Source organism: Mustela nigripes, chromosome 1 (genome assembly GCF_022355385.1).
Source record: "Mustela nigripes isolate SB6536 chromosome 1, MUSNIG.SB6536, whole genome shotgun sequence".
Taxonomy (NCBI): domain Eukaryota; kingdom Metazoa; phylum Chordata; class Mammalia; order Carnivora; family Mustelidae; genus Mustela; species Mustela nigripes.
This window is the reverse complement of record NC_081557.1, coordinates 152,554,575-152,698,753: the sequence shown is the minus strand read 5'-3', so window position 1 is coordinate 152,698,753 and position 144,179 is coordinate 152,554,575. Positions and strand designations below refer to the sequence as shown.

At 40.6% G+C, this 144,179-nt stretch overlaps 4 protein-coding genes and 1 long non-coding RNA gene across 8 annotated transcripts; 3 read left to right on the top strand and 2 right to left on the bottom strand.

The window, feature by feature from the left end:
• Positions 1-12,239: 12,239 nt before the first annotated feature.
• Positions 12,240-14,339, top strand: PYURF (PIGY upstream open reading frame). The gene is made up of 2 exons (XM_059394518.1): positions 12,240-12,560; positions 14,100-14,339. Exons 1-2 carry the CDS (start codon positions 12,358-12,360, stop codon positions 14,239-14,241), a joined length of 345 nt encoding a protein of 114 aa, XP_059250501.1. The 5' UTR covers positions 12,240-12,357; the 3' UTR covers positions 14,242-14,339.
• Positions 14,252-15,112, top strand: PIGY (phosphatidylinositol glycan anchor biosynthesis class Y). The gene has a single exon (XM_059394532.1). It carries the CDS (start codon positions 14,336-14,338, stop codon positions 14,549-14,551), a length of 216 nt encoding a protein of 71 aa, XP_059250515.1. The 5' UTR covers positions 14,252-14,335; the 3' UTR covers positions 14,552-15,112.
• Positions 15,113-15,831: 719 nt separating this feature from the next.
• LOC132001338 (uncharacterized) lies at positions 15,832-24,499 on the top strand. The gene is made up of 4 exons (XR_009399589.1): positions 15,832-15,940; positions 18,557-18,676; positions 18,802-18,898; positions 24,395-24,499. It is a non-coding gene; the product is annotated as an uncharacterized LOC132001338 (long non-coding RNA).
• Positions 23,081-65,062, bottom strand: HERC5 (HECT and RLD domain containing E3 ubiquitin protein ligase 5). Its single transcript, XM_059375813.1, has 23 exons — positions 64,200-65,062; positions 60,952-61,072; positions 60,204-60,280; positions 57,291-57,512; positions 56,003-56,094; positions 55,389-55,519; positions 53,204-53,349; positions 51,798-51,874; positions 50,992-51,095; positions 49,362-49,421; positions 46,892-46,985; positions 43,800-43,989; positions 42,135-42,289; positions 38,686-38,799; positions 37,488-37,598; positions 35,874-36,044; positions 32,908-33,051; positions 31,928-32,094; positions 27,324-27,390; positions 26,377-26,447; positions 24,726-24,909; positions 24,535-24,637; positions 23,081-23,490 (listed from the first exon to the last, which is right to left on the bottom strand). Exons 1-23 carry the CDS (start codon positions 64,480-64,482, stop codon positions 23,285-23,287), a joined length of 3,090 nt encoding a protein of 1,029 aa, XP_059231796.1. The 5' UTR covers positions 64,483-65,062; the 3' UTR covers positions 23,081-23,284.
• A 3,381-nt stretch (positions 65,063-68,443) lies between these two features.
• HERC6 (HECT and RLD domain containing E3 ubiquitin protein ligase family member 6) lies at positions 68,444-130,066 on the bottom strand. 4 transcript variants are annotated; one of them, XM_059375782.1, is made up of 23 exons: positions 129,599-130,065; positions 127,436-127,595; positions 125,423-125,499; positions 121,383-121,610; positions 119,986-120,083; positions 118,582-118,709; positions 117,441-117,571; positions 116,062-116,129; positions 105,929-106,050; positions 105,317-105,376; positions 102,674-102,767; positions 98,894-99,077; positions 93,932-94,086; positions 86,907-87,020; positions 86,065-86,172; positions 82,288-82,446; positions 78,671-78,814; positions 76,616-76,782; positions 74,884-74,944; positions 73,561-73,631; positions 71,817-72,003; positions 71,626-71,728; positions 68,444-69,639 (listed from the first exon to the last, which is right to left on the bottom strand). In XM_059375782.1, the coding sequence occupies exons 1-23, from the start codon at positions 129,795-129,797 to the stop codon at positions 69,410-69,412; spliced, it is 3,048 nt and encodes a 1,015-aa protein (XP_059231765.1). In that variant the 5' UTR covers positions 129,798-130,065; the 3' UTR covers positions 68,444-69,409. The 4 variants fall into 4 exon arrangements, 3 of the variants coding, with proteins under 3 accessions (XP_059231765.1, XP_059231781.1, XP_059231774.1); XR_009399585.1 differs by lacking the exon at positions 68,444-69,639 and having other exon boundaries at positions 71,641-71,728; positions 71,817-71,879; positions 129,599-130,066; XM_059375798.1 differs by lacking the exons at positions 74,884-74,944; positions 76,616-76,782.
• Between the last annotated feature and the right edge of the window lie 14,113 nt (positions 130,067-144,179).

Below are 144,179 nucleotides of genomic sequence, written 5' to 3'. Positions count from 1 at the left end.
GAAAGATATCCCATGTTCATAGATTAGAAGAATTAATATTGTTAAAATGTCCACTAATATCCAAAGAGATCTACAGACACAATGTAATTCCTATTCAAATTCCACGGCTATTTTTCACAAATTTAAAAAAAAATCCTAAAATTCATAGGTGACAAAAGTCCTCAAGTAGCCTGAGTATTTTTGAGCAACAGGAACAAACCTGAGGTTCTCACATCTTGATTTCAAACTATATTACAGAGCTGTAGTAATCAACACAGTATGGTACCAGTATAAAGACAGACATAAAGGATAATGAAACAGAATAGGGGGCCCAGAATAATCTACACATTTATGGTCAATTGATATTCCATAAAGATCTCAAGAAAGCTCAAAGGGGAAAGGTAGTCTCTTCCAAAAATAGTATTGAGAAAACTGGGTATTCACATGCAGAAGAATGAAATTGGAGCCTCTCTCACAACATAATACAAAAATTGGCTCAAGATGGATTAAAGACTTCAATGTTTACCTGAAACTGTAAGACAACTAGAAGAAAAGAGGGAAAATATTTCTTGACTTGGTCTGGGAAATGATTTTTTTAATATGACCCCAAAGGCATTGGCAACAAAAACAAAAGTACATAGAGAGATTGCATCAAACTAAAAAGTTTCTCACAGCAAAGAAAACAATCAGCAAGTTAAAAAACCCTATGAAATGAGAGAAAACACTTGCAAACTATACATCTGATAAAGGTTTAATATCCAAAATATAGAAGGAACTCAAAGAACTCAAAGCAAGAAAGCAAATAATCCAATTTTTAAATGGGCAAAGTACTTGAATAGACAGTACTCTAAAGAAGGCATACAGGCACCTGGGTGGCTCAGTGGGTTAAAGCCTCTGCCTTCGGCTCAGGTCATGATCCCAGAGTCCTGGGATACAGCCCCACATCAGGCTCTCTGCTAGGCAGGGAACCTGCTTCCTCCCCTCTCTCTCTGCCTGCCTCTTTGCCTATTTGTGATCTCTGTCTGTCAAATAAATAAATTCTTTAAAAAAATAAAAATAAATAAAAATAAAAATAAAAAAAGAAGACATACAAATGGCCAAAAGGTTTATGAAAAAATCCTCAACATCACTAATTACCAAGGAAATGCAAATCAAAACCAAGAGATAGCACCTAACATATGTTGAAATGGGTATTAAGGCTAAAAGATAATAAGCATAGGTGAGGATAAGCAAAAAAGGGAACCCTCATATACCTTTTGTGGGAATGTGAACTGGTACATCCATTTTGGAAAACAGTATGGAAGTCCCTCAAAAAAATAGAACTAGAACTACCATAGGATCCAGGAATCCCACTTCTAGGTATGTATCCAAAGGAAATGAAAGCAGGATCTCAAAAAAATATCGGCACTCCCATGTTCACTGTAGCATAATTCAGAATAGCCAAGATATGGAATCAATCTAAGTGTCCATCAAGAGGTGAATAAATAAAGAGAATGTGAGCTATATACATACATACGATACATATGTGTATATGTATCGTGTGTTTATATATGTATATAAAATGAAATATTATTTGGTCTTTAAAAAATTAAGGAAATCCCATCATTTGTGACATGAATGAACGTGGAAGACATTACGCTAAGTGAAATAAGCTGGACACAGAAAACCAAATACTGCATGATCTCATGTGGAATCTAAAACCATATAATTCATGGAAACAGAGAGTAAAGCGGTGGTTGTCAGGGCTAGGATGGGGAGTGGGGTAGGAGAAATGGAGAGATGTTGATCAAAGTGTACAAAGTTTCAGTTATGCAAGATGAGTAAGTTTTGTAGATCTAGTATAAGCATGGTGACTATAGTTAACAATACTGTATTGTATACTTGAAATTTGGTAAGAGAGTACATCTTAAGTATTCTCGCTATACACACACAAAAAATGTGATGGATACTTTAATTAGCTTGATAGTAGTAATTGTTTCACAATGTATATGTATATCAAAACATCACATTATATACCTTAAATATATTCAATTTTTATTTGCAAAAATCATACCTCATTAAAGCAAAAAAAAAAAATAGGGATCTAAAAGAATTCCACGATTCCTCTATTATTGTGCTAGATATATAACTCCAGAAAACAAGTAAACATGCATCAAATCACAATTTCAACATAGTTCTCTCTCTCTCTCTCTCTTTTTTTAAGATTTTATTTATTTATTTGACAGACAGAGATCACAAGTAGGCAGAGAAGCAGGCAGAGAGAGAGGAAGAAGCAGGCTCCCTGCTAAGCAGAGAGCCCGATGCGGGGTTTGATCCCAGGACCCTGGGATCACGACCTGAGCCGAAAGCAGAGGCTTTAACCCACTGAGCTACCCAGGCACCCCCATCGTTCTCTTTTTAAGAATATGTGGGTTAACAAACCAGAATTCAGGATTCATCAACACCAACATAAGCCTGGTGTTTTTATTATAAAGTATGACTAATAACATAGGACATTATCTTCTTGTCAGAGGGTTTTGGAGGAGCCAAATGCATAGACATCATAGAAACAAGAGCTCTACTGCTATTCCTTTTCAAGTGTAATTCCCCAGGAGCTGCTGAATGCAAAACTTCCATTTACTTAAGGTTTTAAAATTCAGTTCAACAGAATACAGAGACACACCCTGTTTTAGGAAATAATTTTGAGGCTAAACCCTCTAAAATATCAGAAGATTTCCATTTTAAACAGTCTTCTAATATTTTTAAAAGATTTTACTTATTTTTGCTTTTAAGAGGAAGAGAGAGTGCAAGAGCAGGGGAAGGGGCAGAGGGAGAGGGAGAGAGAGAGCAGGGGAAGGGGGCAGAGGGAGAGAGAGCCTTCAGCAGACTCTGCACTGAAGGCAGAGCCCGAGGCAGGGCTCAATTCCAAGATCACCAGAGCTAAAATCCAGAGTCTATCACTCAACAAACTGATCCACCCAGGTGCTGCCAGTCTTCTAATTTTTATAAATAATCTCTAGGAAGGTCAAATACAGAGCTAAACACTTTCTCATTAGATCGCTTAGGAAACTTGCTCTGTTTTGCTTAGCTGTAAATATAACCTCATCTCCATAAGATATTTATGTAATTCCCATATAATATTTAATTACGTAGAGAAAAACAGTAATTTACAGCAGAAACAATTTGCAGGAGCCACCTTGATAAAATGTGCAGAATTAGCATCAGGAGTAATGCTTCTTAGTATGAAGAAATGAAAAGGACACAGCACCAATCTTTGGTATTCCTGGAAAAAATGCATAATCTGAATCTAATTGTGAAGAAATATCACACAATCCAAGTCAAGGCATGGACTTGCTGAGAAGTAACTGGCCTATATGCTTCAAGATGTCAAGATCACGAAAGACCAAAAACAAACAAACAAACAAACAAACAAAAACACCAGCAACAAACTTTCTTTTCCTTTTTTTAGCTATTTCATGTTATAAGAGAAAAATAAGACACAGAAACTAAATACAATGTTTGATAGTGGATTGTATCCTGGACCAGAAATATTTTTTTTCTTGTGCTATAAAAGTACACTAATGGCAGGGTCATAGGGAAGTTCTATTTTTAATTTCTTGAGGAATCTCCACACTGTTCTCCAAAGAGACTGCACCAACTTGCATTCCCACCAACAGTGTAAGAGGGTTTCTCTTTTTCCACATCCTCTCCAACACATGTTGTTTCCTGTCTTGGCCATTCTAACTTGTGTAAGGTGCTATCTCAATGTGGTTTTAATTTTAATCTCCCTGATGGCTAGTGATGATGAACATTTTTTCATGTGTCTGATAGCCATTTGTATGTCTTCATTGGAGAAGTGTCTGTTCATATCTACTGCCCATTTTTTGATATGATTGTCTATTTTGTGTGTGTTGAGTTTGAGGAGTTCTTTACAGATCCTGGATATCAACCTTTTGTCTGTACTGTCATTTGCAAATATCTTCTCCCATTCCGTGGGTTGCCTCTTTGTTTTCTTGACTGTTTCCTTTGCTGTGCAGAAGCTTTTGATTTTGATGAAGTCCCAAAAGTTTATTTTGGCTTTTGTTACCTTTGCCTTTGGAGACATATCTTGAAAGTTGCTGTGGCTGATATCAAAGAGATTACTGCCTATGTTCTCCTCTAGGATTCTGATGGATTCCTGTCTCACATTGAGGTCTTTTATCCATTTTGAGTTTATCTTTGTGTACGGTCTAAGAGAATGGTCGAGTTTCATTCTTCTACATATAGCTGTCCAGTTTTCCCAGCACCATTTTTTTTTTAAAGTTTTTCTTTTCTTTCTTTTTTTTTTTTTTTTTTTAAAGATTTTATTTATTTACTTGAGAGAGAGACAGTGAGAGAGAGCATGAATGAGGAGAAGGTCAGAGAGAGAAGCAGACTCCCCATGGAGCCGGGAGTCCGATGCGGGACTCGATCCTGGGACTCCAGGATCATGACCTGAGCCGAAGGCAGTCGTCCAACCAACTGAGCCACCCAGGGGTCCCCCAGCACCATTTATTGAAGAGAGTCTTTTTTCCACTGTATATTTTTTCCCGTTTTGTCGAAGATTATTTGCCCATAGAGTTGAGGGTCCATATCTGGGCTCTCTACTCTGTTCTACTGGTCTATGTGTCTGTTTTTATGCCAGTACCATGCTGTCTTGGTGATCACAGCTTACCCTAAAGATACAGATGTAGTGAAAAGAAGGGCCATCTGTACCCCAATGTTTATAGCAGCAATGGCCATGGTCGCCAAACTGTGGAAAGAACCAAGATGCCCTTCAACAGATGAATGGATAAGGAAGATGTGGTCCATATACACTATGAAGTATTATGCCTCCATCAGAAAGGACGAATACCCAACTTTTGTAGCAACATAGACAGGACTGGAAGAGATTATGCTGAGTGAAATAAGTCAAACAGAGAGAGTCAATTATCATATGGTTTCACTTATTTGTGGAGCATAACAAATAGCATGGAGGACATGGGGAGTTAGAGCGGAGAAGGGAGTTGGGGGAAATTGGAAGGTGAGGTCAACCATGAGAGACTATGGACTCTGAAAAACAATCTGAGAGTTTTGAAGGGGCGGGGGGTGGGAGGTTGGGGTGCCAGGTGATGGGTATTATAGAGGGCACGGATTGCATGGAGCACTGGGTGTGGTGCAAAAATAATGAATACTGTTATGCTGAAAATAAATAAAAAATAAATTTTAAAAAAGTACACTAATGGGGCAACTATGAAATTTTAATCTGTAGATTTTATAAGAACATTGTATCAACATTAACTTCCTGATTTTGATCACTGTACCATGGTAGTATAAGAAAATGCTTTATGTTTTGTTTTGAAGTGGTTAAGCCTCATGTCTGCAAGTTACTCTCAAACACCCTTTTATTTTATTTTTATTTTTTATTTTTAAAGATTTTATTTATTTATTTGACAGAGAGAAATCACAAGTAGATGGAGAGGCGAGCAGAGAGAGAGAGAGAGGGAAGCAGGCTCCCCGCCGAGCAGAGAGCCAGATGTGGGACTCGATCCCAGGACCCTGAGATCATGACCTGAGCCGAAGGCAGCGGCTTAACCCACTGAGCCACCCAGGCGCCCCTCAAACACCTTTTTAAAAGCAAGCTGGAGAGTTGTTAATTTAGGAAATCGCAATGAGAATATATAAGAATTCTTTGTAACTTTTATGTAAATTATAAAAATAGATAACCTCAAACAAAAAAATTAGAAGACAGATCTAATATAGTACTTCTTCTAGTACCTCTACTCTATTTTTTTTCAAGATTTTATTTATTTATTTGAGAGAGAGTGAGAGAGAAAATGAATGAGCATTCGAGAGGCGGAGGGAGAGGCACACTCCCCACTGAGCAGGGAGCCCAAAGCTGGCTCCATCCTGGGATTGAGGATCATGACCTGAACCAAAATGCTAACACAACTGAGCCATCCAGGCACTCCTCCACAGTAACTTATGTTGTTCAAAATTATAACCAGGATGGGGGCGCCTGGGTGGCTCAGTGGGTTAAGCTGCTGCCTTCGGCTCGGGTCATGATCTCAGGGTCCTGGGATCAAGTCCCGCATCGGGCTCTCTGCTCAGCAGGGAGCCTGCTTCCTTCTCTCTCTCTCTCTGCCTGCCTCTCAGTGTACTTGTAATTTCTCTCTGTCAAATAAATAAATAAAATCTTAAAAAAAAATTATAACCAGGATGGAAGAGAGTTTATGTTAAAATTTCTCTAAATTGAAAAAGAAAAGTATGCTGAGCTAATCTTTTCACTGGTATGTTCCTGGCATGTTGTATAACTGCATAATAATTTTTTTTCTGTTGACAAGAGGAACAACTAAACATTTGAAAACTACGCTGACCTATTATATTTATTTTATAGGCTTTTTTTAAAAAAACCTACTCTGGGGGGGTGCCTGCGTGGTCCAGTGGGTAAAGCCTCTGCCTTTCACTCAGGTCATAATCTCGGGGTACTGGGATTGAGCCCTGCATCGGGCTCTCTGCTCCACGGGGAGCCTGCTTCCCCTTTCTCTCTGCCTGCCTCTGTCTGCTTGTGATCTCTCTATCAAATAAATAAATAAAATCTTTAAAAAACCCACCCTACTCTGGGGGTGCCTGGGTGGCTCAGTTGGTTAAGCATCTGCCTTCAGCTCAGGTCATGATCCTGGGGTTCTGGGATCGAGCCCTGCATTGAGGTCTTGGCTCAGCCGGGAATCTGCTCCTCCCTTTCCCTCTGCTTGTGCTCTCTCCTTCTCTCTTTCTCTCTCTCAAGTAAATAAATAAAATCTTTAAAAAAAAAAAACAACCCTCCTATGTGCCAGTCACTGTGCTAGATGCTGGGATAAAGAAATAAAACAAACATGGTATGTGACCTAAAGGATCTTACAGATTAGTATAGGGGTGTGTGTGTGTGTGTGTTATACCATTGTACATGATGGATGAATTGGCTAATACGGGTACAGGGAAAAGGAGGGAGTTACAAGAATCTTCATAAGAGGAATTGTTGAAACTTGGTCTTAACAGTGAGTAAGTGCTTTAGATGCACAAACGGAGAAAAGGATATTTGGGGCGGGTGTCACGGCATGAGCAAAGGACATGGAGCTATAAAACAGCCTAGAGTATTAGTGGGACAGCAAATAATTCCGAACGGCTAAATACAAGATGGGAAGTGGCATAGTGAGAAGATGCTGGAGAGGCAGAGGTTAGTTTTTTGAGGGCCTTGTAAGCTGTTGTGCCAAGAACCTTTGCATAATCCAGTGGAAGTGGGGTTGGGAGTTCTTGGCCGTTTGTCTGTGTCTATGAATATCTAACTTGTTAAGCGATCATACACAAAGCAAGGTACATCGAAGTAGGTCACTCCATTCCCACAAGATGGTTTGTGTTAATTATAACAACGGGACAAAACAGAGAATGGAACGTTCTACCATTTTTATATCTTACAGTATGACACGAGAAATACTGACATCTTTCTACTTTGTTATATTGCCGTACGAGATTGGAGGAGACTTGACTTTCAATGCATCAAATGAGAAAGGTCAAGCTGTCAATGAATGTTCTCACTGTCAATTGTCTTTGCAGTCACTGCAGGGAGAGAAATAGTGGCTCAATTAGGACCACAGTGCTTGGCTGTGAATGCACCTCTTTTTTGTTTGCCTCTTGTATATTAGGGTTACATGGGGTCAAAAATCTGTCTCCCATTTTTAAAAGAGTTCAACAGCAAAGGAGAGAAACCTTGCAATCAGAAGCTTAAAGAATGTGGAGGAAATAGATGGTGGTTACTTGAGATTATCTTGGGTAAAAATAAAGGAGCCTCAGGGAAAAAATATTTCTGATTTATTCTGTCTCAGCATCCTGAACTTCGATTTACTCTGGTATAATAAAGACATATAAAGAGAATGAAAAGATAAGCCACGAACTGGGAAAACTTTCAAAAGACATATCTGATAAAGGACAGTTATTCAAAATGTTCAGAGTCTTAAAGCTCAACAGTAAGAAAATGAATAATCCAACTTTAAAAATGTGCAAAAGATCTGAACTGACACCTCACCAAAGATAATATACAGATAGCAAATAAACATACGAAAAAATGCTCAACTTCATACACCATTAGGAACTTGCAAGTTAAAATAAGGAGATAACGACAGCGCCTACTAGAATGGTGAAAATCCAAGAGGCAGACAATACCAAATGTTGGCAAGGATGTAGAGCAACAGGAATTATTCATCACTGTTGGAAACACAAAATGGTACAGTCACTTTGGAAGACAGTTCGACAGTTTCTTATAAAACTAAATACACTCTTACCATATGATCTGCAATCAATCACATTCCTTGGTATTTACCCAAATGAATTAAAAATGTATGTCCACATAAAAACCTGCGTATGAATGTTTGTAGCAGCTTTTTTCATAGTTGCCAAAACTTGGAAGCAACCAAGATGTCACTCAATAGGTAAATGGATAAATAAATTACGGTATATCCAGAAAATAAAATATTCAACAGTAAAAAGAAATGAGCTATCAAATCATGAAAAGATACAGAGAAACCTTAAATGCATATGGCTAAGTTAAAGAAGCCAATCCGAGAAGGTTACATACTGTATGATTCCAACTATATGACATTCAGGAAAAGGCAAAACTAGGGCAAAGTAAAAATTTCTGTGGTTTCCAAGGGTTAGATGAGAGGAAGGGATGAGCAAGTAAAGCACAGGAGATTACTCGGGCAGTGAAACTATTCTGTATGATACCATAATGGTGGATACATGTCATTACACATTTGTCCCATCCCACAGAACACCAGTGGGATGGTAAATAGTGGGACTTCTCAGCCTCCATACCCATATGTGCTGATCCTCATTATATTCATATATATGTATATATAAATATATATATATATATATATATATATGAATGGGTTGAGACTCAACCCAAATATTCACATATATATATGTATATACGTGTATGTGTGTGTGTGTGTATTTGTGTGTGTGTGTGTATATATATATATATATACAAACACAGATATATAGATATATATATATATATCTATATATCTGTCTCTGGAGAACCAGAGAATCCCAGCTAATTCAGACAGTACCTGCCACATAGTGGACCTTTGATAAATTATTTTGGGGCACCTGAGTGGTTGAGTTGGTCAAGTGTCTGCCTTCTGTTTGGGTCATATCTTAGAGTCCTGGGATCCAGCAAGAAGTCTGCTTCTCCCCACCCCCAACACTGCCTCTACCCCCTGCTTGTGCTTTTTCTCTCAAATAAATAAATAAAATCTTATTTTAATTAAATTTTTAAAATATTTTTTTTATTTTTATAAGTGAAAAATGGAAATTTCTTTGATGTTTGAAACTTCCATTACTTTACTATTGTTATTTTGTGTGTTTGTTAACCAACTGCATTTTCTTCTTTATGAATTTCATATTTTTTTCATTTACTTATTAGACCCTTTATTTCAATGAACTCATTATAATTGTAATGTGTTAATAAAATTATTGTGATTTTTGTTCCTAAAATAGATGTCATCAAATAAAGGCAACCACTGGCAAAATAAATATTTGTAATTGCGGAAAGAAAAGTACAAGCAGGAGTATTAGTTCAAATACTGAATAATGCCATCTAGTGGAAAATTAATTTTAACTTCTTTTTCTGAATCAGAGATACCCAAATTTCAAGGCCCCTAATTTGGTATTTATGGGACTTCATTAAAATATATATTCTAGCCTCTAATCTGCCCCAGGATCTCTAACTCTAATGTGTATGATAGCTAAAGAGCATTGTGTTAGTATTATGCACATTGTGTTAGTATTATGCACACCATAAAAATTCCATGTTGGTTAAAATTAAGGCTCAGTGGTACACTGTGAGTTCACTTTCTTTTTTTTTTAAATTTTTTTAGTAGATCTTATTTATTTATTTGACAGACAGAGATCACAAGTAGGCAGAGAGGCAGGGAGGGGTGGGGGGGAAGCAGGCTCCCCACTGAGCAGAGAGCCCGATACAGGGCTCGATCCCAGAACCCTGGGATCATGACCTGAGCTGAAGACAGAGGCTTTAACCCACTGAGCCACCCAAGTGCCCCTATTTTCTAACTAGAATTTTCACCAACTTCACCACAATAAGTCATTTTGCAGCTGCTAGCATTTTTCAACATGTAATCTATGCCAGCCCCCTGTGCTAACTGCTTCCCTTGTATTATTTTATTTAATCCTTTCAACAACTTTTGTAAGGTAGGTACTATTATTGTGATATCTTACAGATGACAAGATTGGGGCAGAGAGTTTAAGTACCTTCTCCAACATCACACAGCTGTACCTGAGCCCATCACATGATTATAATGTGCACAGGGCTCTGCGATGGAGCTCATGGTCATGCCAATAGCAAAAAAGGACTAATGATGTTACAGTTCATTTCTGTCATCTACATTCAGCTTAGCATACCGTAGAAATGAGTTATATTCCTTCATTACTAAGGACTACTTAACGACATTTTGTAACTTAATATTTACATGATTTGGACTAATATATCACACACTCAGATGTTCCTAACTATTGGTTATTGATCTTCGGTTTTATAAATTTGAAGATGTTTTCAATGCTTTGCTGTTACTCTCCGTTTCCCCCCAATACTAACATAAGTGAAAGTAAACTGACCTGCTTTGAACCTTCTAGGTAGAGGCAACCTGGAACTAATTTATTTATAACTGTTTAGAAAACCCAGGTGATAGGGATCTGTCAGCCAGGCTAGCCAAATTAAGGCTAATGAAACTGGTCTCAAGCATAGGTGTCTGCCTCTACCCCCCAAAGGCTAAGACACTAGGCCTGCACAACCTGGCCTGGGTCCACTCAGTGCTGGCAGAAGTCAAACTCTTCTCCCCTATTGCTCGCTGAAACATAGTTAGAATTTATCTCTTATAATCAACTCCTTCTGTAGGGCCCAAAGTATCAACTAACTACAACTGAAAAATTAATTCCTCCTACTGCCTTCATAGGAAATAATGTGAAAGTAAACATAGGAACTTTACAATAGTTCATCTTGAGGCTACATCCCTGAAAACTGCCTGATGCTGAAGTCTTCTGAACATTAGTGAACAAAGAGCATCAAATAATGTAGTGGACTTTTAAACATAGATTAAACTATAAAAATTTCTCAATTTATTTTCAGATTACTGACTGGATGAAATATCTGCAAATATCATCTTGTATCTGTATCTCTGTGTCCCTCACTCCCACAGCCCTATCTCCCAAGAGTCCAAACTGTAAAAACCATAAAGTCCAAGGAAACCAAAAAGGTTCAAGTCCATATTCAGCAAAACAAAGGGGGAAAAAATTGATGACTAACAAAGAATCTGCTACCAGACTGTAAAGAACAGAGGAAATAAAAATAACAATAGAGAACATTAACTGAGCACTAATTTGTCCCAAGCATTTTTCTAAATGTTCTTTGCATGCATGATCCCGTTTTAATCCCCACAAGGAGGAGATTTCACGAGGTAAATGCCATTATCTTATTACACGGGTAAAGGAACAGTAGTTAAGTCATTCGCTGGAGTCGCATAGCTAGTAAAACATGCGCCAGAGCCCACATCTACCACACTGTAACAAAGATCAAACCCGCGATCACTTCCTTAGAGCGCCAGAGGCAAACCTGGGGCGAAAAATCCTTTAAATGGATTTCCCATTCAACTAATGGACACCTGCTCGATTACACAGTTACTTAGAGAACTTGCTGTCTGCAAGGTCATTTATGAACTGGTTGAGCTTTATTATGCGGTTCAAGTCACAGTAAGTCCCACAGGGTAAGAATCTGGACATCGTGGAGCTTAAGAGGCCTGTGGTATTCTTTCCAGGTTCTAAAGTTTTGATTTAATAAGAAAAGGGGCGGGGAGACAAACGAGGTTACAGGAGCTTTGGTAAAGATTTACGTAGGACAAATCAATGCTTTTAACATACCCAGTGTGACAATGTGGTTGAAACCTCCTTTTGGAGATAACCACGTAGGTGCAGGGTTATCATTGTGACTTTGAGGTCCGGCCCCTGGCTTCCTGGCACCCCTGCGAGAAGCCCTGGCGTAAGCTCAAAATACCCCAATTTAAGCATCGGTTTTGTTTGCAATTCGTAAATGCGGTGGCACAGTCGCTAGAGTCCTCGGGCTGCAGGCCACGCCCATAACTATCGAGTGGTGCCGCAGGAAAAGCAGTCGGTCAGGAGCACCCCCGGAACCAAAGCGCTAGCTCCTGCCGGCCCGGGGACTACGTTTGCGCAGCACCGGGGGCGGGGGCTGGCCGGCGGTGGGGCTGACGGCGCGGGCTCGGGCTGAAGGGGCCCGGGCTGGCGGAGGGCGCCGTGTGGTGCAGTGTGGCGACGGCGGCCTACCGGACCATGCTGAGCGGAGCGTGCGGCTGGCTCGCCTCAGCGCTGCGGGGTCCACGCGTGCCGCCGTTCGCGGTCGCCCGTAGGTGCCTTCACGCGTCGGGGGCACGGCGGTCCGCGGACAAGAGCGAGAGGTCCGGGGACCCGCCCCGCGCCTTCGACCCGGCGCTGCTCGAGTTCCTGGTGTGCCCGCTCTCCAAGAAGCCGCTCAGGTGAGATTGGCCGGCTGCGGGTTTGCGTACGCGCCCTCCGGGGGCCGGGCCGGGCGGGGGCGGGTGGGCCGCGCGGCAGCCCTTCGGTCGGGCCGGGTGTTTGCCGCTGCCATTTTCCGGCTCCGGGCGGACCAGCCACCGCGCAGCTCCTACTGCGGCGGGAAGGGCGGGAGGAGACCGGAGGGGAGCCGAGCCCCGGGCCTCCCGCATCAAGCCGCCCACCCGCAGGGATGGGTCGGGGCGTTTACAGGTTCACCACTGGCCGCGCCGTGGATTCCCCAGGGAACTTTTTATTAAATGCCGATTCCGGGGCACCACTCCAGGGCGACCCAGTCCGCCGGTCTGGGGGCGGGACTAGAGCTAGGAGTTTTTTTTAGAAGGCCCCGCAGCGGTTCGGTTGTACCGCGGGGTTTATGAACTGTTGGTCCGAGGTGAACATGGACAGCTGATGCCTGACGACCTTAAACGTTTACGTTCTGGGTGCTGCCCCCTTTGGCCCTTAGTTTTGGACTAGCTGCGTTTTGTAAAGGCTTCTGAACCAAGAGCCGGGGAAAACAGCTCTGGGAGGGGAAAATGAAACAAGAGAAAATCAGAGAGGGAGACAAACATAAGAGACTCTTAATCATAGGAAACAGTTGCTCGGGGACCTGAGCGGGGGATGGGGTAACTGGGTGATGGGCGTTAAGAAGGGCACATGATGTAATGAGCCCTGGGTGTTACATGCAAGTGATGAATCACTGAACTCTACCTCTGAAACTGATAATACGTAATAACGTTAATTAATTGAATTTAAATTTTTAAAAAATGCTCTACAGTTCCAGGCTACTAAAACTGAAGGCTGACAACATGGTATCTATCCGTGGTTATTTTTGGGTGGTGGATTGCTAGTCATTTTTTATTTTCAGTATTTTTGCATTTCTCTTAGATTATTTTCTGTAATGAATACACTCACTCAGTTTTCTTACACCTTGAAATGATCATTTGATCTGCCTCTCAGTTAATTGTGTAATTAGCTCACTGCAGGTCTGTTGTTTTCTAAAGTTTCCTCATTTCTGTCTCATCTTCCTCAAATTTTATTTTTTGTATCTCAGTTTTTCAGTGGTTTCCTTCTAATGGCTCAGTGTTGCTCTGTTAAACACGTATTCTAAAGCGAAGAAGTTGAGTTTTTCTCCATTGGCTGTTTCTGTAGTAAATTAACTGGGATGGTTTTGAGGTTGCCCAGATTAAGAAAGGAATATTTGGATGAAAAGGGGAGATTTTTTTCTGACTGGATTTTAAAAATACATACTAAAGTATAGCTTGAGAATAAAGTAGAAAAGAAAATAAGAGAGAAACTGAGTAAAATGGGAACAATTATAGATTCATTTTCTAAGAGAAATGTTTCAATTGGGTGATACTGCTTTTAGAATTAGAAGCAGTTTAATTCTGCTTTTTGTAATTAACAGTCTGTCAAGAATAAGATAAATGGTGGTGCTTATTGAACACTAAGCTCTTCCAAGCATTTTCACAGTTCATTTTGTTTTCCTTTTCTCCCCTCAGATACGAAGCATCAACGAACGAACTGATTAATGAAGAGTTGGGAATAGCCTATCCAATTATTGATGGGATCCCTAATATGATACCACAGGCAGCTAGGATGACACATCAAAGTAAGAAGCAAGAAGAAATGGAGCAGCACTAGATCATAATTTTTTAAAAAGGAACACAGCTAAACTTTCTTAATACCACTTACCTTTTTAAAAGTCAGAGTGGCAGGTAGTAAGTGGGAGAGGAGAATGTTTCTGTCTCTTCCTACGTTGACTGTCCTTATACCATTGATCTCTCTAGCGGGACTATTATACTCAGCCTCCGTGGAAGAAAACTTCCCACAGGGCTGCACTAGCACAACCAGCCTGTGCTTTTACAGTCTGCTCCTGCCCATTACCATACCTGTTTATGTGTTCTTCCACCTTTGGACTTGGATGGGTATTAAACTCTTCAGGCATAATTAATACAGCCAGAGCCAAGATGATACATATATTAATGATACGTCGTGAGTGTCTATCTCTGAAAGCTCAGCTACATAGAAATACTGGAAACCCACTTAAATTGCAGGAAAGGTGCTTTGCCTTGCTTCTCTCAGAGGTTTAGGACTATGGGAGGCTTAGGCTGCAGGAGTTTCTTTTATATTTTTGTTCTGCCCTTGTTTTTTGAAAATTCTAATGTATAACTACTGTACCAGAAGAAACACTTCAACACAGTTTTTTGGAAATTAACAGTCCTAACCATCACCTGATGACTTTCTTACCCCATTCATCTAAAAATAATTAAAATTTTATATATTTATTTTAGATTCAAAGTATTTGGCAGAGTCACATGTTAAGGATGACTGAAATAATTCCAGAGGAATTGTGTTGGAGCAGTTGTAAAGAAATGTATTTGAGCTAGTATGCTAGAAGACTATAATAAAATGGAAATTTTGTGTACTTGTGAACATTCTGAGTTTGTAAAATTACCTTCATTTCTTTGGCATTAAATCCTTACATTAGTAATAATAAAATGAGATGACACTATTCCATTAAAAAAAAAAAGTGTGTTGTTTTTGTTTGGTCACAATGTGTGGTTTCAAAAGAGGGGAAATGTAAAAAATATTCTAAAGTTTAAAATGTAGGCAATGTTTAAACAGGCACTTAATACCTCACATAGAATACTTTCCCAGGAAAATATATATATTTGAGGATAGAGGTAGGGTTGGAAGACTTGTAAAGAGTTTTTTGTGTCCTATTGAGCTAAGAGCTGTGTTTTAAATCACATTTCAGTTGAACTTTTCCTGCCTTAGGAGACCTGTTTGGCAGTGCATTGTTTCAGTGTATTCTGTAGTACAAATCATGTTTTAAAAATCACTGATACTCAACACCAAAAAAACAGGACCTGAACAGACATTTTTCCAAAGAAGACCTACAGGTAGCCAACAAGACACATGAAAAGATGCTTAGCATCACTAATCATCAAGGAAATGAAAATCAAAACCATAACGAGATACCATGTAATACCTGTCAGAATGGCTAAAATAAATGAGAAATAGTGTTGGCAAGGATGTATAGAAAAAGGAACCCTTGTGCACTGTTGATGGGGATGTAGATTGGTGCAGCCACTGTGGGACAGTATAGAGGTTCCTCAAAAAATCAGAAATACTAAATTATCCAGTAATTCAAGTACCGACTATTTACCCAAAGGAAACAAATACTAATCTTAAAAAATACATGCACCCCTATGTTTATTGCAGCATTATTTACAATACCAAGATACAGAAGCAATCTAAGTTCAATGGATCAATGGATGGAGAAGATGTGGCATATAAGGCTGGAGGGAAGAGGGCTTGGGAGACAAGTTGATCAAAGGTAAAGCCATTTTGGTTTTAGGTTGACCCATACCCTAAAATTCAGTAGGGAAAGTGACAGGCTGGACATTCTTAAAATTGTTCCCTGTGGGTAATCCCACAATCCTAAAACAATGGAAAAACTAATTGCCTAATGTGAATGGGAAACCCAAAGTTAAAGTGTAAGCCCCTCCCCATATGATTACCTAATTTAAGGAAAATATAAAGGGGGGCCTAGGTGGCTCAGTCAGTTGAGCAGCCTGCTCTTGATTTCAGCTCAGGTCATGATCTCAGGAGCTGGCCACTGAGTCCTGCCTTGGGCTTCTTGCTCAGTGGGGAGTCTGCTTGAGGATGCTTTGTCTCCCTCTCCCTTTCCCTCTGCCCCTCCCCCTGCTCTCTCCCTCTCACAAATAAAATCCTAAAATAATTTGTAAAAACCGCTAGAGGCAAGGGAGAATCCTCTTCCTCTCCTGGGGAAGACAGCTACTTTGTCTATGAAGTAGCTCCTTTCTTGTATACTTAATCTTTTCCCCTTTCTGTAAATGGCTTGCTCTTGGATTCTTCCCTGTACAAAGCCAAAAACCCTCTTGGAGAGGGACCCGAGGCCTTGGGGCCTCAGCCTGTCCAGCATCATATATACAGTGGTATATTACTCCTATCTAAAAAAAAAAAAAAAAGAATGAGATCTTGACATTTGTGACAACATGGGTTGACCTTGAGGGTATTAATGCTGAGTGAAATACATCAGACAAATACCATATAATTTCACTTACATGTGGAATCTAAAAACCAAAAAGAAATAGATGCAAATATAGAAAACAAACTGATAGTTGCCCAGAAGGGAAGGGTAGGGGGAATGGGCAAAAAGTTGAAGGGAAATGGGAAGTACAGGCTTCCAGTTACAGAATAAAGTCATTGAAATAAAAGGTACATAGGGAATGTAGCCAATGGTACCATAATCGCATTTAAAGTGACAGATGATAGCTTAGATTTGTGGTGAGCTTAGCACAGTGTAGAGTTGTCCAATCACTGTGTACATCTGAAATCAATGTAACATTGTATGCCAACTATACTTAAAAAAAAACTACTGCATGGCAAAATACAAATAATCTGGACAATTATAGAAGTTACTATCATTTCCTGAAAGGGAGTTATTGCTTTTTTGTTTTAAGATTTATTTATTTTATATAGAGAAGGGGTGATCAGGGGGAGGGACAGAGAGAATCTCAAGCAGATTACCTGCTAAGTACGGAGTCTGATGATGAGATTAGGCTCCATCTCACCCTGAGATTGTGACCTGAGCCAAAACCAAAAGTTGGACACTCAACAAACTGACCCACCCAGGTGGCCCCTAAAGCTTTTAGTTTTTTAAGTTATCTATACACCCAGTGTGGGAATCGAACTCACAACCCTGAGATCAGGAGTCACACGCTCCACCAACTGAGCCAGCGAGATGCCACTTGTTCTTTTTAATTTACCCTAAATCTCACTGTGGTCAGTGTAAATTAAATGATTTTGCTGATAAAACAAGCACTGTAAAAAGTCAATTTCAACTTTTGCAAGCTAAGCATTTTATCATTTTTGAGGAAACTGATAAGGATACTCTGGGGGAGTTCAGCATTAATGCCATCCTTTCACTAATAGAATTTATTTGACAATCACTTGTAGAGTGCAAATGGTACACCAACGCCAGTGCTAAATATATTTCATATAATCTTCTATAACCTAAGAGGTCAGGTGGGCAATACTGGCAGCATTTTATAGATGGTAGAAGCTGAAGTACAGAGAGATTGAAATGATTTACCCAGGGCAACAGCAAGAACCATACCAAGGCTTAAACTGTCAGCAGCCGTGGCTTCAGTCTGCCTTCCTAACCACACTGCAGAGTACCTCCTTATTTTAAGAAGACTCATCCTTTCTATTTATAAGAAAAGCAAAATTAGGAATCAAAATAGTTGGATTCAAATTCCTGCTCAAGTCTGATGCCTTTCTTCTTGTTTCCTAAAGCACCATATATTTTATCTCTATTTTAGCACTTGAACTTGTACTGTAATTGCCTGCTTTCTGTCTCCTGTCTAGACAGTAAACTGTTCAACATTTTTAATTTAATGCTTAGCATGGAGCAGGCACATACTTCCTGAGAGCCTGAAAGCATGGTTCTAACAAGGTTTAGAACTTTAGGCAAGTTACTTGTCTTTGAGCTTCATCTGTAGGTTTAGAAATCCTTCCTGTTGGGGCGCCTGGGTGGCTCAGTGGGTTAAGCTGCTGCCTTAGGCGCAGGTCATGATCTCAGAGTCCCACATCGGGCTCTCTGCTCAGCAGGGAGCACCCCCCCCTCTCTCCAGCCTCTCTACCTACCTGTGATCTCTCTCTGTCAAATAAATAAATAAAATCTTAAAAAAAAAAAAATCCTTCCTGCTTATTTCCTAAAATTGTGAGGACAAGCTAAATTTGACACTGAAAGCCCTTAGTCAAACAACCCTAATGGTGAACAAAACAACCATTCAGAGTCTCTGGAAATTGTCCCAAGGGCGTACAGCCAAATGAGGAAACATACAAGAAAATCTAAAACTCAGTAAATGCTGCACATTGAAGTTTGTGCCATCTGAACCATCACCCACATCCTTTGTCTTCTCAGCTCAAAGCGTTGCACTCCAGGAGGGTGCCGCCAAGACCCAGAGCTCTCCTCTCTCAACTCCTAGTCTAGGAGAGCTTTATGGCATCTTCCCAGGAGGGGCAGGCCACCAGCAGAGTAAAGGTAATTATGTAATTATAAAAGACAGTACAAATGTATATTTTCTCTACTTAACTGATCTGTAGAGCAATTTGTAGAAAACAATATATATAAATTGTATTTTGGGGTCTCTACTATATTGCCATTAGCAGCACAAAGGAAGTAGATGGGAGCGAAGCTGAACTGGAGTGAAGAAATGATATCAGATGGTAACCTGAATTCACAGGAACTAATGAGCCAGAAAAGGTAAACAAAGTTAATAGAAATAATACTACAAATACATCCCTGTTCTCCTTCTCTGTTCCTTGAAGAGGCATTAAATTATATAAAGTAAAGGGGCGCCTGGGTGGCTCAGTGGGTTAAGCCGCTGCCTTCGGCTCAGGTCATGATCTCAGGGTCCTGGGATCGAGCCCCACATCGGGCTCTCTGCTCGGCGGAGAGAGAGCCTGCTTCTTCCTCTCTCTCTCTGCCTGCCTCTCTGCCTACTTGTAATCTCTGCCTGTCCAAAAAAAAAAAATTATATAAAGTATTAATTATAACCAAGTATTGTTGAGATTGTAACATGTAGACATAATACACAAGGCAATAATAGCACAAAAAGGAAAAGAGCTACCTAAATGTAATGTTTCTGTATTTCACTAGCACTCTTTTTTTTTTTTTTTAAGACTTATTTGAGAGAGAGGGATGCCTGGGTGGCTCAGTTGGTTAAGCATCTGCCTTTGGCTCAGGTCATGATCCCAGGGTCCTGGGATCAAGTCCCACATCAGGCTCCTTGCTTGGAGAGGAGGCTACTTCTCCTGCCTGCCATTCGCCCTGTGTGTGCCCGTTCTCTCTCTGACAAGTAAATAAATAAAATCTTAAAAAAAAAAAAAAAAAAAAGATTTGAGAGTGAGAGATGTACATGTGCAAGCACGGGGAAGGGGAGAGGGAGAGAAATCCTCAAGCAGACTCCCCACTGAGCTCGGGAGCCTGACGTGGGGCTCAATCCCATTATCCTGAGATCATGACCTGAGCGGAAATCAAGAACCAGACGCTTAACTGTCTGAGCCACCCACTAGCGGCCCTCACTAGTACTCTTTAAGAACAGATCTGTTAAGTCAATTATATTTCAATTAAAAAACACAGTAGCAAAAAAAAAAAAAAAAAAAAAAAAGGAAATCTGCAGATTTTAAATATTTCTCAAGCTCTCATATGCTGCTGCTGAGAATATAAAAATGATTCAGCTTCTTTGGAAAACAGTTGGCAGTCCCTCAAAATGTTAAACACAGATTTTACCAATACAGCATCATTTCATACAAATGTTTCACACAAATATTTGTAGCATTGTCATTCATAAAGCCAAAACATGGAAAATAACACAACTATCCCTCAGCTGATGAATAGATAAGTAAAATGTGGTATAAACATAATGAAATATTATTCAGCAATAAATATGGAATAAAGTACTGATAAATTCTACAACGTGGATGAACTTTGAAAACATGCTAAATGAAAGAAACCAGTTTTTAAAAATAGGATATTGTTTGATCTCATTTACATGAAATGTCCATAATAGACAAATCTGTCGAAACAGAAAGTTGATTAGAGAATACATATATGGCTGGGACATCATGGAGTTAAACAGCTAATGGGTACAACGTTTGGGGGGTTCTAAAATTGTGGCAATGGTTGCACACTTCTGCAAATATACTAAATCCATTCAATTGCACACCTCACTTAGCTGAATTCTATCCTATGTGAATAATATACCAATAAAGCTGTTACCAAATTTTTTAAAAAGTAGTATCTAAATGTCTAATGATGGGCATTCTACTTCACTAGCTTCCCATAACATAGTTCATGCCACGTACCGACGCCATGGCACTGACCCCACCACCTCCAGCTGTAAGCCCACCACAAGAAATACTATCTTATACTTTCAATGACGGGAAATCTTGCTTCCTTAAAGCCTCTTTTTTTTTTTTTTTTTTAAGATTTTATTTATTTATTTGACAGAGAGAAATCACAAGTAGATGGAAAGGCAGGCAGAGAGAGAGAGAGGGAAGCAGGCTCCCTGCTGAGCAGAGAGCCCGATGCGGAACTCGATCCCAGGACCCTGAGATCATAACCTGAGCTGAAGGCAGCGGCTTAACCCACTGAGCCACCCAGGCGCCCCTACTTAAAGCCTCTTAATGAGATTATTTTCCTTAGTGTCCTTAGCATCGCTGACAAGGATCACCTTTACTACCCATCTTGTGAATAAGATCCTTCCCTCAGCTTTCAAAGCAAGAATTTCCCATTCTGAGAGAACAAAAAAAAAAAGACTTGCCATGACCTCTCTCTTTTCTTCCAGTCCTGTAGAGTGGGCTAAGAAGTTCTCTAAAATTGACTCTAGATCTGTAAGATGAAAATGATACCTACTTCCAGACTTGGTGGTTGTTTTAAGGGAAGTAGAAAATAGGAAATTACTTAGCACCCTCAAAAGCCAGTAAGAGTCTCACTACTGAGTATAGCTGTGGGGAGACTGTGGGGAGAAAGGCTTGTCTCCTCCAAGCTTTGTCCCTTAGTGAAAGGCTCCATTTGGATGTGATTGCTATCTTCCACATCTGCCACTAGGTGGCACTTTTGGCTAACTCATATGAAGAACCACTGGTAACTAAGCCCTTGGAAGGAACCATAATGAGGATTGTACTCAGAAAAGTTAGCATTTGTAAAATGCTGAGCTAGGAAGCCATATTCCACTAGTATTTATTGGTGTGGCCACCTACTAGGTGGCCATAAATTAAGTGAATTCTGAGAAACAAGAGGAAGAACCCAGAGTTGGGATCAGAATTGAAAGAGAGGAGGTAAGAAGAGTCGGGGCATTGGGGTGGGATGAGAAGTTTCCAGGAATAAGAAAATGCATGAGTAAAAACACAGGAGAGTGGGTGCCTGGTTGGCTCAGTAGATTAAGCCTCTGCCTTCTACTCAGGTCATGATCCCAGGGTCCTGGGATGGAGACTCACATCGGACTCTGCTCAGCAGGGAGCCTGCTTCCCCCTCTCTCTCTGCCTGCCTCTCTGCCTACTTTGTGATCTGTCAAATAAATAAATGAATAAAAATCTTAAAAAACAACAATACAGGAGAGACTGTGGCCTGTTCAGGAACTTGAGATAGTTATAGATGCCTAGAGTGAAGTACGCTGTGTATACAGAGCACTGGTGGGAAAGCAGGCTGGAGCTGCACAGGGGGCATGCCTGAAAGGATCTGGGGTGTTTAATAACAATGAACTATGACTTTACTGCCTGATTTTCAAATCATCTTGATTTGTGCAGCTTTATCACACTGTGGCTCTTCCAAGAAAAAAAGCACATGCAAAACTACAGGGGTTCGTAGGTTTGGGACCTGTCAGTGGTAAGTGTGTGTATTTGCATTTACACATTAGCCACCCATCACATGGAGACACTGAGCCCTTGAAATCTGGGTAGTGTGACTGAGAACTGAATTTTAAATTTTATTTAATTCTATTTAAGATTTGAGAGACAGAGCACACCAAGTGGGGAAGGCCAGAGGGAGAAGCCAACTCCCAGCTGAGTGGGGTGCCCAACTCAGGGCTCAATCCCAGGATCCTGAAATCATGACCTGAGATGAAGTCAGATGCTTAACCCACTGAGCCACCCAGGCTCCCTTATATAACTGAATAGCCACATATTGGGCAGCACAACTCCAGACTCTTTCTCCCACCACTGATGTTTTCTCTCTTCAAAATTCTTCGGACACTAAACCTTACTATAGCATAAGGCTACCTTACTGAACTGCAGATATTGGGGGGGGGGCAGTTTCCAGCCTCAGAGAGTTCTGTGGGGTGGTGTGGATCTAGATACAAGAACAAGAATTGTTAGGACCTGATTTATTGAATGTGTGGATAAAGAGGAGGGATGAGGATTGCAGGCTTCTGCCTAGAAATCCTGGTGATACCATTGAGCCATGGACTACAGGAAACACAGTAATTTTCTTAGACATGCTGAGATTAATGAGCCAAGGATCACACAGGGAGATACAGACTAACAGACAAAAAAATGGCTGGGGCTGGAATCAACCAGGTCCTGTAGGTCATGGAGAGATCTGGGCACCATCACATGAAGACAGAACAGAAACCATGGAGTTGATGGGAGTGTGTGCAGAGTGAGAACAGAGGAGTACACTAGCACTGGAGGTCAGGGGAGTGTTAAGAAATACAAGCAAAGGAAATGGGAAAAAAGCCAAGAAAAAGAAAGCCACAGTCTACCAGTTTACAACAGTTCTGAAGAGAAAGAAGTCAACAGTTTAAAATGCCATATAGAAGATTTAATTCAGAAATGGGCAGTTTCCATGGACATTTTCAATGAGAAAGTCACTTGACTTTTATTTGAGCAGTGGGAGGAGGAGAAGCACCACCTCAGCCAAGATGCTTATGAGAGAGAAACAAAATTCAGTCTTTTATGCACTATGTTTTGGGGTCACCTTGTTCTAACAGCCTAGTCTAGAACATTATCAAAATATCTCATAAGCAAAAACACAGAACTGAAAGAGCAGGTGAACACAATGAATAGTGGGACCTTCACATTAATTCTTGAGTTCTTAATTTTATTTTTGAAAATATTTCCACAAAGGGGTAAAGAACGTGAGGCCGGGTCAGCCAAATCCTCTGCTGTTGTTGATGGCTACTTGAAGTGCTTCTTCCACCCTTTCCATTGTAGAATATTTGGGAAGGTAGAGGACACTAATACACGTCTGAGCTCTTATGGGATCTTTTTCATTCACATTTTCAGGACAGCAAAATGTTATTTTCATGTTCTTTAAACCTTTTACTTGAATTCTGTCAGTTCCTGTAAGAAACACTGAGAAGAAGAATAAAACTGAGTGATCTGTTTCCCAGAGACCAAGACTTTTATAGAGGGAAAAAAACATGTGCTTATTCAAAACATTTACGAAGGGACCACGTGCAGAGTCCCACTTCAGCCTGCATCGGGCACTGACACACTGTCCCTCAAGCAGCTTACAGTCTAGTTGGAAATATTATATTCTTGTGCAGAAAAAGAGAAATACCAAGGAAAAAACAAAAGGGTGAGGCATCATGGAATTAAGTGCTTCCTGAGTGAAAATGCTGAGTGTGGTTCAGAGCAGGGAGAAAGACTCAGGCTGGGATGACCAGGGAGACTTTGGAGAGCTCAGAATTAAGCTGGATCTTTAAGAAGGGGAAGGTTTAGAGCAGCAACAAGGAGGTGGGTGAGGGTTCGAGGCAGGACAAGGAGCTTCAGAGAAAGCCTGGAGGTGGGAGGGCACAAGGTGAGCTCAAGAATGTAGAGATGATGGAGCTGTTTGGCTGAAATAATGATTTCCTATAAAGCAAAGATTGGAAAGTCAGGCTGGGCTTCTGGAGAAGCCTGATTATCTTCCAACATCTGTTATCCACAAAAAGAAGAACAAGAAAAGTGTTTCTCAAAAATAAGTATGGAAATTTTGGAAGAATATGAGAAAGTCATTGGGCAAAGTTGCAGGTAAACAACCAAGTAAGCATGAAACAGAGATCAAAATGTGGTAGGGGAGATACAAAAGGCTGGAGGCAATGACGTTGTAAAATATGGCTAATCCCATAAGGCCTGAATAATGGGAGTCACAAATACAGAAAGCAGACTAAATATCTAACTTGGATGGAGAACTGAGGGGACATCTGAAAGCAACAGGCAGGGCTGAAATCACAAGAAAGATGACCTATATTAACATTTTTTTATGTTCACGCAGCCTGGCAGAGAGAACATCCAACTGGACGTGGAGTGGCTCTTACACAAGGATTTGTGGTGAATGGTGTCTACAATAAACAAGGTTTAGGTATCCCATAAAAGAGACCTAAGATTCTAGATCACTCCTGATAGAATACCTACCAAGGAACTTTTTCTTTTCCTCCAAAGTCAATTTGTGTAAAGCCTTCCAAAACATCACTATGGTGGGATGTGAATTATCATATCCCTCTTCATAATGTGCATTCTAGAAAAAAAATACACACAAAAAAAACATATTCAGGAAATAATAAACAGGAAATTCAAATTCAAACTTCTAGGCCTTTACGATATACCTTCTCAAAGGTTTCCCAGTCATAATCTGTATTTCCAATAATCACATCCTTTAGTTCTTCCGGATGGAAAAACTCAATAATATCCTTGTCACACACTCTGTAAAATCCTCTTTGAAATTCTTCATAAAGTGCCTTCACAGAGATGTTGAAGATGTAATTGACATATTTAGAAACATAGTCTCTCCTTTAATGAAACAAAAAATTATTTCAGTTTACTGCAGTACCCTGAAGGAAACTAGCAGGGGCAGGGAAGATGGGCAGAAAGCCAAAAATAAAATGAGAACTAAAACACCTAACAATTAAGTGCCAAAAAATAGCCATATGCACCTGGCTATTTTTCATATCTCTAACTTAATTGTCATACAACTCTCAGGGCAGATTCTTAGGACATTTTATTAAAGAAAAGAAGTTTCTTGGTGAAGTTATATAATAACTCAAGGTCACACAGTTAAAAGAAAGGACACAGATTAGAACAGAGAAAGTGTGGAAGTGTAAAACCTGACCTGCTGATAGTGCTCTGGAAAACAGGCTTGGGAGATGGGAAAATTCTCCCATTTTATTTTATGGTCTTCCATACTCTCTGAATGTATGAAAGTAGTTAATGTTAGTATTTGTGGTTAAGCACAAATAGAGAAGGGATTTCTACATCTAGCTATGATGGGATAGCACACCCAAATACTCCCAATGAGAAGAACTAGAAAAAGCTAGAGAATATACAAAAACACATCTAGCTCTAGGCTTTCAAACCTAAGATGCAAGAAGCCTCTGACCTACTAAGAGAGAGGGGAAGCCCTGCAAAGTGAGCCCGGCATTTTACTTGCAGTTTTTCCCTCTGGGCCATTTGCTGATTCAGGGAAAGCGACTAGGCTAAAAGTAGTTGTGAAGAGGCAGAGAACCTCAGTATGTCTATCAGTGATAATATAGGTGAATTAGAATATTCATAAAATATACTACAGAACTGGAAATGTTCTATTTCTTGATCTGTATACTTACATGTATACTTTTCTGTATGTCAGACTTCGAAGTTCTTTTTTAAAAATAAAGATGAAAAGATGGAGGGAAAATAGCTGGCTGGCTTATACCAGAATGAGCATCTGGTGGCATCTCTCTGCCACTCTAACCAACTACTGGTGGAATATTCTCTCATCCCACACTGTGGCTTTAAAACAGAATCCTGTTAAGGGGCTGAGAACTCAAAACACCACAGTACCATGTAGTAACATTATAAATACTAAGTGCCTGCCACAGACCAGTGGCTCTTCTAGGTACTAGATGAACCATGATGAACATGACTAGTCCTTGCCATCATGCAGCTCACTGCAGTAGCTTATTTATTATTGGGGAAATACAGGCAAGCAGTAATCCTAAAGGTATTAATGGGTGATGAAAAGAAAAAGTGAAACAGGTAAGGAGATAGAGACAGAAGTTAGTGGTATAAACCTAGACAGGACGATAACGGAAGGCCTCTCTGCGAAAGCTATTTCCTTTCCTACCAGAATATAAACTCCAGGAGACACACACGTACACACAATATACACCACCTCACTGTCTTATTAAAAAATGATTAACTGGTAAGAACTCTAATACATTTTTAGAGCCCAGTGAAATAAACAGTGTATAAACAAAACATATTTCACTTCTCTGTACGTACTTGTTAGTCTGGTCAACAATGACACAACTTCCATTAGGAATTAGGTCTGTATCATTTTTGTCCCAATGCACCTGTAACCACAAATAAACTCAGATAGTGTCTCCAAAATAATCCGAAGCAATTATCAAAAAAAAACCTTAAAGCATACCTTTTTTCTCAAGATCTTATAAAAGTACGCATTTCTGTCATGCAAACAAAATGTGCACGTAAAAAGTTACTATCTTATCATGCAGAATGAAAAATTAATTTTTAAAAAACTTGATTTATCATACTGAAAAAATTGGCAAATGCCACATTTCAATAGTCACTTTATATAGTTAGACATAGAATGGTAGATTTGCAAAAACGGTCACAACTTCTTCCCAGCCTGGTATTCAAGCCCCTGTGCAGTGTGACTTTGCAATAGCTGTGCAACCCCCCAGCACCCCCAACCCCATCAAGAGGAGGACTTCAGTTCTTCAGCCTTGCATATGGCTGTGGCCATGTAAGCTACTCTTGTCAATAGGATATGCTGTAAGTAAAAGCTTAAAAAGAAGCTTGTATGGTGAGGCTTGCCATCTCTTCCCACTCTTTGTAATCCTATGACAGTTCTATAAAGATAGGACTACTGGAACACAAGAGACCCCCTAGAACAGAAAAGCTGTTTCAGCCCACATTCCATAACCCAGCCAACAACTGGGTATACGAGCAAGGCAGGTGGAAACCATTCAGCCCAGGCAAGTCGATTCAGGCCAGAAACTCAATGAATTGTGTTTAAGCCACTATGTTTAGGTGTTGTTTCGTAGAAAAATCTGATAGGCCCAGCTCATAAAAAGTGAAGAAAAAAAAAACTTTTGCATTAATTCAGAAGTTTGTCCTTTTATTAAAGTGGTATGTCTAGAATCTGAACATGTAAAGGATTAATATGATTAAAACTGATCTGTAATCTGGTTATTATCATTACTCACATTAAAATAGATATAAAATACTTCTCCAAAGTCATCACCTTCATCATCCAGAAGCGTCTGCAAACTCCTAAAGAATAAATAATTTTATTTTTTAAAAGTCAGTAACTATGATCCCTGGACACATCATCTAAATAAATGTCAAATGCAGGACTATTCTGAAGGTGGGAGGTCCGGTCACTAGTTAACAATGCCCATTTCTCTGTGTACTGATAGCCAAACCTCATTGACAGGCGTGAAGTTTCTGAGTATTTGCAATTCTGCAAGCTCTCTTCCCTTTATCCTACCTTCCTTTACTCAGTGATTATACGTTTCTACAGAAAAGGACTGATAACCTATCTGATACTGAAACTCATTCAAATCAGCATTACCTTTATTTAAGCTTTTGAAGCTTAATAATAATAAGCTTTATTTTTGTTCTGTAGGTACAGAACAATAATCTTTTAAATGTCAGGTATCACTTAGGAAATTCAAGGAATGAGAAGGTCAGAGCACCTTCTCTGTATCTACTGTCCCAATATCATCAAGCTTAAGACAGATGTGACAATCAACTACCTTAACTGTTTCAAGACATTTGTGAGAATGCAGGTCACACCAGCATGGAAAGCAGCCAGTGTTTTTATATCTCCACCCTCTGTTGTCCTATGGTACTTCATTTATAAAGTCCTGGGGCGCCTAGGTGGCTCAGTGGGTTAAAGCCTCTGCCTTCAGCTCAGGTCGTGATCCCAGGGTCCTAGGATGGAGCCCTGCATCGGGCTCTCCACTCAGTGGGGAGCCTGCTTCCTCCTCTCTCTCTGCCTGCCTCTCTGCCTACTTGTGATCTGTCAAATAAATAAAATCTTAAAAAGAAATTATAAAGTCCTATGTCTCATTGTGTTTGCTCATTCTCTCATGTAGTCATTCCACAAACATCTATCAAGCACCCAATGAGGCAGCAATAAGGGATGAAAGCTGAGACATTACTGTCAATACACTGAGACTCGTAGGTAAGCTATGCAGATGGAAGCCTCCCTATAGTACAGTGAGCTGTGTGCAGAAACTCTGTTAAGTGTCCACATACAGCCTTGGTTAACTCTTGTTAAAGGGATGTGTCACCGGGGAAGGCCTCTGGAAGGTGGAGTCCAAGCTGACTATCCTTTCCCCCTGGATTTTTTATTACATAATTGTGAAAAACAGACCATGTGTTATTCATTATAGGTTTTGGCAGGGGGGCGGTGAGGAGAGGGAGTGATGGGAACTTGTTCATGATACTCTTGTCATTATCTGTCCATGTATATGGCTTATGTGCTAATTTAGGGGTGTTTTTTACAAAGAATACTTAGGAGCCTGCCTCTTCAAACATTGCTAGTATCTTACACCTACCTGTATACCTCCCCTATCCCATTTTTCTACCACCCCCAAAATATGTCACAAGTAACAGTTGTCATATGTTTAACTGTTAAATGTTTAATTAAAAAAGAGAGTGTTGTCCCCTTTTGTTAAGGTAGCTCATGAAGAACAGATAAATTCTTTAATCTTATTGCAGTTAAACTTATCGTCTTTCCTTCAATATTGGTAATTTTGCTGTCTTTCTTAATACTGCTCAGTGGGTTAAAGCCTCTGCCTTTGGCTCAGGTCATGTTCTCAGGGTCCTGGGATCGAGCCCCGCATGGGGACTTCTGCTCAGCGGGGAACCTGCTTCCCCTTCTCTGCCTGCCTCTCTGCCTACTTGTGATCTCTGTCAAATAAATAAGTAAAATCTTTAAAAAAAAAAAAAAAAAAGGGACTGCAAAAGCAAGGAATATATTTGTCCATACTTTCAACATTTTTGCTTTACTATTTAAGTCCTTTACCCACATGAACCTGATTTCTGCATACACCATAAGGCATCAATGATCCTTTTTTCCCATATGCATGAACTGACAGTCCTGTTCCCATTAATTCAGTATACTACCTCCAGCAAGTTCCACAAGCGCCTGGATCAGTGTCTGAACTCTCACTTTTCTTCCATTGAAAACCTGGACCCACACTGTACTGTCCTCAATTAATACAGCTTTCTAAAGATTCTGAAGACCTAAAAGCATGAGGAACACTGATACAGATTTAATGATCTTTACATTTATTAAGTTGATGTGTATTAAGTCTTCTTAGGCATAAGCATTATTTAGGTCATTTTCACTGTTTCAGTAAAAAACAATAAATTTATCTCCTCCTTGCCCAATCTGGTGCTTCGTTATCTTATTAGTATAATTAGTAATAATGATTAATAGTTGGACACTGGAGCCAGACTGTGTTCAATTCATGGTTCTGTCACTATGGGCTCTCAGACAAGCTACCCAAACTGTCTGTATTTGTTTCCTCACCTGTGAAGTGGGGATAATAATAATAGGATCAGGGCACCTAGATGGCTCAGTCTGTTAAGTATCTGACTCTTGATTTTAGCTTAGGTCATGATCTCAGGGTCATGAGACTGAGCCCTGCAGGGGCTTGCTTTGAGATTCTCCCTCTCTCCCACTGGCCTGCACAGTTTAGGAAAAAAAAAAAAAAAAAAGACCATACTACCATTCTCATTCTTTTAAAAATCTACATAGGATTTCACTGCATAAATATACCAAAAATAAGTAATTCCCTTATTAAAGAACATGTAGGTATTCCACAGATTATGAACTATGTAATGCAATATACATTAGTATGGAAACAGCCTTGCATGATTGTATAATTTCTGAAATTAAATGTCTAGAGACAAAACTGCTAGGCTAAAGTGGCAAATACATTTTTGATTCAGGTAAGTACGATTACACTGTTCTCTGAAAAGGAATCACCAACTCATATGTCCACTACCAACCCCTGAAATTAGAGCAAACCTTTTCCCAAACCCTGGCAAACACCATATATCATCAGTATTTCCAACCACTGTAAATGGGCAGCACATTGGCCTCTGATTTTCATCTGCATTCCATGAGCACTGGGGAGTTGAAGTCATTCTGTTACTCCTTTGTGGGTTAACTTCCTTTTTATTTGTCCATTTTCTTATGGATGTTGAGGAACACTTACACAGCAGGAATATCACCCCTTTCTATTACCAGTATTTTTTGTGAGGTGGTGGCTTGGCTTTTTAACTTAGAAGTAAGTTTTCACTTTAAAGGCGAGGATAAGAAACAAGATTTAAAACAAATGTCACTTGCAAATTCATAGGGTATAACTTGTGCTCTGCCCATGACTATTTCTACACAAGGTTCAAAGATTATTATAAGCATTAAGGACCAATCATAGGGGAAATCAACTTCTCTTAATTTGAAAAGTTAAATTATTATCTAACAGTTCTTCCCAAAATAATACTTGACCTAAGGTACCTAGAATGTTGCTGCTGAACAAAAATGTTTTTTGGGTGGGGAGGTGTGTTTATTTACAGGCATACCTTGGAGTTACTGCAGATCTGATTCCAGACACTGCAATAAAGCAATTATCCAAGCAGACACAAGTCAAAAAGAATTACTTGGTTTCCCAGTGCATTTAAAAGATATGTTCACGGGGCCCCTGGGTGGCTCAGTGGGTTAAGCTGCTGCCTTCGGCTCAGGTCATGATCTCAGGGTCCTGGGATCGAGTCCCGCATCGGGCTCTCTGCTCAGCAGGGAGCCTGCTTCCCTTCCTCACTCTCTGCCTGCCTCTCCGTCTACTTGTGATTTCTCTCTGTCAAATAAATAAATAAAATCTTAAAAAAAAAAAAGATATGTTCACACCACACTATAGTAAGTGTGTAACAGCATTATGTCTTAAAAATGTGCATGCATTAATTTAAAAATACTTTAATGTTCAATCATCAAATAGTTTCACTCACTTGTGGAACATAAGGAATAGCACAGAGGACATAAGGAGAAGGAAAGGAAAAATGCAGGAGGGGGAAGTCAAAGGAGGATACGAACCACGAGAGACTGTGGACTCCGAGAAACAGACTGAGGGTTTTGGGGGAAGTGTGAGCCTGGTGGTAGATATTAAGGAGGGCACATACTGCATGGAGCACTGGGTGTTATACATAAACAATGAATCTTGGAATACTACCTCAAAAACTAATGATGTACTGTATGGTGACTACCATAATTAAAAAAAAATAATAAAAATAAAAATACTTCAATGCTCACCATCCTCTGAGCTCTCAGCAAGTTGTAATCACTGATCACAGATCAACAAAACAAATAGAATAGTAATGGAAACATTTGAAATACCGTGACAATTACCATAAATGTGACAGAGAGACCCTAAGTGAGCAAATGCTATTGGAAAAATGGCTTACTTAACACAGGGTTGCCACAAACCTTCGATCTATTAAAAAAAAACTATTTTTTTTTATTTGACAGGGAGAGAAAGATCACAAGTAGGCAGAGAGGCAAGGGGAAGTAGGTCCCCCACTGAGCAGAGAGCCCGATGCGGGACTCGATCCCAGGACCCTGAGATCATGACCTGAACTGAAGGCAGAGGCCTAACCCACTAAGCCACCCAGGCACCTCTGTAAAAAACACTACTACCTAAGAAGCACATACTATTTATGAAGCACAAGGTAATGAAATGAGGTATACCTATATCTAAATATGTATTATGTAGAGTTCTAGAAAAAGAACTATGTTACTTACTTTCCCAAAACAGGACTCAGCTCTTTTAAGTCTTCCAATGATGGTGTTTGGTTCAAAAGTTTCTTAAACAGGGCTAGTGGGAAAGGGATGTTGGCAACATTGAAATTGAATAGGGAAAGTCCACAAAGAACCCCAAAGAAAAAATATCTCTTCTTCTCAAATTTAGGCTGAAAAGAGAAAAAAAATTTGATGTCTTTTAATTTTTACAAGTAAAATGGAATATTCATATTACTTAAACCTTTTCTCCTTTTCACAAAGTCAAATCGCAAATTAAAATCAAAAAGTTTGCGGGGCCCCAGGGTGGCTCAGTCAGTTAAGCCTCTGACTCTTGATTTTGCTCAGGTCACGATCTCAGGGTTGTGAGATGGAGCCTCTCATCAGGTTCCACTCTCAGTGGGAAGTCTACTTGAGATTCTCTGTCTCCCTCTCCCTCTGCCCCTCCCCCCACTGGCTCACACATTCTCTCTCAATAAACAAAATCTTAAAAAAAAGTAAAGCTTGCGATAAGAATATTTAGGGTTTATGTGCAGTCATTAAGTCAAGTTAAATCTCTGCCACAGGGACACTAATAGACCCACATTAGGTGCAGCAAACCCTCATAAACTAAAGTTTTCACTTTCTTTTAATGCTTTCAAAAGAAAATTTGAAAAGAAATTTTCAATTCACAAGGAAAAATAGAACTGAACAAAAAAAAATGGGCACCTGGGAAAGGAAGGGTTCCTTTTTATCCAAACATTCTATAAATGGTCAAAAACATACACTGTTTAAGTTTTCCTGTGTGGGCAGAATTGGGAACACAGGGAAAGGGGACTCCATTTTAAAGAAAAGAATCACCTTATTAAAACTGAAGGCTATTTCCATAATTATATGTATCAATAACTCCTCTCCTAAAATGAAAATGTCTAGACAACCTAATTTCCAATGGTGTATGACATGCCTTTTCTATGTTGATAACCGTAAGCAAAAAGGAGAGGACTCACCCTGACAGGAAACCACATGTAGGAAGCCTCCTCAGGATACATGAACATCCCATATTCTGGCCGGGTCATCTCCTCAAACAGACAGTGGAAAAACTCTACCTTGACTCCTCCAGAGTCATGTCCAATTTCTCCACTAAATGAAACCTGAAGAAACACAGCAAATAACATATCACTTCCAGGGCTCAGTATTGCTCTGTATTAAGACTCACTTATTAATCATAAGAGTAAACATTATTTATGGACCCAAGTATTTGGTAAGCACTAAGCATCTTACTCGTTTAATCTTCACAATAATTCTATGAGGCAATGACCTTCAAGAATTTAAAACACTGGGGCACCTGGGTGGTTCAGAAGGTTAAAGCCTCTGCCTTCGGCTCAGGTCATGATCCCAGGGTCCTGGGATGGAGCCCCATGTCGGGCTCTCTGCTCAGCAGGAAGCTTGCTTCCCTTCCTCTCTCTCTGTCTGCCTCTCTGCCTACTTGTGATCTTTGCCTGTCAAAGAATAAAATCTTTAAAAAAAAAAAAATAACTTAAATATTAACTTCCCAAGGTCACACACAGCTAAGGGGTACAGCCTAGATTTAATCCTGTATCTGTCAAGTCTCAGAGCCTGATAACATCAGCTACTAAGCTGACCTCAATTGGTATTATGTAATAAGGAACGTTAAGTTAAATGAAAATAAACATAAAGAAATAAATAATAGTTGGATTTTCAAAGGCTGAAAAACCAGAGCACACATAAGTTACCTACTGGCTTCGTTGTTTACTTCTTGAGAAGGCACCCAGGGACACCAATCTCTACCTAGGATGATTCTACCATAACCCATCTTTGCTCCTTCAAATACTCACTCATTCCTGCCCTTCCTTCTTAGAATCCCTCACTTCAGTGTACAAATGTGTTGAGGTCTCCCTTACTCTTAAAAGAAGAAAATCTCAATACCATTGTCTCATACAGGTAATACTGGCTTCTACTCTAAGTCACCAAATTCTGGAGAATCAGGTACCCCAACTTCCGAAACTATTTCCCTTCTTAAAAGTGCTCTCTTCAAGAGGACCAAGAACATGTGAACCCCTGAATTCCGAGGACCATTCGCACGCCTCCTCTCCCTGATTTCACGAGCTCATTTTATACTTCCAATCCCCTCTTCTTTCTTCACGCTGTTTTCTCCCTTACTTTCTTTTATGAAGCATTAACTAGGTTTTTTATTTCTCTCTTCTTTTTCCTGCTGCTTTAATACCAGAAATTCTTGCAGTTCTGCGCTAGTTCTGCCTTTCCGCTTTCCCTGGATGCTCGATTTCTCTTTAAACTTCACTTACCACCTGTAGCCATTTAACCTTCTTCTCCACTCTACCTTCTCTCTGACTGATGCACACTCCTGTTCAAAGGCCTGCTCAACGTTGCCTTTGGGATGTTCCATGGCACTTCCCCCAAATCTCCTTTTACTGCTTTAAATGGATGGATGCCTTTTCTATTTTCTAGAGATCCAAGTTTCAAACCTCAATAAATTATTCAAAATCTTTAGAAGACGAGGTATTGGGGCACCTGCGTAGCTCAGTCAGTTAAGTGTCCAACTCTTGGTTTCAGCTCAGGTCATGATCTCAGGGTCCTGGGATCAAGCCCTGTGTTGGGTTCCCTCCTCAGTGTGGAGTCTGTTTGGGAGTCTCTCCCTTTCCCTTCCCCTTTGTCCTGTCTCTCTAAAAAAAATAAATAAGTAAAATCTAAGTTGTCAAATCCTTACTCTGTCCCTTCCTATGGGCAAGGTTCTTCATCTCACAGAGCCTCAGTTTTCTCACGAGATTATCAGGAAAATTAAACAGAAAAACATATACAAAACAGTCTGGAAAATGGTGGCTGCTCATCAAATGTTACCTAAATGTTTAAGAGGGATGAATGAACTATAAAAATGGAACTAAAATAACTCAGTGGGCTGGCTTGACATCACAGGTTAAGATTCACATAATGAGTTTGTTAGATTTTTAAAAACTACCTATATGCAAAAATATGTGGTAATGCTACCTCTAACCACAAATCCTAGTGCAACATACTTTTCAAATGGTGTCTTGAACTTGAGTCAAGTCATTCTTTAATCTGAGTAGGATAAGTGATAAACTAAGGTCTATCAAAACATTCTAATAAATATCATCAGGCAAATCTTTGTCGTGATTAAATGGAAAGTCTGGAGCCTAACAGTTGGGCCCAAATCCTAGCTCTGATACTTCTCAGCTGGATTGCCCTTGGGTAAGTCACCTAATTGTTCTGTACCTCAGTTTCCACATCAGCAAAACACAGGAAAAACAGAACCTTCCATGCAGTGTCACTGAAAGGGTTACATAAATATTTGTAAAGCATTCACAGTGTTCTTGGCAAAAGGAAAATGTTCACCAGATTCACTATATATTATTATTATTATCCTGTGTCCAATATCTACTAGTAAGACAAGTTATAGAATAACTAAACCAGATCGCTTCTTGGCCTTTTGGCTAAGATCAAGTGTAGAATAACTAAACCAGAGATCATCTATGTTCATAACATGGGGCTTTCTACAATAATACCCTCAAAAAACTACAGTTAATAAAGAGGAAGTTCTCTTTTCCACAGCAATTTGGGTACATGTATGAGAGCAGAAACTAATCTTCAAATCTCTGTGTCAACCTCATCTCACTGGAACCCTCCCCATGGGGTGACTAGCTAGGCTGGGTCAGGTCTCAGGAGGGACTGGACCTCTTAAGGGTAGTTCTGGACTTTTTAGCTGCCCAGGCTGGGGGAGGACAACCCTTTCAACCGCTGCTCCTCAGCCTGAGGGCAACTAAGTGCCCACAGCTATTCCCAGCAAATCACAGCTACATGGGGTATCAGGGCAACACTGCACGGCAAAGGGAGATTCTTTCTTCTCTGCAAGACCCACTGTCCATCCTTTTATGTTTTCCTTCTCTCAGCAGCAAAAATATAGAGAATTATACTTTACCATTAACTCTCTCCTCAGATCTTCATTCTCAAACTGATTTAGGTGACTCAAAACATCTTCAATCAAGTGACTCCTTCTGACTGTTAGATTCAAAGTGGGCAGCAAAGCTAATTCGGACCCTCCTTGTTCCACAATTCCAGCCAACCGCATACATGCTCTAAATTTCTTCTCCTAGGAAAACAGAAATGTTTCATTCATTTCACCATTTGCTCTAAGTGGGAATTTGGTCAATTTATTAGGAGTGCTTGTTACAAACATTCATGAATAGAGCTTTATTTACATAAGCCACTGGAGAGAAGCCATACATTCAGCATTCACCCTCTACGAGCCGAAGAAACACCTGGTGGATGAAAAATTTTGTGGAGCCAACCAGTGTAAGCAGGAAAGTGACCAGGTGTGGCCTCCACTGGTCCACTTTATCTGGCAACAATTATTAATACTTCAGCTACCAGAGCTACCTGCCATCATTAGGTTAAGAGAATGATTAGCAAGCACTGAAGCAGTATGCTGAACATAACCTCCTCATTTGGAAAAGAAGTTCAGAAAGAAAGCATGCTGCAGGAAACTTCAGGAATGAGACCCCTCTAAAGATATCCTATGCTAGGAAAAAAACCCAATGAGAGATTTTAGGGCACAGATAATCTAAAAAGTTCTATATGAGGCAGAAAGATAGATGCGCATGCGCGCAGCACAGACAGTCTATCTGATCAAACGGCAATTCAAGTCTAAGGCTCTCAGCACAATGAACAATCAAATACTAGGTCCATGAAATTATCACTGGAGGCCTGCTAAAAATTAGGAGAGGAGTTGTAAGAGTTGAAGGAAAATAAAATTCTTGTATCTTTTTTCCTTTCATTTTTCCTTTGTTAAATATTTCATCAATAGTCATATTTACAAATCAATTTCCCATTTTGTTTTATAGTGGTTAACTGCATTATATAAAAGTATCCAATGTTATAACCTATATTTGAATATGATTCACACATATACATATCCAGATGCATATATAAAAGCAATAACAAGAGCAGACACTCTTTGGTGCTTTCATTTCCGGGGGCATTTTCAATAGTTTAGTTTTAAGTTCAAAATCACTTTTTGGATATGTTGACAAATAGAACCAACTCACCCAATAACAGTTCACTGAAAAGAGGACACTTTTTACAAACCTTGATCATGGCACCATTAGACTACCAGCCATCTATGTGTGTCTGCATTTCAAGAGTCCTCTGTCCCCACTATTCCCACTGCTCTGTTTTTTAATTAGACTGGGCTCCTTAAATATGGGTTTGCTAATCCCAACCAAGCCCAAGTCTACTATGCCTCTTTTGATGCTGTACAGAAGACCTGTATACATGGCCCAACCTCAAGGCAAAAGCCCCACAAGCTAGGGGAGCTGTCCATGCTGCTCTCTCTTCTACTGCTGAGGCCCTAATGTGCCTCAAAGCCAGTCCAATCCAAATTACAACAGTCTTTCTTGACACCTTTGGTAGTCTAAGCTCCATGAATGTTAAACAACCATTGTTTTCAATGTTATCAACCCCCAAAATATTGTATACTTAAGAAGGCATTTGTCATCTGATTTGTTAATGAAGACAAAGAAATAGGCATACATACCTGTATTTTTAAAAGTGAATCTGCATACAGTAGTTTGATTTTCGACAGAATATTAAAGATAAATGGAAAATGACTGAATATGACAGGATACTGAGTGTCTACTGAAGTGTCCTAAAAATGGAAATGGCAAGAATTCTGACAAATGAAAGAACAGAGAAATCTTAACACCTTAACTCACAGCCTAAAATCCCTGATACTTAGTTTAAGGTCTCAGTTCTTCTAGCAGAAGCAATCCAAATTGCTGGTCAGTAGTACTTAGATACCTAAAATTCTAAAAAAATGTTTTGTGTGTATCAGTGAGAGATATGTAAACCTAGTACTTAAAAATAAATAAATAAAAATTGAGCTAGTATTTTCCAGTGCTCATTTAACTTAGCAATCAATTGTAAACTCTAGACACTTTCCCAAAGAGTTTGTTCTGCGACAATGTGCACTTTCAAAATGCAAATTAGTTCAGATGCACTGAGAAAAATAGGTGAATGATATAATGTGGATATAGGTGCTGAGCTTATACTTGACTTCTGCCAGTTAAGGGTCAACGTGCTAGGGGCAGAATTCCAACATTCAGAGAGAAGGAAAAAAAGCTCAGGTCAGCTGCTGAACTGGCAGCAACGGCCCTTCAGCTTCAATTTCATAAAATTAAAAAAGGACACACCCAGAGCCACCACCAAAGCTGCAGCCCCATTCTGCTTGCTGGCTTCTGGTGAGTCATGCTGCCTTGTACGCCCACCTAAGAAAGCCCCACTCCCATGTGCGCCATCTCAGTACCACCAATTCTCTCATTAGAGTGTGAGTACATTTCTACCATTTTGTTTGGTGCATTTTCATATTCTTGTGGCACTCTCTAAGAGCTGCTTACCTGGTTAGATCCAAATGATCTAAGGTAGTAAGCGCTTTTCTATGAGGGCTCTGGCTACAAAACTGCATTGGTTTTGAGGGGACTATCTCGCCTTTCCTGTAAGCCCTGTTATTTCTCCTGAGCAATTTTGCAGGGTACAAGGATTGGAAACCCATGCATAAGAGTTATAGCACAAACACCTACATTAACTCACTTCCCCCTCTGATCATACCCTAATGGGGTGACTGGCTGGTTTAGTTGGTAGAGCACGCAACTCATCTGACCCCTCACACTGGGGGTACAGATTAGTTTTAAAAAATAGAATCTTTACTAAATAAATAATAAACACGCTATACTTACAGAGTTAATTTTCCAAGCAGACCTTCTGTATGCATCCCCATAAAAATCAAGCCAGTGCGTAAGCTCGTTTACTTTGAAAATATTTTCAGGTAGTTGACACACAGCCTGGTTTACCTTTAACAAAATATGGCCCATGAGAAAGTTTTATATATATAAAGACAATTCTGCTTTATGGCTATTGATTAGATTATCAGCATAGACAGCAAATTAAACACTCTTTTTCAATGACCAGAATAAAGTTCTATCCAATTCCTCCACTGGCCAAGGCCCAAATTTTCAGGAACATAAAGAATACCTACAATTTAATAGCAGAAATTGATATGATGATAAACTTACTCATACTTACTTTTAATTCATAGAAAAGCTTTAAAGAATTTTAGGTCCAAGGAAAAACACAGCCAAATCACAGCCTAAATCCAAAGTACTCTGGGGCCCAATATATTATGTCCTGTTCTTCAGAGCTTAACAATATACCATTTACAGACGTCTCCCACTGATAGGGCACGTGTGGAACATCCCCCACCTAAACTGGGGGGGTGTCTTCCAGCCTTCATCACCCGATGACCAGGCATATCCATGGACACCCTACAAGAGCACTAATCATCAGTCAGTGAAGACACTGATAATGACACTGCATGCTTTGGACCTGAGTGACAGTAGGTACTTGACATAAATGGGCACAGTCCCCACCTAAAAGACTCACTCTCGAGACGTCCTCTAAAAGCTCCTCTTGGCTTCCATTCACCTGGAATATTGTATTAACCCTGACCTAGACCTTAGATGATCCAAACCTCCAGCACCACCACCCAGAGCATCATGAAGCTGTTTCAACTCCATGATATGGTCCGCTGGAACCTGCTGATCTCAGCCTTCCACATCCCCAGTTGTGGAAAAAGTGGTTGTTTTATCCCTGTGGCTTCCTGTGGTCTCCCTCCTGAGGTTGGGGAGGGAGCCTGACAAATAATCTAATGTCACCATTAAAAGCCAAAGGATAAAGCAGGATTTCTTGAGGATTCTTGTTACTGCTTCAGTATTTCTCAGGATTCCTTTTTTGCAAGTGGAAAAAGCTCATTAGAATATACTTTCCTGTACTTTTTGGTAAATTTCTCAATTTTTCAAAACTCAAATTATTTTTTTTTAATTAATCTTTCTCTTTTGTACAAAACCTTTAAAAGTAGCCAGAGATGGCCACTGATTTCAGCAGTATGGCGGAATTCTCTTTTTTTAAAGCAGTTTGGCAGGTTAGGTATCTTGATTTGCTGAAAACAATAAAAAATACAGGATGAAGTGTAAACAGATATTTTTAATGCAACACCAATACTGTAAGTAGATACGAAATAACCAGGTCAAAAATGAGGTGAAAGCGGCATTTGCCTTCAGAGTATTTGCCAAACCTGGGGAACTTAACTTCAGTTTGCAATGCTTGGGGCTTTGGGGAACGGAGACAAAACCCAGATTCTGTTCAAATTATGGGGCCAATGATAGAAAACCATCTCATAAATCAGGCATCCAAAAGGGCTAAGCCATCAGAGTGAGGGTAAGCTAGAAATGAACAGTCCACCACCGTACCTCGACACCAATTCCAGGAAGCAGACTGCAGTTAGTTAAAATGGTGCCAAGTTGCAGGAAAAAAAGTCACCTACAGAATTTGCAATCACAGAAGCACTTTCCTGAAAATTCACACACCACATTCAGACCACACCTGCAGATCTGAAGAGCTTCAAGCCAAGAATTTAATTTAACATAGTACCTAATGGATGTGGTGTCTCTAGGAACCTGGTACAAGAAAATCTTCCTGGAGAAACATAGCCCTCAAAGAATTCCAAAAGATAATGTTCCAAGGAAAGTGTGTGAGTGTGTGTGTGTGTGTCACTAAACAAAACGAAAGCACACACGAGGAAGATTCAGCAGAAGGAAGAGGACAAAGCTGACCTGTAATGACTTTAGGTACCAGAGGTATAATGCATATGGATTTAAATAAGCAGAAGGAAAGCTTGAAAATAAAAGACCAAGATACCATAATACTGACCAACAAAAAAATTTTTCAAAGAAATGAAACTTCTGGAAGTGGAAAACATAATACTTGGAATGAAAACCCAAAGGGCAGTTTTATTAGCAGATAAAAATCACTAAAAAGAGATTTCATGGACAGAAAAATATAGCTAAAAAAGTCAGTCAGAATGGGATGCACTCACACGGAGAGATGGGTAAGAGACATGAAAGATAAGAATGAGAAAGTCAAACATATAAATAACTCGAATTTCAGCAGGAAAAAAAAGAGTCAGTATTTGTATGGATTTAAAATGTCTAACATTTAGGAACAACCTTTACCTATAAGGATTATTTTCAAAAACTCTACGGTAAATATCCTATTTAATAGTGACATTCAAATTCTTCCTTTAAAATCACGAACGGGGCACCTGGGTGGCTCAGTGGGTTAAAGCCTCTGCTTTCAGCTCAGGTCATGATCACAGAGTCCTGGAATCAAGCCCCGCACTGGGCTCTCTGCTCAGCAGGGAGCCTGTTTCCTCCTCTCTCTCTGCCTGCCTCTCTGCCTACTTGTGATCTCTGTCAAATAAAAAAATAAAATCTTAAAAAATAAAATAAAATCACAAACAACTGAGGGCTGTTGGAGGGGAGAGGGGTGGGGAATGGGGTAACTGGGTGATGGACACTAAGGAGGGCATATGATAGAATGAACACTTAAGTGTTATGTAAGACTGATGAATCACTAACATCAACCTCTGAAACTAATAATATGCTATATGTTAACTGAATTTAAATAAAAATAAAGATTTAAAAAAAAAATAAAATCATAAACAAGGGGCACCTGGCTGGCTAGGTCTTGGCACCACGTGATTCTTGATCTTGGGGTTGTGAGTTCAAGCCCCACATTAGGTGTAGAGATCACTTCATGATAAAATCAAATCAAAATAAATAAATAGGGGCACGTGAGTGGCAGTCAGTTAAGAGTCTGCCTTTGGCTCAGGTCATGATCCCAGAGTCCTGGAATCAAGCCCCACATTCAGACTCCCTGCTCAGTAAGGAACTTGCCTCTCTCCCTCTCCATCTGCCGCTCCCCCTGCTCGTGTTCTCTTACTCTGTCAAATAAATAAATAAACATTTTAAATAAATAAATAAATAAAATCACAAACAAGTAAAGAACCTACCATCACCAACCCTTCTATTCAACATTATAGAGGAAGGCTTAGCCAGTGCAACATGGAAAAGTAAAAGTAAAGTGTGTATGCATTACTTCTCTTCAAACTGCACACAGATAAGTACATACACTCTGATACACATGACTTAACTCACAGAAAACAAAAATTTAAAAATACCAATATAAACATGTTTCCTGACTTTGCTTAATATTTGGGCCAGTTGAAACCAAGGGACCTTTTTTACTGCAAAATAAAAATCGTATCTGTAAGTGTCTGAAAGACCCTTACCCTATGCAGCTTTTTCAGTATTTCTAGGAGAGCCTTAACGTGGTAGTTGTTCTCCGAGCTTTCAGTCCAGTAGTGCAACTGAGCAGTGACGGCTCTTTTAAACATCTGGACTAGTCTGATGAATGCAGGTTCCTGCAGGGACGCCCAGTACTCCTCTGAGGAATACAAACATAAACAATTGTTGGCATGTCATTTCTCTTGGCCTTTTAAAGGTAAACAGAATGAACACTGTCAATTCTATCAGTTACAAAAACATATTTGTGATAAAGTTTTTAGTTAACTACAAGGGCAATCAACAAAGTTCATGAATTTAATGTCCTTGAGAAAAATCCCTTGATATAACAAACACATGAACCTGATCTCATTAATTTGTGGGGAAAAAAAACCTGACAAGTCACTTTTTTTTTTTTTTGCCCAGATCCAATAGCATGTTGTTTTAAAAAACCAGAGTTAAGAATTAATTGCAATTGCACAGCTTTCTTTTTCTCACTCTCAGTATGAGTTTTGAACTCTTAAACACTTCTCAGGGCACCTGGCTGACTCAGTCAGTAGATCATGGGACTCTTAATCTCAGGGTTGTGAGTTCAAGCCCCACACTCAGCTCCCTCCTCTCTGCCTGCCTCTCTGCCTACCTCTCTGCCTACTTGTAACCTCTGTCTGTCAAATAAATAAAATCTTAAAGAAAACAAAACAAAACAAACAAACAAACAAAAAAACCTCCCGGGTTATCTGGCTAGCTCAACAGAGCATGTGACTCTTAATCTCAGGGTCATGAGTTCAAGCCCCCATGTTGGTCCTAGAGCTTACTAAAAAGAAAGCACACACATCCATGCACCTCTCAGCATTGTGAAAAACCAAAAAATGCTTTACAATAGTTTTTCAACACTTACTTACCTAGATTTCATAAAAAACACAAGAAAGAATGGACTTCTTTGGGCTGAATATGCTATTTGTCAGAATAAAAACCTCATTAAAATCTAATCAAGCCCCTAGACCTAACTTCCAATGCACTTGAAGTAGAGAAGGCTGGAAATAATCAGACAAATTTACATGTATGGTGTTCTACAGGACAACTGACCTAGACTCTTAAAAAAAAAAAAAGGCTGTAAAATACTTTTATGTCAAGTACAGAAATGTGAGTATGGCCTAGATATTATGGAATTATGACTAATCTTATTAGGTGTGATAGTGATTTAACACAGGCTCTTAAGAGATGCATGCTGAAATAATTATGGGTGAAATGTCATGATGTGTCCAACTTACTTTCAAGTATTTCAGCAAACATAAAATGTAAGCTGCTCATAAAGAACAAAGCACACATGGCAAGAGGTTAACTGTCGTTGACTCTAAGGCAGAGGATATATGAATATTCATGCACTATTCCTCCAATTTCTATGGAATTTTTCATAATAAAAATCTGGGGACAAAGGACTTCATGACCAAACCACATATGTACCATTACAACAACTCTAAAAGGGTAGTGAAACAACCTACTTTGGATGACTACAATATTTACTACAGCATCTTTACAATATACTAAGAATATGAACTAAAAAACAGCAACATAGTTAACAATTATCTAAGTTTTTCTATAACTTTACCAGGTGTGCATTTCCACTGAGGGGATGGTTAAAGTATTTTCAAAATGTAAATCATCAGTCTTACCTAGAACCCGTAAAGATTGGTCATTCATGGCACAAATAGCCTCTGCAAATGGAACCACCAGGCTCTCCCAGTTGTTATAATCATGCATCATAGGACACTCAGGGAGAAGGAAGAAAATCTCTAAAGCTTCTTGGTGTGGAGAATGAAATGGAAGATTTTTGAGCAGATTATCCCTGAGACATGTGGTTATCTGTGGTCAAAAAGATCAGGGAAAAGACACTCAAAACACAGCAAGAACTAGCTGCAATTTGTAATAAAATAAAATCTAGAACCCGGAGTTTCATTCCACCAAGGAATTGGAATAATCAGTCCTAAAACCCATGTTTACATTCAATCTCACATAGCTTCCCAACTACTCGAGGTATAGATACGTGACAAGTGTCATCCCATTTAATTCCTGAGAAGCATTGAAGGAGATGGAGAAGAAATCATCTTAAAGTTATACTGGATGAACAAGGAAATCAAAATAGGCAGCCCTCCCAATAACAAATACTACATTCTACCCCCTCATTCCACTATCCTACCTCATTATCTTTAAAGAAAAAGAATGCATAAGAACCCCCAAAAGCAACATGAAATAACCCCATAGGAACAAAAAGCAATAACCCCAGCAACAAAAATAGCATGGTTTCCTCACAGGACCACCTGCCTCATCACCAACTCTCCACTACAAACTCAATCTTTTAGTCCTTCTAATCTCCATTTACCATTCCCCATATCAGAACACAAGCATTCCAAGAAAAATTCAAATGCAATTCTGAAAGTTTATGTTAGATGTGCCCAGATAAAAGAAATAATTTGTTTCAAAATCCACTGAGAAGCTATACTTACTTAGGAGTACTCATTTGTCAAGTATTATGCTAAGTGCTTTACATATGTTAATCAGGTTATAGTTCTTCGGGAACATAGATGGTATTTTAACCCCATTTTATAGACAGGAATTCTGTATCTGCACAAAGTCACAGAGCTAAGTGGGAATCTCTTCTGGATCTTTCTGACACCAAAACCCAATCTCTTAATTATTAAATTATGATATGAACTAAATGGTGTCTCTAAATGGACTAATTCTTGTAATTATCTATTTCTGTATCAAAACACTATGGCAGGCTCTACTACATGGTTCAGTCTTTGGAGTGAACATATCTCATTACTCTAACACCTCCCGGTAACACACACCCCTCCTACCTCAGTGCTCATCAGCTGCCATACCACCCAATCTCCCAGCCTTCCCCTTAAACCTGCAGAACTACTGTGATCCTCTCACTTCAGCCATCTTGTTCCACACACTTGTGTCTCAGTGTACTTTCCTGCCTGCCAGGGATGCCCCTCCTGAGATAGGCACATGGTAAACTCGTACTTCCTCTGGGGACCTTGATTTGATTGCTCTAAGTAGAGATGACCATTCATTGCCCTAGAGATGACTCAATTCATCCAGAAATATTAATTATACACTAACTAGATTCTAAGTGTGGCATCAGGGAAAGCAGCGGAGCGTAAAACACACCCAGTCTTCCCACTAATGCCTGCGTGTTCGTGTTTGTCCCTAAGTGTTTTAAAGACTGGGAGCATGTCTCTCATTTTCACCAGGAGTCCGCACCACAGTGCCCTACACAGAGCAAGCATCCAAGAGTCTACTGAATGAAGGAATGAACTGCAAAAGTCTGTGAATCTGTGTCCCAGAAATCTCAAAATAGAAAGAAACATTACAGGTTTTCTTAGCCAACTATCTGGTCTAAATAACGGGAAGACTGCTCTGTGATTATGCTGACTGCATATCATACAATATTGTTCTGGCACAACCAAGGTACAATTAGCTTTAGTGAGGAACTGGCCCAAATTCTTCCTTCCACAGATGCAGAAGTGGTATCTTCCTACTAAATGCTGCAGAGTTCTGACAAAGGTACACAATTAGGGATCCATTTTACCTTAACCCCTAACAGGGTCATGGTCCTGCCAAGGTTAACAGAATTAAACTTTCATCTTCCCTCAAGAGAAAGGAGTGTGTGTAAAGAGACCCTGAAGCTCAGATAGAGAATGCTGGTTTTAGAGGATAGAGCAGAACAGGTGAGGCAGGAAAGGAAGGAGGAAGAGATGATAGGGAGACTGAGAGATAATGAGAGGTACAAAAACAGAGACCAGGAGCAAATGAGAAGGAGAGGGGGAGAGGGAGGAGAAAGGAATGGAAAGAGGGGAAATGGGGGACAGGGAGGAAGAAAGAAGGGGAGGAGAGAGGTGAGGAGAGGAAAAGAAAGCACAGTGGAATGGAGGGGAAGGGAGCAGAGGGGAGGAGCAAAGAAAAGGGAGGGGGGAGGGAAGGGAGACAGAAGAGGGGCCCAGGGAGAGAGAAAAGGAACCAGAGTGACACCAGGAAAGTAACAGATTGAGAGAACGTAGAAAGTACTACCCCTGGATCAACCAATATTAAGAGAACACAGAAATAAATAGAGACTACATCAAGAAAGGCTAAACTAATGAAGGAAACATGTTTGGAGCATTTGGCAAAGTGGGAAACCTAAGGACAATAATAACAATACTGAAACAAAGAGCAAAAATCCCCCAAAGAACATTCTAGAACCTATAGAAAGGTGCAATAGAACAAAACACAGAGAAAAAGAATCCAGACAGTCCCGGGTAAGGGGGATGTTCATAACAAAAAGTGTTCTCATGTCTATATCTATGTTTAAAATAATTATAGATAACACGTCTTTCTGTTCTAGTTTACAACCTCAACAAATCCTTCAATCATCTTCCTTATAGCCTGAGTTGACAAAATTCCCTCCAGAGAGTGTGTGCATCTATGTACAGATATTGTGTGTGTGTGTGTGTGTGTGTGTGTGTGTGTATCTGTTTGTGGGTACAGACGAACCCCTGAGACTACTTTTCATCCATGGGATTACCAGAGCAACCAATTTGCCCCAAAGGGACCAACTCCTGAATGCAGTCTGACTTTCACCAGATCTGGATAGCTACAGGGTCTGAGACGCTCCCGAAACTAAGTATTTCTTCTCAAATTTTGAATTGTCAAAAAAAAAAAAAAAAAAAAAAGTTTTAATGTATTTTCTTTTTCTAAATAAGACTCTAAAGAATACCACCGTGTTAGCAATCCAGTCCTTCTGGGTTAACTCTTTAAAGGCACTTCTTGCTTTATTTAAGTCCAAGTGAATAAGCATCGTTTCTGCAGATTTTCTATAGAAGGAAGATAAAATTTAAAAGTACATGGATAGTAAATGGAATAGGACACTTCAAAACTATAGATTTCATTAGACTATTTATCCAGATGAGGCATTTCTTCTAAATCTTATTTCATTTCAACAAAATTATTTTTTCCCTCAATTTACAATAAAGAAAATAATTAGGCTAAACACAAATTCAATTGAGAATGTCACTGACCACTTATGATTATTTCTAAAAGATTAAAAAAATAAAGCCCACATTAACAATATACATACTATCCAAGTTTAATTCTGATACTATCTTATATTAAATATTTATTTATTTATTTTAAAGATTTTCTTTATTTGACAGACAGCGATCACAAGTAGGCAGAAAGGCAGGCAGAGAGAGAGGGGGAAGCAGGATCCCTGCTGAGCAGAGAGCCTGATGCGGGGCTCTAACCCAGGACCCTGAGATCATGACAAGAGCAGAAAGCAGAGGCTTAACCCACTGAGTCACCACATTAAATACTTATCTTTTTTAAAAAGCCACACTACACACACAAAAAGTAGAGATTTTTCTGCGCATTTCTGAAAAAAAATAACCATGTCTCCCACTTACCTGAACTGAAAGTCTGTATCAAAAAAAGAGGCTTCAGGGATGCCTGGGTGACATAGTTCGTTAAGCATCTGACTCAGTTTTGTCTCAAGTTATATATGATTGAGCCTCACCTTGGGCTCCACACTCAGCATGGAGCTATGTAAGATTCTCTGGCTCCCTTGCCCCCCCCCCACTAGTACTCTCTTTCTCTCTCTCCCCCTCTCAAATAAATAAATAAATACATCTTTTTAAAAAGATGAGGGGGGTTCAGAAGCAGTAAATTCTTAGTGTTGCAAAAGAAAATTACTAATAAGGGACGCCTGGGTGGCTCAGTCAGTTAAGCGTCTGCCTTTGGCTCAGGTCATGACCCTAAGATCCTGGGATCAGGCACATACAGGGAGCCTGCTTCTCCCCTCTCCCCCTGTTCATGCCTTCTCTCTCTCTCTCAAATAAATAAAATCTTAAAAAAAAAACTTGTGAATTATATTTTTTCTTTATATGTTTATGTTCAATGTCTTAGAAACAGACACATTCTTTGTAAAATAATACAAGTATTTGTGTCTCAAAATAGAAAATATTCTTAAGATAAACGTCATATAAATATTTAGGAAAAGAAGTGCTAAGTCATTCTTTCATTTAAAATTTCAAAGAAATCTTAACACCTTCTAATGGGAAATAGTTAAATAAATTAATGGTTAAATAAATAAATAAATAAAGTATGTCCTTCCCATACAATACCATGCAGCCATTACAATGACATCAAAGAAAACTACTGAATAATATGAACTGAATAAAATTAAAAAATGGACAAATACATTAAGTATAAAGTAATATATAAAAGAACATAATCACATTTTTAGTAAAAAAATAAATTTGCATAAAAAAAGATATATGCACAAAAGCTAGTCCTCTTAAGTAGTGGATTACGGGTATTTTCATTTTTTTCGGTCACAGGTCTTTATTTTTTACATTTTCTACAGTGTGCATTTATCTGCTTTCATTAAAAACAGTTAATTTTTAGGGGTGCCTGGGTGGCTCAGTCAGTTAGGCATCCAACTCTTGATTTCTGCTCAGGTCATGATTTCAGGGTTGTGAGATCAAGCCCCATGTCTCACTCCATGGTCAGTGGGGAGCCTGCTTGAGATTCTCCTTCCCTCTCCCTCTTGCCTCCTCTCCCACCCCCCCCCATACACGTGTGTGTGCATGCTGTCTCTCTCTCTCATAAATAGAAATAAAGATTTTTTTAGAATCTTTAAAGAGATAAACACAGAGTGAATTATTTTAACCTCATGCCATCTTATAATCTTTCATTTTTTCATTGAAAGACAATTGACTCACATTATATTAGTTTCAGGTGTGCACAACATTATGAATTGATGTATGTATATATTGCAAAATAATGACCACTTAAGTCTAGTTAACATCCATCATCACATATAGTTACAATTTTCCCCTTTTTAATAAAGATCTTGTTTATTTATTTGAGGGGGGGAGAGAGAGAGAGAAAGACCATAAGAGCCATGGGGACAGAGAAGCAGATTTCCCACTAAGCAGAGGGCCTGATGAGAGGCTTGATCCCAGGACCCCAAGATCATGACCTGAGCCAAAAGCAGATTCTTAACCAACTGAGCCACCCAGATGCCCCCCAACTTTTTTTTTATAACGAGTATGTTCAAGATCTACTATCTTAGCAACTTTCAAATATACAATCTTTCAAACTTTCAAATATACATTATTCACTAAGTCACCATGCTATACGCAGTATTTTTAACAGGATCTTAAGCTTTATATATATATTAAATATATTACCTTTCCCTTAAAAAACTTCCAATCAGACAAGCAGGAGATGAAAATATCTCTCTGATTTCCCTATATGAGGAATAAGATGGTGGTTAAAACACATCATACTGTATGTCTCCTTATAGCATAAGACATGATAAATAACACATCTCCTAACCATCCTTCAGACTTCTCCGTCTCTGGTTTGTTTGCATGTTGCCTTGGGCATCTAAAAGTCTATTCATTTTCCCAATCTCAAAACTTCGTGACAAATGTAATAAAAAGGTATGTAGTCATAGAAGCCACAGGGAAATAGGAAAAGGACTGACCTAGGGTTAATTCCTTGAATAAGTAAGACATCCCCATGCCACTCAGCTCTCCAAACCCTACTTATTTCTGCTGCACTTAAGTGGAACAGAAAAAAATTACCAGGAATTAAATGGGAGGATGGGGGTGAGGAGGGTAGGCTCAGTTCCATCTTGGAAGTAATAGCACAAGTAGGTTTTTAAAAAAATTATTTAAGTACAGCTGACATAGAATGTCACCTCAGTTTCAGGAGTACAACAGTGTTTCAACAATTCCATCACTCAGCGCTCAGCAAGGTGAGTGCAGTCACCAGCACAGTTCTTGATCATCTATGCAGACTACAGTGCAGCTATTTCATACAACTACTTTACAAAATTAGGAAACCATACCTAAAAATACCTCTAAAAGGAAACGCTTATAGAAGTAAATATAATCTTGAGAAATGATAGGAGTCGTACGGCTTTGAGCAAGACTGCCCACGCTGTCCAGCAGTGAAGAGGTCCACAGACAAGTGGTTCTAAGGTCAAAGTGGGCTGGGAAATGGCTTAGGGGTATCTCCTTCTAAGAACAGTCACAATAGGGCACCTCGGTGGCTCAGTGGGTTAAAGCCTGCCTTCAGCTCAGGTCATGATCCCAGGGTCCTAGGATCAAGCCCCGAGTTGGGCTCTCTGCTCAGTGGGGAGCCTGCTTCCTCCTCTCTCTCTGCCTACTTGTGATCTGTCTGTCAAATAAATAAATAAAAATCTTAAAAGGAAAAAAAAAAAAAAAAATAACAGTCATAATATAGGCAAACATACCAGAGTCTTCCAGTCAAAAAAGCTGCTCTCACAGAGCTTACACATTAGCTGTGGTTTTTAATCTTAATGCGTCAACTTGGTTAGGCTATAGTACCCAAATACCTGGCTAAACACCAATCCAGATGTTGCCGTGAAGATACTTTTTAGAGATTCACATTCAAATCAACAGACTGAGTAAAGCAGATAACCCTCCATAAAGTGGGTGTGCCTCATCCTACATCAAAGGCCTTAAGAGAAAACGGTTCCCAGGCATGGAGAATTCTGCCTCCAGACCCAAGCTGCAGTACTAACTCCTCCCTGGGTCTCCAGCTGGCTGGCCTGCACTGCCTATTTTGCACTAAGTTCCAGCAACTGCGTACAAGCCGACTCCTTAAAAATAAATCCGTCTCTATACACAAACACTCAACGCGCGCACAAAATCTATTCCTTCTTCCTCTGGCTGATGGACATGGTGGACCACAAAACCTCTTATCTCTGAGCTGTCCAGAACCAGTTATGGGGGGGGGGGGAAGGCTACTTTACAGAACTCTATGAGCAGAGAAACACAGGGGCGGTACCTTTTTGTATTTTGCCACTGTTTAGTCCCCACATCAGCAATCCACCTCTTTATGGTTCCTTCGTTCAATGTAGGAATTTTCCTCCTCAGATTAACATAGGGATTCTGTAAACAAACAAGTAAAACACAGCAATTTAGACACCACAAAAATAGGTATCCAACTTTTAGGCACATTCAAGGATACAGGGTAATACTGATTTTTAAATACGGAGGATACAGCTGTGAGAAATCCTTAAGTAAGATTTTACCAAGAAGTAATTGATCATTTGTTTGCCTGACCGTCAACTTCTTGCCCAAGGGGCTTAAATCCAAGGTAAATTTCTCTGAGTGCTCCAACACTCAGCACTTCCAACAGGTATAATCAGATTAAAATGAACACCACACAGCCTTGAGGGGAAGATCTTTTGTGTAGGAGTGGGAGGAACTTGGTTGGCCTTAGCAAAGCAGTGTGAGGCAGTTATCAACTCAGGATTCACAGGCCAGGAACCTCAGGTCTTTTTTACTCCAGGCCAGCAAAATGTTAGAACGTCAATGTGATGGCTTTGCTAGGATACTGACCAAGCCGCTGGCAGGGCCAAGGAAAGATCTAAGGAAATCTGATTTGACTTTTACCAGAGACAAATCTCCTGATTCCTGTGAGTCAATACTTACATAGTTTTGACAATAAAGGATCCATAATGTTTAGCTATTCCCTAAAGGTCAGCTTAGAAACTAGATGATTTTGGAATTCACCATACCTGGATACTGAAACCCTTCAATTTGCTTAATATACCAAGTTATATAAAACATCTAGAGATCTATTTTTACCTTTTTTCCCATCCAGAGCAAAATGCTTTGATTCCCTCCAGCAATCATTATTAATTCCTTTTCTGAAGTTCGGCTTTCTGAAAGGGAGACACATTAAGTAAGAGTGCAGAAAGTGACTGGCATGAACATGCACGCTCAATTTAAATTATTTCAGATTCCTCTTAAATTTGGTCCTTTTCTCTTTGTGACATAAGGCCTTAGCACATTTCTCTCCCATGAAGCAGAAATATACATTTCCTTCAGAGTAAGGCTAGTTGGCAAAAACAAAGGATCTGCAAGGCTGACACATGACATCAGTTTGACATATATAATTAATGTAAATGCTTATATATAAAATAGTTGAAGCAGTATTTGATTAGTTAGCTGATCCTTGGTTAAATTTGGCCCTCCTTACCAAAAGCTATTTTCTACAAATCAAGACTTAACCAGTAACTACTGGCTTAAAGAATATAAATTAAGTACTTCAAAAGTCTTAAGCAGTTATAAGGAATCAAATATATGAGGGGCGGTGGCTCAGTGGGTTAAAGCCTCTGCCTTCAGCTCAGGTCATGATCGCAGGGTCCTGGAATCGAGCCCTGCATCGGGCTCTCTGCTCAGCAGGGAGCCTGCTTTCCCCTCCCTCTCTGCCTATTTGTGATCTCTGTCTGTCAAATTAATAAATAAAATCTAAAAAAAAAAAAGAAGAAGAAGATGATGAAGAAGAAGAGGAAATCAAGTATATGAACTACTCAAAGAAAACATCCTACTGTTTATTTTCCCAAAAGAACTTAAGAGAATTCTGGTACCTTGGATCACCACTAAGGTATCAGAATTAAGTAACCAAAGTAGTCTGATGCAGTTTCTATAGCAGAGTGTTTTGAGCTCTGTGTGGCTCAGGCCACGGTTCAAATCCAGCCAAAGCACTGACTGGCTGTAAGAACTGGCTGACCCTTTAACCTCCAAGGCTCTGTATCCTCCAGTAAGAGGAGCCTGAGAGCACACATCTCCCAGAACTGTTAGAGGACAGGTGAGGTAACACACATAAGGGGTAAGCACAGTTACAGTGCCTGGCATATGACAGCTGCTCATTCATGATTCTTGGGGCTTTACATGATTGAGTCAGTCACCAGGTAAGAAAACCAACCACCACAGAATTAATAGGTCTCCTACAACATATGCCTCTGAATCCATATAATCTATTTTATGTTCTATCACTTTAGGTCCACATTAATTTTATTAATCTGAAGGAATAAGAGGCATTAATTACACTGAATATTTTAAGCTCTTTACAAGTAAAAAAATGAAACCAATGTTTAGGGAAACTTCCTTCATAGTCATATATTTTTTTCCTTGTCACATTACACACAGAAAAGTCAGTTTCTTGAGAGCGGTATTTAAGCCAAATCCTATGTTCCTACAAAATTTACCAAATTTGAGATCTTCATTTGATGGCAATTTCATGGGAAGTGGTATCAGCTGATTATGTGTTCCACCGTTTCCCAGTTGTCCTTCTTTTCCAGAACCAAAAGAAAAGACCTTCCCCAAATCAGAAACATAGGCAAGTGTGTGCCGCCTATTAAATAAAAGCATAGATGGTCAATTCTCAATTATCTACAATGAAGAGAGTACACAGTACATGTAAACTGCTGAAATTAGGTCACCCAGTGAGTGAAACTAGTGAACCAACTTCCAATGGATGAAATTAGCAATATGGAAAGTAAAATAGCATTGATGTGTGGCTCAGATTTTGGAATCCCTATGGCCACACAAGGCCACAATGCTGGGCCTTGGGAAAAGGCACTCCCTGGACAGGAACAAGCAACTGCCCTTGCTTGCTACTCCTTTTTCAAACCTTGACTTGAGAGTCACCATCTCTTGGAAGCCATCTTTGAGTGCCCCCTTTCCCCATCCTAGAAGATGGAATTAGGTGAACCTTTCTGAGCTCCATTTCCCAAAGACCTTTACCTTAATAATGACTCCCTCACTGATATGCTCCTAGGCCTCTCCCACTTTAGAATGTGTTAAGCAAAGAATTTGGCCTTTGTCTCAGTTCCTGGGAGGTAACCTCTAAACCCTTAGAATTTCCCAAGTGATAGGAGCGTCTTTATTATTCATGGGAAGATCCTGAGATCACACTTAACAGCCTACCCAGGTGGCTCCAGAAGGGCCCCTCTGGCTTCTCTGAAGCCCAACCTACAGGGAGGGAGAGGCCGAAATTTGAGCTCACTGCAGCCTCATTTGAGCCTGCAATGATTCAATCAACCCGGACTAAGCAATGAAGCCACAGTAACAACTCTGGACTTGGGTTGAGCTTCCCTGGATGAAAATACTATACACATCATCATGTATTGGGCTGGGAGAAGGTAATATCATTCTGTCCATGATTCTATGATGACTGGAGAGTAGAAGACTCCTCCTGGACTCTATTCTAGACATCCCTTCCTTTGACTGGTTCTAATTTGTATCCATTTCTTATAATAAATGTGAATATGGCTTTAATAACTTTCAGTAAGTTCTGAGCATCTTTCCAGTGAATTCTCTTGTGTTAGCAGGGGAACTGCCCCCCCCCCCGTGTGTACTAAGATATCTCTAACATGAGACTCCTCTTCTAACACATGCTACTTAAAGAAATGAGAGTTTTGAAAAATCCAAAGTGGTGAAAATGTCCCCTTGAATGCACAGAATCATACCATCCCAATAATCTGGCCTACTTTAATAATATCCATTTATGTAATTTTACTCTAGGATCATAAAAGAATAGGTCTATGCACTGAAAGGTACATAAACAAGTTTTTTGGTAAACAAACACATGAACCCAATATTCAGATACAGCCTGAATTTGCTTGTGTTTAGTAAGGAAAGACTTGCCCAAAAGAAGAGTATCTGACTAAAAAGACTTCTTAACCTTACCACAAACCCCAAATCCCACTGGTTAGAAGTGAATGATCTTCAAGAAATAACTAAATAAGCCAAGGAGTTTGAGCAAATTTTTCTACTTTTATTAACAACAACAACAAAAAAAGCTGGAAAAATCAAACTTATCAGAATATTCTACTCAAACTACCACTGACTTTGTCTTATCCTCTACTGTGATCACTCTGAAAGAATAACAGTAACTTATTAGGCTGGCCTCTAAAGGGTTGTGAGAAAGACATCAATGAATAATCCTTTGTGATTCATGTTGTTTATTTACTCCCAAATAAATGACATATTATTCTTAACGGTGAAAGTCTGTCTGAGCAGTTACAAAGATATTTTACTAAAGGGGCAACAGAAAGTGAATAATTTTCTCATTAATAAAAATTAATGTAGGGCATGCCTGGCTGACTCAGTCTGAGAAGTATGCAACTCTTGATCTCAGAGTCGTCAGTTCTAGCCCCACGTTGGGTTTAGAGATTATTTAAATATTAAAAAAAAAAAAAAAAGACAATGAAACCAAATATATATGCTAAATAAAGATTATTATCTAATAACATAAATTAAGCATCTTCACCCATGTGAAAATATTTGATATGTTTATCTCAATAAAAAAACTGACGAAGTTTTATTAAACTACCTATCTAAATTTATCACAATGATCTCACCAATCTTCACAGATACTTAACAACTTACCTTCCACATGCTACCTGGGTCACTCTAATTCCAGTGAGCTCAGTCACCAAACGGGGTCTTAACTCATTCTGTGTGGAATTGTGACCGAGTTGCCCGTGTTTTCCAGCACCAAAAGTAAATACCTGCCCATCCTAAAGAAAAAAAAGTATCAGATTCTAGAAAAATACAACAGTAATATTACTTAATAATAAAATATTACTGAATTCAGATATCACTGCATAATACAAAAGGGCTATTCACTGATACCTCATTGATGCCTCACTCAGGGGAGCCTGGGTAGCTCAGTCGGTTAAGCATCTGACTCTTGATTTCAGCTCAGGGTCATGATATCAAGCCCTACATTGAGCCCTACACTCAGGAGTCTGCTTTTCTCCCTCTCTCTCTGCCCCTCCCCACCCTGCTCATGTGCACACTCTCTAAAATAATTAAGGAAATCTTTAAAAAAAAAAAAGACCATCAAAGCAAAGCCCCAAATTATCAGGAGGACAATCCTACATGTGAGAAGTGACCCTTCTTCCTAGGGAAATACTAAGTGCCCAAATCCAGGGGTTTTGTGCTTTCCCCACTACAAAGTTCTTCCAGAATTACCATCGGAGAGACAAGGATACACGCACCTCTGTGAGCAGGGCAGTGTGAGAGCCACCACAAGCAAGAAATTCAACTTTCTGACTGTCCAGTGCTTCAACAAGGGAAGGAAATTCTTCACCTATGCAAGAAAAAGAAGCTGAAGTGATCAAAAGAGAACGCTGATTTGCACCCTGGAGTTCCGTGCTACTAGGAACATACCTGCACTGTCTCTCAGCTGGTGGTCACAGTTCCTAATACCTTCTGACAAGAAGGCCCACAGTGTTGGTACACTTATTCTGGCCTAAAACTGGGGGTGAGGCAGTGGTCAAAGGGCCACACACAGGAGAACACATATGTGAAAGTGTCAAGCCACTTCCCAGAGCCCACTCTTCCTGTCAGCCTAACTTCATTAACTTCAATTGCAGCATATCTCGCATTTCCAATTCCCATCTAAAATTTAATGAACATAAAGATTCTCTTTTTTTCTTTTAAATCCTCTACTACAGTGTTCCTGTCCTATACGACCTCTCTTTTCTTTTCACAAGTTCCCTGTGAAAGCACTTAAAGGTTCAGCAAAAACAGTTTTAACTGCTCTTTATTCCTTTCTCTCCTTTGAATATTTTTCCATCACTGACTATGGTTTCTCCTGAGGGCCGTATCAGGGAAAGATGCAATGTATGACCACGAACCCAGGGGAAAACAGGGACAGGACAACAACTGATAAAGCAGCAGTCTGCCACACCTGAAAACTCCAAGACTGTATTCAGGATCATAAGAAAGTTTGCCATCTGCTTTGTGGATGTAGTTCAATAACAGGAATAACAGGTTTTTTCTCCTTATCCGCGTATACAGATATAACTAATACCTTACAGACTAAGATTAGAATCTGTGAGTTGCTAAAGAGATCATTGGTATTCTTTTGTCCTAAAATGGAGTAGTAACAGACATTTATGTGCAAAGGCACTTCGGAGGTTATTTCATCCAAATGCATCACTTTATAGAAAAAGAAAATAAGGCCTAGAAAAAAGTTAAGTGACTCAGCCAGGCTCTGCCATTAGTTAACTGCAAAGTGGGAAGCAGAGACCAGGTATTCTGATCAGTGCAGTGCTCTTTCGCTTAGCCTACACAACCCTGACAGACATCTCTATCACAGCAACAACTTCCGCTATGCATGTCTCCTAGATTGCTTCTGCCCTGAAGACAGAAATAACCAGGAAGAAAAGCACCAATGACAGTGAAGATGTGAACCATTTTTGACAGGGAGGCTTGTGTTAAATTCATCTCTCATCTAAGAAATATATTTGATAATATGAACTTGAAAATACAGTTCCATACCGTCAGTGTGGCCCAGGCCTAGTTGCCCCAAATCATTTCTTCCCCATGAGTAAATGTTTCCAGACATGGATAAGGCCATGCTGTGGGCTTTTCCCGCAGAAATCTGAACCAAGGGGACTCCTGAAAGGTGCTCCACAAGCTGTGGTGTGGGGATTGAGGCAAATAGTCTTCCAATTCCAAGCTGGCCATGTAAATTCTGTCCCCATGCAAAGAGCTCACCACCTTGACATAAACAAACAAAATGCTGCCTTATTAAGTTTGAAGTACAGGAGACATTAACTTCGGGCATTATGTATGTTATCCATATTATACTATCAGTATCTTACATTCCACTTCCCAGGTCTGAGAGAAAAACCTGAAGCAATCCCCTCTTTAGCAGTAACAGTTATACTTCTTTACCTTCTGCTTCAAAGGGTAGAGTTTGTGTCCTTGCTTCTCCAAAAATTATCTTCCGAGAATGTGTCCAGTAAGAGCCCCTGAACATCCCCCTCTGCCCCACATCACTACATGATGGTCTTCTTTAATGTTCACGTCCCCTTTCAAAAAATATACATGCGGAAAAACTAACCCTCAATGTGAGGGTATTAGGAGGTGGACCTTTGGAAGTTGACTAGGATTAGCTGAGATCATTAGGATGGAGCCCTCTAGAATGAGATTAGTGCCCTTATGAGAGATTCCAAAGAGTTCTCTTGCCCTCCCCACCATGTAAGAAGATGGGCCCTCCACACAGACACTGGACCTGCTGACACCCTGAATTGGACTTCTAGCCTCCAGAATTGGGAGAAAGAAATTTCCGCTGTTTAATTCAGCCAATCTATGGTATTTTTGTTATAGCAGCCCAAACCAACAAAGACCAGAAGAATGAAGCCACCTGAATATACTACAACCAAATTCAAAGAATGGGCCCATGAAAACCAAAACATTCTACATCTAAGAAAACAGAACCTAAAATTAAAGTTTGACTTCTGTCCACCCACTCTGTTCACGTCCCTGAAGATTCTAAATAATGTATAATTTGAAATTACAGCACAGTATCTTCAAAGAGTCTGCATCTCCCTCTGTTAACTGAATACTGGAGTGTGCAGAAAAGTTCTGAAGTGTTTATCTAATGGAATTGACAATATATGAATCTCAAAAAATATATCAGAGAATTAATGCTTACTGAGCACCTCTTTGCAAGATACCATGCAGAATCTGGTGGGGGGGGGGGGCAGAACTCTCCTTCAAAATAACACCACGAGCCTATCCCAGCCAGTAAGAATATAATGATGAGGGGCGCCTGGGTGGCTGGCTCAGTGGGTTAAGCCTCTGCCTTCAGCTCAGGTCATGGTCCCGGGGTCCTGGTATAGAGCCCCGCATCAGGCTCTGCTCAGCAGGGAGCCTGCTTCCCCCCCTCTCTCTGCCTGACTCTCTGCCTACTTGTGATCTCTCACTGTCAAATAAATAAATGTTAAAAAAAAAAAAGAATATAATGATGAAATGATCAATTCTTTCTTGCCTCCCCAATTTTCATTCTTCCTAGATTATGATTTACCAGTATTAAACTCTGAATATCTCTTTTGCCCCAGTATCATTAGACCGTAGGCTTCTATTTTATTTTTATAACCTGAACAGGGTAGATACTCAAAACAAAATGTGTTCATGAACGGATAGTCAAACAATCAGGCCAATTTTTTCCAATGCAAGTTCATACTCTCAAACTTCAACAGGGCCCTCAACCCAAGTCAAAAGCTGAATTATTTACTTCCCTTTTATCTCAACTTCCTTTTAGTTTGTTTTGATCTGTCCTATGTATTTAAATTTTTTTTTTCCTTGACCCTGAATTCCTATCTATCACCATCCTGTTATAATTATTCCTCCATGGTCAAGTTTCTTTAGGAAGTAATCTATATTCACTGTTTCAACTTCCCACCATTATGGTGTCTGATAAGAAGTAAGAAATATTAAAGGCTGGGAGAATCCCTGAATTCAAATGGTAATGTGGGAGCACATCAGAGGCCTGCAAACTGGCCACAAGAGCAGACCCAAGAGATTCTAAGTTCTCCTGTCATGGGAGATGAAGAAGTTCTTGGAAAAGGTAGGAAGGTTCTAGAAAAGGGTAGCCCAAACCTGGTGCTGTTTCCAGAATGATTTTGATTATTCAAAATATTTTCATTGTTTCCTATTTGAAAAATAAAAACACGGAACTGTTGAAATAAATCTCCAGGGTCAAGATGGAGCCATTCCTATCCAGGGTGCCATGTCAGCAAACTGACTTATATGTCCCTCTAAATGTTCTGCTTGGCCAGAAACAACATATATCCAACCAGTAAGCCAATCCTCAAACACCAGGTCAACTCTGGGCTGTATACTTATTTCCTCATTCCCTGTTCTTTCCAAATAAGGTTACATACACAACCCCAACCAATCATGCCCTAATATTGCACTGTGACTTCTAAGGCTCTATAAAAATTCTCATTCTTGCTGGAAATCCTCCCAGGAGAGTGCTCCATTGTTTGTGATACACTGTACTCCCAATCCATCAACTGTTGTCCTTGAATAACAAAGGGTATTCAAATTCCTTACTAAATTGTTTTAGTTTTGTCATTTGAAGAGTACAATGTAGGAACAGTAAATATGGAAACCTGAAGATTTTACACATCCAAAAATTCTCTTACTTTCTAACAAGTGCTTGGCTGGCTCAGTTGGTAGAGCATGTGACTCTTCATCGACTCTATCTCAGGGTTGTAAGTTCAAGTCCCATGTTGGGCCTAGAGCTTACTTTAAAAAAAACCAAAAAACAAAGAAGTGCCCTGAACTATATCAAATTCAAAACCATTATTCTTGTCTGTTACAAAGTGAAGCATATACATTCTACTCATTCTACATATACACACATTTATTCCCTCTAAAAAACAACAGTCCAGAAAGTACCTTTTGAAAGTGCAAGAGAATGATAATCTCCACATGTGATCTGAATTATACTTTTTTCTTGTAAAATGCACTGAAACCTGATGAGAGAAAATATATTTTATGTCAATCACTGTAATGGAAGTCACAACATCAATGTTATAATTAATTGTATTTCATTGGGACTGAAGCTCAAGGAAAAATTTAAATTTATTACTTTATATTGAGTACATCTAAAATTATAAAAAATACTACATGTGTTTTAGTTGGTGGTTTAAAAGGTAAATAATGTGCACTATATAATTATAATTAGAACGATCCTAAGTATCTCTTGCAAACAATAATTGTATGATACAGGAATAATACAAAATGAAAATAAGTTCTAAGTCACAAGATCTACTAGGGAAAAGTCTCACAAATCATTCCATGATAATGTATTTTTCTCCTGCACTGAAAACTTTTATTTCTGATAATCTAACTCATAGGATTATTATGATGGATAAATGAATCAACGAATGTGCAAGTCCAATTTGGGGTGAGTCAGACCAACAATCATTTCTTTTAAATGTCAAAGCAACACATGATGTCTATGGACATAACGTGGTTGTATCTCACTGATGGAATTCACTGATCATTTCAGAATTGTTTACTTAAGAGCCACTATGTAAAAGCAGGAGACAAGGTTCATATAAAGTAATGTTTTCCTATAAAAATTGATTGCCATTTGAATAAATTTTAAGTAATTTTTAATAAAAGAAAAAAGTTCCCTTACCTTGCATGCTCTATGCTATAGTTGTATTCAAATGGTTTTCCATCTGAGGATAGAATCAGCATATGCTCTGCTCCTTGGTCCACAGAATGTATCTTCATTTTTTTCCCTAACTTAATGCATTCTGCAGAGCAAACCCAATCAGGAACCATCATCACTTAGGTTATTACCCACTATTATTATTTATTTCATTAAAATATACTTAAAACACTTGAAAAAAATTTCAACTAGACAACCTTTGGCTTAACATGAACCTCTCCTTAAAGAAAAATTCAAGAACAAAACCAGACAAATTAGGAATGACTGTTGTTTTAACCATAGATTTTTTTTATTTTTCAAATTGGGAAGGAACTGATTTATTCTTTGTTTTAAATTGAACATAGTTTTGGGGCACCAGGGTGGCTCAGTCAGCTAAACATCTCTCTTGAGTTCAGCTCAGGTCATACATGATCTCATGGTTGTGAGATGGAGGAGCGTGGAGCCTGCTTACATTTCCTTCTTTCCCTTTACTCCTGTCTCTCCTTCATATAAAAATTTTTTTAAAAATTCAATATAGTTTTTAAATAACCAGTTAAAATATTTGCTTTTAGATTCCTGTTTAATAGTTTGAGATAGAGAAATTAAATTTGAAGAGATGGAAATGAAAAAGCCTATCAGAAAATATAACAGTATCTGGATGGCACTAACTTGTTTTAGAAGAAAATATATTGTGTATTTTGAAATATACTCTTTCCAAATACAAAACAAATAATAATAATAAAATTCTCCTAATTGCTCCATATAGGAGCCAAGTTCTATATTTTGTTTTGTTTTTTAATATATTTTTTAATTTATTCATTTGAGAGAGAGAAACCACTGGGGAGGCAGAGGGAGAGGGAGAAGCAGGCTACGTACTGAGCCAGCCAGGAGCCTGATGTGGGGCTGGATGGATCCCAGGACCTGCAGATGATGACCTGAGCCAAAGGCAGACGCTCAACCATCAGAGCCACCCAAGCACCGCCAAGTTCTATAATTTTAAAAGGAAGAATTGTGGTTGAGGACCAATTTTTTTTTAAGATTTTATTTATTTGACAGAGAAAGACACAGCAAGAGACGGATCACCAGCAGGGGGAGTGAGAGAGGAAGATGGAGGCTTCGCGCTGAACAGGGAACTTGATGCGGGCCTCCATCCCAGGACCCTGGGATCAAGACCTGAGCTGAAGGCAGACGCTTAACCACTGAGTTACCCACGTGCCCCTGAGGACCAATTTTTAAGGAGACATGCTGTTAAAAGAATTTTTATTGGCATTACTGCACATTTAGCCCTTCCTAAAAGTTAAGAGATTTTAAAAGTGTCCGCAGTTACCATTTACTCTTAACTCATTTAATTTGTTCACAAAAATTGGATATGGGGATTTGTTTTACTTCTCAGTTCTAACCAAACTGGGTTTATTCATGTAAAAATCTCAAAGCACAAACCTTCTTATTAGAAATGCTTTAAGAACCAAAACAGTATGGTAATAAAGAAGAAATGGTTGAACAGACTAATATTTTTCAGATATCAGCATTTCCAATCAGTTGAAAAAAAAGTTACTCAAGGGCCAGGGAGGAAAAGGTTACTCATTAAAGGTAAAGGGACATCAGACTAACCATTTGGAGAAACAAATAAATCTAGATTCCCCTACATCCTAAAATCAAACTGATTTTCAAGTGCATCCCAAATTTTAACTTTAATAATTAAAGCGTTAGGGGTGCCTGGGTTGCTCAGTGGGTTAAAGCCCCTGCCTTGGGCTCAGGTCATGATCCCAGGGTCCCGGGATCCAGCCCCGCATAGGGCTCTCTGCTCAGCAGGGAGCCTGCTTCCTCCTCTCTCTGCCTGCTTCTCTGCCTACTTGTGTTCTCTGTCAAATAAATAAATAAAATCTTAAAAAAAAAGAAAAATAAATAAAATAAATAAAAGCGTTAAGGAGAGCCTGGGTGGCTCAGTTGGTTAAACCCCACACAGACCCTGGATTTCAACTCAGGTCTTGATCTCAGGGTTATGAGTTCAAGCCCCGCGTTGGGCTCCACCGAGCCTACTTCAAAAAATAAGTAAAAGCTGGGGTGCCTGGGTGTCTCAGTGGGTTAAGCTTCTAAAATTGGCTCAGGTCATGATCTCAGGGTCCTCTAATAGAGCCCCGAATCAGGTTCTCTGCTCAGCAGGGAGGCTGCTCCACCCCCACACCCACCCCCCCCCCCCCCCCCTCCCCCTCTGCCTACTTGTGATCTCTCTCGGTCAAATAAATAAACAAAATCTTAAAAAAAAAAAAAAAAGGTAAAAGCTTAAAATTGCTAATAAAATGGGTACATTAAAAAACAAGAACAACAACAAACCTGAGTATGGATAGCTGTAACACAAAATCCTTAAGTCTTAACAGGAAAGATCGATGAAGGAAGACTATAAAGTAACAGCAACTAAAACATCACAACGTCTATGCTATTCTTACTCAATATTCAAATAACGCTTCAAACAAATAAGAAAAAGATTAACAACTCAATTTTTTAAAAGCGTTTAAGATATGAACAAGCAGTTCACCAAAAAAAAGTTATGCAAATGATCAATACAAAAAGGAAGAGATGCTCGACTTTCTTCACTCAACGGGGGCGAAATTTCCAAGATTAAGAATGTGGCCCTTCGCTTTCCTCCACCATTAAAATCGGAACCACAGCTCCTGACCTCATCGACGGAGATTACTACCACCTCGGCCAAGGGCAACTGCAGGCGTTCTTTAAATCGTTTGCATATATATGATATTGTCGTTGAGAACAATAAAACTATTATTCTCCTAAGGTTCACAAAATCGGAGCCGCTGTGTTCCCCACAGCAGCGAGCGAAAAGCAAACTTCGACAGAAACCAACGCCAGAGGAGGGCTGGCCGCGAAGATGCAGCGTGCACGCGCTCTCCGTCCGCGCGGGAGACTTGCAGAGCGCGCGACCCAGCCCTCGCCACTGTCCTGCAAAATCCGCGCCAAACGGGAAAGCGGATAAGAGAGCGCTCAGACACTCGCACGCGCGAAATTCAAAAGCCACCCGGCCCGGCGCCTTTCTGAGGGCACCGGTGACCGCGGCAGCGTCGGGTCCCCTTCGGGGCTTCCCTTCGCGTTTAGAGAAGGCCCGCCACACCCACCCTCGGGCAGCTCCGCCAGCGCTGCTCTGGGGGCCCCCGGCCTCCCACCCTCACACCCCCAGCCCGAGATGGAAGGGCCCTGGGGGCACCGGCCCGCCCACTCACTCGGCTTCTTGGCGCCGTCGCTCCCCGCCGGCAGCTGGTGAACCTCGACGCCGGCCCCTCCGCGCTCCAACACCACGAGGCGCCCGCGCGTGCAGCACATCTGTCGCGTCGCCTCGGTCCTTTGGGGCAGCGCTCTGCGGAGGCCGGCGGCGCTGGGGAAGAGCCAGAGCTGAGTGCCCGGCGGCTCGGCGGAGCGCCGCGGCGCTGCGGGTCGCGACGGCGGGTCCGGCCCGGGAACCGGGCGCACGCCGCCGCGAGCCCTCCTTCGCGGCCTCTGCTCCATCGCGGCTTTCCCGGGCTCCACCGCCGCGCGTCTGCTCTCCGGGTCTCGGAGGAGACGGAGCCCCCGAGAAAACCGCCCGCGGCGTCGCGGTGCTCAGCCGGAGCTAGCGGACCGCGCAGTGGCGTCGAGGAACCGCAGCCTCGCCTGCTCCGCCCCCGCTCAGACGCCGGGCTCGCAACGTGCTGTTTGGGGGCGGAGCCCGCAGCGCCGGGAAGAAACGAAACCGTCGCTCTGGTTCGGGGGCGGGATAGAGAAGGAAAGGGAAAGGGAAACTCACGGAGGGCTTGGAAGGCTGCCAGAGGACGCAGGGTGCTGGCGGACGACGGGATGGGTGGGCAGGGCTGAGCGGACGTCCCCGGGCTCGCAGGGGCCCCTAGAACGCCTGGACCCGGTCGCCTGGGAAGAAACACTGCAGCTCCGCTAGGAGGAGCACTGACACAGCCGACCTGCCGAATTTCCAGGAACCACTGTGGCGAGGAAAGCGGCTCCGCTCAGCCTTCGGTCTGGGGCTCCGCCAGTCGGCCGCGAGGAGACTGAAGTCGAGAGCCGCGCGGCGGGTCCCTCCGCGCGCGCCGCGGTGCCTGGCAACCGCGGAGGCGCTTTCTGTCAGCACCGTTTGCCTTTTCGAGAATCTCTTACACAGGGAGTCAGCCCTGCGCGGTCTTTGGTTTTTTTCCTCCGCTGAGCTTCATGCTGTGGAGGTTAATCCCGCGTTTCGTCAGTATTTGGTCAGTCAGTAGTGATTGTTGGTTGGTAGTTCGGCCGAGGGGTAGCAGTTTGTCCATTCACTGATCCACGGACATTTCCGTTCTTTCCAGTGAATAGAGGGGCTAGGACTTGGGAGCATGGCTTGGGGCGGATATCTGTTTTCTTGTCTTCGGAGTAAATACCTAAAAATGGAACTGCTGTATCGTATGGGAAATGCATGCATGCATATGATACAAGAAACTACCAAACCTTTCCAAACTGCCGTTTTGCATTCCCTCCGGCAATTTATGGGAGTGCCAGTCCCTCCCTCTCTATCCTCGACATTTGGTATTTTCAGTCTTTTTAATTATAGCAGTTGCAGTCGTCTATACGCGTATCTTTTGGGTTTTTTTTTTTTTAAAGGATTTTATATTTATTTGAAAGATTCAGCGAGAGAAGGAACACAAGCAGAGGGAGTGGGAGAAAGAGAAGCAGGCACCCCCCCTGAGCAGGGAACCCGATATGGGGCTCATCGGACCCTGGGATCATGACCTGAGCCAAAGGCGGACGCGGAATGTCTGAGCCACCCAGATGACCCTCTATCTGTGTATCTTACTATGGTTTTCATTTCCATTTCCCTAATGCTTAATGATGTTGAAGCATCTTTTCATATGCTTATTAAGGCTAACCTCTGTCTTTTCCTTGGTGAAGCGTCTATTCACATATGCCATTAATTTGCTTATTATCTCAAAGTTCTTTTCATTTATTACAATACCTTGTGTTATATCTCGTCCTTCATTAGATATGTTTTTCAAATATTTTCTACCAATCTGTGGCTTGTTTTAAAATGTTATGAAGTGTCTTTTGAAGAGCTGAAAGTTTTAATTTTAATGTAATTTATCCATTTTTTTCTTTTACATAGTTAATGCCTTTCTTTTCTTTTTTTCTTTTGTCTTAGGAAATCTTTGCTTAACCCGAGGTTACAGAGATTTTCTTATATGTTATCGTCTACAAGTTTTACAGTTTTAGGTCTTTGTTACATTTCAGATGAATTATTCTTTCTGGCATGAGGAAAGGCTAGAGGTTCATTTTTGTCCTGATTTCCCATTGTTCTACCTAGCCATTCCCCCATTGAATTGCCTTAGCATCTTTGTCAAAACTCTGTTGGCTATGCGCAATTGAGTTTATCTCTGGACTAAATTTACTGTGTCCCCTTGATCTATATTTTTATTTATACTCTAAGACCACACTGCCTTGATTACTGTAGATTATAATTAAGTCTCAAAATCACTTCATTCAAATGCCCACCATTGTCCTTTCTTCAGTGTTGTTTTGGGTGTTATATTTATTTGTTTGTTTTGGCTATTTTAGGTCCTTCCCATTTTTATATATATTTCAGGATAAGTTCATCGATATCTACAAAATGGACTGCAGGGACCTTGAGATTGCACTAAATTAAATCAGTTTGGGAACTGATTTAATTATCAGTGTGTCAAACTGAATAAGTCCGTTTGACACACTGATAATATTGACTCTTGGGTCCATGAGCATATCTCTCCTCATCAATTTCTTTTTTAAGATTGGTTTATTTATTTGAGAGAGAGAGAACTGTGTGCCCACACATGTGGCGCTGGCTGGCATTGAGAGTCTCAGGCCGGCTCTGGAGGTCACAACCAGAGCCAAAACAAGAGTCTGAGGCTTAACCCACTGCAGCACTAGGTGCCCTTCCCCGTTAATTTAAAGCTGTTTTTAATGTCTTTCAGCAATATTTTCTGGGTTTTACTGTATAGTGTAACATGTTTTGTTAAATTTATCCTTAAGTATTTATCTTTTTATAAGTAGTTCTTAAAATTTCAATTTATGATTGTTGTTAATATATGTAAGTACTTAATTTTTATATATTGACCTTGAATCCTGAGACTTTTCTATATTTACTTAACAGTTTTAATAGGTTTTGGTTTGGTTCGGTTGGTATTAGATCTGTTAGGATCTTCTGCAGATAACGATGTAGTCTATAAATAAGATAGTATTACTTTTTCCTTTCCAATCATTATGACTTTTCTTTTTTCTTTGCCCTCTTACATGGAATATACCTCTAGTACAATGTTGTATAAGAAGTGATGAGAAGCACCCTTTCCTTGTTAATAGTTTTGGAAGGCATTTAGTCTCTTACCATTGAATGTAAGGTTAGCTCTTTGCAGGTTCTATCAAGTTGAAAAAGTTTCCTTCTGGTTCTAATTTGCTAAGAATATCATACATAAGTGGCTATTGCAATTGGTCAAAAATTTTTTCTGCCTTTATTGAGGTAATTATATGGTTTTTATCCTTTTTATATTTTGTTGGATATGTTTGATATGTGAAAATCTTAGAAAGTTTTTTTGTGTGTTTCTGTTCATGAGAGATATTTGTAGTTTTCTTTTCCTGTAATGTCTTTGTCTGACATTACATGAGAGGTTTTGACATGAGAGTAATACCAACATTGTACTTAATTGGGCGGTGTTTCCTCTTACTCTGTTTTCTTTTTTCTTTCTAAAAAGGTCTTATTTTTAAGTCATCTCTATTCCCAACTTGGGGCTCAAACTCTTAACTCCCAGATCAAGAGTTGCATGCTCTTCTGACACTCCTCCTCCTCTGTTTTCTGAAAGAGTATGTGAAGAACTACTATAGTAGGGGCACCTGGGTGGTTCAATCTGCTAGCGTCTGTCTTCTGCTCAGGTCATGATCCCAGCATCCTGGAATCTAGCCTGCATAGGCTCCCTGCTCAGCGAGGACTCTGCTTCTCCCTCTTTCTCAGCCACTCTCCCCACTCATTCTCTCGCTCTCTCATTGTCTCTCTCAAGTAAATATATAAAATCTTTAAAAGAAGAAAAGAATTGCTGCGCTGTCTTCCCTAAATATTTAGTATAGCTCATCCATTTGCATTAGAAAAATTTATGTTGGAGTTGAAAGTCCTGAAAAATACAACCTAAAAGTCAAGTGCCTAGGGATCCCTGAGATTTAGAGGTTACCTTTTCCCTTAAAATTCAAAGAGAATACATCGGGGCCCCCATTCCATTTATTAGAGAAACCAGACATGTCCAAAATAAATCTGAAGATTCACTGGGGCTTGTGTTTCTAAGGACCACCCCACATACTAGTGTCCGTAGTAAATTCTCTCTGTTCTATCTATCCTCTGGCAATCCTCCCCTCTTTCCACATCACCACCCTGACATGGACTACACCCCATGGTGTTTCCTTTCCAAAAGTGCCATTGATATATGACATCATCTCTGTATGGTTTGCCATTACAACAGGCATTTATAGAACAGATTACAGTTTAAAATGTAATATAAGATAGAACTAGTGTACAAAATTCATTGGCCATTTACAGTCATATTTCTCTTTCTCCTTTAATTCATTCCATAGCCATCTTGCTAAGACATATTTCATGTCCTTCATTCTCTCCAACTACCAATAGATAGGAGTTCCTGGTTGGGGTTAGAGTTTAGCCAAAATAATGATACATGCATTTCAAATATTCTTGGAACACAGTATTGAGCATAAGTAATTCTTCAATGAATTAATGAATCCTTTAACATTTAGATTTTTCAAATAAATTACTCAGCAGTTGGCTAAAATAAAAATTCTGGAGACATGCTAGAATATAAAATATACATTTACATGCCTTTTACTTTTTCAAACTTAAGCATATCTTTCATATTTACAGACAATGTGTTTATTAGATTTACAATATTTTAAAAAATATGTTAGCAGGGCACCTGGGTGACTCAATGGTTTAAGTTTCTGCCTTCGGCTCAGGTCATGATCTCAGGGTCCTGGGATCAAGCCCCGCATCCAACTCTTTGCTGAGCAGGGAGCCTGCTTCCCTCCACCCCACCTCTCTGCCTGACTCTGCCTACTTGTGATCCCTGTCTGTCAGATAAATAAATAAAATCTTTTTTAAAAAATCTATTAGCTTTTAATATTGTTTATTTTTAAATGATAATTATTGTTCAGGAATAATTTGGTAAAAAAACAAACATTCTGATAACAAATTTAGGGATCAAGAAATGTTGATTCATTTTTAAAAATCACTTTTTTTTAATCCTTCTTGATTCATCATTTTATTGTTTATCCCAACATTTGTCAACTAATTCTACCTAAAACTTGTCAACACTTTGTGCTACTTAGACCTAAGGAAGAACAAAAGAGTTGAAGGATGAGGGCTTAAGGCTCTGAGGCCTCACTGAAACTCGAAGGATCACTGTTGCTCTGTGACTTGGACAGAGACAAATCCTCTGCTGCTGTTGATGGCTACTTGAAGGGCTTCCTCCACTTTTTCCATTGTAGAATATTTAGGAAAGTCCAGAATACTGTGACAGGTCAGCGCTCTTGGGTAATCTGTTTCACGGAAAGTTTCAGGACAGCGAAATATGATTCCCATTTGCTGTTTGCCTCTTACAGGCAGTCTGTCATTTCCCCTAAGAAAAACTAGAAAGGAATAAATTTTGGTTAAGATATTTCATAGAAAGAGCAAAACGTAAAATGAAAGGAAAGAAATTAATCACTTCATTCAATAGATACCACTGAGTACCCTTGTGTAGAGAGAGCCACATAGGGCCATGTAGAACATAGAAAAATTATGACATCTGGTCTTTGTCCTCAGTGAGTTTCCCTCAGTGAGGGAAAATCGCATACATGAGAAGAGCAAGATACATGGAAGTTTAATTTAGCTCAGCTAGGAAGGCTGAGGTGAAGAGGCACTGAGACTGACGGGCAGTACCCAGCTGGGTGAGCAGGGAGACTACAGGGGTCACATCTGGCTAGTTAGTTCTCCAGGAAAGGCAGAAGGAGAAAGCCCAAGAAAAAGTCAGAAGTATGAGGATGTAAGTAAATGCACTGAATGCACAGACAGTGGAATCAATGGGCTGAAGCAAGTTTCCCTCATTAAGAGAGATTAGACAGGGATTGTGGAGAAGTAGTTTAGGTTTGTGAAGTTAGAATTGTCCTCCGATGTCCTCAAGAGCAACAAAAATAGCAAAAAGATATGTATCTACAGAATGACTGAGAAATTGGAAGGGAAACCTTAGGGTTCCCACCAAGAGAAGTTCTCGTATCACAAGCCACAGTTTATTGATTCAGAGCCTTGGCTTTGGATCAGCCTAGTGGGTTCAGAGTCTGTTTCTCACACTTGCCGGCTATCTGAATATAGGCAAACTACTAAACGCATCAAGCCTCTTTTCCTCAGATCTGAAATGAGGAAAAAAAATAAGTACCATACCTCAAAAAATGGCTATGAGGATAAAGGGAGGTGACAGATAGGAAGTGGTCAGTACAATGCTTGACACAGAGTTAAGCACAAAATAAAGGCACTGGTATTATCATCAGTGGAATTGCTACTAGTATTATTTCTAAAATAGTATTAGAAAAATATACATAGTCCTAATTCCATAGGACTTTGATAAATAAAGATAAGAATGTGAGAGTGAAGGCTTGATTAGAAGGCAACTAGTAATATTTATTATTATATTTTTCAATGGGAAACCAGGCGTATATAAGAGAAAGAACATTGATCTAGGAAGCCTGGCTTTGCTATAAACACATATGACCCACAATTAAGAATGACTTCATGGGGGCACCTGGGTGGCTCAGTGGGTTAAAGCCTCTGCCTTCGGCTCAGGTCATGATCCCAGAGTCCTGGGATGGAGCCCCGCATCGGGCTCTCTGCTCAGCGGGGAGCCTGCTTCCTCCTCTCTCTCTGCCTGCCTCTCTGCCTACTTGGATCTTTGTCTGTCAAATCAATAAAATCTTTAAAAAAATAAAAAATAAAAAGAATGACTTCATGGGGCCACCTGAGTGGCTCAGTTGGTTAAGTCTCTGCCTTTGGCTCAGGTCATGATCCCAGGGTCCTGGGATCAAGCCCCATGTCAGGCTCTCTGCTCAGCAGGGAACCTACTTCTTCCCAACTCTCTCTGCCTGCCTCTCGGCCTACTTTGATCTCTCTCAAATAAATAAATAAAATCTTAAAAAAAAAAAAAGATGACTTAAAAAAAAAAATAATGACTTTGTGGTGGGGTGCCTGACTGGCTCAGTCGGAAGAGCATGCTAGTCTTGATCTCGGGGTGATAAGTTTTTTTTTTTTTAAAGATTTCATTTTTTTATTTGACAGACAGAGATGACAAGTAGGCAGAGAGGCAGGCAGAGAGAGAGGAGGAAGCAGGCTCCCCAGCCAGTCGAGAGCCCGATGCAAGATTCGATCCCAGGACCCTGAGATCATGACCTGAGCCCAAGGCAGAGGCTTTAACCCACTGAGCCACACAGGCGCCCTTGGGATGATAAGTTTAAGCCTTATGTTGGGTGTAGAGATTACTTAAATAAATTAATTAATTAAATAAAACATTTAATAATGACTTCATGGCAAATATTCATCTTTTAAAAAGATATGTAATTATAAATCCATCTATTAGTAATACTTACAGAGGAATTTTCTCTTTTCCTCCAGAGTTAATTTGTGGAAAGCTTTCCAAAACATCAGTATAGTTGGATGTGATTTGTGGTATCCTTGATCATATTGTGAATTCTTGAGAAATAGAGGAAGAAAAATGGATTTTAGGGGGAATATATAGAAGTTGTTTGGAAGAAGTGGGGGGACTTTGGTTATCACCAACCTCTTCAAACTGCTTCCAGTCATAATCAGTATTTCCAACCACTGCTGCCATCAGTTCTTCGGGCTGGAAAAGTTTAACAAGTATTTCCTTGTCACAGACTTTATAAAATCCTCTCTGAAATTCCTCATAAACTGCCTTTACAGAGATGTTAAAAATGTAATCAATGCATGCAGAAACATAATCTTTCCTTGTGGGAAGAAAAAAAAAGCCAATTACATATTTCACCACTGACTAAAATATTCTCTATTTTGCCCTTTTAACAATTTCTATTAAGAAAGAAAAGTAAATTATTCAGAGGGAAGTAAAATCCTGTGGTCAGCTGAAGGAAGACACCCTGAAGTGTGTAGCAGAAGGACAAAGACTTTGTTTTGCTGCTCTTTCCCTCCGAGAGAGATATACTTTTAAAACAGTCATCTGTACATGTCATTCTCTGGCTTAAAATCTTTCAAAGGCTTTCTTTCCATTGCCCTTAGAGTAAATTCCAAACTTTTGGATCTGACTACTGCCTGACACAGCAGCCTCTTCCCACTTGGCATTTGAATCTTTGACCTTTGATGGTTGCAGGGTGGGGGGCTCCCGTCTTTATCTTAGAGTTGGGGCCACAGCATGCACTGCTCCCTCGTTACATGCTGACTTCTGTCAACCATCAGAGAGGTCCATAGCAACAGGACAGGTTCTCAGGGTTGGTCCACTGTTCCTTTCTCCCTCCTCTCTCACATCATGTGTCACCGTGTGGAAATCATTTCTGCAAAAGTCTGTCTCCCGGGGCGCCTGGGTGGCTCAGTGGGTTAAGCCTCTGCTTTCGGCTTGGGTCATGATCTCAGGGTCCTGGGATCAAGCCCCACATCGGGCTCTCTGCTCAGCAGGGAGCCTGCTTCCCCCTCTCTCTGCCTGCCTCTCTGCCTACCTGTGATCTTTCTCTCTGTCAAATAAATAAATAACATCTTAAAAAAAAAAAGAAAGTCTGTCTCCCACCTCCTCCCCCCACCCTGATGAATTTCCTGACAGCAGGAAGAAGGTATGTCCACCTGACAGCGACCAGAAACATGGAAGTCTCCCACCCTTTGAGCAGCTTCAGGGACTGCCCTAGCGGAGTGTCCTATCTGACTGCCTTCTGCCATCCCCTGGAACCAGTAAATGGTAAATGCTGGTAAATGGTTAACAACCAGTTCTCTAGAGAGAAGAAAATGGTAGGGAACCCTTATTTGCAGCATTTGCCAGTTTTGTGGTGTAAATATTCCCACCATGGCTGATTTCATGCTACTAATACCTCAATAATAAACTCTCAACATTTTTGAAAAATGAACATCAGCTCTCACAAGCAGATGCCAGCTGGTTCCAGCATGACACTACTGTAAATCTCTTAACTTTCAACACGATGCTCATCCTTACTGACATCATATTACATAATAATTTATTTATATATGGTCTTTCTGCCCCACTGGAATTGAAGCTCCAGGTTTTTGTCTGTTTCACAGCTGTCTCTCTGACACCCAGAATAGGACCTGGTACAGAGGAAGGGCTCAAAAATAATTGTTAAGTGAATAATTAATGAAAAGTTCTGCAAAGGGAATATTTAATCCTGACTCCTTTTCCCCGTTCCCTTAACCTGTAAACTTTTTATCTTTCTCAGAGATGAGGAGCTAAAATGATCATCTGAAAAGCTAAAATACATGTATAAATTACAGTGATAACAAACACGTTATGTGTACTCACAGCAGATGTTCTAAGTCTCAAAACTTACTTGTTGCTTTGGTCTACAGGTTTAGAGATCCCATTTGGAATTAAATCAACATCCTTTTTGTCCCAGTGTATCTGTAACCAAAATATATTTAGTACCAAATATGAAAGAAATAATTCAACGGTAGGGGACACGGGCAGGTCATCCCACTGAGGGGCCACTTTAGCATAAAGATTATTTCTGAGTTAAAAGCAATCAAAACCCAGCAGAATCAGAAAAAAATAACAAAATTTTTAAAACCTCCAACAGATTCAGGAACAGCTCTTCGCCTCCCCCCGCCACAAGTGTCTGAAAATAATTTAGATAGAGGATCTGCTCCAGGAAGAGAGCTACCACCACAGACAGCTACATAGACTCTGAACTAGGCATGGTGGATAGAGAGGAACCTAGCAAGGCCCATTTGATCGAAGTCCTCTATGTTGGGGCACCTGGGTGGCTCAGCTGTTAAGCGTCTGCCTTGGGCTCAGGTCATGATCCCAGGGTCCTGGGATTGAACACCGCACTGGGCTCCCTGCTTGGCAGGAAGCCTGCTTCTCCCTCTCCCACTCCCCCTGCTTGTGTTGCCTTTCTTGCAGTCTCTCTGTCGAATAAATAAATAAAATCTTAAAAAAAAAAAAAAAAAAAGCCCTCTATGTCGCATTGTTTCTGAGCTGCCCAACAAACATTTGTTTACCAAACATTAGCTCTTTTTCATCTTCCTGTAAATTGCATTTCTTCTCTCTGAAGTCCTAGGCCCCTACTTTTCCTTAGTTCAGAATGACATATATACGTCATTTTGCCTGTCTTTGGAATTCCCACGTCTGGATGGATTCCTTGCACATACAAAATTAAATCTGATATTCTCCTTTAATCTTTGTCATGTCAATTTGATTCTTAGTCCAACTAGAAGGACTTTGAAACAATAAATTCTTCCTTCCCAATACAACGACAAAACCATTATTGCCAGGACATTCTTCCCTATAACTATAAATAACTGGGAACTAAATAATTATGTAGTTCAGCCTTTTAAATACATATAAAAATTAAAAAGCCTACCCTGTATATGCTGTATATAGTCTTAAGCATTTAGTGGTTTACGTTGTTTACACTGATTGCATAATTGCTGCATTTTCACTTTCTTTGAGACTATATTATATATAAACATGAGGTATCAAAGGAGGAGCAGGTGGGCGGAAAGTCATATAATACAGAAGTGAAATATGCTCAAAAAAGGAATCCCAAGGGGGCAGGGTAGAAAATTTTTTAAAAAAGAAATCCCATATTTAAGGTAATATAATAAAAATTATTCTAAAAAACAGATGAAAGCTAAACTACATTGGTACTCACTGAAAAATATATGCAAAGTTCTTCTCCAATGTCATCAGCTTCATTTAGAACTTGCAAATTCCTAATGAAAATTTTCATTTGAAAAGTAATATTTAATTAAAAAAATAAAAATTATATTCTCGATCTTCTCAAATTTCAAAAATAACAAATGTTCAGTAGAAAAACTCTTGAACAATAAAGAAATGTATAAAATGCCATGTAAATGTCCTTACCTTCCTGCTCCCTCTTCTTAGAGTTAACCTTGTTTTACAGTTTTGTTGGGCCACTGCTAATATATAGACACTGCTGTGTCTTGATGGAAATTACAGAAAGGAACCCCTTCCTCTAGACCAGTGATTCCCTATCAGGGGAGATTTTGACCCCTAGAGGACATTTGGCAAAATCTGGAGATATCTTTGGTTGTTACAATTAGGGGGAAGGTCACTACTGGCATCTAGTGGGTAGATGCAGGCACCTTAGCTGTTAAATATCCTACGACGCCCAGATCAGCCTTCCACAACAAAGAATTATCTAGCCCCAAATCTCAGGTGTTGCCAAGGCTGAGAAACCCTGTTCTCTAGAGTGTCAGGGCATATAGTGTAAATTCAGGCAGTTTACTCTTACACAAATAGTACGTCAGAAGAAAATCCCTTTCAATTTGTTGCCAACTGTGTATTTTATGAAAAACTTTTTAACATTTGCCAGTCTGTAGGCACAAAAAGGACTTCTCATTTTCATTTATATTTCCTTAAGTACTAGGAAGATTGAGCATATTTTCATTTTTTTGATTAGCCATATATGTGTGTGTGTGCGTGTGTGTGTGAAAAACACATACCCTCAGCCATATTTATCTGTGATGACACACACACATATATATTTATATTTATATATCGGCAATACTAATCTTTTGTCTTATCATCTATGTTGCTAGTATTTTCCTCACAGGATATAGTTTACCTTTTAACTTAGAACAAGTATTTTTCAATACTTAAAAAGTTGATGACATGCTGATGAATTTAAATAAATTAAATGACAGTGCTTGCGTCACTCCATTGGTTAAGCATCTACCCTCGACTGGGGGCTTGATCCTGGGATTCAAGCCCCACATCTGACTCCCTGATCTGCGGTGGGGGGGCCTGCTTCTCCCTCTCCCTCTGCCTGCTTCTCCCCCTGCTTGTGCTCTCTCTCTCCATCAGATAAATAAATAAAATCTTTTAAAAATTAGTTGCTTAATTAATTAAATGACTAAACATGATTTATGAAAATAAACATAGCATGCATGGTTCTCATTAAAAATATTATTTCCAGGGCACCTGGGTGGCTCATTGGTTAAGCATCCTACTCTTAATGACCTCAGGGTCATAGGATTGAGCCTCACTGGGCTCTGGGCTCAGTGTGGAGTCTGCTTGAAATTCTCTTTCTCCCTCTCTCTCTCTGTCCCTCCACCCTTGCTGTCTGTCTTTCTCTAAATGAATAAATAAAATCTTTCAAAAAAAAAAGAATACTATGTACAGTTTCCATCTAGATAAATTTAAGATACTAGGCTCTGTTGTAGGTTGATAATTAGAAGAGCACTTAGCTTTTCCTTATTCTTGAAGGCATACTTTATTATAAGTCTGGCTAAGATTCAAATTCATTAAAAGAGTATACATTTATAGAAATTGAAGACCTTGTCTCTGTGTGTATGCATGATTAACATCATTTGTTCCTGAATAACTGAGACTTAACATAATTCTGGAAAAATACTACTTACTTTCCCAGAAGAGGACTGAGTTCTTTTAAATCTTGCAATGATGGCTTCTGGCCCAGAAGTTTCTTAAACAGAGCCAGTGGAAAAGGAAGGTTGGCAACATTTGAGTTGTTTAGGGAGAGTCCACACAGGATCCCAAAAAGGAAATATCTCTTCTTTTCAAATACAGGCTGGAAAAGGAGAAGAAAAAAAATCCCTAAAGTATTAGAAATAATCAATAATGCAAAGGGATAATTAGATTAGTAAAAATTGGTTTTGGTTTCCTTTTCTAAAAGTCACAAATTAGGAAAAAGTGGGTTTCAGGAAAAGAAAGTTTGAGCTTCTTACACAGGCTTTGTTACAATTTAAATTTCTTCCATAAGATAAAATATAAACTAATAGTTCAGAATATTAAATAAATGAATCTACTTTTTGTTACTGAAAGTATATCTGGAATATTAAAAAAAAATACGCTCGGATAGCCTTATAAGCCAAGGTTGTCATTATTTAATGTTATCATCTTTGCCTTCAAATTCATGTAGAAAAAAGACACAGCAGAAGGAAGAGTACTCTTTATCTGCACTTTCATTGTGCATCAGGCATGTCATGTGCGTCAGACAAGTGTGTCCCCTTAGGTGATACTGCCCTCAGCCTAGGTGTGCTAATAGGGACAAGCATATGGGTCAGGGAAGGTGACTGATGCTGTTGACAGTGAAGGTGGGTGGAAAGAAGGAAAGAGTCCTGATGAAACGGCTTTACTCTTTGCACTTTGTAGTCCCAGATGAGGGAAAACACTGGCCACCTCTTGCCGGACCATCACTAGAGTGCAGCCAAGAGACAACTAACCTGAAAATCCTAAATGCATTTTTAAAAAATAGTTTATTTACTTATTTATTTACTTATCAGAGAGAGAGCACAAGCAGGGGGAGCTCGGCAGGCAGAAGGAGAAGCAGACTCCCTGCTGAGGAGGGAACAACACGGGATTTGATCCCAGGACCCTGGGATCATGACCTGAGCCAAAGGAAGATGCTTAACCAATTAAGCCACCCATGCATCCCTCTAAATGCATTTTTAACTTTTATGCTTATAATAGCTGTAAGAAGTAAATAGAGCACGTAGATTGAGGGTATTGCATGAGTAGCCCAATGTCATTCACCTGCTAACGGCAAAGCTGGCCCTGAAATTTATATAAAATTCTAAGAAATTCAAAGTACTCCAGAATGACAAAAATCAGATCAGTGGCTGTGTGGGCATGGGGCAGGAAGTGTGTGGAGGGTAGAATTAGAAAGGCGTTTGAGGAAATTTGGGGGAATGATGAATATGTTCATTATTTTGATTGTGGTGATAGTTTCATGGATATATTTGTAATCAAAACTTAGCCAAATTGGGGCTCCGGGGTGGCTCAGTGGGTTAAAGCCTCTGCCTTCGGCTCCGGTCATGATCCCAAGGTCCTGGGATTGAGCCCCACATCGGGCTGTCTGCTCAGCAGGGAGCCTGCTTCCTCCTCTCTCTCTCTCTGCCTGCCTCTCAGCCTACTTGTGATCTCTAACTGTCAAATAAATAAATAAAATCTTTAAAAAAAAAAAAAAACTTAGCCAAATTGAACATATGACGTGTAAGTTATTGTATCTCAAATATACTTCATAAAAGCTATTTAAAAATTTAACATGCAAAAAAAAATTTAACATGCATAGAAGCAACTGGGGATCTTATAGAATACATGCTCTGATCTGGGGTGGGACCTGAGATTCTGCTTTTCTTTTTTTTTTTTTTTTAAAGATTTTTATTTGTTTATTTGACAGACAGAGATCACAAGTAGACAGAGAGGCAGGCAGAGAGAGAGAATGGGAAGCAGGGCCCCCACCGAGCAGAGAGCCCCATGTGGGACTCGATCCCAGGACCCCGGGACCATGACCCGAGCCGAAGGCAGCGGCTTAACTCACTGAGCCACCCAGACACCCAAGATTCTGCTTTTCTAATAGCCCCTAAGTAATTTACATTATTATTATTATGGTTTTTGTATTGCAGTATATGGTATACTTTTTCTGTCCTGGAAAACTGTAAGAAAATAAGACTTACACTGACAGGAAACCACATGTAAGAACCTTCTTCAGGATATATGAACATTCCATATTCTGTCTTGGTCATCTCTTCAAATATATAGTAGAAGAACTCAGCTATCACCCCGTACCCTGGAGAACGTATTTCTTTAATAAATTCAATCTGAGGAAAGAGAACACATTCACAGGCTCAGATTTAAAATAGGATGCCTTGATCTTCGTGAAAGAGTTTCCCAAACCTCCTGCCATCATCAGAATTCCTGGAATCCCATATCCCTTCAATCCCACACCTCACCGCAATCTGTTCTCCCTCAATTTCCTGCTGAGCAGCAGATGCCGTGAACCTAGTCACAGACAGATTAGTGTGTGTGTGCGTCCTCTACACCGCCACATGAACCAAGTAAAGAGGGATTCTCGCAAGACTAAGCATTCACCAATTATTTTGACCAGAGTCTCAAACAACATTTTGATGTGCTTCAGGTCCCTGGTTCTTCCGTCTTACTGTCTATCTTCATCTCATCATTCAGATTTCACAACTTTGGCTCCAGTCAATAGCTTTTTCTCCTGCCTCTTCCCTCATTAGAACTTCTGACAAATTACCCTCCCAGTCCCCCTGGCTTTAGCACCTTTGAAGGAACCATCAGACCAGATGGCCCATAGCTCTCATGTATGAACTATCCTTTTATTTTTCTTTCTTCAGTTCTACTATTATTTCCTTTTTACTTTACTTTTCTGAAGATTTTAGTTTTAAGGAATCTGTACACCCAACATGGGGCTCAAACTCACAACCCTGAGATTGAGAGTTGCATGCTCCACCAACTGGCTGAGCCAGCCAGGAGCCCCTTATTTATTGTTTTAAATATTTTTGAAAAAATTCATTTTTTAATAATATTTCAACTTATCACTATTCACACTGAACATGTATGGCAGCTTAACCTACCCAAGTATGAAGTCTGAGAAGCCAAAACTGTTCTAGCTTTTTAAAAAGTTATGCTGTAGGAAATGTCCTTCTGTAAAATCTACCTTTATGGCCAATATTGTCCCAGTTTTCCTGTTACTACTCTAACTACTTTTCTGCTTCCTTTCCTGGCCAATTTCTTTGTCTCTTATTTGTTTTCTTTTAAAGATTTTATTTTTCTTTATTATTTATTTTTTAACTTATTTATTATTTCTTTATTATTATTTTTTTTATGTTTTTCCATCTGTTTATGAGGACTGACAGATACTGAAATAGCAAATGCCTTCCAACAATGAAATGTAAACAGCAGAACAATAATTCAACAGGATATTTGTTGTTTTGTTGTTGATATTTTGTTGTATTCTCAAAATCTTGATTTTATGTTGCTATCTACAACACAAGCATCTTTTTCTGCAAGTAAAGTAATTCCTTGTATGGTAGGGGGGAAAAAAACCATAACCACTATTCATGGTGTTCCACAGAGAATGCAGGCTTCTGGATGTCACATCACTAGAACAAATCCAAGAACCACCATCCTAGGTGGTTCTCTAGGTTCTCCCATCTCTAGGGGAGCAGGCTCTATAAAACCTCAGTGACAGAAGTCATCACAAGAAAAACCGCTGTTAGGGAGAGGTTAACCATCCCATCTCCTGAGTCGTTCGGAATCCTGGCGGCTGCATAATTGATCTGCTTGCTGGAAGACATTCAGGTTTCAGAGGCTGACCCCAAGGTGACACATATTTAATATTTATTTATTTTTAAAGATTTTATTTATTTATTTGACAGAGAGAGATCACAAGTAGGCAGAAAAGCAGGCAGAGAGAGAGGAAGGGAAGCAGGCTCCCCGCTAAGCAGAGAGCCCAAGGCAGGACTTGATCCCAGGACCCTGAGATCATGACCCGTGCCGAAGGCAGCGGCTTAACCCACTGAGCCACCCAGGCGCCCTAATATTTATTATTTTTGACAGAGAGAGAGCATGTACTCTCACAGGGAGGGAGGGGCAGAGGGAGAGGGAGAGTCTGAAGCAGACTCCCTGCTGAGTGTGGAGCCTGAAGCATGGCTCATTCCCATAACCCTGAGATCACAACCTGAGCCAAAATGAAGAGCTGGACACTTAATTAGCTTTTTTTTTTTTTTTTTTTTTTGTAATATAAGCATCACTAAGCCCCACTAGGCATTCTCTTTCTCCTTTCTTTGCCTTAAGATTATATCTCTGCCACCCCTCACCTGACTCCCTGGCCATACACTACCATCTCATCTCCAAGTGCCCACCTTACGTTCTACCTGGATATCCCAATAACAAATGAAGCTTACTTCCACTTTTCCAATTTCTCCTCACTTAAACCAACAAGTCTGCCTTCACTGTGGTCAGGACCCACACATATCGGGCTTTGACAATCTTGCCTTGTTTAAGAGTCTACATGTTGATTGGATCTACCTTGAAGTTCACCTTCCTACCTCTCTGTATCTCTTATGGATGGAGTAATTCTCGATTGATTTCCTCATAAAGAAGATTTAAAAGAAAGTGGATACTTAATGAAATATACAACTACATAGTCTGGCTTATAAAATAGTTTGTTTGCCATTCAGTCCCAGGTTGGGATATATCCCTCTCTTGGCTGAGCCCAACCTCTAGGTTCTGGTTTCTTCTCTGAGAACCTAAGTCTCCTTCTTATGGCTTATACCAGGAAAATCACTCCCACTGGACAGAGTCCAGCTTTTACCTAAAGAGTTACTCATTATTTTATGGCCTCAATAGGGCAGATGATCTGAGATAAACACAATACACACCCTACATGTACCCACAAAGGACAAAGTGAAAGATGACTAGAATTAGAAACAATATACTGGGTACTCTATGACTAAAACAAGAGCCAAAATGTAGGAAAAGTATCTCTACCTGCTGCTTGTTGATTGCATCAATATGTTTTACCCTACTTGATCCATGTCTGTGGTGTGTGACTTTGCAATTTCTTTCTCCAAAGAGGCTGAATATATTTCATCAGCCCTTGACTTGGTTTCAGCCACGTAACTTGCTTTGACTAAACCATGTTAGTTGTGTGATTGGATTTGCTATCCTATACCTTTGGCACAGAAGTGAGAAGAACATGCATGCTGGTCCCAGGAAGATGAAAAGCACAGGAAACAGCGACACGGCCCCAGCCAAGCTTAATCTAGCCTAGATCAGCCAGTTCCTGCCTAATTCCCAAACACATGAATAAGAGCAGACAAAAATCTACAAATTGACCCAAGTGAATTCAACCTAAATTAGGAGATCCTTAGCTGAATTTCAGATCTCTATAATAAATTATTGTCTTTTTAACGTCATTAAACTTTAGGATGGTTCATTATGCAGCACTTTTGTGGCTATAGGCAATTAATAGTTTACACAGAATCCCAACATTCAATTAAACATCCCATAGCTTTTCTCTAAAGGGTAAGCAAGGAATTACTATTTTTTATTTATTAGGTAATATCTTTGCCCAATGTGAGGCTCAGTCTCTCAACCTCAAGATCAAGAGTCACATACTCTACCAACTTAGACAGCCTGGCACCCCAGAATTCTAGAAACCTACAGCTGATAACTATAGGTGCAAAAGCAGGCTCTTCCTTTGCTGTATTATACAAATATTTCCCCTTCACATTAGTAAAAATGTCCAAAGAGACTTTTAATTTACCACTAATCCTTTACAGAGGTTGGTGTCTTCAACTTGGTTTAACTGACGCAGAGCATCTTCAACTAGGTGACTTCGTCTGACTCTAAGTATAAATGGAAGGGATTCATTGAACTGAAGAATTCCTTGCCCCCGATCCAGGTATTCTCTCTGTTTTAAGTCCTAAAAAAAACAAAAAACAAAAAAACAAAGAATAAAGAAAGAAATATTTTAGGAATCTCACAGAACACTATGAAGTGTTTACTGTTTCAAATAAATGTAGTCTGCATGGCATCCGCTCATGCCTACTATTGCTATATACATTGCTATATACTCAGATTGTAATTATTTAGGAAAAAAAGGCCATCATATCTACACTATACTATGGAAGATAAGGAGATCCCAGGATCTGTGAAACCATGGCATCTAGGAATTATATTCACGGGATTAGTCACCATGGAGGTACAGCTAAGTAATTACAAGCGATCTCATTCATAGTAGACATGATCCTTAAAGGCAATAGCGTTATTCGATACACTGAAACATTCATCCACCATGTCTTAAGAATCAGAGTTTTAGCACCATAATCCCCAAGAATATAAGGGTAGCATAGGAGCTCAAGGATGATGTTAAAGTAGGAAAAAGATCAGAGGAAAGACTTGCTCAGAGAAGATCCACTCTTGTTCAAATAACTGTGATCCACCCACCTGATTCATAGGGGAGCCCTCTAAAAATGTGCCACCAGTGGCCTCACTTTTTACCTGCTCTCAGTCACTCTACATAGTACTTCCATTTAGCTTTTCTGAATTTTCAACATTTCCTTATACTCTAGTCAATATCTTATTTCTGCTGAACCCCCTCAGATTAGAAATCTAGTATTGGACTTACTAGACTTGCTTTGAGCTTTAACACTTCTCTAGGGCTTCTGCTATAACCTAAGGACAAAAAGGAGTATTAGGACTTGTAAACCATTGTAGCTGTCTTTGAGACCTGTCCCGCGAACTGTGACAACAAGACACGTGGATAATAGCTATCCTATTCCAGGTTTCCAGGCTGGGTGTAGTTACCCTTAACAGCATTCTTACAAGCATCTCAGAGAAGGGTGTGTGTGACTCTGGGCTTGGGAAAGCCTGTTCCAGATCTCTGCCACTACTATAACTTGAGAAATTATACATGATTCCACTAGATTCTTCTGGTTTTTCCTGAATATGTTCATTTTAAAAAAGTTCCAGGTTTGTAGGGAGATGAAACAGGTGGCATTTCTGGTCCTTCCTGATTACAGGTCACCTATTCTGGTGGCCCAGGAGTCTGCGGCTCTGGGACACTTCAGCAATACTGAATGCTGAGCACCACGACCGGTGGCTCTGAGTGACAGGAAGTGGCCAGCAGCATCCTTCACTCACTATAGCAGGGAGAGTATATGTGGCCTGCTGTAGCCCCAACTTTCTTTCACCTAACCGAGAATTAGGCAGAAAACATGCATTTTTTTCTTATTTTCCAGTTGTTCTACTCCAATTTCCCATGTATTGGTTTCCTCTTTCCACATTTATGCATGTGAAGTGATAATATAGTTTGGAGTTTACAGTTTGGAATATGCCCATCCTCTCTCCTTTGGAGGTCAGGATTGTGGAGTCTCCTTTCTACTTTCACCCATCACAACTACAACTGAGAGTTTTCTTGTACTCAGACCTTTCCCGATCCTTCATCATATCCAAGCTGCCTGATTCCTCTATAAACACAGCCCTCACTAACCCCTCACTACCAGTAGACCTGCTACATTGAATACTGCCGTAGAAGAAAATACTGCAAGGGAAGGACCAGTTTAAAGGAAACATAATTTCTCCCATTACCAGGGATGTTAGGAAAATGTAAAAAGAGGTGGCTGGGAAACAAAAGAAATCTTGTAAACATGCCGATGACAGACACTAATAATAGTAACACGAGGGAGAGTCTTTACCTATGGAATGCTTTTAGCAGGATGTACCTTGCCCACCTAGGTTGTTTAACATAAATAAAGCTGGAAGTTATGGATTTATGGGGCATGGATCATTGGGAAATGTCACACAAGCTGCATAATTAAGAGTATCAAAGAAATGTTTTATAATTGAAGTGGCTCCTTTTCTGCATATGATGTCCCAGACTTATCCATGTTTCATGTAGATGGCCTGTATCCTTTAAATTATTAATAAAAGGAATGGGTATGATTTCTGATTCCCGTGAGTTTGGGTTTTATTTAAGATTTTATTTATTTACTTGAGAGAGAGAGAGCATGAGAGGAGAGATCAGCGGCTGAAGCAGACTCCCCGCAGAGCAGGGAGCCTGATGTGGGACTCGATCCCAAGGCTCCAAGATCATGACCTGAGCCGAAGGTAGTCGATTAACCAACTGAGCCACCCAGGCGCCCCTGATTCCCATGAGTTTTTAAAGTATAAATAGGAACCTTTTCTGAGGAATAACCTAGACAGACCTCAGCAATCAAAACATGTTTGGAAAATCTTTAGCATAATGTCTGGGAGTGGGGTAAGCACTCAAATACTTAACTGAGAATGAACGCTAATGGTGGTTAAGAGAGATGAAATAGTATGTAAATATTCTGTGGGAATAATTCAACGACTCGAAAAGAAGCAGAAGGAAGAGAGTAAATGGGAAACAGAATAAACTCACTGATTGACTCATAGCCATTATTTGGGAATTAAAAAATATCAGACGGAGTTATATATCAAGCTCCAAGCTCTTAAGCAGATATGAAATCCAAACACTAAGATCACAGTAGTAACTAAAACTGGCTAGAGGATGGGGCCCCTGGGGGGCTCAGTGGGTTAAAGCCTCTGCCTTCGGCTCAGGTCATGATCCCAGGGTCCTGGGATGGAGCCCTGCATCCGGCTCTCTGCTCAGCGGGGAACCTGCTTCCCCCCACTCTTTCTCTCTCTCTCTCTCTCTCTTTCTCTGCCTACTTGTTATCTGTCAAATAAATAAATAAATAAAATCTTTAAAAAACAACAACAACTGGATAGAGGAGGAGAGGAACGGGAGAGAGAAAGAGTGGTTACTAGATCATTTCAGTATTTGCTCACAGAAGGAAAACAATGGGTATTATCTAAAGTGAGGACTCAGACATTATATAATAATGAGAAAACCATTTAAAATTAGCCAAAAATAATCATGATTAACCTGTTCAGTTGAAAAAGAGCACAAAGCTTGATAACACTCTGCATTGATTATAGTGTGTATGTTACTGGTAGTAACAAATTAGTACAACCTCACTGTATAGTGATTTGGCAACATTTAATAATTAAAGAAAAAGGCTTAAGCATCATTCTACTCTCCTATATGAATGTAGCCAAATGGTCCAGGTTGATGAGGAAAAGATCTTTACAGAATTCAATTAATAACTTTGGAAGGAATGATATGATTAGAAATAATGCTGTTTTGCAAACCTCAACCAAAACAACAGAGAGAATTACTAAATAAAGTGTTAGCGGGAAGCATTAGGAGAGAAGAATCATGTGGTCACCACCCAAAGCCACTGACAAATCTCAGCATGAATAAGAGTGAAACAACCGGAAACAATGCACTGAAGTATAGAAAGGTGAAAGGAAATTGGGTCTGGGATTTGCTTTAAAATACTTCAGCTGAAATAATAACAACCACAAAACCAACAAAGGTGATCCATGGGGAAATCGTTGATGGGCAAAATGTTGATGATGACTGGAACTTTGTGATGGGGTTCATTACACCATTATCTCTATTTTGTATATGTTTGTAATTTTGCATAATAAAAAAAAAGTAGAGCATACATACCAGCATTTTCAAATGGGACTCAGCTTGAAATAATTGAATCTTGGATGGCAAATTAAAAATAAATGGAAAATTACTGAAAATAATGGGACTGAGGTTTTCTGCAGGTATCTAAAAAATAACAAGAGATAATAGCTTTAATAATTCAAAGGGAAAAATTTTCATTCCTTTACCTCATCTTTTTTTTTTTTTTTTTAAGATTTTGTTTATTTATTTAACAGACAGAGATCACAAGTAGGCAGAGGCAGGCAGAGAGAGAACCCAGCTCCCTGCTGAGCAGACAGCCCGATGCGAGGCTCGATTCCAGAACCCTTGATCCCAGAACCCTGAGATCATGACCTGAGAGGAAGGAAGAGGCTCAACCCACTGAGCCACCCAGGCGCCCCACCTCATCATTTTTAATTGTTTCCCTCTATTCTTTTGGCAATCTATTTTTTAAAATTCAAAGTACCTAGAAAACTTTCTAAGAAAATGCATCTGTTTTGTGAGTTAAAGGTGTTTAGGTTTTCAGTGATCATCTAATTTAGCAATTCAGCATTGCAATGAAGAAATGTCCAGGGCGCCTGGGTGGCTCAGTGGGTTAAGCTGCTGCCTTCGGCTCAGGTCATGATCTCAGGGTCCTGGGATCGAGTCCCGCATCGGGCTCTTTGCTCAGCAGGGAGCCTGCTTCCCTCTCTCTCTCTCTGCCTGCCTCTCCATCTACTTGTGATTTCTGTCAAATAAATAAATAAAATCTTAAAAAAAAAAAAAGAAATGTCCAAATCTTGATTTATCAACAAGATACCCAGCTACTAATGTGTCCTATAAAGGATGAAAATTTTCAGAAATAAAAATTTTAGTCTTACCAGGTTTTTATTCCTAAAGAACAGCCTTCTTGTACTTTCACGAAAGATCACCTCATTGGGGAATTCATCTATGATGAAAGTATTTTCTGGTAGTCGACAGTTAGCTGTGTTTACCTTAGAGAACACATGACTTGTGAATTTCATTTTCTATTAATATATTATTTAATCTATTATATTTATGGTTATCATATAGATAATTAGAATAGAGCTCTATAAACCCAATGCATTTGGCATTGATAAAATAGAATTCTATAAAACTTCCAATTTTTGATCTATAATTTATCCAATTTTCATAAATACTGTAAAAGATAACAGATGTTGACAATGGAGACTAGTAAACCAGTTCTTGGGGCACAGATATACTGGAAACAATTTTGAAATCTTAGGAATAAAATCCAAGTGCTTTTGACAAAATTAGTCTTTTCTCCATTAATTAATGAATATTATTTTAGCATACACTATTTGCCAGGTGTGGAACAAAACATAAACTAAAAATTCTCCCTGCTGACACACAGATTACTATCTAGTATAGTAGTCAGCAAACTCTTTCTTAAATCCAAACAGTAAATATTTGTGCTTGGGACCATAGAGTCTCTGGTGCAACTATTCAACCCTGACACTCTGAAGAAGAAAATAGCCTTAGAGAATACGTAAACAAGTGAGTGTGGATGTGTTCCAATAAAACTTTAATAACAAAAACATGAGGCTGCCCATATGTGTAGATTACCAACCCATGACCCAGGGCCTGATAAGTAAAAATAAGTAATCTGGTATGGAGGACACAGTTTCTGATTGGAGAAGGACTTGAGGGGTTCAAGAAGGTTTCCCAGAAGAAGCAATTCTGGAAAATCAATGATCTAAATAAGCCTCTATCAAATCAAACTAATCCAAAAGATGCAAGGCAGGATAATAGAATCTAAGAATATAAATTAAGAAAGTAAAGTGAAAACACAACCTATGAAATGGGGGGAAATATTTGCAAATTACATACTTGAGAAGGAATTAATATCTAAAATATATACAGAACACATGCCACTGAGCAAACAAAAAAAAAACATCTGATTTTAAAATGAGAAACTGAATAGCTGTTTTTCCAAAGAAGACCTACAGATCTCCGACAGGTACAGGAAAAGATGTTCAACATCACTAATCATCAGAGAAATGCAACCCAAAGCTACACAATGAGAATGGCTGTCATCAGAAAGACAAGAAAGACAAGAGGTAAGTGTTGGCAAGGATATAGAGAAAAGGGAACCCTTGAACATTGCACGTAGGGCTGTTAATTGGTGCAACCCCTGTGGAAAACAGTATGGAGGTTCCTCAAGAAATTAAAAATAGAACCACCATATGATCCAGCAATCCCACCTCTGGGTATATTAAAAAAACATTCATCTGGATAAGTATATTCATTTCAAAGAATATGAAATCAGTGTCTCAAAGAGATACATGTACCCCCCATGTTCAATGCAGCATTTTTTACAAAAGCCAAGACACGGAAACAAGCATCCTGGATGGATGAATGGATAAAGAAGATGTATATATACCCTAAATATTATCTGGCCATGACACAGAAGGAAATCCTGCCTTTAAGACAACATGGGTGGAGTGGACTTGCAGGACATTATTTTAAGTGAAATAGCTTAGAGAAAGAAAAATACATATGTATGAGCCAAACTCAGAAACACAAAGTAGAATGGTGGCTGTCAGGGGCAAGGGGATGGGGGAAATCGGGGACTATTGGTCAAAGGGTACAAGCTTCCAGTTATAAAATGAATCAGTATACCAAATAAGTATAAGTGTATCAAAGCAATGTATTGCACACCTTAAACTCACACAATGTTATATAATTATATCTCAATAAAGCTAGGTAAAAGGAAATATACTACTTTAGAAATAATCAGTGCATTAACACTTCAGCACTAATTTTATACATAATATTTTCTCCTATTGGGATTGATATTGTGTGGAGAAATGGATTTTGATTGTATTTGGCAATTTATATTTATAAAATCATCTTATCTTAGCTAATTATTTTTTTATTTTTTATTTATTTTTATTTTTTTAAAACATATAATGTATTATTAGCCCCAGGGGTAAAGGTCTGTAAATTGCCAGGTTTACACACTTCACAGCACTCACCATAGCACATACCCTCCCCAATGTCCATAACCCCACCATCCTCTCCCTTCCCCCCACCCCCAGCAACCCTCAGTTTGTTTTGTGAGATTAAGAGATTTTTTTGGTTTGTCTCCCTCCCGATCCCATCTTGTTTCATTTATTCTTTTCCTACTCCCCATACCCCCCCATATTGCATCTCCACTTCCTCATATCAGGGAGATCATATGGTCGTTGTCTTTCTCTGATTGACTTATTTCGCTAAGCATAATACCCTCTAGTTCCATCCACGTCATCGCAAATGGCAAGGTTTCATTTCTTTTAATGGCTGCATAGTATTCCATTGTGTATGTGTGTGTATATATATAGATAGATAGGTATCCATCTATCTATATATATATATCACATCTTCTTTATCCATTCCTCTGTTGATGGACATCTAGGTTCTTTCCATAGTTTGGCTATTGTGGACATTGCTGCTATAAACGTTCAGGTGCGCATGCCCCTTCAGATCACTACATTTGTATCTTTAGGGTAAACACCCAGTAGTCCAAATGCTGGGCCATAGGGTAGCTCTATTTTCAACTTTTTGAGGAACCTTCACGCTGTTTTCCAGAGTGGCTGCACCACCTTACATTCCCACCAACAGTGTAGAAGGGTTCCCCTTTCTCTGCATTCTCACCAGCATCTGTCATTTCCTGACTTGTTAATTTTAGCCATTCTGACTGGTGTGAAGTGGTATCTCATTGTGGTTTTGATTTGTATTTCCCTGATACCGAGGGATGTGGAGCACTTGTTCATGTGTCTGTTGGCCATCTGGAAGTCTTCTTTGCAGAAATGTCTGTTCATGTCCTCTGCCCATTTCTTGATTGGATTATTTGTTCTTTGGGTGTTGAGTTTGATAAGCTCTTTATAGATTTTGGATACTAGACCTTTATCTGATATGTCATTTGCAAATATCTTCTCCCATTCTGACAGTTGTCTTTTGGTTTTGTTAACTGTTTCCTTTGCTGTGCATAAGCTTTTGATCTTGATGAAATCCCAATAGTTCATTTTTGCCCTTGCTACTGTTGTCTTTGTGATGTTCCTAGGAAGAAGTTGCTGTGGTTAAGGTCAAAAAGGTTGCTGCCAGTGTTATCCTCAAGGATTTTGATGGATTCCTTTCTCACATTGCGGTCCTTCATCCATTTTGAGTGTATTTTCATATGTGGTGTAAGGAAATGGTCCAATTTCATTTTTCTGCATGTGGCTGTCCAATTTTCCCAACACCATTTGTTGAAGAGGCTGTCTTTTTTCCATTGGACATTCTTTCCTGCTTTGTCAAAGATTAGTTGACCATAGACTTGAAGGTCTATATCTGGGCTCTCTATTCTGTTCCATTGATCTATATGTTTGTTTTTGTGCCAGTACCATACTGTCTTGATGATGACAGCTTTGTAATAGAGCTTGAAGTTCGGAATTGTGATGCCACCAACTTTGGCTTTCTTTTTCAATATCCCTTTGGCTATTCGAGGTCTTTTCTGGTTCCAAATAAATTTTATATGGAACCATAGCACAGGCCTCCTCTGAACTGGGGTCCAACAGAGTTCTAAAGGAGGGTTTGCAGCTTGGGGTGTGGGTGGGAGGTTCTGGGTGAAAACAGAGGAGGAGGGGGAGGAAGGGGCCCTTCCTGGGAGGTCAGTGTCCACCGGAGTTAGAGGTGGGTCAGAGGCAGGGGGGACCCCGACAGGGGAGGGTTGTACAGAGTGGGAGAGCCTGGGGGTAGGTAGGGGCTATAGTGGGGGGGCAACTCTCCCTGGAGCTGGGGGAAATCCATTTCTTTGAAAAAAATGGATGGGATTTTGGTAGGGATTGCATTAAATGTGTAGATTGCTTTAGGTAGCATAGACATTTTCACAATATTTGTTCTTCCAATCCATGAGCTTGGAATATTTTCCCATTTTTTGGTGTCTTCCTCAATTTCTTTCATGAGTACTTTATAGTTTTCTGAGTATAGATTCTTTGCCTCTTTGGTTAGGTTTATTCCTAGGTATCTTATTGTTTGGGGTGCAATTGTAAATGGGATTGACTCCTTAATTTCTCTTTCTTCTGTCTTATTGTTGGTGTAAAGAAATGCAACTGACTTCTGTGCATTGATTGTACTGAATTCCTGTATGAGTTCTAGCAGTTTTGGAGTGGAGTCTTTTGGGTTTTCCACATAAAGTATCATATCATCTGCAAAGAGTGATAGTTTGACTTCTTCTTTGCCAATTTGGGTGCCTTTAATTTATTTTTGTTGTCTGATTGCTGAGGTTAGGACTTCCAGCACTATGTTGAATAGCAATGGTGATAATGGACATCCCTGCCATGTTCCTGACCTTAGCGGAAAAGCTTTCAGTTTTTTTCCATTGAGAATGATATTTGCGGTGGGTTTTTCATAGATGGCTTTGATGATATTGAGGTATGTGCCCTCTATCCCTACACTTTGAAGAGTTTTGATCAGGAAGGGATGCTGTACTTTGTTCAATGCTTTTTCAGCATCTATTGAGAGTATCATATGGTTCTTGTTCTTTCTTTTATTAATGTATTGTATCACATTGACTGATTTGCAGATGTTGAACCAACCTTGCAGCCCTGGAATAAATCCCCCTTGGTCGTGGTGAATAATCCTTTTAATGTACTGTTGAATCCTATTGGCTAGTATTTTGGTGAGAATTTTTGCATCTGTGTTCATCAAGGATATTGGTCTGTAATGCTCTTTTTTGATGGGATCCTTGTCTGCTTTTGGGATCAAGGTGATGCTGGCCTCATAAAATGAGTTTGGAAGTTTTTCTTCCATTTCTATTTTTTGGAACAGTTTCAGGAGAATAGGAATTAATTCTTCTTTAAATGTTTGGTAGAGGGGCGCCTGGGTGGCTCAGTGGGTTAAAGCCTCTGCCTTTGGCTCAGGTCATGATCCCAGGGTTCTGGGATCGAGCCCCACATCGGGCTCTCTGCTCAGCGGGGAGCCTGCTTCCTCCTCTCTATCTGCCTGCCTTTCTGACCACTTGTGATCTCTGCCTATCAAATAAATAAATAAAATCTTAAAAAAAAAAATGTTTGGTAGAATTCCCCTTGGAAGCCGTCTGGCCCTGGGCTTTTGTTTGTTTGGAGATTTTTGATGGCTGTTTCAATCTCCTTACTGGTTATGGGTCTGTTTGGGTTTTCTGTTTCTTCCTGGTTCAGTTGTCATAGTTTATATGTCTCTAGGAATGCATCCATTTCTTCCAGATTGTCAAATTTGTCAGTGTAGAGTTGCTCATAGTATGTTCTTATAATTGTTTGCATTTCCTTGGTGTTGGTTGTGATCTCTCCTCTTTTATTCATGATTTTTTTTATTTGGGTCCTTTCTCTTTTCTTTTTGATAAGTCTGGCCAGGGGTTTATCAATCTTATTAATTCTTTCAAAGAACCAGCTCCTAGTTTTATTGATTTGTTCTATCGTTTTTTGGTTTCTATTTCATTGATTTCTGTTCTGATCTTTATTATTTCTCTTCTCCTGTTGGGTTTAGGCTTTCTTTGTTGTTCTTTCTCCAGCTCCTTTAGGTGTAGAGTTAGGTTGTGTATTTGAGACCTTCCTTGTTTCTTGAGAAAGGCTTGTATCACTATATATTTTCCTCTCAGGACTGCCTTTACTGTGTCCCACAGATTTTGAACTGTTGTGTTTTCATTATCATTTGTTTCCATGAATTTTTTCAATCCTTCTTTAATTTCTTGGTTGACCCATTCATTCTTTAGAAGGATGCTGTTTAGTCTCCATGTATTTGGGTTCTTTCCAAAGTTCCTCTTGTGATTGAGTTCTAGTTTCAGAGCATTGGGGTCTGAAAATATGCAGGGAATGATCCCAATCTTTTGATACCGGTTGAGACCTGATTTATGACCCAGGATGTGATCTATTCTTGAGAATGTTCCATGTGCACTAGAGAAGAATGTGTATTCTGTTGCTTTGAGATGGAATGTTCTGAATATATCTGTGATGTTCATCTGGTCCAGTGTGTCATTTAAGGCCTTTATTTCCTTGATCTTTTGCTTGGATGCTCTGTTCATTTCAGTGAGGGGAGTGTTAAAGTCCCCTACTATTATTGTATTATTGTCGATGTACTTCTTTGATTTTGTTATTAATTGGTTTATATAGTTGGCTGCTCCCATGTTAGGGGCATAGATATTTAAAGCTGTTAGATCTTCTTGTTGGACAGACCCTTTGAGTATGATATAGTGTCCTTCCTCATCTCTTATTATAGTCTTTGGCTTAAAATCTAATTGAATTGATATAAGGATTACCACCCCATTAGCTAATTATTTTTAATTGAATTTAATTTAATTCTGCTCTTTTATTTAAAATGCTCTGGCTCGGGGTGCCTGGGTGGCTCAGTGGGCTAAAGCTTCTGCCTTTGGCTCAGGTCGTGATCCCAGGACCCTGGGATCGAGCCCCACGTCGGGCTCTCTGCTCCACAGGGAGCCTGCTTCCTCCCCCCTCTCTCTCTGCTGCCTCTCTGCCTACTTGTGATTTCTCTCTCTCTGTCAAATAAATAAAATCTTTAAAAAAAAAATGCTCTGGCTCCTCCTTCTCCCTCAACAATCATTAGGTTTATTAGTACCCTACGTTTAAATTAGATTATGTTGTGTACTCTACTGAAAACGCTGAGTCATTCTCATTTTTTGAGTATTTGTGCATCTAATATATATTAGATAAAATATGTTATATACATAAAATATGTAGTCTATGGCTAGGGTCTAGCCAGTCAGCAAAACGAGCAAAATTCTGAATTACTGAGGACAGAATAAAACATTTTATTTCTGATTTAGAAACAAAACAAAAGAGGACTCCAGTTGGCCAAGACCAGAGGGATTTTGAGTAAAATGGTATATACATTCCCTCAGAGGAACACTTACCTTATGTACTTCTTTCATCATTCTTAGAAGAGCTTTAAGACTGCAGTAACTCTGACTGGTTTCAGTCCACTGATACAGCTGGTAGATAATGGCAGTTTTAAGCATCTGGATCATTTTTTTGAAAGAAGATTCTTGCAAAGATGCCAAACACTGCTCTGAGGGGTATAAAATCAGCCATGATAAATATGCAGCCTCAAAAAAAAAAAAAAATTCCCGTTTCTACTGGGTTCTTTAATGTATGAAATAGGTAATGGTTTCCATTTCTGATGACAAAATCTAGAAAGTATCTTGTATCAGGATATCATCCTGGACATTTATTTCTCATAGTTGTGAATTTAGTATCATTGGAATTAAAACTCGAATTTAGGATTCTGAAGAAACTTGCTCATAGCTCCTGTGAATACCTGACTACTTACTGGTTGCATGATTTTCAAACTGAAAATTCCATACAGTATCTAAAAGTCTGAAAACATACGTAAGAACACACACAAACACACACATACATGCATATCATGTCACCAAGGACATTATCTTTTCTTTTTTTTTAAGATTTTATTTATTTATTTGACAGAGAGTGAGAGAGTGCCAGAGAGCAGAAGCAGGGGAAACAACAGAGGGAGCTGCAGAAGCAGGCACCCAGCTGAGCCCAATGCAGGGCTCCATCCCAGGACCCCGGGATCATGACTGAACCACCAAGGTACCCTTCATCAAGGACACTTTTGATCTTGGGGCACCTGGGTGGCTCAGTTGGTTAAGGCCTCTGCCTTCAGCTCAGGTCATGATCCCAGGATCCTGGGATCAAGCCTGAATCAGGCTTTCTGCTCAGCAAGGGAGCCTGCTTTCTCCTCTCTCTGCCTGTCTCTCTGCCTACTTGTGATCTCTGTCTGTCAAATAAATAAAGAAAATCTTTAAAAAAAAAAAAAGAACACTTTCAATCTGAAAAAAATAGTATCTATGTTTTCAGACTCTATGAATACCTGGTATATATGGGTATATTTTTTAAACTAACTTAATAACAATATGGAAATATTACTTGGTTCCAGCTTGGATTTTTGAACTTTAAAGGATAATTCTCAGAAAACGAACCTATCAAATGTTAAAATAGCTAATACAAGTAAAATAATATGATGCAGATGCATGAAAGACAGATTTATAGAGATTCCATAAATAGACTCAAATATGCATGACATGGATCAAAGATTTAAACATAAAAATGAAACAATAAGAATTCTAGGAGGAGAGGGTCACCTGCCTGGCTGGCTCATTCAGTAGAGCATGTTACTCTTGATCTCAGGGTCATGAGTTCAAGCCCCATGTTGGGCATGGAGCCCACATCAAAAAAGAAAAGGGGGACACATGGCTGGCTCAGTTGGAGGAGTGTGTAACTCATGATTTCAGGGTCATGGATTTAAGACCCATTCTGAATATAGAGATTACTTAAATAAATGAAACCTCAAAAAATTCTAATAGGGGGGCGCCTGGGTGGCTCAGTGGGTTGAAGCCTCTGCCTTCGGCTCAGGTCATGATCCCGGGGTCCTGGGATCGAGCCCCGCGTCGGGCTCTCTGCTCAGCGGGGAGCCTGCTTCCTCCTCTCTCTCTGTCTGCCTCTCTGCCTGCTTGTGGTCTCTGTCTGTCAAATAAATAAATAAAATCTTTAAAAAAAAAATTCTAATAGGAGCATGGGAATCTTTCTAAAAAGATTTTATTTATTTGAGAGAGAGTGAGAGAGAGAGATTGAGAGAATTAGTGGAAGAAAGGACAAGTGGAGAAGGAGGCTCCCCACAGAGCAGGGAGCTCCATGCGGGACTCAATCTAGGACCCTGGAATCATGACCTGAGCCGAAGGCAGATGCTCAACTAACTGAGCCACCCAGGTGCCTGGGGATTTTTTTTTTTTTAAAATTTCAGAGTGAGGTAGGCTTTCTGAAGTATGATCTAAACTCAGAAATCATAAAAGAAAATGTTCATATACTAGACTTCATAAAAATGTTTTAAAGTAACAAACATTTTTGTTGTGGTTGTTTGCTTTTTGTTTTCTTTTTAAGATTTATTTATTTGAGAGAGAGCGAGAGAGCAAGTGAGAGCAGGGGAATGGGCAGAGGAAGAGGGAAAGAATCCCAAGATGACTCCCTGCTGAGCACTGAGTGCAGAGGTGGGGGTGGGGGATGTTCTGATCCTACTACCCTGAGATCACAACCCAAGCTGAAACCAAGAGTTGGATTCTCAACGAACGGAGCCACCAATGCACCCCTTCATAAAAATGTAGAATAATTATGCATTCAAAAGTACCACAAAGTAAAAAAAATAATAATAACCCAGAGAAAAAAGATTTGTAATTCAATTATTGATTAAGTATTAATTGCCTTAATCATTTAAGAGCTCCTAAATAGGGGCACCTGGGGGGCTCAGTGGGTTAAGCCTCTGCCTTCAGCTCAGGTCATAATCCCAAGGTCCTGGGATGGAGCCCTGCATCGGGCTCTCTGCTCAGCAGGGAGCCTGCTTCTCCCTCTCTCTCTCTCTGCCTGCCTCTCTGCCTACTTGTGATCTCTGTCAAATAACAAAATTTTTTTAAAAAGAGCTCCTAAATAAAAAGAAAAACACTAACAACAACACATGGAAAAATCCGTTAAGAGGGAAGAACTGATACTTCCCAGAGAATGGATTTGAGATATAGGAAAACCAGCACTATATCTCATTCATAATGAGAAAATAAAAATTCTGGGTGCCTGGGTGGCTTAGTTGGTTAAGTGGCTGCTTTTGGCTCAAGTCATGATCTCAGGGTCCTGGGATTAAGCCCCTCATTGTGTTGGGTTCCCTGCTCAATGGGGAGCCTCTTCTCCCTTTCCCACTCCTCCTGCTTGTGCACAGTCTCTCTCTCTTTCTATCTGTCAAATAAATAAATAAATAAAATATTTTAAAGAATAAAAAAAAGGAAATCAAAATTCAAAATAAGAGATTCTTCAGAAAGGCAAATACCAAAGTTTGATAATACTGTAGAAAAATGCGTGGGCTGATGCTGTTGTATTTGTTGATGAAGTATAAATTTGTATATCCTCTGTCAAGGCTGTCATGTTGCACTTTTACATGCAATTTACATAGACTACAATATGAATTTTGACCACTTAAAGTTCTGTGCATGGTCATTTGGCAAAATCTCTCAAAATTTTAAATGCACATACAATTTGATCCAGTAATTTTCCTTCTGGAATTTTCCCTATCTGTGTAAATGTATATACATATAAAGAAATACATGTTAGCACTATTATAATAGCAAAAGCTTAGAAAAAGCTATTTATAGTATATCCTCCCAATAGAATACTAATAAGCCATTAAATAGAACCAGGCAGTTCCTGTAACAGAACAAACATATCCTTACAATATAATGTGGATGGGAAAAGGCAAGTTGCCAAAAAATGTGAATGATGTGCTACCATTAAAAAAATTAAAAAAAGAGAAGTGCCTGGGTGGCTCAGTGGGTTAAGGGTCTGCCTCGGCTCAGGTCATGATCCCAGGGTCCTGGGATCAGGCCCCACATCTCGCTCCCTGATCAGCGGGGGAGACTGCTTCTCCCTTTCCCACTCCCCCTGCTGTGTTCCCTCTCTGTTTGTATCTCTCTCTCTTTGTCAAATAAATAAATAAATAAATAAAATTTAAAAAAGGAAAAGAAAATCAAAGAATCTATGTCTCTATTTTTTAAGAATACATATCTTTTAAAGTTTACACAAAATAACTATATTCTATAACTGCTTTCTGGGAGGGGAACTGGGTGGCTTATATTTCATCATATATATCCTTTGTACCTTTAAAGCTTTGGACCTTGAACATTAGCTTAAAATTGTAAAAGGAAATTTCATAGCACTGAATACAATACATGAGAACACAAAGTTTAACATTTGTTTTTCATCACTGATCTGTTGGGAAGGAAAAACTCTCATCTTCCATTCAAGTTTCTTTTGGCTGGTCTAAGAATTAAATTAATGAGACAGATTAACAGAAAATCAAATTTAATTTTGTATGTATAAAGGCTCTATAAGAATATGAGGCCCAGGGGCGCCTGGGTGGCTCAGTGGGTTAAAGCCTCTGCCTTCGGCTCAGGTCATGATCCCAGAGTCCTGGGATCGAGCCCCACATCGGGCTCTCTGCTCGGCAGAGAGCCTGCTTCCTCCCCTCTCTCTGCCTGCCTCTCTGCCTACTTGTGATCTCTGTCTGTCAAATAAATAAATAAACAAAATCTTTAAAAAAAAAAAAAGAAGAAGAATATGAGGGCCAGAGGCAGTCAGACAGTTAAGGCTTATATGCTGTGCAGAGTTAAGGAGAAGAGGGTAGGAGTCTGAGTCTTCAAAAGGAAGGAAGACAATCACGGGAAGATGAAAAAGAGTAAATATTTGGTAAACAAATGTTTGCTGGGCCATTTGGAAACAAAGGAATACAGAGGGGAATTTTAACAGACTTTGCTAAGTTTGTCTACCACACCTAATTCATATTATACTATAGTTACCTATGGAGATAGCTCCCTTCCTGGAGCAGGCCTTATCTTTTACATCTTTTAGGCAGTTAGGGGTAAGGTCAATGGTTCCTCCTGAGCCTTCTATTTCTTAAAAATAGTCTAGAATAATCCACATGCTAGAGAGACACATTTTGGGATGGCAAATTTTGCTCCCATGCTGGTCAAAATGTCTCAAGTTTTAAAACATGAACAAAGTTTTAAAGTATGGATATATCTTTACTGGATCCTCTATAGTTATTAAATTCTGATGTCAAGGCCATACCAAACCTAAGAGTTACACATGCTTTGTATAATAATGATGATTGTAATATTAACTTAATCTTTTCAAATATTCACATACCATATACCCAAACATGTGTGTATTTTTAAATCTTGTATCCAAAATTTGCTCCAACTTTTACTTCAGTGATTCTCTACTGACAGTACAGATAAAGTGACAAAAGTAATCAAACTTACTCAGAACTTGTGATTTTCGTTTCTTACAAACAGCTTTGGCAAATGGAACCACCAGACTACACCAGTTCCTAGAATCATGCATCACAGGACATTCTAGGAGCAGAAGGAAAACTAGTAATGCTTCTTGGTGAGAAGAACAACATGGGAGAGCTCTGAGCAGATTATCCCTGAGACATGTAGTTATCTGTAATTGAAAGAACAGGAAGGGCCCAGCATCCATTAGGTACAGATTATAATGAAAACAAGCTGTGGGACTAGGGGGTTTGTTCCACCATTTTCCAGTGGAAAAATAATTTAGTTTTCCTCAAACCTACTGTTCAAACTCCATCATTCCTTGCAGCCCAAATTCCCCAAAAGTGTTATGTGAGAGTCATCCTCGGTTTTATATTGGGCTGTGTGAGGGAAATAAAGTGAAATCACATGTACATACTGTGTGAATCATGGAGGTCACTCAATTAGAGATTGACAGATCAAGGATCCATACCCAGATCTATCTGACTTAAATCTAACATGGCAAAGATAATGCCATATTGTTCACCTCACCAATCCTGTTTCATTTTCCTCCTGGGCTCACAGGAAGATGGCATTTCCAGCCTCCCTGCAGTTATGTGGGGCCAAATGATTGAGTTCTGGCTAACAAGATACGAGTGAAGGTGATGTATATCACTTCCAGGCATGACCCCTGAAGCCCCTCATGGGACCTCCCATACTCTCTTTCCTTATCTGCCAACCAAATACAAATACTTAGAACCTGTTTTCAGGGAGCATTCTGTGAAACCAGTGTTCCTTGGAACTCACATTGGGAAGAGCACCCCAAGTTATCTCCCATTTAACCTAGATGTATTTATTTTTAAATACATTCAATAATATCTACTATTCTTACTTCTTCATCTTGAAAATAAAAATATCGTATGTACCCCGTATTAAAGAACACTCTCCCCCTTTCCCTGCCAAATGTAGGGACCCAGTATAAAGATGACTTTAACCCAAAAGCATGTGTGATATCGCTGATGCAGAAGGAAGCCTTCAGATTTCCCTTATCTGACTAAAGGCAGGGCCTTCCCAGAATGAGGCAGCCATGGATGTCCTTGGAGGGCAAGCTTCACTGCCAGGGAAAGACCGGCCACTTGCATTTGGATAAGAAATTGCATAAACAAACATTATCACAAGCTGTCCTATCTTCCATTGGACTCCCTTAAAGCCCATTTTTCTCCCTGAAAACTCCATTTGTTTTTCTCATAGAAGCCTCTTCTCTCTAATTCCCTTTTCCCTATTAATTGGTAGATAAGCTCTCATTGTTAGCTCTTTGGGGAGTTTCTTCATCTGAATGATCCACAGAAGCATGGAATAAAACTCGCTTTCTTCTATTAATCAGTCTATTGTCAGTTCACAGGCCCCCAAACACATGAACCCGAGTTGGAAGAGGGAAAATTTTCCAACGCAGCCCAGAATCACAAAACACTAAACTAGAATAGATCTTAAAGAGGAACTCCATAAATAATGAGCCCAATAAAAAAAGGAAAGACCCAACAGCATAAGTGCTGAATCAGTAGCCAATTCGGCTCAACTAGATTTGACATTGATGGCAAGAGAATCGGCTTTCCATTCCCCCAGTACAGGTAAAGCTTCTCTTGCTTCCCAAACTAGTATCTGCTAATGATTATTTACCTCTCAAACTTTGTTCTTTTCATATTGAAAATAAAAATACTGTATTTACTATACATTTAAACATGTGCTTAAAAAAGTGCCAGTATCTAAAAGAAGGAGTAGAAGTCAGAGAAGGGGTTGTGACCACAGAAGCAGAAGTCAGTGATATGGGACCACGAATCACAGAATGTAGGCAGCCTCTAAATCAAGAAAAGTCAAAGAGGGGTGCCTGGGTGTCTCAATTGGTTAAGCAACTACCTTTAGCTCAGCTCATGATCTCAGGGTCATGGGATCAAGTCCCGCATCGGGCTCCCTGCTCAGTGGGGAGCTTGCTTCTCCCTCTTCTACTCTACCTGCTTGTGCTCTCTCTCTCTCTCTCTGTGTCAAATTAAGAAATAAAATCTTTTTTAAAAAAAGTCAAAGAAATAGATTTTCCCTAGAGTCTCTAGCCCTATTTTCTATTATTACTATAACAATCACTATACTATATATTAGTACTATACTAACTAACCATACTAACAGTTACTATAACCACAAATTTAGTGGTTTAAAGAAACACAAATTTGTTATCTTGTAGTTCTAGAGGTCAGAAGTCCAAAATGAGGGGCACCTGGGCGGCTCAGTTGGTTCAGAATCTGCCTTCAACTCAAGTCATGATCCCAGGGTCCTGGGATCAAGGCCCACATTAGGCTCCCTGATTAGCAGTGAGTCTGTTACTCCCTCTTCCTCTGCCCTTTGTCTGCTTATGCTCTCTCTCTCTCAAATAAATAAACTAAAATCTTTAAAAAAAAAAAAAAAAAAGAAGAAGTCCAAATGGGTCTTGCAGGACTAAAATCAAGACATTGACAAGGTTGCATCCCTTCTGGAAGCTCAAAGGGAGAATCTGTTCCCTGGCTAGTGGTTTCTTATAGGGATAATCCCATCTCTTTCATTTCTCTAGTTTCTAGAGACTGTCAGCATTTCAGCATTCCTTTGCTATTGGCCTTTATTCATTCTCAAATCCAGAAACACACATCTTCAAATCTCCCTAACTCTGACATTCCTGCTTCCTCTTATAGATACTCCTGTGATTATACTGGGCCCCTCAAGATAATCCAGAATAATCTCCTCATCTCAAGATTGGTAACTTGATGACCTATGCAAAATTCCTTTTGCCATGTAAGGTAACACATTCACAGACTTTGAGTATTGAGACATGGACATCTTGGGAGGCCATTATTCAACCACATTTCCTATTATACACTCCATGCAACCATTAATCTATTTTCTATTTTTATGGATTCGCTGTCTCTGAACATTTCATGTAAATGGAACCAAACAATATGTGATTTTTGTGTTTGTCTGCTTTCAATTACATAATGTTTTGAGGGTCACCTATGCTATAACACCTCTCTTTTTTATTGCTGAGTAGTATTCCATTGTATGAATCCACCGCATTTTATTTATCCACTTCCTGGTTGATAAATATTTGGGTTGTTTCCACATTTTGACAATCATGAACATGCTGCTATGATCATTTACATAGGAGCTTTTGTGTGGACATGTGTTTTCATTTGGGTTGGAAAAGCATCCAGAAGTAGAAGTGCTGGTCATATGGTAAATCTATGTTTAACTTTTTTGAGAAGCTGCCAAATTGTTTTCTAAAGAAATACACGTCTGCCAGCCATAAATGAGGCTTTCGGGTTCTCTGTATCCTCACCAATACTTGTTATTGTCTTTCTTTATGATGATCATCATCATTGTGGATGTGAAGTGCTATCTCATTGTGGTTTTAATTTGCATGTACCTAACGATTAATTGTACTAAGCATTTTTCTCTATGCTTATCCATAAATATCCATTCAAATCTTTTGATCTTTTTTAAAATTTAGGTCATTCCCCTTCTTACTGAGTTACAAAAATCATTTCTGTATTTTGGATGCAAGTCATTTGCCGAATATATGATTTATAATTTTTTTTAAAAAGTGCTGGCATCTAATACAGTGTCTGGAATATGGTAACCTCATGAACAGTCACCCCTCCCCGATCACACACGATCCCTCTGACTCAGCTCCCAACAAAATTAAACTGCAATCTACTGGTTCCCGTAAAGAAATTCCATTGTTCTATTTCTCAAGTAAATATTGGCCATTACCATGAGAGAAATCCATTCTGTTTTGGTTAACTTCTCGAAGGTATCTCTTGCCTTTTGTAAGTCCACATCAATGGAAATCGTTTCTACAGATTCTCTTTGGATAGAAGAAATTTACAAACAAAAAACAAAACACACATGAACAGATGGAAAATAGTATTTCTAAACTTCATACATATTTATTGTTTTATTAGGTAGCAGATACAAACTTCTTTCTTACAGCTTGCCTCCTTTCAAAATAATTTACTTGGCACAAAAAATTTATATAAAATTTATATTCTCCTAAGAGAGAGTAGGTAACAAATTATTATCTCTAAAGTGGCTACAAGTGTGGGGTGCGCTAATAGCGAGATTTTATGTGCTGCATCTGAAAACTGACACTATTTACCCTCACACTCAGCCGGTACACTGAGAACTGAAACTACCCAACACCCCCGCCCATACCTTGTCATCTACATCTCCATTACTTAGGATTCCTCTGTTTCATTAGCATGACTTCACTATTCCAAGTGAGCCTAAGCCCAGGCAAGTGGTTTGATTGTGCATTATAGGAACTTCCTGAAAAGACCCATTAACTCCTCAATGGAAAGCATTAATTTATGTCCTAAAATTCTTAGACTCTCTTGCTTCCAACCATCCTGGATCATTGAATCTTTCCCCAGTCCTAATCGAGCCCCCAGCAGCCCCACCCCTCCATCCCCCAAACTGAAAGGCCTACCCCAAACGAAACTGCCAATTCTTGATAAATGCCTGCCCAGCCTTCCCCTTAGTAACACTATCAAAGCTTTGTCTAGGTGTTGTGTTGGGGATATCTGAAGAGACTGCATCTGTCAAACAACTTATTTTTATAACATTCTATCAAGAAATACCTTATGCTTGCTGAATTAATGGATCAATAGTAATACCAGGGCTAAAATATTTATGCAAGTACTCAAAGTATTGTAATTCTCCCTTTAAAATATATTGTCCTTTGCAGTCTTTGACATCTTAAAACCAAACCTTGAGTTTCATCACTCTTGAGAGGATACTTTTCCACTTTACAAAGATGATATTCTTCACTTGGAAAACATTCTGTATGCAGTAAGGATTAGCCTGAGGCTAGAGTAGGGAAGAAAGAGGAAACACTGTATGGCAGAGTCCCTGTCCCTTACTCCTCTCCTGGAAGGAAGGCAAGAAGAAGAAGAAAGCAAATGGGAGAGGAAGAAGGCAGAGGCAGGCAGTGTCTGATCTCTCTTTTCTCCCTTGACCGGGATGTGTGGAGATGAATCAGGATGCTCTTTAGAACTCTAGAAAGACACTGCTTATGGGCTGCCAGTGGGAAGCCATGGCATTCAGCTTCCCTGGGTTTCTCTGGTCCTGAGGTGAGGTTGTTGGTTGGACTCAACAGTTCCTCCAGTCCCCTTAAGGAGTGACTGAGAGTGCAGTTGGCTTAAAAACCAATGGGACAACTGGGGGTTACACAGAGCCAAAGAATGCCTGCAACACCGGTTACGTGAGTGCCACCTACTGGCCCTCCCTGGTCAGGAGGAGGTAAAGATGTGTATAACTATCTTCAGAACCTGTGAGGCAGCTTGGGGCCTATTCAACGGGGAAGGATGAGACCTGACCTAGTGGGTCGGACTGGACTGAGTGATAACTGCTGCGGACACGCCAGCAGGGCATCAGCCTCCAGAGAAGGCAGAGGGCAGCCTAAGGACCCCTTAATGCTACTATCCACCTTCACCCTTAAATACTGTTAAATTAAACATGGAGGCCATTACACTGAGGGGGCTCTATCACTGCTCTATCACTATGTACAGCTGAGCCTATAATCTGAGCCTATAAAAACCTCAGTAATGATATCGAAACCTAAGGACAACCAATCACAAACAGCCCTCCACGCTTTGAGCTATAGCCGATCAATTAATTGCTTTGCTTTGCTTTTGCTTTGCTTCTGCACCTTCTCTACACATGTCTTTCCTCTAGCTCCTGTTGCTAGAGTGCTCCTAACCATTTCAGTTTGGTGCTGCCCAGTTTGAATCAGTATTTGCTTAAATAAATCTTGAAATGTTTAATATGCCCCAGTTTATCTCTTAACAGTTCCCAGGCACAGTGTTATAAAGCATAAAGGGAAGGAAAGAAATACCAAACCAAATGTTGAGCACTTCGCAAGAGAGCTGTTTATAGGACTGGATCAGACACAAAATAGAGAAATTAGATTTTCCTCTGTGGCAGTGAACCTAGTTCAAGATAAAATAAATGGAATTTATTTTCCCTGTTGCTGGATTCCCCTATTGATCCCACCACAAAAAGAACTGCAGAGTGCTGCCTTGGCCTCTAAGTACTATAGCGACATCAGAATGATCCCTCATGGACATGAAGATCCTGAAAAGAACATCATTCCTTTTTGCCAGGTCACAGAGGAGGACAGGACAGAGAAGGTGAACAATGTGAATTGGGAATTACAACTTGCAGTGGTTTTTACTTTACAAAATGGGAGAATTCTGTAACAACCTTTAGGGTTTTCTATGTTGAGCTTTATGTTCGAAGATAACGTAATTCACAAATTAAAATGACTGACTTAAAGCATTTCATTTTTAAAATTTCTCAATGTGTTTTTCTTTCCCCAGTGTTTTAAATGAAGGTAAAGCTCATGTAAAAATTTACCTTTTCTTTAAAAAACTTGCAGTCAGACAAGCAGGAGATGAAAATATCATCGCAATTTCGCTGTAAAAGTAACACAAGTGTTAAGTCGTACCGTACTATGAAGCATGACTCCTCTTTTGTCCAATTATACAACTGATGACATGAAATCATCAAGAAAAATAACTACTCTCATGACGAGTCTTCCAAATTCTGGATATATTTTGTGCTGATAAATCTCACCCAAACCCTTCATAGTTCATTTTACCAAGTCACGGATTTAGATAAAATCCATCCTTCTGGAAATAGAAATTTATAGCGCCCCGGAGTATAAACTGTGAAGATACACAAGAGTCTAATTCAATGAAGGCTTAGTGAGACACAACATGTTTTTGATTCTCTCCTGCCTCTCTCACGCCTATCAAGGTGCCTGGGAACGGCATGTCCTCAATATAGTTAAGTAAATGACATGAGATCATCAGTGATGTCTGCAAACTTCGAGGTGGTGGAAGAGAATATGGTTAAAATGCACGTGCTTTCCCAGCAAAGCCAAACCCTGTCTTATGTTTAGGATAAAATGACCCCATGGCTTTGAAACCAAATACCAGTGATTTATAAGATATTAGATAGAGCTACCTCTTAGCCACTTCGCGTTCAGGGCTTCTTGCTGCTGATGCTATCCATTTTTCTGTCAAGGACTGGCTAATTTGTCTTATTTCTGGCAGGATTTTCCTGGGAACATCTGTAGAACTGGTATCCTTCATGGGAAAAAATAAAAATAAAAAAGATCAGGAAAACACCCACATGCTGAGGAATAAATAACACAGCAAGGCTTGTGGTGCAGGCGGTAGGTAGGCCCCCACCCTCTCTGACGGGGTGTGTCGGGGGAGGAGGTGTAGTCAGAAGGATTGGGTTCTCAGACTGGCCGGGCTGTTCCAGTCCTAGCCTTGGCCACTTTGCTTGATCTGAGCCTTAGCTTTATCATTTAAAAATGGAATGACACAAAATAACTGAAAACAGGGACTCAACCCCATATTCACTGCAGCATTATTCACAAAAGCCAAAAAGGTAGAAACAGCTGGTGTCTAATGACAACACAACAGATAAACAGGGTGCATAGACACAGGAGAATATTCAGCTATTGTAAGGGCCTACTTAGCCAGAGTGATTCCATCTCAGATTAAACAGCCATTTTGTTATTTATGCTGTAAAATATGGTCGACCAGTCCGTGATAACGGAGCCCAGAATACAAGGACAAGTCAGGCCAGGTGGAGACATCCAATCAGTAAAGCGCACATACTATCTCCCTAACTACCAAAGAATGTGGACCCCACCTTTTGGGCGCCAATTCTGACCAAGATGATAGGCTAGTTCAAATAGCTACTATAGGGTGAACTGTAATTCAATTGGCCACCCATGTGTGACTTAGCATGACTATGCAACTTTCTCTGTGTGTTGCAATCTCATTGGCCACCTGTGTGTGGCCAGGCTCAACCACATGGTCTTTGCTCTATAAAAGTTAGTCTATGAGGCTGGGAAGGTTTGCTCTCTCTGTAAGAGGCCACCCCGGCTGGTCGGTTTGATTCTCGATACTGGCACGAAATAAAGCTTTGCTTGACCTTCACCTTGTATCAGTCTCGCTCCTTTGATCACAGACCCTAACACCATAAAAAGAGATTCTGATACATGCTGAAACATGGATGAATTTTGATGACATTATGCTAAGTGAAATAAGCCAGATACAAAAGGACAAATAGGGGGCGCCTGGGGGGCTCAGTGGGTTAAAACCTCTGCCTTCAGCTCAGGTCATGATCTCAGGGTCCTGGGATCCAGTTCTGCATCGGGCTCTCTGCTCAGCGGGGAGCCTGTCTCCCCTACCACCCTCTGCCTACTTGTGATCTCTGTCAAATAAATAAATAAAATCTTAAAAAAAAAAAAAAGGACAAATAGTGTCCTTTCACTTATATGAAATTGGCAACTTCAAACTTCATAGAAAGTAGATTAGACATTACCCAGGGCTTGGGGCAGTTGGGGGGAGTCATGGTCATAAATAGAGACTTATAATTTAATGGTTACAGAGTTTCTGTTTGGGGTGATAAAAAAAATTTTTTTTGGAAAAAAAAAGTTTTGGAGATGGATAGTGGTGATGACTGCACAATATTGTGAATGCAATTAATGCCACGAAATTGTATGTATATATATATATCATAAAATTTTCTATTTTAACTATTCTTAAGTATACAATATATTTTATTAAGTATACTATATATATTTTATTGTGGTTAAAAATATTTATATAGATTAACCATAATTTTTAAAAAATGAGATAATAATACCTACCTCTCTGGGCTCCTGTTAAGAATAAATGATATTAGGTACCCAAAACCTTTGGATTATAGTTGGTATTCATTTTTTTTTTTTAAGATTTTTATTTATTTATTTGACAGACAGAGATCACAAGTAGGCAGAGAGGCAGGCAGAGAGAGAAGGAAGCAGGCTCCCTGCTGAGCAGAGAGCCCGATGCGGGCCTCGATCCCAGGACCCTGAGATCATGACCTGAGCCCAAGGCAGAGGCTTTAACCCACTGAGCCACCGAGGCGCCCGGTATTCATTTTTTTAAAAGATTTTATTTATTTGAGAGAGAGAGTGGGCGTGAGCGGAGGTGGGAGGGGTGAAGGGGTGGGGGAAGGGGATGGAGGAGCAGAGGGAAAGGGAGAAGCCGACTCCCCACTGAGCAGGGACTCCCCCACTGAGCAGGGACTCCAGGATCATGACCTCAGCCAAAGGCAGACACTTAACCAACTGAGCCACCGGGGTGCCCCTATAGTTGGTGTTCAGTAAACACTGGTTTCTTTCTCCCCTCTAATCACCCATAGATTTTTACTTTTAAATCAGTGGTTTTCAAACTTTGGCATGCAACAGAATTACCTGGTGATTTTGCTAAAGCATAGACTGCTGAGCCCAACCCCACAGTTTCTCATTTAGGGGTGGAGTTCAAGAATTTGCATCTGGGGCACCTGGGTGTCTCATTCGGTTAATTGGCTGCCTTCAGCTCAGGTCATCGTCTCAGGATCCTGGGATCGAGCCCCATGTTGGGCTCCGTGCTTGGCAGGAGCCTGTATCTTCCTTTACCTCTGCCTGCTGCTCCCCCTGCTTATGCTTTCTCTCTCTGGCAAATAAATTAATTAATTAATCTTAAAAAACAAAGGAATTTACATCTAGCAAATTCCATGTGATGCTGCTGCTCTGGTGTAGGGCCCACACTTTGAGAACCATGGTTCTATACAATACTTGAATGGAAATGGCTTGGTGAGAGGTATCCGAAATCACTATATGGAAAGAAAAACCTGTGTTTTAATATAGTCTTCCAAAGGCATTAGTGCTCTGCTCCATGTTATACCTCTGCCTCCAATGAACTTGTAATAAATCAGGAATTTTTTTTTTTTTAAGTAATTCCTATGTCCAGCGTGGGGCTTGAACTCAAGACCTTGAGATCAAGAGTCACATACTCTACAAACTGAGCTAGCCGGCCATTCCATGAGTCATAAAACTCTCCACCGTTTTTATTTAATGCTAAAATAAAATCCGGAAAAAGATGTGTAACCGTGACTTCTGAAGTTCCCTTCAGCTTCCTGATCTGAGCCCTCGTGTTCCCTCTAGCTCAATCACAAGAAAGCTTTTATTCTCCCCACCTGGCTGGAAACTTAGGACAATGAGGGGCTCCCTATTGGCACTTATACACCATTTCTTCTACTCTCCAAAATCCCAGCTTCTCTGAAGTAATCATCTTCCAATGTCCTTGTCACTGCCCTTCAACACTGAAAATTTTAGTACCTTGCTGTCTCCCTTAGCACTGCCATGCTTGTTGTCATTCTTCCTGTAACTCTTGGCAACTACAGAACTAATAAACATGATTTATTTCCCACCAGATCGCTCAAGTCTTGATCTCATCTCCATACTTCTCCTCTGCTCCGCCTCAACTATCTGTGTCCTGGACCAGGGTTTCAAGATGGATGTTATTGACATTTTGGGTCAGATAATTATTTGTTGTGGGGGTCTTGTGCATTGTAGGATGTTTAGCAGCTGTTGTGGCCTCTGTCCACCAGATGCTGGTGGCAGCCACCCCAACACACCTGCCCTTTTCCAGTTACTTCAACCTAAAACATCTCCAGGAGTTGCCCAATGTTTCCCGGGCAAAACCATTCCTAGTTGATAACCATTGCCCTAGATCTAGGTAATACCCCACGCTTTATAATCATTATTAACTGTTTTACCTTCTAAAATTTCTATTAGAAACATTCTCAGGGGTGCTTGGGTGGCCTTCGGCTCAGGCCATGATCTCAGGGTCCTGGGATCGAGCCTGGCATTGGCGGGTTGTGGTTGGTGGGGTTGGTCCCTTCTCAGCAGGGAGTCTGCTTTGCCCTCTCCCACCCCCACTCATACTCTTTCTCACCTCCCCCCCACTAAATAAATAAATAAAATCTTTAAAAAAGAAAAGAAACATTCTTTTCTTTGGTTATGAGACACCTTTTCTGATTCCCTTAAGGTAAAACTTTCAATCCAACATTCTTTAGTGCTGGAATGAATTAAGACTTTTGGGGGCTGTTTGGAACAGAATGAGTATTTTGTATTCAAGAAGGACATGAATATTTTGGGGGGGGGGAATGTTATGGACTGAATGTGTTCCCCCCCAAATTCATATGTTGAAATTCTAATCCCCAGTGCGACGGTATAAAGAGGTGGGGACTTCGGGAGGTGACTAGGTCTCATGAATGGGATTAGTGCCCTTATAAGAGACCCCAGAGAGCTCTCTTGCCCTTTCTGCCATGTGAAGACACAGCAAGAAGACAGCCATCTGTCAGTAAGGAAGCATGTCCTGACCAAACACTGACTATGCTGGCCTCTCCATCCTGGACTTCCCAGACTCCAGCACTGTGAGAAATACATCTCTGCTGTTCAAAAGCCTCCAAGTCTATAGTGTTTTGTTAGCAGGCAGAGCAGACTAAGACACTTACTTTAGAGCAGAACCCACTCCAACATTCTTCAAGACCATCAGGACCGCCAATCCAGTGACCCTGTTTGTTCATTACTCATCACCTCCTCATTCTTACCCAGCTTAGAGTCCATGGTCAGCACTATAAGTCCCTTGCAAATACTTCCTACTCATTCACTGTCCTATTGAACTTACCTAACAAAATTCCATCTGTGGTTAAAAAAGCAAGTCTGGGATACTCCAAATTTGAACCCAAGCAAAACTGAATCTAATCCATTCACTGGAGAGATTCACCCAATGGTGCTGACTGATTTGACTTGCAGTCCTACTATCATAAATGGGCACCCAACACTATTTAGTGATTTCCCACAACATTTGCTTCTCACTCTCTGAGACAACTACTGTACACCCTCCTTTTATTCCCAAACCTGTTAACACTTCTCCTGTCTCACTCACTCCCAGATGAGGGCCTTACCCTCTTTGTCACTGTGAAAACCGAAGCCATCAGGCACCTTTCCACCATCACCTCACACTCATTTCCACCGTGCTTTATTAGAGCAAAATAAATATTTCTGCTCAAGCCCCTCCATTCTACACAGATGCAATCCCGCCTCAGCTTCCATGCTCAGTGCAGAGTCTGCTTGAGATTCTCTCTCTCCCTCTCCTTCTCCTCTCCTATTGTGGGACATTGCTTCTGCAGATATTCATTCTTTCTCATGTACCATCATTTTCTCCCCCTGAACAGGATCATTCTCAAAAATCATCTCATTTTACTTGACCTCTCAGCAGTATGTGACAGGATTAGCCACTTCCTCCTTCTGGAAATACATTCTTCTCTTATCTTGATGAGCCTCCCTCTTTTTTCCTCCCTCAGAATCTGGCCCTTCTCAATTTCTCTTCTGGCACCTCTTCACTGCTGGGCTTCTAAATGGAGAAGTCTTTCAGGACTGGATTCTGTCCTCCTTCTCCACTTATTTTTACTCTCTCTCTCAAGGTGACCTTTCATCCAGACCCTGGCTTTAAATACTGTCTGTACTTTGATGACTACCATCATCCTCCCCGAGCTCTAGGTTTGGACATGCAGTTAAGGCTCCAGATCCCCTCCCCAAGGATATTCACACTGATCCCAACTCACCTACCTGCCTCCATCTCATACAACTCTTCACCCTTTCCTACTATGTTCTGCCCTTCCGGCCCTCTCTCAGTCCCTCACACATGCTAAACTTATCCTTGCCACAGGGCCTCTCTATGTGTGCTTACCTGAACACTGTTTTGTTTTTTTTTTTTTTTTCAAGATTTGCTTACTTATTTTAGAGAGAGAGTATGAGCAGGGGAAGGGCGGAGGGAGAGAGAGGAGAGAAGCAGACTCCCCATTGAGTGTAGAGCTTGTGAAAGGGCTCGATCTCACAACCCTGAGATCATGACCTGAACCAAAATCAACAGTCAGATGCTCAAACAACTGAGCCACCTAGGTGCCCCTGGAATATTCTTTCTTTGGATCTAAGCACGGCTGAGGTCTCTGAGACCTCACTTCCCAGCCTCTGAGATGTCTTTCCTGACTGACATTTCTTTTCTTTAAAAAAAATATATATATATATTCCGTTATCTTAGAGAAGGAGAGTGCATGTGAGTGGGGCGAGAGACAGAGGAAGAGAATCTTCAAGCGGATTCCATGCTGAGAGGGGAGCCCAACATGGGGTTTGATCCCATGACCCACGAGATCATGACCTGAACCAAAACCACGAGTCAGATGCTTAACCGACTGAACTACTCGGGTGCCTCCTGACTGACATTTCCAAAGAAGTCCACTCCATCAATCTCCCATGGTTCACTTTGTTTGCTTCAGACAACTGATCGCTCTTTTAATACAATCTTGTTATTTTGCATTTACATATTTATCACCTGTCCTGTAGAATCCAAATGCCAAGAATGAGACCAGCCTTTTCTGTACTACTCACTTTTGTCCCCAGCACCAAGAGCAGAGTCTGAGACATAGGAGGCAACTGCCGACTAGACAGCTGTGACAGAGCAACCAAGTACAATCTCCTCACTCTCCCCTGCAGCACAGAAACCTTTGCCTCTGATCACTTTCTGTCCCAGAGAACATGGCAAGAGTCTGTATGGATGTCAAGTTTAAAACATTCCTAAAAATAGAAAAAAGTATAAATTCGGGCCACCTGGGTGGCTCAGTCAGTTCAGCATCTGACTCCTGATTTCGGCTCAGGTCATGATCTCAGAGTCCTGAGATGGAGCCCCACCTCAGCTTCCATGCTCAGTGCAGAGTCTGCTTGAGATTCTCTCTCTCCCTCTCCTTCTGCCCCCCTCCCCAACTCGTGTGCACTCTATCTCTCTAAGAAAGGAAAGAAAGAAGGAAGGAAGGGAGGGAGAGACAGAGGGAGGGGAAGAGAGGGAAAGTGGGGAAGAAAGAAAGAAAGAAAATTACAAATTAGGAAGTTAACTACATACTGGCAGACCTCAGAGATATTGACGGTCTGGTTCCAAACCACCACAATAAAGCCAGTATTGCAATAAAGTAAGTCAAATAAATTTTTTGGTTTCCTGGTGCATATAAAAGTCATATTTACACAATACTATAGTCTATCAAGTGTGCAATAGCATCATCTGTAAACAATGTGTGTATCTTGATTCTAAAAATACTTTATTGCTGGGGCACCTGGGTGGCTCAGTGGGTTAAAGCCTCTGCCTTCGGCTTGGGTCATGATCCCAGAGTTCTGGGATCGAGCCCCAAGTCGGGCTCTTTGCTCGGCAGGGAGCCTGCTTCCCTCTCTATCTCTGCCTGTCTCTCTGCCTACTTGTGATCTCTGTCAAATAAATAAATAAAATCTTAAAAAAAAATACTTTATTGCTAAAAACTGCTAGTCTAAGCTCTCAGTGAGTCTTGAGAGTCTGAGTGTTTCTGCTGATGACAGTTGTAATCTTGTCTTGAGGATGCTGGTCAGGGTTAAGGTTGCTGAAGGCTGGGGTGGCTGTGGCAATTTCTTAAAATAAGACAACATGAAAATTTGCCACATCAATGGGCACTTCCTTTTACAATCTCTCTGTACTATGTTATGCTGTTCAAAATTACCCACAGCTGAACTTCTTTCAAAACTGGAGTCAGTGCTCTCCAACTCTGCTGCTGCTCTGTAAACAAAGTTTATACAATATTCTAGGTCCTTTATTGTCATTTCAACAGTCTTCATAGTACCTTCACAGGTAGATTCCATCTTAAGAAGGTACTTTCTTTGTTCACCCATAAGAAGCAACTCCTCATCCATTCAAGTTTTATCATGAGATTGCAGCAATCCAGTCACATCTTCAGGCTCCACTTCTCATTCTAGTTCTCTTAAAATTTCTGCCACATTTGCAGTTATTTCCCCCATGGAGGTCTTGAACTCCTCAAAATCATCTATGAGGGCTGGAATCCCCTTTTCCAAACTCCTGTTCATGTTGACACTTTAACCTCTTCCCATGGGTCACAGATGTTCTTAATGGCATCTAGAATGGTGAATCCTTCCCAGAAGGTTTTCAACTGACTTAGCCCAGAGCCGTTAGAGGAATGATTATTTATGGCAGCTATAGCCTTAGGAAATGTATTTCTTAAATACTAAAACTTGCAAGTCAAAATGACTCCTTGATCAATGGGCTGCAGAATGGACATTGCATTAACAGGCATGAAAGCAACACTCATCTCGTTATACGTCTCCATCAGAGCTCTTGAGTGACCAGCTGCACGGTCAATGAACAATAACATTTTGAATGGAAACTTTTTTTTAGCAGATCTCAACAGGGGGCTTAAAATATTCTGTACACCATCTTATAAACAGGTGCTGTCATCCAGGTTTCTTTTTACATTTACAGAGCACAAGCAGAGAAGATTTAGCATCATTCTTATTCTTAAGGACCCTAGGATTTTCAGGATGGTAAGTGGACACTGGCTTCAGCTTAAAGTCCTCAGCTGCTTTAGCCCCTAACAAGATAGTCAGACTGTCTATTGAAACACTGAAGCCACACACTGACTTCTTCTTGCTAGCTATGAAAGTCCTACATGGCATCTTCTTTTAATAGAAGGCTGTTTCATCTACATTAAAAAGTTCTTGTTTAGGGGGCTCCTGGGTAGCTCAGTGGGTTAAAACCTCTGCCTTCGGATCAGGTCATGATCCCTGCATCGAGCTCTCTGCTTGGCAGGGAGCCTGCTTCCACCTCTCTCTCTCTGCCTGCCTCTCTGCCTGCTTGCGATCTCTGCCTGTCAAGTAAATGAGTAAAATCTTTAAAAAAAAAAAGTTCTTGTTTAGGGTAGCCACATTCATTAATAATCATAGCTACATTTTTTTGTTCTTTTTAAGATTTTATTTAGTAGGTCACCTGGGTGGTTCAGTTGTTAAAGCGTCTGCCTTTGGCTCAGGTTATGATCCCAGAGTCCTGGGATTGAGCCCCACATCTGGCTCCCTGCTCAACAGGAAGCCTGCTTTTCCCTCTCCCACTCCCCCTGCTGTGTTCTCCCTCTTGCTGTATCTCTCTCTGTCAAATAAAATAAATAAAATCTTTAAAAAATGTATTTCTGAGATTTTTATTTATGAGAGAGACAGAGAGAAAGGGAGAGAGAAAGGAAGGGCATGCGAGTGGGGGAAGGGGCAAAGGGAGAGAGAGAATCTCAAGCAGACTCAAAGTTGAGCTCAATCTCACAACCCTGAGATCATGACCGGGGCTGAAATCAAGAGTTGCATGCTTACCTGACTGAGCCACCCAGGTGCCCCCATCTTAGCTAGACCCTGTGGATAACTCGCTGCAGCTTCTCCATCAGCACTTGCCGCCTCACCTTGCACTTTGATATTATGGAGATGGCTTCCTTCCTTAACCTCATGAACCAACCTCTGCTAGCTTCCAACTTCTCTTCTGCAGCTTCGTTACCTCTCTCAGACATCACTGAATTTTTTTTTTTTAAGATTTTATTTATTTATTTGACACAGAGAGATAGAGCACACAAGCAGGGGCAGCTGCAGGCAGAAGGAAAGGGAGAAGCAGGCTCCCCACTGAGCAGGGAGCTCAACGTGGGGCCCAATCCCAGGACCCCCGGGATCATGATCTGAGCCAAAGGCAGATGCTCAACTGGCTGAGCCATCCAGGTACCCCTTCATAGAGCTAAAGAGAATTAGGGTCTTGCCTGGATCAGACTTTGGTTTTAAGGGAATATTTGATCTTCTATCCAGATCACTAAAACTTTCTCCATATCAGCAATAAGGCTGTTTGGCTTTCTCATCATTTGTGTGCTCTTTAAAAAAAAAAGAAATCTAGATGGAAAGAAATGATTTTTATTTTTGTTTTTGTTTATTTTTTTTAAGAATTTTTTTTTTTTAAAGATTGCATTTATTTATTTGACCGACAGAGATCATAAGTAGGCAGAGAGGCAGGCAGAGAGAGAGGAGGAAGCAGGCTCCCTGCTGAGCAGAGAGCCCCACACAGGGTTCAATCCCAGATCATGACCTGAGCCGAAGGCAGGGGCCTAACACACTGAGCCACCCAGGTGCCCCTTTAAGAATATTTTTAAAAGGGGTGCCTGGGTAGCTCAGTTAGTTAAGCATCTGCTTTCGGCTCAAGTCAAGATCCCAGGGCCCTGGGATCAAGTACTGTATGGGCTCCTTGCTCAACAGGGAGCCTGCCTCTCTGCCTGCTGTCCCCTGGCGTGTGCACTCCCTACCCCGCCTCTGAAAAACAAATAAATAAAAATCTTTAAAAATATATATTTTAAAAATAAACAGAAAGTATAATAAATACCTGACAAGTTGTCACAAAATTGGCATGTGTTCCAGCAAAAATATGTTTGACTTCAAAATCCACAAGGTCTAGAAGAAAATGCAGATCCATGTTTATTGTTTTTAGAAGTAGAAAAATAAATCTTTTGTTACAATCTTAAAACTGCTCTAAAAAAAGTCTTAAAAAATTTTTTTTATTAACAGGCAATGTATTATTTGTTTCAGGAGTACAGGTCTGCGAATCATCAGTCTTACACAATTCACAGCACTCACCATGGCACATACCCTCTCCAATGTACATCACCCCAGCCACCCCATCCCTCCTTCCCCCGCCCCTCCAGCAACCCTCAGTTTGTTTCCTGAGATGAAGAGTCTCTTAAGGTTTGTCTCCTCTAGTTTCGTCTTGTTTCATTTTTCCTTCCCTTCCCCTATGATCCTCTGTCTTTTTTCTCACATTCCTCAAATCAGTGAGATCATATGATAACTGTCCCTCTCTGTTGACTTATTTTGCTTAGCATAATACACTCTAGTTCCATTCATGTCATTGCAAATGGCAAGATTTCATTTCTTAAAAAATACTCTTAAAAAAAACCCCAATATATTGGGGTGCCTGGGTGGCTCAGTCAGTTAAGCATCTGACTCTTAATTTTAACTCAGGTCATGTTCTCAGGGTCATGGGACTGAGCCCCACAGTGGGCTCTGTGCTTAGCATGGAGTCTGCCTGTCCCTCTCCCTCTGCTTTCCCCCTACCCCCGGCCCCATGTTCTTGTGCATGCTCTCTCTCTCTCTAAAATAAATAAAATCCTTAAAACAAAATCTGATATATTACTCATCTAAATTTACTTATTTATTGACAATTTATATTCTTCTAGATGAATTTGGACTATAAGCACCATGAAAAGATTAATTTTGATCAGGTTCTATGTTGTATATTCTTAAAATTTAATTTTAATTTAATTTTTCAGGCACTTGCATAATGAAATCAGGGTGATGTGCTTTAGATGGGGGCTTGTTTGTTTGTTTGTTTGTTTGTATTTGATTTGATTTTAAGCAATCTCTACACCCCAGCATGGGGCTCAAACTCAACCCTGAGATCAAGAGTCACATGCTCTACCCACTGAGCCAGCCAGGTACACCTAGAAGAGGTTCGATTAAATATATAAAAGTGCTTCTGATAATCCATTGACTTGGGATCTTTTTGTATTACCCTAATCTTTAGAAAAAAATTACTAAATACTCCAGGAATCACTGCATAAGAAAAAATGCATATTGTACGGATTAAAAATAACAGTACAAAAAGAACCACAGATCTATGTACTTCTGTGAAAAGAAGATAAGTAATTTTTCTCCTCCAGTGGCATCAATTAAAACAAAATCATAAATGAGTAGGACCACCAGTACCATCAGCAGAAATCAGGCAGGTAAAGTTTTCTGTCGGAGCCTCTGGATGAGTTGGGCTGCTTTTGCAACATGGTCCACGACCAAAAGACACTACCTTTCCAGTGGTGTAGACATATGCAAGTGTATGGTAACTGCAAGAGACAGAATGTAATGAAGACCAAGGGACTCACACTTTTTGAGAAAGATGATGTCTCCTAACAGAAAGTGACAGATTTATCTTATACTGAGTACCTGGATAACCTTATCATAATGTCAAGGTGAGAGGGTATCAAATGATGTGACTAAACAAATGGTAGGTGAATATTAACTTATTACTAACCTTAAAGATAGAATATTATTGGGACGCCTGGGTGGCTCAGTTGCTTAAGCGGCTGCCTTCGGCTCATGTCATGATCCCAGTCCCCTGGGATCGAGTCCCACATCGGGCTCCTTGCTCGGCCGGGAGGCTGCTTCTCCCTCTGCCTCTGCCTGCCACTCTGTCTGCCTGTGCTTGCTCTCTCCCTCTCTCTCTGACAAATTAAAAAAAAAAAAAAGATAGAATATTATTGATGGGTCTTTACTATAGCTTCTACCATTTCTGTTTTTTTGTTTCTTATTTGTCCGAGTGAGAGAGAGCACAAGTCCCTGCTGAGTCAGGGAGCCCGATATGGGGATCAATATATCCCAGGACAATATATCCCAGGCTCAGGAGATCGCAGGACACCGGGATCATGACCTGAGCCGAAGGCAGATGGTTAACAACTGAGCCACCCAGGCGCCCCACCACTATTTTTACTTTTAACTTTCTTCCCAACACCCAGCACCTAGTAAGGTGGTCTATACACAGAAGTCTTCCAATAAATTCTTATTAAACAAATGAAATTCCTAGAATAAATTAGACAAAAATAGAAAACTCAAACTGTATTTGAAAGAAATAAATTTTCAGAAAGGAAAATGATCTATAAAAAGAGTAGTCACATATTTTGGGTTTTAAGGTTTGATAACATGGCTGGGGAGTCATTTTTTTGGATGAGTAGCAAAGCTTACTGAACCATAGAGGGAGGGGACCCGAGAGGGGTACCCTGAGGAATCATTTCTAAGTAACAAAATGTAACACTTTCTACTCAGGCTAAAAACAAACAAACAAAAACTAGTCCATTACCTTCCACAATCTATCTGTGAAACTAGGCCATCAATTCCTTCCACGAGCTGTGGCCCTTCCTTCTCAGCAGTAGGGCTGTATCCCAGCTGTCCATAGCTATTGCCTCCAAATGTGAACACTTTCCCAGTCTGTTTGAAAAAGAAGGAATCGGACTAATTTCAGATTTTATTTATTTATTTTTAAAGATATTATTTATTTATTTGACAGACAGAGATCACAAGTAGGCAGAGAGGCAGGCAGAGAGAGAGAGAGGTGGAAGCAGGCTCCCTGCCAAGCAGAGAGCCCGATGCGGGGCTCAATCCCAGGGCTCCAGGATCATGACCTGAGCTGAAGGCAGAGGCTTTAACCCACTGAGCCACCCAGGTGCCCCTAATTTCAGATTTTAAAAAGTAATAAAAACTTGGAGATTAAGTATTATCAAAGAATTGTATGAGAGCACTATATGAAATATAAGCTCTATAATAAAGGGGAGGGGTCTTCTATTTATTATTTCTAATAGTAAATATAAGTTGCTCCAGCTTTGGGGCCAGAGGTTTCAGAGGTAGAGGTCAGTGCTTCATTTATTTTTTATTTTTATTTATTTATTTTTTTTAAAAAAGGTTTTATTTATTCATTTGAGGGGGGGGCACAAGCAGAGAGAGCAGCAGAGGGAGAAGCAGACTCCCCGGTGAGCAGGGAGCCTGATGTGGGGCTCCATCCCAGGACCCTGGGATCGTGACCTGAGCTGAACAACTGAGGCACCCAGCTACCCCTATTCATTTAGTTTTTAAATAAACATTTCAATCACACAAATAGTTTTCTATTTGTCTATTCCTTGTGGCTATAGACAGAATTCATCCCATTGGAATATACTATTTGGCCAGTAAGAGGAGGAGGCAAACATTTACAAAGCAGGCTGGTAATCGTGCCAAGCAAGAAATGGAACAAAGTAGGTTCTAGTCTGTAATCTGGGTTCTTAAAAGCTGTAAAAATTAGTTTGTCTAATTTGCAATAATTCCATCTGTGGAACTATAAAATAATATAGCTCCTATATTAATCATTTAAAAAAATTTTTAAGATTTTATTTTTAAGCATTTTCTATACCCAATGTGGGGATCGAATTTACAGCCCCAAGATCAAAAGTTGCATGCTCTACCAACTGAACCACTCAGGCACCCCATTAATGTAATTAATGTAATTTAGTGGATATCTAAAAATATTTCCTAAAGCTGAAATTAGCTTCTGTTATACGATCTTGAAAATGTCATGGATTACATTTGATTAATTTTACCTTTCTAGATGTTTGTGCATTGAATGGTTACGTTGAGATATTGATACACAGATTGCTTTCAATAACAGGACATGCACCTTGGAGTAACATTTCTCAGGAATTAAAAAAAAAAATAGCAAAACATTTTAGATTACCTGGGTAAGCACGGCAGTGTGTTCATAACCACAGCTGATGTAAACCACACCTAGATTCTCCAGCGCATCAACTGAACAAGGCTTGGAGCTTTGCACCACTGAAAGAAAGCAGAATCTCTAGAGGCTAAGACTCAGATTTCATAAACTGCCACATCTATTAATATTTTCATCATCTTATAATTCATTAACATAATCTTTTAAATGAGCACTCAGGAGTATTATAGAACAGAGGGAAGGCCCTGCCTTGGAAAAGAAAGAAAAACACCCCTTCAGCATCTATTTCTGAAAACGATGTAATCTTCTAGCTTATTCTCCTAGAAAGCTAAGTTTTAAGACCTTCATTCCCAATAATATTGCCATTATGTTATATTTGTTTCTGTCACCTAGTAGGTGTTCTGTAAATATGCAATAACAATTAAGAAAAGAAGAGGACTTACTTCATGTTGACAGAGTCAAACGAAATGAGATTAAGTCCTGGCTGAGCATATATTAACTGAATATAAAGAACTGAACAGAGGGACAGGGTTCGTGGGGAAGACTTCGCCGTGAGTTTGTTTAAGGGCTTTCGGTTGTTTGTCCTGCCAGCATCTTCTAATCCAGTGGTTCACAAGCCTGACTGCACATTGGTATAACTTGCAGACTCTTTAATAATGACCAATGCCTGACTTCCATCCCCAGACCTTCTGATTTACTTGGTATGGCATCTAACTTGGGTGCTGGGATTTTTTAAATGCTCTTACAGTAGACAAAATAAGGTCTTCAAAGATGTCCGTGTTCTTTCCCAGAGGTTGTGGCTATGTTAGATTACACGACAAAGAGGAGCTAATGAAAATGGAATTAAAGTTGTAATCTATTGACCTTAAAATAAGGAGGTTAGCTTGGATTATCTGGGTGGGCCCAATGTAATCACCAGGGTCCTTTATCTGAAGAAGAGGGAATGCAGAAAAATCACGGTGAGAGTGTTGTGACCCGAGGAAGATTTCACCAGCCATTGCTGGCTTTGAAAAAGCGGGGCTATGAGTCAAGGAATGGAGGTGGGTGCTAGAAGGGGTAAAGACGAAAAAATGGTGCAACACCCCTATGCATCCCCTACCCGGCTGTCCGGAAGCCTCCAGAAAGGAACTCAGCCCTGCTGACACCTTGATTTTAGCCCTGTGAGACCTGAATCAAACTTCTGACCACCAGAACTGTAAGATAATACATTTGTGTTGTTTGAAACCACAAGTTTGTGGTAATACATTACAGTGGCCATCACAAATCAAGATGGCTCCCCAGGGGATTCTCATGTATCACAAAGTTTGGGAATCACTGCTCTCATCCTAGAGAGTCCCCTTTGTGGAGCTGGTTCTACAACTGGAAAGAAAGACTGATTTACCACAGGAAGACTATCTCGTTACCTGGGACGTTCTTCTTGCGCAGGGCCAGCTGCCCTTCACTGTTGCTTCCCCAGCCAAACGAAGCCCCTGAGAGAGACAGGGCGAAGCTGTGCGCCCCACCTGCAGCCACCTGAGTGAGGGGGATGCCGTCCAGGAACTGCACCCTCTGCGGGCTGGCTTGGGAGGGGCACTCCTTCCCCAGGCCCAGCTGCCCGTGGCTGTTACTTCCCCAGGCAAACAGCCGGCCATCTACAAAGAGAAAGCAGAGAAATTGAGAACTGCCAACACACTGGAATACCAAATTCAAGTAGAAACTGCCACACTTATTCTACAAGTCTTTAATAACTACAACAGGGATAAAGGAGGTTAGAGTATTCTCACTAAGAGCAACGAGGATGGTCAAGAACACCTTCAAAAGCCCCTTCCAACAATACCTACTCCTCTTCTCCCTCCAGTTGAGAACAACTCTGTTCCTTCAGCTGCTCAGACCAGAAATTTTGAAATCATCCTCGACTCCCTTCTTTCTTTTACACCCTTCACCGTAGCAAATCCTAAAGTCTCTACCTTTAAAGTGTGTCGAAACTGACCACTTTTCACCTCTCCACGGTTAACTACCTTAGCCACCAAGACTCTGTTACATTTCTCCCGGATGTTTACAACAGCCCCTTGCTAGGCTCCCCGTGTCCATATTTGTCTGTTTTCCAAAGCAGCCAGAGTGCTCTTAAAAAAAAAAAAAAAAAAAAAAGATAGAACCCTTCAGGAATTTGCTATCTTGCTCAATTAAAGGCTAATTCTCACCACAGCTCACAAGCCCTGGGTCATAGTGTTCCCTAGGACACATCTCAGACCTTTATCTCTCCCTTGCACAGACCTTTCCAGAGACCCTGCTGTTTCTGAACATACTGCTGAGTCTGTTGCTACCTCATTGCCTTTGCATCTAGATCATACCTCTGGATCATGGCCTTAGCATCACGTCTTCCTCCGTCCCTTCTTTTGGTCTCTGGTCATGGTGTAAGTGATAGTCTCCCTAACATCATTTATAAAAGAGAAAGATTCCTTCCCTCCACTCCAGTACCTTCTCCCATCCCCTTACCTGGCCTCACTTTCCTTCCTACCCTTATCGCTGTTATATGACATAATTATTTGTCTATATGTGTAAGGTTCACCTTCCCTACACACCGTCCAGCATATAAGCTCCATGAAAGCACAGTCTTAGGTGTGTTCACAGCTGTATCCTCTTTGCTGGAGACATAGGCACTTAAAAAATACTTGTGGAATGACTCTATGGAAGAAAAAGACCATCAACATTTTACGTTGAATTTGACCAAAGATGGATAACTTACATGAGGTAAAAAAAAAAAAAAAAATCAAATCTTCTAATGCTTCATTGTTTACCCGGAAAAATGCTAATAAAGCTCAGATTTTTATATTATTATATCTAATTTTTCTTTTTTAACTCTTCTAAAGTTATTTCTACCACTGAAAAGCATTTCTGGGGCACTTGGTGGTTCAGAGGGTTAAGCGTCTGCCTTTGGCTCAAGTCATGATCCCAGGGTTTGGGATCCCAAGCCCCGTGTCAGGCCCCGTGTCAGGCTCTGTGTCAGGCCCTCTGCTTGGCGGGGAGCCCGCTTCTCCCTCTCCTACTGCTCCCTTGCTTGTGCTCTCTTACCCGTCAAATAAATAAAATCTTAAAAAAGAAAGAAAGAAAGAATTTCTGAGGGCCCACTGCACAATGTCAAACTCATATGAAGGTCTATGAGAACTCACAGTTCACCACAGCAAATGTACTGGGTACATGGGTTCCACACAGCCCTCAGTCCAGACCAGTATAAAGCCAAATCAATACCCTGGGGAAACACTTCAAGCTGTTTCAATAATGAAGAAGAAGGAAAGGAAGGAAGAAAGAAAGACTAATCCTTCTTGTACCCCTGCTATCGGCCATTGGTGGTACAGGATATATTGTGTTCCTTCTTTCACTGAATCTTCTAAACCCCCCATATGATAGGCATCAGTTCTCCTACAGATGAGAAAGATCAAACCTCTGGAAATGGTAGGAAGGAATTCTCCAAGAGCCACAGGATTATACTTGGGTTCATGGCCTTCATGGTACCATGGTTAACTGCTTAGGGTTGAGAAGTAAACAGATTCAGGTTCAAATTCCACTCCTATTTCTTAGTGTGTGACTTGAGGCAAATCACAAAAAGTCTCTGAGTCCAATTTCCCATTTCTACAATGAGGGTACCAATGATGTGCAGCATCTGTGTTTGTTAAGTGATTTCATGAGATTCCAGACATAAAGCATCTCCCATAGTAGCTGGCGCACAGAAGGCAACCAGGCAATGTCTGGAGCCCCTGTGGTGCAGCTGCCATTATGCATATGACATCACCTGGGGCATATGCAAATGTCACATGTCTCTGGAAGACACTCACAATATGCCACCCCAAAATACGCCATTCTGACATAAGGGTTATTGTGAGCTGAAGGCAACTGAGAATCCACAAATGTGGGAAAAGTTCTCTGCCCTCCTCTTATCCACCCAAGTGCAAGGTATATATTTCCCATTTGAAGGTGTCCTCTTCTCCTGCACCCAGGATGGGGCAGGGACCCATCACCAGAGATGGACAGTCTGCCTTAACATGAGTCCTCACAAATAACCCTAAATAAAATAACTCTTATCTTCTATTAGTTTCTCCCATGTATACCTCCCATGTATTTCCCTACAATCGGTCATCCTGCAAAGCCCAAGTCCTTCCCTCATTAAAATGGTTCATAAGCCCCTAAGTCTAAACACTTCTTGAGTTTCACCTCTTTTCTGTAAACTTCCATGCACTAAAATAATAAAACTGGTATGTCTTTTCTCTTGTCAATCTATCTTTTGTCACTTAAATGTGCAGACTCCCAGGTACTGAACCAAAGAGGATAGGAGAGGGCACCTGGGTGACTCAGTGGGTTAAAGCCTCTGCCTTCGGCTCAGGTCGTGATCCCAGGGTCATGGGATTGAGCCCCGCATCGGGCTCTCTGCTCAGCGGGGAGCCTGCTTCCTCCTCTCTCTCTCTGCCTGCCTCTCTGCCTACTTGTGCTGCCAAATAAATAAATAAATAAATAATCTTCTTTAAAAAAAAAAAAAAAAGAGGATGGATAGGAGAAAAGTTTTTCTTCTGCAATACTTTCTATTGGAACCTTTTAACTGACGCTGGACAAAGGATGGGGCTACTAGTAGAAAAACATGTGAAGTCATAATTTTAATATCTTGACTCTTCTTTCTTTGATCTAAGTAAAAAAGACAAATAGACCTTAGTCTACCTGAGTTTGCTGGTGTATATAACCATTCAGCATACAGGGCAAAGTTCCAGCTAAAACTACTACTAAATTCTGTGACAGTCAGATCAGGTCATGTGAACCGAGATGACCCTTTATGGCATTTATATGAATTAGGCACTACTTAGAGTATAGCATGAACAAAGAGAATAGGGGAAAAAATGAAGAACAATACAGCTTATGAAATCTAAAGAGTTAATAAAACTTCTAGGGGTGCCTGGGTGGCTCAGTGGGTTAAGTCACTGCGTTCCAGTCGGGTCATAGTTTCAGGGTCCTGGGATCAAGCCCCACACTGGGCTCTTTGCTCAGCAGGGAACCTGCTTCCCCCTCTGTCTCTGCCTGTCTCTCTGCCTACTTGTGATCTCTGTCAAATAAATAAATAAAATCTTAAAAAAAAAAAAAACCAACAAACTTCTAAATGCATTAAAATGAGCCCCAGTACATTAAAAATCAACAGGCATCATTCATATTCAAAAAAATTACTTTGTGGGGCATCTGGGTGGCTCAGTCACTAAGCATTAAGCTTCTGCCTTTGGCTCAGGTCATGATCCCAGAGTCCTGGGATCCAGACTCAAATCAGGCTCCCTGCTAGGCAGGAAGCCTGCTTCTCCCCCTCCGACTCCCCCTACTTGTGTTCCCTCTCTCACTGTGTCTCTCTCTGTCAAATAAATAAAATCTTTAAAAAAAAATTACTTTGCAATGACACTTAGAAGATCCAAAAACCCTTTTATTTTTTTTTTACCTTCTGATAATGCCAGGGAGTGGTGGTGTCCACAGGAAACTTGTATAATTTTTATATCAGTCAGAGTTTTTATCTTCCTGTAAGAAAAATGATACAAAATTTATTAATCTTTCTTTAGAGTGGCTCACCAAATGAACTACAGATATTAAAACAATCCCAGGTAAGATATTTGGTTTAGGGAAATAACTTTCTCTTCCTTTCTTTTCTTTTTAAACTGGGCTATTTTAATGTTTTTTACAATAGGATAAATGGGTCTCTGGATGACGGCAGATATGTAATTCCAAACGTAATTCCAGCCCTGCATTGGGTTCCCTACTTGACAGGGAGTCTGCTTCTCCCTCTGACCCTCTCACTTCTCATGCTCTCTCTCTCTCTCTCAAATAAATAAATAATTAAATAAATTTAATCTTGGGGGAAAAAAGGTACAACCAGAGTCCAAACAGTTGTGATATAGAAGTGATATTTATTAGATTTTAAATGCAGTATATAATGTGCTAACTTTTATTCTGTACTTATTGGCTTAAAAGAAAAGTTTCTTCATGCACATATGACACAGGGCTTTAGAATTTATAGAACACTGTTATTTATATCACCTGATTTAAACCCTATGCAATAAAGAAATCATTAGGTTGAATCCTACTAAACTGCCATTTTTGTGGATCAAAAACATAACTATCTGCAATTTCATATGGCTGAACCTAACAGAACTCAGAGCTCTGGTTTGGTCTAGGGAATCACGTTATAGATATCATGTTGTAGAACTAGACTCAAAACCTTCGTCTTTTCATTCCAAGTTCAATGCTTGTCCCCCAAAGCCATACACTTTCTTATACAGTTAAAAACCAGAGAAGTAACAAAAAGTAACTTCCAAGTATTAAAAATTATACTTTTAAAAATTCTTTAACAGGGCACCTGGATGGCTCAGTGGGTTAAGCCTCTGCCTTGGGTCAGGTCATGATCTCAGGGTCCTGGGATGGAGCCCCCGCATCAGTCTCTCTACTCAGCAGGGAGCTTTGCTTCCCCCTCTCTCTCTGCCTGCCTCTCTGCCTACTTGTGATCTATGTCTGTCAAATAAATAAATACAATCTTTCACCAAAAAGAAAAAAAAATTCTTAAACATATAATTCATGAACACACAATTCAGACTGCTTGTCGTATCATTTGTCCTAGAAAGGTGTTTGTGAGGAAATGATTCTCCCCCAATCTTACTACACAAAATATTAGGATCCAGTGGCTTAAGACAGAACAAAAAGGTCATGTTGGGAGGAAAACTCTTCCTCTTCCAGATTGGATCCAGTCGAAAGAAAACGGGGGGACATGCAAATTAACTGACAATAGACAGATTAACAGGAGAAAAAAACAAGGCTTATTTACATGTACACAGGGGAGCTCCCAGTAATGGAAAATCTGTGGAATCACTTAAAATATATCAACAGCCAAAGGAAGGGATTTAGGACTTCAGTAGGAGAGTATGGAAGGTTCCATAGGTTTTTTTAATCTTGATTGGGCAATCTGTCTTCACAGCAACTGAAATCAAAAGAAACTCGCTCCAAGCTATTAACAGCAGCTTTTTTTTCAAGGAGATCCTGCTTTAGTCAGAAAGGAAGTTCAGATAAGGTTTCTTTCTGTATCTTCTGTGTAATGCTTTTACTTTAAAATAATACTTATTTTATTGATATTTTATGTTTACTTTATATATTTTATTTATTTATTTATTTATTTATTTATTTATTTGCTGGGAGGGTCCCCCCAGTTATTTCCAATACATAAGATGTAGATCAAAGGGTCACAGGTTCTCATTTCAAATACCCTGCCCTCCTCCTTCATAGGACTCTAATTAAGCAAGAGTTGGTGTTGGAGGTTTTTTCCTGCCTCTCTCTCACTATACTATAATCACTGAGGCTAGGGACTGTGTTTGTCATAGTCATCTTTGTACCCGGACATCTTGCATAGTGCCTCGCCCATGAAACTGAAAAATAACAGATGAATGAATGACTGAATGGAAATACTTACCTAGGTATAAGATTTATTTCATTAAATTCTCCAATTCCCAGCTGCCCTTCAGAACCAGCCCCCCATGCAAAGACCCTTCCTTTGTAACAGACAGCAAGAGAGTGTTCCTTTCCACAGCTCACGAGATCAACACGTAGAGTTTCCAATGCCGGTATTCGTTCTTCAGGAACAAAAACAAAACAAAACACCTCAGAAGATTATTAATTTAACAAGAAGTTTAAGACAACAAGTTTACTTTCTCCAAAAAGTCCTTTCCAATGGACTTTTAAATCAAGACCTGATAATCACACTTAAAATGTGAAGGAAAAAAGCTCAATGTATGTTACACTGTCTGTGTGGGAATATGGTTGCCATTCAAAATGATGAGTTTTATGGAGGAGGGGAACTTGTAGGGACTATGAGGCTTGGCCTAAGATTTCTCTATGATGATGGTAGTAAAACAAAGGGAGACAGAGAATAGATGTCTCTTCCAACTTCCCAGCCCTGAACAGTGAGAATAGTGAGTCCCTTCTCAGGAAGAAGTGAGCAGGGAGCCTTCCCCATGAATGTGAGAGGCAGAAGCCAGATCCTCTCACAAAGAGGAATGCAGTAATACGCCCTTAATGGGTCAAAGGTGCCCACAAATGAAAACCTGGTCATTACAGCATGATTCTTACAAGTTAATCTAAACTGCTTTCCCAAAGTGTTTGTCTCTGAATTATAAGAGGTTTCGAGTTAAGTATATCACTACTAGAAAAGTTTTTGCTAATACTTCAGTTTTCTTTTTTTAAAACTTTGTGATCCTATCCTTTTCAATGATTTATTTTCAAACTATGGGATAATAAGAAATATCCCAAAGAGTCACACACTCATGAAGGTAGAGACTAGTACCACATTCCTGGGGAACAATAAGGCATCAGGTATCATGTTGCCTCTCATCTTCACCTAAAGAATCAGGTTATGCCATCCCGAAATATACCACTTTGACAGAATGATGATTTTGTGCTGAAGGCAACTGAAACTCAACAGATGCAGGAAGAGTTCTCTGCCCTCCCTCTAGACACCTAAAAGTAGGGCATAAATTTCCCTTGTAAAGGTATCCTTCCTTTCCTACACCAGAAAGAGAAGAGGAACTCTTACCACCGGAGCTGGCACTAGTCTCCCCCATTTATTTCCAGTCATTTCCCCACAACGAATTATCTTTTGAAGCTCAAACTCCCTTTTCTTTGCTAAAATGCAATATAAGTCCTTGAATTTAACCACTTTTGAGTTTCCTTTTTTTTCTGTGAACTCCTGTGCACATAAAATATTAATAAAATTGTATATATTTTTCCTTAATCTTTGTCTACTTAGTTTGCAGGCCTTCAGAAAAAGAACAGGGTAGAGGAGAAGTTTTTCCTCCCAGACACAATGCTTGGTATTTATTTTGAGTAAGTAGTCATAAATTTGGTCAAATAATGGCAATCACAGCATTATTTATAGCAGTCCCTAATGAGGAGAAAACCTAATGTCCATCAAAGAAGAAGAATTAACTTGTATTGTCAAAGCCTGGATGTTTTACAACAACTTAAAATGTGTTTTCAAAAAATACATAATAAAAAAGCAGTATGTTCATGATATCATGTTTCATAAGAGCGTAGTTTATAGAGCTGTATAGGTACCGCGTATACAAAACTATATAATGACATACTTTTATAAAAGTAACTACAGAATAGAGCAAAAAAGCAAATACATCAAAATATTATAGTTGTCTTTGGGTAGTGGAATTATAGGCAATTTCTTTCCCTGTGTTTCTATAATAATTAGTAATGGTAAAAATGCTATTATACTTTTTTTTTTTTTATTTTATTAAAAGATGCCCTGGGGTATTTCTGAGTTAGGGATGTTCCACCCAGAAACCACGTTTGGAAGTTCCCTCCAGTCCGGAGAGACTCGCCCTGGCAGGGATTGGTCTAGAAAGGCTCCGTGGGAGGGACCACGCTGTCCCGTTAGGTTCCGCTCTCAGTTACGCTTTTAAGAGGAACTGGAAACCGAAACAAAGCGCGGTTCTGGAAAACGAAACTAACGAAGTTGGGCGCAGGCAGCGTAGAGCATCGTTTGGTCGTCTCGTGGGGCCCAGAGACACGGGACTCCCAGCACCCCCACTACCTGGCCCCCCGCCCCGCACCTTTGCCCGGCACTCACTTGGCTGCTCCTGGCGCTGCACGTCCCTCCGCCCCAGCTGGCCGTGGCTGTTGTCCCCGAAAGAGTGCAGTTCGCCGTTGCTCAGCAGCAGCAGGGAGTGGCGCTCCCCGGAGGCCGCCTGTCGCAGCTCCGCACCGCCACGGCCAGCCGGCCTCCGGCGCAGAGGTCCTGGGCGGTTGGTGTTCCAGCAGAGGTACATCGCGCTCCCGCACGCCGCGCCTACGCCTACGCGCTCTCAGAGGCTAGTGACGGCTGAGTGCTGGTTTGCGGAAACCGGAAAGCCAGGTGGACCGGCCCGACTTAACCTAGAGGCCAACTCCCACCACAACGCCCCCGCCCTGGCACCCTTAGTCATCCTGACGTCCCGGCCAATGGCTTTTGGAGCTCAAACGTGAGCACCCAGTGCTGAGGAGCGCTGAGGGATTCCAGAGGAAGACTCCTGCGTTCTCTTACATACTAGCTAAGCAGCTCCCGAGCTGTGTGACTTGGGGCTAGTTTCCTAACGAAGCTGTGCCACATCGATGACACGTGGACAGTAAATCTACCTTTAGGGTAATTCAACAGGTAATGCATAATGCTAGAATAATGCTTGGAGTGCTTAGAGTGCTTAGCAAAAGCATCTGAGTGCCTACCCTTTTTTCCTAGGCTGTTTTGGGCAGTGGAAAAGCAAAGTCCTCTTGGGACTAACACTGTCCTATTTATAAAGGGGTAAATACTTAGTATAATGTCAAGTGGCAACAGTACAGTAAAGTAGTAGAGGGTGGGGGCAAAAGGAACTTTGGGGTTTTAAAAAAGATTTTACTTATTAAAAACAAAGATTTCATTTATTTATTTGAGAGAGAGAGAAAGAGAACAAAATCAGGAGACAAGGGCAGAGGGAGAGGGAGAAGCAGGCTCCCCATTGAGTAAGGAGCCCCAGGTGGGGCTGGATTCCAGGACCCCAGGATCATGACTTGAGCAGAAGATGGAGACTTAACAGACTGAACCACCCAAGTGCCCCAGGAACTTGTTTGTTTTGTTTTTAATAAGATTTCAGGGAACACTTCCCAGATGAAGTGATATTTGAGCAGAGTCCAGGGGACATGGAAAAGGATGGTATGTGTCACGCTCATATCTAAAGGCTGAAGGTGAAGGAGAGCAGTTGGAAGCTTTTGAATGGAGAAGTGACGTGATCGGACTTCAGTTTTATTTTATTTTTTTAAAGATTTTATATATTTGACAGACAAGATCACAAGCATGCAGAGAGGCAGGCAGAGAGAGAGGAAGGGAAGCAGGCTCCCTGCTGAGCAGAGAGCCCACCGTGGGACTCAATCCCGGGATCACGACCCGAGCCGAAGGCAGAGGCTTTAACCCACTGAGCCACCCAGGCACCCCGGACTTCAGTTTTAAAAGACTCATTCTAGTTATGGTAACATAGTAGAAAATGGAAGCAGAAACGCCAGTTAGGAGAGGCTGCTGGAAGAGGCCAGGTCTGAAGGTTGACCTTGGGGCTAAGGCAACACCCTGGAAGGGAGGAGAGAACAAATAATCACATTCAGATGTTTTGAAGGAGTCCACAGGTTTGCTGACAGGTTGGAAGTAGGCAGAAAGAAAGAAAGGGATTAGGATTATTCCAAGGTTGGCCTGAGCAACTGGGTGAATGGTGGTTCCCTTTCCTGGGATGGGGAACCCTGAAGGAGCCTGCAGGTTGGGGCTGGTGGATCAGGAGTCCAGTCTGGTAATAACTGTAAAATGCTTGTTTATATAAGGAGGCGATAAGACCAACCACTTTGGAGCTGTGCAGAGAAGTCAAGGGAGAGTCCTAAAATTGGGAGTCCTCAGTGTAGAAATGAGCAATCAGTTATCAGATGGCTCAATGAGATCACTCAGTGCGGGGTGAATGTGACTAGCACAAAACAGAGGACTTATCTGGGGAGAAAAACCAGGAAGGGTGGTGTGTACTAAGCAGGTAAAGGAAAAGGAAATGATAACCTCTGTCAACTGCTTGTTGGGCAAGATCTAGATTGAGTGTTAGTCTTTAGGTTTGGCAAAAATAGGTCATTGGGGACTATGACAATGTTAGCCACCATTGGCACTACTGTTTTATTTTTATTATTTAGCACATCCATTCATGTACTCTCCGCTCCACTCTTCTTACTACTACATTTTAAGTTCTCTATAGACAGGGATAAATGTTCTTTTGTGGTTGTTGTTGCAAGACTGCCTGGCACATGACAGATGCTAACAAATATGTATTAGACAAAAGGATTTATGAGTGGTAAGTAAACGAATAGCATTCAGACTTCAGGTTCTATTTCAGTATGTACTCTATATAACCTTTTTCTGAATAGTAATTTCCTCAATATTTATTTCCCTCATGCACAAATGATAAGAGTTTGGGACCATCAGCATAAGACACTAAGCCCTCATATTAAGTCTGTCTGTCTTTCTTTCTTCCTTTTTTTTTTTTTTTAAGAGAGGGGGAGGAGGGGCAACAGAGAGAGAAAGAATCTTTTTTCTCCTTTTTGAAAGATTTATTCATTTATTTATTGAGAGAGAGAGCACACACACATGTGAATGGGGGGTAGGGCCGAGGAAGAGGGAGAGAGAGAGAGAATCCCAGACTCCCTACTGAGCACAGAGCCTGAAATGGATGGAGCTCTATCCCATGACCTGAGCCCAAATCACAAGTCAGATGCTTAAGCCTGTGAGCCACCCAAGAGCCCCATATTAAATATTTCTTTAAAACAAAGCAACTGGAGAGCTAACATATAAATGTATGGTGTCCCCACTACCTAGCATAGTGTCTGATCCATAAAAAGAACTCATAAAAGAACTGGCTGGCTCAGCTGGTTAGGCAGCTGACTCTTGATTTTGGCTAGGCTCATGGTCTCCGGGTCCTGGAATTGAATCATCTGTTGAGCTCTGTGCTCAGTGGGGGTCTGCTTCAGGATTTTCTCTCTCCCTCTGCCCCTCTTCCTGCTTGCACATGCTCTCTCTCTAGAATAAATATTTTAAAAATTAAAAATTAAAAAAAAAGAACTCAATGACTGTGAGATAAGTGAATAAAATACAAATTAAAGAAGTCGATCAGGGACGCCTGGGTGGCTCAGTTGGTTAAGCAGCTGCCTTCGGTTCGGGTCACGATCCCAGCATCCTGGGATCGAGTCCCACATCGGGCTCCTTGCTCGGCAGGGAGCCTGCTTCTGCCTCTGCCTCTGCCTGCCATTCTGTCTGCCTGTGCTCGCTCTCTCCCCCTCTCTCTTTCTGATAAATAAATAAAATCTTTAAAAAAAAAAAAAAAAGAAGTCGATCATACTTTTATTGCTTGAGAAAAATATAATTCTCAATTCATCTGTGTTCATTCATTTGGAAAGGGTAGCTCCATTTATTGAATGTTTATCATGTGTTGGCTACTTTATATAAAATATCTAATTTAGGGGTTCCTGGGTAGCTCAGTCAGTTAAGTGACAGACTCTTGGTTTCTGCCGGGGTCATGATCTTATGAGTTGTGGGATTGAGCCTCATGTCAGGCTCCCTACTCAGTGGGGAGTTGCTTGCAGATTCTTTCCCTCTGTCCCTCCCCCCAGCCTTTTTTTTTTTTTTTTTAAGATTTTATTTATTTATTTATTTGACAGACAGAGATCACAAGTAGGCAAAGAGGCAGGCAGAGCGAGAGGGAGGAGGAAGCAGGCTCCCTGCTAAGCAGAGAGCCCGATGTGGGGCTCGATCCCAGAACTCTGGGATCATGACCTGAGCTGAAGCCAGAAGCGTTAACCCACTGAGCCACCCAGGCACCCCTATCGCCCCAACTCTTTTGCAAATGCTCTCTCAAATAAATAAATAAATCTTTTAAAAAAATATCCAATTTTGTTCTTTCCTCACTTTTCTCACTTAAGAGTCTTTGGATTACAAGTGACATAAAACACGGCCGAAGTTCATTTAAGCAGAAGGGAATTTTACTGTAGATTGCATTATTATTATTATTAAAAATATTTGATTTGCCTCTGTGCCCTATGGCATCAAGCTTGAGCATGTGATTTTGTTCTGGCCAATGACATGCAAGCAGGGAGTGTCTTCTGGGCAGATGGTTTAAGGGCCAATACTTATTTTTCCTTCTTTCTTTTTCTTCTGTTACAACAATTGGTGATTTTCCAGATAAGCGATTGTTCCATCATCCTGGGACCCAGATTAGAACCAAGAGCATAGCAGAGGTGTAGCTAATTTATGTAGTGTAAGTGAGAGACCAGTCTTTGTTGTTGTAAGTTCCTGAGCTTTGGGGAGGTGTTATTACACCCATAGTGTAACTGAGCCTCTTCTGACAGTCACAGAACTAAAATGTCCACCAGTATGGCTGATTTCAGGAATTGCTGTCAACAAGGACTTAATGTCAGGGCACCTGGCTGGCATGGTAGTGAGTTTGAGCCCCACATTGGGTGTAGAGATTACTTAAAAATAAAACCTTAAAAAGAAAACAGGACTCAACTTGTCCTAATGATTCCATGTCTCTGTATCTCTTCACCCTGTCTCTTGCTCTGAGTGCTTCATCATCTAGCTCCACACAGTGTACTCCAGAGTTCTAGAATCTCCTTAGAGGTAGCAAGAGAGTTATGAGAGCTCTAAGCTTTATACCCAGCTCTCAGCTTCACAGGCTTGCAGAATCTAGTGTTTAGTCATGATGCTCTCCCATGTCCACCACACGTCTAGCTCTCTGGTTCTTCACAAATGGCCAAGACAATTAGGATAGCCGGTGTAAGTCAGTAGGAGAAAAAACTGACCTAGTGTCAGAACGGCTAAAATTAACAAGACAGGGCACCTGGGTGGCTCAGTGGGTTAAAGCCTCTGCCTTTAGCTTAGGTCATGATCCCAGGGTCCTGGGATCGAGCCCCGCATCAGGCTCTCTGCTCAGCGGGAAGTTTTCTTCCCTTTCTCTCTCCCTGCCTGCCTCTCTGCCTACTTGTGATCTCTGTCAAATAAATAAATAAAATCTTTTTTAAAAATTAAATTAACTGGGCGCCTGGGTGGCTCAGTGGGTTAAGCCACTGCCTTCGGCTCAGGTCATGATCTCAGGGTCCTGGGATCGAGTCCCGCATCGGGCTCTCTGCTCAGCAGGGAGCCTGCTTCCTCCTCTCTCTCTCTGCCTGCCTCTCTGCCTACTTGTGATCTCTCTCTGTCAAATAAAAAAAAATAAAATCTTTAAAAAAAAAAAAATTAAATTAACAAGACAACACACAAGGTGTTGTGGTGAGGATTCCCACCCTTGGTGGGAAAGTAAACTAGTACAACCACTCTGCAAAACAGTATGGAGGTTCCTTAAAAAGTTAAAAATAGAGCACCAATTGTACTACTAGGTATTTATCCAAAGGGTACTAATGCAAAGGGATACATCACCTCACCGTTTATAGCAGCATTATCACCAATAGCCAAATTATGGAAGAGCCCAAGTGTTCACTGATGGACAAATGGATAAGGAAGGTGTATGCGCGCGCGCACACACACACACACACACACACACAGAGCAGTATTACTAAGCCATAAAAAAAGAATGAAATCTTGACATCTGCACAACCTGGATGGAAATAGTATTATGCTGAGTGAAATTAAGCAGAGAATGAAGAATTATGCTAAGTGAAATTGTCAAAAAAAGACAAATACCGTATGACTTAACTTATATATGGAATTTAAGAAACCAAACAAGCAAAGGGAAGGAGAGAGAACGAGAGAGTCAAACCAAGAAACAGATTCCAACCTATAGAGAATAAAATGATGGTCACTGGGAGCACCTGGTGGCTCAGTGGGTTAAAGCCTCTGCCTTCAGCTCAGGTCATGATCCCAGGGTCCTGGGATGGAGCCCCGCATGGGGTTCTCTGCTCAGCAGGGAGCCTGTATCCCCCTCTCTTTGCCTGCCTTTCCACCTACTTGTGATCTCTGTCAAATAAATAAAATCTTTTTTTTAAAAGATTTTATTTATTTATTTGACAGAGAGAAACCACAAGTAGACGGAGAGGCAGGCAGAGAGAGAGAGAGAGGGAAGCAGGCTCCCTGCTGAGCAGAGAGCCCGACGCGGGACTTGATCCCAGGACCCTGAGATCATGACCTGAGCCGAAGGCAGCGGCTTAACCCACTGAGCCACCCAGGCGCCCCAATAAATAAAATCTTTAAATAATAAAAAAAAAAAAAGGGATTGTTTCCCGGGCGCCTGGTTGGCTCAGTGGGTTAAGACGCTGCTTTTGGCTCAGGTCATGATCTCAGGGTCCTGGGATTGAGTCCCGCGTTGGGCTCTCTGCTCAGCAGGGAGCCTGCTTCCCTCTCTCTCTCTCTGCCTGCCTCTCTGCCTACTTGTGATTTCTCTCTGTCAAATAAATTAAAAAATAAATAAAATCTTAAAAAAAAAAAAATGATGGTCACCAGAGGAGAGGAGAGCCTGGGTTAAGTAGGTGATGGGAATTAAGGCGAGCACTTGCTGTGATGAACACTGGGTGCTGAATGGAAGTGCTGAATCAGTATATAGTACTCCTGAAACTAATACTACACTGTATACTAACTAACTGGAATTTAAATAAAAATTTAAAAACAAACCAAAAAAGCTGACCTATCCAAACCCGGTGTTTCAGTTTCTTTACAGATAAGAAGTGGTAGTTTTGATTTTGAACTCTAGATGGCAGTATTAGTCAACTTGATCTCTTCAATGGCAGCAACCATTTCTCAGGGTTGGCAGACACAGTTGACATCTTTTCTCTATAGGTAGTATTACAATTATTCACAAGTATTTTTATGATTTTCTTTCCCATGCTCATTGAAAGATATTGGTATTTAAATTACTTAGAAAAAATAAAATGCTATACTCAAGTTATCCTGTTAGTACTGTAATTGTCTTTCTTGAACATTGCATTGTAACACTGTAACAAGCTCAGAGCATCAGAACATAGCCCTGAACTGGGAAGAAAGAGGAAAAGTGCCTCTAGAATCCTAGAAATGGTTGCCGCTCCAGCCAGGGCTTCAAAACGTGTTATCCAATAACAAATTGAGGGCTGCCCAAGAATTGTATTTGCTTTTGTTTTTAATTTTATTTATTTACTTGGGGGGGGTGGGGAGATGAGCAAAGGAATAGGGAGAAACTGACTCCCCAACTGAGCTGGGAGCCTGACATGGGGTTTAATCCCAGGACCCCCAATCATGACCCAAGCTAAAGGCAGACCCTTAACTGACTGAGCCACCCAGGCGCCCCACCAAGAACTGTATTTGAAACACAGTTTAATTTGTTAACCTATGTGAACTAGTGCAGCTTTATCTATAAATTAGGATTAATTTCATCTGCATATAATACAGCAGCCAAGTAATAATGGTTTAAATACAGAGTAATGGTTGAAATACAAATTTATTTTTCTCGCATCCAAAAAGCCCTGAGGTGAGCAGTCAAGGGCACATGCGACAGTCCCATTATTTTTCAAAAACTCAGGCACCTTCTGCTTCCTTAGAGAACCTAATTGTTATCTAATGTTCCAATGACTGCTGGAGTTCTAGCTGTCACAGCTCTATTCTAAACAGCTTGGAAGGAGAAATGAGGCTCCTTCCCTAAATCTCATACATTTCTGCATGCATCTGATTAACCAAAACGTCTTCATATGGCTATTGTAGAGGGAGAAGCTGCTGGAAAATGTAGTTTTTAGCTACACACCTTACAACCCCAGATAAAAATGGGGTTCTATTACCAAGGAAGAAGGAGAGAAGATAATTGGCAGCAAGAATCTCTCCACAAGTAGCAAGGCATTTCAGACATTTGGTGCAAACCTACGGGGCAGACAGAACACACTTCATGGGTGTGTGGCCAGTGACGTCAGCCCATCAGCACTCTGCTCTCAGAAGGCCCTGAGCTTAGTTTAACGTTCTGCTGTCATTATCTTGAAATTCTTAACAACTTCATGTTTGGATTTGTGTTTCATGAGTGAAATCTGGTGGAACACTGGCACGTGCATGTGAGCAGAAGAGATGTGTGTGATAGGTCAGCTATTTCTTGCTGCCATAGTTGCATATAGTGGCACAAACAAAGACACAGAAGTGAGTAATGGAGAATGGGTTCCTAAATCGTATTCAAGTATTGAAGTCAAAGAACCAAAGATCCTTAAACCCTGTCTGAGGAGGTTGGCGAGGCCAGTTTGCCCAGTGTCTGGAATAGATAGAGAAGTGAAAGTGACCTGCTGGAAAGACAGGAGGTCATGGTAGGTTTGGGAGGCCGGGCCCTCAAAGTGAACTCTGTTAAGCAACAGGGACTTCTAAGAAGTAGAACACAGGAGCATCGGGATTCAGCCCAATGTTGCACCGGATTATTTTATATTTAAATTGAGAGAAATTTCTCAAATGCCAATTTAGCTCAACAAGAATTTGCAGAGAATCCACCACAAATACCAGGTCACAGGTTATGTGCCCTGGAGCTCATACAATTAAATATTTGCCTTTCTGACTTGCTCTCTTCAATGTAATTTGAATATGAATTACAATTTAGGTGTGGATTTAAAAGACCCACTGGGGCTCCTGGGTGGCTCAGGGGGTTAAAGCCTCTGCCTTCAGCTCAGGTCATGATCCCAGGGTCCTGGGATGGGGGGGGGGGGGCACATTGGGCTCTGTGCTGGGCAGGGGGCCTGCTTCTTTTCCTCTCTCTCTGCCTGCCTCTCTGCCTACTTGTGATCTCTGTCAAATAAATAAATAAAATATTTAAAAAATAAAATAAAATAAAAGAGCCACTCAATTTTAAAGAGGTAGTGGAGGTAGGGAATGGACATAGGAAATATTGGGAAGAAGAAAATGTCACACGTCCGGTGCCAGCCTCCAGTCTCAGACTCAGCACTGGGAGCGACGCGTTACGTCACCCTGCGTCACCGTGCGTCATCCTGCGTCACCCTGCGTCGGGAATGTTAGGAGGTTTGGTAGTGGTCAGGGTGGCCAGGGGGGTGTACAGAGAAGAAGCAAGTGTAGGAAGGGAGCTGACTCCCTCGGGCCTAGCGGTGACCTTAAACCGTTCTAATCCCTTTCCAGTGCCCTCCGAGTGTTTCGTTTCATTCCCGGTATTTAGTTGAGCTATTGAACTTTTCTGAGCCTCGTTCCCCTCGTTGAACAACAGGAATAACATTCCCACCTTCTGTAACGTTCCCTAAGCAGGTGTCTGATAAACGGCCATTCCTTTTTTCTCTTAACTGGAAGTGGTCCAAGGGGTCTCTGTTTAACCTCAGGGTTTCATTCAATAAATTGGAGAATCAGGAATCACATTCAGAAGGCAGTGAGATTACAAGCTAAGAATCACGTGGCACAAAAATGCTGCTAATCATAGAGATATAATCTGTGCATCCAATCAAAATGATGACCCCTCCCCAAATTCAGAGGGCATGTCCTAAAAATGTCATCAGTCCCATTTGAACATTTGAAGGGTAATTTCAAGAGAAGATATAATAGGGGTGCCTGGGTGGCTCAGTCATTAAGCGTCTGCTTTCAGCTTGGGTCATGATCCTGGGATCATGGTCCTGGGATGGAGCCCAGCTTCCCACTCCCTGCTCAGTGGGGAATCTGCTTCTCCCTCTCCCTCTGACCCTACTTGTATTTCTTATCTTGCTGTCTCTCTGTCAAATAAATAAAATCTTGGGGGAAAAAAAGATAATAATCCTAAACCAAGTTTGTTGGTTCATGGGTATCAGTCTTCTACCAGGTACTCAGCCATGGTCGAGGCATTTCCAGAAGATTAGGAATCACATCTGAAACATAATATGTGCACATATAAAATGGGAAAACAAGGATATATTGGAATTAAGAACTAAATGGTGGCATTACAGTCAACCACAGTAGGAGTTCAGAGAAAAAGAAGCCACTAGTGGCGGTGGAGTCAGAAAAAGGTAGCTGGAGAGAGAAGGAAGGGCAGATCCCAGAGAGAAAAAGCAGTAGAATCAAAAGCAGGTAGCGAACATCGAACCTGATTTGTGTAGAGGGCGGTAAGGAGACTGGTCTTGCTATGCACAGAATGTGCATGGAGGGTGAGGTGAGGAAGACGAGTTCCAGTGGAAGCACGGGCTAAACACAGAGGCCCTGAAAGTCTCCCCTCAGCATGGAGAACCGCAGGTCCTTGAGCAACGACAGGGAGAGAGAGAACAAGCACTTCTGAGAGAAACGTCTCAGGTTATTGACAATTTAGATGAAGACTTTCCAATCTGGACTTCCCTCTTGTTTTATGGCCCATGAGCTAAGAACAATTTCTGCATTTTAAATGATTGGGAGGGGAGGGAATAGTATTTAGCATACATGAAAAGGACGTTAACTTCAAATATCCGTATCCATTTGTAAAGTTTGACTGCGTTGGTTCTCAACCTCAGAAGTTCCCTGGGGTATATCTGAAATGGGTCCTCATCCCTGGAAGGCAGGGAGACAGAAGAAAGAGGCAGACAGCTTCAGATGGGTAGGTGGCAGGTTTCAAAAGCAAAGGAACTTATATAAGAGACTTTTCGGCAGCCGCAAGATGAGAGGTCTGCACACCTGTCCACCAGTATCTCAGAAGTTTTATTTGTTTTGTTTTTTTAAAGATTTTATTTATTTACTTGACAGAGATCACACGTAGGCAGAGAAGCAGGCAGAGAGAGAGAGGAGGAAGCAGGCTCCCCGCTGAGCTGAGAGTCCGATGCGGGGCTCCATCCCAGGACCCTGGGATCATGACCTGAGCCGAAGGCAGAGGCTTTAACCCACTGAGCCACCCAGGTGCCCCCAGTATCTCAGAAGTTTATATAGAGAACTTAACTAGGTCTAGTGACACACACTGTCCAGTTGCTCTTAGCAACACATTACTCTATCCAGGCTGCATCCTTGAAAAATGGCTCCCACTATGGGAATAGTGGGCAGAATACACATTTCACGGACAGTGGAAGTGGTGGGGAGCCTCCGACTCCCTGGGTCCAGCTCTTAGGTCACCTGGAGGCCTTGTCTTCCTCATAACCTCCTCCAACCTGCTACAGCACAGCTACCCTCATTGTTTGTTTATTACCGATGGCTACTTTTCTGCTCCAATAGCAGAGATGGCCTGAAAAGCCTAAAATATTTCCTATCTGACCTTTTATAGAAACTGCTTACAAACCCTGGGTTTAGACTGATGTTGGGGAACAGGGAGAAGAGAAAGCATAGGAACAGGGACTAGGGTGAGGTGAATGAGGCACACACCTTGGACACAATATTTAAGAGAAAGGATGCCAAAAAGCCTAAGTCATCAAATAACATTTAATGCAGTATTTCTAAATATCAAAACTAATGCCCAAATTCCGTGATGAAATGAAGATAGGATCAATCACAATGCTGTGCTGTGCTGTGCCATTTCAGTGACTGAGCCAAACAGAAAATCAGTACTATGGAGATTTTTGGCACCCCCCACCCCCCCGCCTTAACTTCTGCATGGGAGGCAAGTGCCTCACCCCCTAGTGGTGTTCCTAGTATTGCAGGGATAATCTAGAGTCTGGGAGGATGGATGATGAGGAGGAATAAACAGGGTGGCAGAAGATATGGAGAGTTAGGAGTGGATTTCAGATCTTAGATCTGATCTTGGATCTTCACTTTTTTTAATTAAAAAAATTGCAGGGGGGTGCCTGGGTGGCTCAGCTGTTAAGTGTCTGCCTTTGGCTCAGGTCATGATCCCAGGGTCCTGGGATCCAGCCCCACATCAGGCTCTCTGCTCCGCGGGCAGCCTGCTTCTCCCTCTCCCACTCCCCCTGCTTGTGTTTTCTGTGTGTGTATGTGTGTGTGTGTGTGTCTCTGTCAAATAAATAAATAAAATCTTTAAAAAAATTTTTTTAAGGAATCTCTACAACCAACATGGGGCTCTAAGTCACAACCCCAAGATCAAGAGTTGCATGCTCTTTGAAATAAGCCAGCCAGGCACCCCTTGAACCCCCACTTTCGTTTTTTAAAGATTTTACCTATCTATCTATATATCTATCAGAGAGGGGGGGGGGGCTTACACACAAGCAGGTGGAGTGGCAGGCAGAGCAGGTAGAGGGAGAATCAGACTCCCTGATCAACAGGAAGTCCGGGGCTCCACCCCAGAATAGGGTGGTCAGGACCTGGGCCAAAAGCAGATGCTTAACCAACTGAACCACTCAGGCATCCCAGATCTCCACTTCTAAGAGGAAAATTTCAGCCCTTTCACCCAAAGTAAAAGCCAAAGTACATGGCAGTTGTGCAGTCCAGCCACCAGCCCTTCAGTTCTCTGACCATTCCTAAATATTCTCCTGCTTGTTTGCTTCCCACTGACCAGCTGGATTCCTTCAGGTCCCTTCACTAAGTGGGGAGTACTTCATCTCCTGCACTCGCACCCTCAGTCTCTCCTCCTGGAGTTCTCATCCCTGACATGCCTGGGGCTCAGGTCTCACCTCCCAGAGGCCTCTCCTGACCTCGAATTTAGGATTTCACCTATTGCTATCTCTCGGCCAACAAAAAGAATGAAATCTTGCCATTTGCAGCCACATGGGTGGAACTAGAGGGTATTATGCTAAGTGAAGTCAGTCAGTCAGAGAAAGACAAATACCATATAATTTCATTCATATGAGGAATTTAAGAAACAAAACACGTACATAGGAGAAGGGAAGGAAAAATAAGATGAAAATTGAAGGGGAGGCAAACCATAAGAGATGCTGAACTCTAGGAAACAAAGAAGGGTCTCTGGAGGGCAGGGGGGTGGGGGGATGGGGTAACTGGGTGATGGGCATCAAGGAGGACACGTGACATATTGAGCCCTGGGTGTTGTATATGCACCTGATGAATCCCTGAACTCTACCTCTGAAATGAAAAAGAAAAAAAGAAAGCTAAAAAATTAAAAGGTTAGACCTATTGCTTTACCTCCATCCCTCCCTGCTTTATTTTTCCATTGTATATGTCAAGCTCTAAAAATTAGAGAAGGTGATTTACTCTACTTAGGATTTCTCTTTTCTTGCTGACTGCATGTTCTATGAAGGCAGGATTTCTGTGTACTTTGCCACCACAGAATGCCCAGTGCTTAGACAAGAAGCATCATCCCAGGGGCACCTGGATGGCTCAGTGGGTTAAGCTTCTGCCTTCAGCTCAGGTCATGATCTCCGGGTCAGGCATCCGGCTCTCTGCTCAGCAGGGAGCCTAGTATCCCCTCACCCCCTACCCTGTCCCGCCACCTGCCTCTCTGTCTACTTGTGATCTCTGTCTGTCAAATAAATAACTAAAATCTTTAAAAAGAGAGAGAGAGAGAGAGAGAGGACCATCATCCCATGCATATTTGAGGACTAACTGAACAGATCCAGTAGAATACAAAGGGGAAAGGAGAGATTATCCTCTTTTAGGGTTTAGAACATTCCTTCTCACAGAACAAATAGGCTTCTTAACCAAAAATGACGGAGTTCAAAATGTGAAAATTCTCACATTGCCCCCTCTGACCTGTAGACTGTTCTTCCTGTGCACTCATTTTTCCTGCCTCTTGGAATTCCTAATGCCCTGTAAATTCCTAAGCTAATTTCTTCCTTTTTCCAAGGGCAGCTTTGATCACAGCAGCCAATTCTAGGAACGCTTCTACAGGAAAGGGAAATCAGTCATTTCTCTGTGTTTAACTATAAAAAATGTATTTTTTCCATTGGCCTTTTCCTTGGCTCCATTATCATGCCTGCTTTTCTGTTCAGGGCTGAGGTAATGCATCTACAATCCAGGATCCTCTCACCGATTCTGCCAAGAATTAGTCACAAGTCAGTCAGCTTGCTCACTTAACATTTCTCCACCACTTCCTCTCACATCTAATTTGTGCTTTAATTTTAGCAGATATGCAAAGTAGTCGCTGGTTGTCTGGCCATCCCTAGACGGCTAAAAGGCACTGTGGGGAGACATGAAGAAGGAAGGAGTAAGCTCAACCTGACAGTGAAAGAAACAAAGGTCCTTTATCATCCTCCCTACAACCTGTCCAGAGAACATAACTTCCTGTCACCACAGATAATATACTTATGCTGATAATTATTGAAATCTGAATATCAAAACAGTTTTTATACAGAAGGAATAATATATGTACTTTTTAAAAAAGATTTTATTTATTTATTTCAGAGAGAGAGAGAGAGATAGCGAGAATGAGCACAGGTGGGGAGAAGAGGAAAAAGCAGGGAGCCTGATGCAGGGCTTGATGCCAGGACTCTGGGATCATGACCTGAGCTGAAGGCAGATGCTTAACAACTGGACCACCCGAGTACACCAATAAATGTACGTTTCTAATAGAAAGCAGCTTTAAATACCACCCCCCAATTCTTGGCTATTGATTTTTTTCTCCCTTCATATCCTTAAATAAATATATTTTTAAATAGTTACCCCTGGCGGATCACCCTGCCGTAGGCTTGGGATGGGTTGTGTGGGTGCGTGTCTTTATGATAATCACCTGGGACCAACAAAGAATATCCAGCCCTTAAAAAGGAAGTAAGCCAGGGCACCTAGGTGGCTCAGTGGGTTAAAGCCTCTGCCTTTAGGTCATGGTCCCAGGGTCCTGGGGTCAAGCCCCACATCTAGCTTTCTACTCAGCAGGGAGCCTGCTTCCCTTCCTCTCTCTCTCTCTCTCTGCCTGCCTCTCTACCTCCTTGTG

Coding starts and splice junctions, on each gene's coding strand:
- PYURF (XM_059394518.1), top strand. CDS start 12,358: ATGCTGAGCGGAGCGTGCGGCTGGCTCGCCTCAGCGCTGCGGGGTCCA. Junction 12,561..14,099: donor CTCTCCAAGAAGCCGCTCAG/GTGAGATTGGCC, acceptor TTCTCCCCTCAG/ATACGAAGCATCAACGAACG.
- PIGY (XM_059394532.1), top strand. CDS start 14,336: ATGTTTCTGTCTCTTCCTACGTTGACTGTCCTTATACCATTGATCTCT.
- HERC5 (XM_059375813.1), bottom strand. CDS start 64,482: ATGGAGCAGAGGCCGCGAAGGAGGGCTCGCGGCGGCGTGCGCCCGGTT. Junction 55,520..56,002: donor ACACTGCCCTGCTCACAGAG/GTGCGTGTATCC, acceptor TTTTTTCTTTAG/GATGGGCAGGTATTTACTTT. Junction 33,052..35,873: donor ATCTGAGGAGAGAGTTAATG/GTAAAGTATAAT, acceptor GTGTTTCTTCAG/GTTTCATTTAGTGGAGAAAT.
- HERC6 (XM_059375782.1), bottom strand. CDS start 129,797: ATGTACCTCTGCTGGAACACCAACCGCCCAGGACCTCTGCGCCGGAGG. Junction 127,596..129,598: donor GCAGCGCCAGGAGCAGCCAA/GTGAGTGCCGGG, acceptor TTGTTCCTGAAG/AACGAATACCGGCATTGGAA. Junction 86,173..86,906: donor TCTTTAGGAATAAAAACCTG/GTAAGACTAAAA, acceptor GTTATTTTTTAG/ATACCTGCAGAAAACCTCAG.